The 144,179-nt window shown below is 37.8% G+C and overlaps 2 protein-coding genes across 2 annotated transcripts; both read right to left on the bottom strand.

Moving 5' to 3' along the window:
• Nucleotides 1–28,308: 28,308 nt before the first annotated feature.
• Nucleotides 28,309–70,716, bottom strand: LOC149287196 (homeobox protein Mohawk-like). The gene is made up of 6 exons (XM_089493172.1): nucleotides 70,538–70,716; nucleotides 64,837–64,996; nucleotides 57,848–58,001; nucleotides 55,383–55,718; nucleotides 28,858–28,891; nucleotides 28,309–28,495 (listed from the first exon to the last, which is right to left on the bottom strand). The coding sequence occupies exons 1-6, from the start codon at nucleotides 70,714–70,716 to the stop codon at nucleotides 28,309–28,311; spliced, it is 1,050 nt and encodes a 349-aa protein (XP_089349298.1).
• An 18,395-nt stretch (nucleotides 70,717–89,111) lies between these two features.
• On the bottom strand, nucleotides 89,112–141,240 carry LOC149287195 (outer dynein arm-docking complex subunit 2-like). Its single transcript, XM_089493171.1, has 19 exons — nucleotides 141,017–141,240; nucleotides 139,055–139,212; nucleotides 138,106–138,307; nucleotides 136,394–136,500; nucleotides 135,612–135,748; nucleotides 135,404–135,520; nucleotides 133,932–134,153; nucleotides 133,322–133,440; nucleotides 127,912–128,059; nucleotides 115,021–115,167; nucleotides 113,824–114,033; nucleotides 111,970–112,206; nucleotides 110,269–110,379; nucleotides 108,748–108,902; nucleotides 107,433–107,675; nucleotides 105,634–105,748; nucleotides 97,506–97,694; nucleotides 95,828–96,049; nucleotides 89,112–89,225 (listed from the first exon to the last, which is right to left on the bottom strand). The coding sequence occupies exons 1-19, from the start codon at nucleotides 141,238–141,240 to the stop codon at nucleotides 89,112–89,114; spliced, it is 3,177 nt and encodes a 1,058-aa protein (XP_089349297.1).
• Between the last annotated feature and the right edge of the window lie 2,939 nt (nucleotides 141,241–144,179).

The following is a 144,179-nucleotide window of genomic DNA, read 5'->3' as shown; positions in this document are numbered from 1 at the left end:
AGTGTCCTGCACTTACACCTATGAGCACCACGAGTAACCACACCTATAGTGGGTTAACTCCTGCACCGTACTAGCCTCAAACCTGAGCACCCGGCGAGAAATGTTTCTGAAACTTTCTGAAAACTTGCCCTAGAAGCCCCCTTTATATACCCCTTGGTAAAGCTTCTCTTACCCCCTCCCATATCTGGCCCTCACGTGCTACTGGGGTATTAACCCTTACCTATCACCCTTTAACCTCTCTGGGTTTTAACCCCACAACTGATGTGACCAAACTGGTGTACCTGTCCTGTACCTCCTTGATGGGGTCCCTCCGTCCCATTCTTTCCCTCTAGGGCTGTTCTTTAATGTATATTTTTTGGGGGGGAAAGTCCATTGTTGTTTGTTCTTTCCTAAATAATTTGTATATGTAAAAAATTTCCATAAGTACATTTTTTTCCTGCATAATTATATTCTACTCTCTCAAGATTCCGTTCTTATTTCCTTTTTCCAATGTATGTGTTGAGCGTCCAACAATTGCAGGCAACTATTCTTCTCAATTTGTCTTAGTTTTAGGATCTCATTACTCTCGATGTGTTCTAACGATGTACACCCCTTTAACAGATCTGCTGGGTAATATTTTACAAAAACAAAATGTTGCCAGCAAGAAAAAAGTATAGTGTGTACGTATCAAATCACGACAGAGGCAAATAACTCTTATCTTATTAAATGATGGTACCTCTGGGATTTATAATACTGAATCAGTATTCTGGAGTTTACAAAATGTATCACATTAAAGTAGATCTGGATGTTTCTAGCTTTTCTATGCTTTTCTATGATTATTATTATTATGTTTAATAAGATCTTTTATGAACATATATTGGAGTCAGACAAGGAGGTGCGTTAACATTGTTCCAACAGAACTAAAATTAGACATTTTCCAGACATTGCTCCAAAAAAACTGGAGGGCTGATAATGTAAGCGCTATTACCTTAAATTGCCAAAGATTTTAAGAGGCATTGTAACCTAATCTGAAAATGGAAATTGAAATGCATCACAGTATTTTAAGGCAATGGAAAGAGGGCATGGAATTAGCAGGAATAGTAGCAAGCAGCTTTTTTATTGCTCAAATCTCTAAGTTGTTCAAATTAAAAATATATTAATATGGTACAGTTGGGAGCCAATTTATAGTTCTCAGTGAGATAATCACGAGAACCTGATATTCAAGGAACAGCTTACTTCAATCTATGCTATTTAAGTACACCGTTTGGGTAGTTAAAATAAATTGCTGTTAGCCCAGGGACGCATAAGCATATTGTGGTTTGTATAATAATGAAAGTCCAATTATTGCGGATTGATCTATCCAGGATCACCTCATCAATATCACAGAATGTGGGTCATGCATGTCAATAGGATTTTAACCATGTGATAAAGCGACATTAAAGTCTTCGGAAATTTGGGATACTTTGTATTGAGCCAACCTATTATTAACGCAAGATATAGATGTGTATTTTTCACTACTTATCAGTCATTATTACTGTGCACTGATTCATACGTCCAAGACCCCAGAGATCCTCTTTTCAGAAAATAAGCTTATTTTACTACCACTTAAAGTTATAATACATTTCTAAACTAATATGACAATATCTGTTCTTGCAGTAACGGTGAGTTAGGAATTAGCCTCCCTGTCGACAGGGTTAATCCATGTGGACAGCATTTCAATCCAAAATAAAGGTGAAGTTCTCATTTGTTTTATGAATAAAAGGGATAGGGGAATTACTTTAGTCCCCAAACTAAGTATTTGTATGGGTTTGAGTTAAAAATTAAGCTAAATACTGTATGTGCTGGGGAATAATTATGCAATAGACAGATAATACACCGTTTTAAAGCAATATAAAATATTGATCTAGGTTAGTGTAGGGGGTTCTTTGAGGCTAACGTCCTTTTGGTGAGACACAGCAGTTTGACTTTTTATGGAACAGTATTTAAGGGACACATTTTTCGATTTTGTCAGTCCTGCTATGAAACATTATCCATTCATTCAATTTTCTAGCTGTATTAAATCAAGCATATAGGCAGCCATGTCCATAGACAAGGATTAGCAGCAGAAGGGGTCGTACTGCAGAGCTCAGTGACTTTAAATGTGATGCTGTCATAGGATGGCAACTTTGCCGCAAGTCAGTTTATTAAATTTCTGCCATGCCGGTGCACTGTAAGTGCTATTATTGTGACGTAGGAATGTCTCGGAGTAACAACAACTCAGCTATTAACTGGCTCACTCAACAAAATGGTGTGCCCAAATCCTTTGCAGCATCACTCAGTACAGAGATCCAAACTGCCTCTGGAAGCAACATTAGCACAAGCGCCTTGTGTCAGGAGCTCAATGAAGTGGGTTTCCATGGACAAGATACTGCAGACAAGCGAAAGATCACTGCGTAATGCCCAGCGTTGGCTGGAGTGATGTAAAGTAATTTCCCGCTGGATTACTGGAAACGTGTTCAGTAGGGTGATAGATCATGCTTCACTAACTGGAAGTCTGATGGACGAATCTGGGTTTGGAGGATACCAGGAGGAAGATATTTACGGGAATAGTGCCTGCTGTAAGGTTTGGTGGAGGAGGGAATGAGGCTGTTTTTCACAGTCGAGGTCTGTTTAGTTTCAGTAAAAAATGTTAATGCTACAGTGTACAAAGACATTTTACACAACTGAGTGCTTCCAACTTTGCGACGCCAGTTTAGAAACAAATTTTAATTTCTAAACTAATATGCCAGTTTCGTTAATTCACATGAATGTGTGAAAATGACGAGGGATCCCAACGCAACAAATAAGAACGAAACAGAGAGCTACAAATTTTTGTTTCCATGTTCATAAGTTTATTAAATATTTATTACTTGCATACTTAATAAAAAAAATGCTTAGTAAAAATATGGGACAAAATGGTGGGAGTACATAAACTGTTTATGTGATATTGTAAAATGAAGTGGTTCTTTCATATCCACCCCATGACAGTTGCTTCTAAACTACCATACATGATTGAACCATACATGATTGAACAAATAGTGTAGATGTAACATTCCACATGTTTAAAGCAGATGTAAGCTGAGACTCTGCACTGGCTACATTGAGATGTTGTTGGCACTGAATTGATCACACTATGCTTCTGTTTCATCTTCACCTCCAGCAAGCTCACTGGTAACAAAAAAAAATCAAGTGTTTTCCATATGTGTAAACACCGCATAAAGTAAAACAAAGATTTCTTTAAAATTCCTGAAAATAATTGAAACATACAGTAATTATTACAATATGGTCTTTGCAAAAGCCTTTTAAAATTAATTGACAGAAACAGCTTCAATTAGTCAGCAAAAAAACATTTGAACAAATGTCATCCATGGATTGCAATTTTGTGTTTCTTGGACATAAATATATAAATTGCAGAAATCTTTCCAAAGCAGAGAAGTTCTGTGAAGGACATGAACTGAATCTGGGGTCTTCTATGTGTTAAAAAAAATATTTGTCTGAAAATTGTTAGAACTTTACAAAATGGGTCATATGTCACAGATGAGGTCACAAGTTCATAATAATTTATCCAGTCTTGCAAATATAGCGATGTTCATGCCAAGCAGATGTGTAGATCAAGAAGATTGGTCAGCGCATCGTGGTAAGGTCAACTTTATCATGTTAAAGGGAGCCAACAGAAGCAGAACAGTAGCCAAATGTGAGTTTGTAGATTCTCTGAACCAAGTCCTCTTCATGCAAAACAAGAAGTATACCATAAGGTCAGCACAGACCATACCCTGGAGTTAGAAGTCAAGCAAATAAGCAATTCCAATTCTAGGTTTCATTGGCTAGTGGGAGTTTACTCGTGTGTTATTACATATTACATATTTCAAGATGACAACAAGCTGGTTAGTGGTCAGGGCTGGAAAATTTTCTTGATTGTCTGCCTGCCCTCTGGCTGGTCTGGAAGCTGACCACCTTCTATGTGGATCCAGCACCCGCAGAGCTCTATACTGCAAATAGAGGGGCAGGGCCAGACTGGCCTACAGGATACCGAGAGATTTCCTGGTAGGCCCCACTTCCTGGGGGCCAGTCTTGGGTGTTTAATAATAATCTTGGGGCCAGACATCTAATTTTAGGTGTGGCTGCAGAAGTGGTTTGGCAGAAGTGGTGGGCAGAGAAGGTAGGGAAACATTTAGAGAGTGTGAGTGAATGAACAAGAATTAGTCAAAGAGTGAGCTTTTTGTTTTGTTTTTGTCCGATTTGTGGGGGTGTGGCTAAAGTTCAGTAAATTTGCAAAGTCATAGGAATCTGAATGCACAAGTCTAATATGTATCATATTTAATGTGTTTTTTAAATATATGTTAAAATGCAGGGTCTCTCTCTCTCTGTTCTGAACAAAAAATATTGGCACGAGAGTCCAACTTGTGCAGTGTGCCCATGAAATATGGTTCTGGTATCAATTATTTCCAGGGCTGATTTTAATTCCTAGTCCGGCCCTGGCTAGAGGTCAAGTACTTGTGTGTTAGAGGCAAGGCTTTCTCACACACCCAGATTTTTAGCGTGGAATAGAGAAATTGTCCCCAACCTGTTTTTCTGCAGTTCTGTCATGATAAGCATACACACTGGCAAGTATTACTATTTTCTGTGAGTAGTAGAAGCATTATTTCATCAGAAAGCTCATGGTGCTGCCACAACCACAAGGGATTCTGGGTAGGCACATGCAAATAAGAACAACAATAATCACCTGTTGCTTCTCTATCCACTTTATACATAGATCCCTTGAAAGTATTTGCCCGCTGTACAAGACAGCCCATAGACAAAACTCAGGTAAGAGGTGCAATAGCCAGATCACCTTAATAGTACTCATTAACATGAGATTGTGATACTGGCTTAATACTTGAGGTTTGGGGTAGCACGAGAAATAGCAATCACAAAAGTTATGGTGGATAAAGGTAATGGAAAACCCTTCGACTTAAAATTAAGGGGATAGTAGAAGCATTATTAAACACTCATCTACAGACACCAGAGAAGCCAGAAGGATTGTTTTTTCCTCAGAAATCTCATGGTGCTGCCACAACCACAAGGGATTCTGGGTAGGCGCATGCAAATAAGGTCAACAATGATCACCTTTTGCCTTGTACAGCGTTCAATTACTTTCAAGCAGGCCCGGACTGGGACAAAAAATAGGCCCGGGCATTTAAGCCCGAGCAGCCCATTTTTATTTATTTATTTATTGTTAAAGCCCACCCTTCATGTACCATCTTTGCATATACTCATTAACTCATTAACACATTCATTAATGCCATCTCACAAATCATTCAAGCAATTCATCCACACATGAATTCATTAATTGTCATACGCATTCACACAATTCATCCACAGATTTATTCATTCATTCATTCTCATACGCATTCACACTACCCCCTCTCCGCATCTTATCTGCCCCTTCTCACTATGTTCCCCCTTTTCACTATGTACCCCCTCTCACTATCTATCCCCTCTCCCCATTTCTCACTATCTAGCCCCCCTATGCCCCTTCTCACTGCACCCCCCTCCCTCACCCTACTTACCTTGTTGCCGGAGCAAGCAGCAACTGTGGCCGGGCCCGCGGCAGGACCGGACTGACTGGGCCTATGCGGCCGCATTAACCCAGGGCATAAGGGGCACCTGCCCCTTAAGCCCGCCGCAACTGCGACCGGGTCCGCAACTCTAAGGGGCTGGGAAGCCCCCACCAGGGCCGGCCTTAGGGGTCTGCGGCCGCATTAGAACATCGGGGGTTTTTTTTAACTAAATTTAACATCCTCCATGTTAAATAAAGTTAACAAAAACTTTATTTAACATGGAGGATGTTAAATAAAGTAAAAAAAATAAAACCCCGATGTTTTAATTTAAACCCTGTGCGGCCGCACACCCGTAAGGCCGGCCCTGGTGGGGGCTTCCCGGCTCCTTACAGTGCCCCTTATGCCCTGCGTTAATGCGGCCGTAGAGGCCGCATAGGCCCAGTCAGTTTGGTCCTGACTGGGCCTATTTTAAGGTAGGGGCCTGGCTGCAGCTCCATCAGCCCCTAAGTCAATCCGTTCCTGCCGCGGCCCAGCCCACCGGGCAAACGCCCGATTTGCCCGATGGCCAGTCCGGGCCTGCTTTCAAGGGATCCATATATAAAGTGATCCTTACCATTACTACTTCAGAGAGTTCACCTCTGCCTTATATCTTTATTAACCTTGGGATTTTGCAGCACATAATAAACTGTAATTTGTAGCAATGAACAAACTTAAAGTACTATATATTATACAGCTAAAGTGGGTAAAGTGATTTTCATAAGAGGCTATGTTGGGATTTGATGCCTTTGAATATAGTGTGTTTGTGTGTGGTTGATTGTAGTGTGTGCAATGTTAAGTGTATATGGATGTGGTTGAGATGTGTGATGTGAATGTTTGAGTGAACGTAAATTGAGAAGTGCTGGGAGTGATTTTTTTATTGATTGGATATCTATGTTTGTGTCAATTTGACAGACGTCATCAATGGGGTCATCAGTTTGGGTCATTCCGAGTGTGTATGTTATTAAAAGGTTGTCAACAAAATATTTTCTTTATACATATTTTATATAAATGTATACATATATATTACAAAATATGCATATTTTGAAGTTATCTCTTTGAATAAAACTGGGAGATATTTTGTAGGTGTATATGATGAAGGCTAGGTATATAAAGGTGGTGGGGTACTTATTACAGGAGCTGTACAATAAATATATATATATGTGCATAATAACCATGGAACTAAGTCATATTTTATAAATTTGTTACAGAATTAATGAAATTTATATGAAAATGTGTTATGTATTTATTTTATAGTTTTTTTGCTGGAGTGTTAATTTGAGGATCCTGTATAACAATGGTGAAACTCTCAAAGGGTACAACCATACTAGGTTTTAATATTTTTAGAATTGATTTGATGCTTGTTAACCCATTTATGTTCAAATGGAGAGTCTTAGAATCATAGATGGCTTTGCAGACCTGGAGTTTGACATCTACTGCAACATGCTTTGTTGATAACTTGAATGTACCAAACATCATTGCTTCATAATATTTCTCCAATAACATACCAGCAACTTGGTCACCCAAAATCAGATCAACTGAACACCGGGTGGTCGCCACATACCACTGGTCGCTATTTCTTCCTTGACACAGTGGGTTGGGAAAGCCTCTTTGTCTTCTTTTTGGGCTTGGCTCTAACATCTAACCTCTAACACGACTCACAATCATCTTGATTTATCTGTTCCTTCAACCGCCCATCTGCCAAAACAGAAGACTCCTCCTAAAATTTCCAGGGTTCCTTACGGGGTGGAAGGCTACATCTCCAGGGGTCTCTATCTTCTCAAGCCATGAGTTATTTAGACTTTCATTAGCTCTGTAATAATAAGTAAGAGTTTCTGCTTATATTCCATAAATCTTCCAAGCAATAGCTACAAAAGAGTACATGTTTTCTATGCTGTATAAAGTTTTGTTGCTCATCTGTTTGTTATTTTGTCAGTTCTGTTTTCTCTCGCTTTGATATTTAACAGTATTTCCCTACCTAGTATTGGTTTACATGCAGTAATTTTTCCACGTGTTTGTGTTCCTTTTTCAGATACTTCTGAAGCCTCTATCTTGGACATGTTCTGCTGAAATAAATACTGAATATATCATATTATTGATTGCGTGTTGAATTCCCACCAAAGTCTCACAATTGGAGACATGAGAAAGGATGCCATTTATTTATAACTAGCTGAAGATAAACCATTCCTCTTAAATGAAGGCTGTGGAACTTTTTTTGTGAAAAGCATACTTTTTATAAGCTTATACAACAGAGAGAGAGTTATGTGTGACTTGGCACTGTATAAACATTAAATCTATATGAAAAAAGTGAACATTAAATTTTGGGCACGATGTGTTGAAATAAGTTAAAGTTTCCAATGGGCAATATTTAATATTTAAAAATCTGCTGTCTCTGTATAATAGGTTCCGAGCTGATGGGCCGGTTTCCATACCTGGGTCAGTATTTTCCCCTGATTCACGGCTATACACTATTTCATCTTTCACATGGATTCTAGATTTGTTAATATTGGCTCGCAAGCGATCCCAATTACTCCTATTTAGTCTATGTATCTGTGCAATGCAAATAACAATGCTAATAATTGCTTGAATAACCCTCACTATTTTCAATAATCTTATGGTTACAAATATTTCTCTAGACTGTTCTTAGAAGTTGTAAATACAAAATGATACTGATATTGTTGTCCGAATTGCTTATGAACAATTTAATCTGGACATGATATAAGAAGATTTTTTGTTTTTGAAACATTTCTGTCAGACCAGATACAAGGTAGGACAACAAGAATATAATGGAGTCGAAAGTCTAGCCAAGGTCAGAGCACAAGATATCAGGATGATCAAGTCCAAGCCAAGGTCAGGAAATCAGAGATCAAAATGACCAAATAATAACCCAGGGTCAGACACAGGAATCCAATAACAGAACACACACTTGAGGCAAAGGCACTATAAGTATAGGGACAACCATCAGAGGGCAATATCCAAGTGAGCGCTGAGGATATTTATGGAATGTGGGACTTAATTAGCACCAATTACAGGTTTGGGCTCCAAAATGGTGTGATGTCACTCCACCTCCATCCGCTCACGGCGGCCATCTTGTGTGGTGCTGTAAGTTCCAAGACCTTAACCTACTGCTACAAACAGTAGGAGTATATAAAGGCACCACTACAGGGTGCGCGGAGCCAAAAGAAGGTCTCCCTCTACCATGCGGCGGTTGCAACAAACTCCCTATTTAGTGAGTACACCCCATAATTCTGTATTTTGTCTTAAGGATGGTAGACCACAGCTAAGGTGGGCTATAATTGGATGTGGAACATCCCATACTGCAGGAATGGATAAACAAAGTATTACGCCAAGTTGTTTCAGTCTAATTCTCTTATCACTACTGTCTGAAATACATTGAGCACAATTAATTGTAAATGTACAAACTAGTCTACTCGTGTGTTTCAAGTACAGTTGCATTGCTATCATGATTTAAAGCATAGATATGGGTTCTTGGGTAAAGAAACCGTAACTGGATCTAAGATTTTGACGTTTTATGGGGAAGTTATTTAATGGTCATAGTGAATAATAACAATATTACTGAACTCTCCTAAGTGAAATTTCCAAGGCTGCACCCATCTCTTCCTGTGTCACCAATGGAGGTCTCATCATATCTGTCTTGGCACAGAGGTTTCACTCTGGAGGCACTCTGTACTAAAAGTAACTTTTGGAATATGGAATTGATACATTGTGCACTTGCATAGTACCTCTAGCATGGAGGGAGTCGATGAGGGTTTGGAAAAGCATAAAGCATTTATTTCCTCCCCAGTGTGGCATCAATTTATGTTAAGGCCATCTGATTAGAAGAACTATATTGGGTCAGATATCAGTAGATTCACCTGCTGTAACATATCTTGTTCAGAAGTTACAGGATTATACTGTGTTTTAAACAGCTGGATACAGACGACGAACATGAGCTTCTTTGAAGTTATTTTCTGCAAGAATTCTTATTCCAGATATGGCAATAATCAGTATATATGGAAGCCTTAAAACACATGACCACATCAAAGTTATATATTTTTACATTATCTCATAAACAGACAGAAATATTCTAAAAAGATCTATTTAGAATACATTCTACTTTTATTTTGGAGCGTCAAAAAGTATTACACTATTTTTTTTTTTAGAAAAAATATATACATTTGAAAGAAAAAGAATGTTCTAAAAATGATTGCTGAATCATAGGTATCAAGGAACTCTAATAACAATATCTCTTCAATCATCATGCAAATTGGTGCTAAACTGAAAAACTAATATGTTTCCAAATCCTAGCCGAATTAGTTAAGTGTGACGTTTACTTATTTTACGTCTAATAAAATATTTACTCATTTACATCTAATATTTATAATAGCCTTGTCATCGTGAGTCTGTCATGCTGGGCAGGGCTTAAAATAGGGCCCAATCAGAGGGCACACGAGAGACAATGAAAAGGAGAGATAGAGAAAATGGCGGGAAGGAAAGAGATTGGAAACAGGAGAGAGTCAATGGGGGGGAGAAGAAAGAAGGGAGGGAGAGAGAGATAATTTAGAGAAGGGAAATAAAAAGGGGTGGAAGCAAAGAGAAGAGAGAGGTGGAAAAGAAAGAGAACACTGTAGTAATGTTATAAGTATTCTGTAGTAGGTTTAAATGCATTATTACATCTTAGGCTGCTGGGGAATTTTGAAAACCAGGATAGAATATTACATTTTGCCAAATATATTTTTTATTGTTTTTAGTATACGACAAATTCAGATACAGTCTTTGTGTTCATATTTAGATTATTTATACAAGGCAATTCTCAACAAGAATCACCTCAGGGTTTGCATCCCTCATAGTCCTGATTCTTACTGAATACATGGAGTCATTTTATGGTAAAACATATATATATATCAACTAAATTACTTAATAGAGCAGCACTTTGCAAAATTGTAATCACTACTTAAATGTAGCTCTCTGCAATCACTACCCCCCAACCCCCTTTCTGCACTTCCGATACCCTTAGAAATATTGCTGAGCTAGTTTCGATGATTTTATTAACACCAGTTAAACATCTGCTTCTTTTTTATCCATCCAACCAGCATACAATGTGGCAACATTACAAACACAAAATGTATGCTTCAAGAACGTTCCTTGTGATTTATGAACAGTAACAATAATACGCCATGTTTTCACATACGTTCATTTATATTTTATTGACATAAATGCTGTTTTGGTAAGGATGTAACAGTTATAATCAGCTGCTTAGCGTGGTCAGCATTTTGTACAACATCAAATAGGCCTTAGGGTCATAGATTTGGATTTTTAGATATTTTTTGGTAATAGTTGCTGTCATCCTTAATTTTCTGGCATAGAAGGACTATTTTAACACCATGAATTCCATTACAGTTCATTTATCTATATTCATGAGCCCTTCATAACATTGGCATCAATAACATTAAAAGAGAAACCAATTTCAGACAACACCCAACAGCAGCTCCATGTTGATGTTTTACACCTCAACATGACTTTATTGAGGTAACAATGCAAGAAAGCTTTTTAATCAGTTTATTCATAAACCTGTGAAGTCTCCATAGAACCTTTGTGTTATTCTGTAGCTACCTTTGAAGATGTCGATACCTATGAAACATATCCTAGGCATCTGTCAGGTAGGAGATACATTTGTAATAAACAAACTACAAAACAAAGTAGTTATTGTGGCTCTTGTTTCATGACAGAATCAATAACGGTTTACAAAGTTATTACGCTGTAGTTCTTCGTATATGATTTGTACAAGTATGGTACATATTAAGGATTCTGTGCTGTGGTTACACATATATAAATGTCAAGATATCTTATTTTAGAGTAACATCTGTTGTATTAAGAAGACTTAATATATTGACTGTGGCTTGAAACATATTCACTGAGCTACTCACATGTACAATATGGTTCTATTGATCTACAAAAGCTTAGGCTCCCCATAGCAGGGATCCAGTAAGAGGTGTACAATGAACACTTTAATGTTGCTCTTGCTGAGTGTTCTGATGTCAGTTGGGATAAGGGATGAGGTCTCATTGTTGCCAGATGCACTAACCCCTTAAAATCATTGTTGGACTAGCATCAGCTGTTCATACTGTCGGCTGCTTGAACTCCTGCTCAGCAGGGTACACATAAAAGGTATAAAGGTTCAGCGCTACCTGGGTGCTCACGCCACATAAACTAGGGTTCTCCTCACTGATCTGTGAATAAAGATACTAACATCTGGCACTCATAATTATTTTATTATGTTGAGTGGAGCCAGCTGTAGTGAGAACTCCATCTGGGGCTTCTGCTCTGGACTGCTATGGCTGGAGCCCTCAATGAATAACTCGTAATATCAGTTAGGTTATAAGAAAACTGTCTGTAGTATGTTGCAGATCTTTGCGGTCATCAAGGGTAAAGTTTATATTTTTTACAAGATTCCTGTTATATTATCTCAAAAATGCATTAATAATCTTGCTAGTCCCTTAGAAGATGTCACTCAATATTATGGACCCTAATAGTTAATCGTATACCAAGAATTCTTCTATGAATCTGTGACATTTTATTTCTGCCTCTTCAACTCTTTTCAGGGGGTTTAGACCAATGGAGGCCATAGAAGACTATAAAATGTGAACAATGGTAGTGTCATCCCAACCCATATTGCCCATGTCTGTAGACCAAGCTTAAATTATTTCAAAATTTGACAATAAAACTACTATTTCATAATTATGTGCTACTAATATTGGTTTCTTTATTTAAAACAGAGAACTTAACCTTACTTTTCTTTAAGTGCCCAAATAATAAAAAAATAATATTTTACTGTCTAATGCTTGTGAAAAGGAAGCATAAATCCAATTAATTAGTTTATTCATTTTAGCAGAGTCATGCAGGTTTATCTTTCAACCACAAGAAAACAATGAATACATTTATTGCCCATTGGTTACAAGTCAAAGTGAAAAAGTACATTGAGAAATCCCTCTTCTTTATAAAATGCTCTACAAATGCATTTAGCAGATTAAAATGTATTTGATTTAGCCACAGATGTTCCTTGCCAGTTCATCCAGCTGAAGCAAGGATATCATTTCCACTATTTGTGGTTTACTAGAGGGGTGCAAATCTATCTACATATGTAACACAATGTTAGCACAATATAAAGTCTATTCAACAGGTCATAAAGTTGGGTAGTTTCTAAAGGTATTTAATGAAAATGTGGCCGGGGGCAGTGATCGTAACCCAAATCCCATTATAGTTTTCTTCAATATAGAAACATAGAATTTGAGGGCTGATAAGGACCATTTGGTTTTCCCATTTTTTCTCATATAAAGACTCAGGCCTTAATAAGTCCTTAATCTTGTCTTACATTCAGGATAGCTTTATGTCTACACCATGTATTTTTAAATTCCCTTACTATATTAGCCTCTACTACTTCTGCTCGGAGGCTTTTCCATTTATCTACCACCCTCTTCCTTACATTACTATCTAAACCTCTGAGCCTCTAGTTTTAGACAGTACGATAATGATATGTGTGTTTTTCCAAAGTGATCATAACCAGTTATTTTGGAGAAATGAAGAATTTGTGTTTTTGACTTTACGTTTCGATGTAAAAAGGAATTTAGTAATGATATGCACCACATTATTCATACCACAATAGCACAAGATATTAACCCATCTCTTCCTCACTCTATGTATTTTATTCCTTCATACCTGCCATTTCTTTCAGTCCTTTATATGTTATATTGACCTCCCCTCCTGCCATCTCTTTCAGTCCTATATGTCTTATATTGACCTCCACCCCTGCCATCTTTTTCCCTTGCCTTTCCTGGCTGCAGATTTCAGTTGTAAGGGCAGTGGATCCTCGCACTCTCCATACGGGGCATGTGAAGTGGGAGAAACGCGTCTAACCTGCCTTTTACCCTGCCTAGTGTTCACATCATGGCCTTTTCGCCTCTGCTTACCATCACTTTTTGATATGCCATACAGCATGCTGGAGGATACAGGCAGTTATCAGTCATTGATGCATCCATATAACGCCAAGAACTGCTCCCTGCCAGCATGCAATTGCCACCATGGAAAGTGATGTTTGTAAGTGAATCCCTGCTGTTTTCACTGAAACAATGGCATTGGTAAGGCAAACACTAAAGAAACTGGCCATAACGTTTGCGTATGAGAAGGCCCTCAAAGAGAGGAAAGTTCAAGGTTCTGCAATCATTAGAGACATGGTTGGGTATCAGAAGAAAGGACTGGAATCAGGGGTAAGAGTAAACAACTCTTCCTTTATGGGTGAATATACTGAATACTTGGAGTAAGGAATAAATCGCAAAGAAATAAATCACCTGTTCTACTGACGTCAGTCATGATGGTGGCTGGAAGCCTCATTCTCTCTAGTGTTAGTTCAGTTTTCCTTGTGACAAAGCATACTTTGATTCCCTAGAATCATAATATTTTTCTCTTGCATTCTTCCTCAAGCATGTGATGTTTGTGCCAGGTTACAGAAGTAGTGTGTAACCTATTAAGAAAATAAAACATTTAATTGGTCAACCTTTTCGGCACTTCCTGATTTTAATAGTTTTTTTAATGGTTTTCTACATTATTTAGTTTACCTGCATATATATATATATATATGTAGGTAGTAGAAGCATTATTAAACACTCATCTACAGACACTTTTGCCGCTATATCCGCTTTATACATGGATCCCTTGAAAGTAATTGCCCGCTGTACAAAGCAGCCTTTAGACAAAACTCAGGAAGAGGTGCAATAGCCAGATCACCACTCATGGACAGCATTTTTTTTGGTGTCATGCTTCTCAGTGCATACGTCTGTGCATAAGAGCAGCAGAATCCTTCCTTAGGGAAAATTAAAAAAAAATGTGTCTGCTTTCTAGCCCATCAGGGTCAAGGAAAGGGTTCCAGTAACATGGCCTTCAGTGCTTCTTGTGCAAATCACATCTACAGTTAGAGGTGCAGACCGTAGAAAGTGACACAGGGCTGAAACGCACACCTCAGCCCAGTACTATACTTAGTCTTAGCCAGAAGGCTAAGAACCACTCATTTTTTTATTTACTTTTTTTTAAGAGCCCGAGGTGCGTGCTCCTGGGTGCTGCACTCTGTGCCATAAGGCAGCAGAAGCCAGATACGACAGATACGATGAACCCAGACAAATTCCCCCCCCCATGGGAGGGTCGGATCTTGAGTCAACCCGAAGGGTAAGACTCCATTGCTGGGCTTATTTGAAGAGAGGAAAGGGGCGATAGGCACCCAATCCTCCTCCAGCAAAAACCAGCTTCACTGCGTCTAAAAGAAACAGTGTCCAAAACAAAGGTGCCAAAAAACGTGTGCCAACTCAAAGTGGGGGCCTCACCGTGAATTTCAAAAACCATGAAATCAATAAGAGAAAATAATTAATGGGCACTCGTGAAATCACAAAGTGATGAATAAATTAGAAAAAAATAAGGGTGGCCATTTCTGGCCTAGCCAGATTCAAAAATAAATTCTTCTCCCCAAGACCTGATGGTTCAGGGGGAAAAGTAAGTGCAAAGCAACCGCCAGTGCGACCGTGCGCTCACCATGTGCAGCAGCGTGCAATACCGCACATGGTGACTCCAGCATTACTGCCGGGGCAAATCAACACCTCGGGCTCCGTTACATTCCCAACCCTAAGGCCAGACTACGATACCGAGTTCCCTCACGGAGAACTCGGACAAATTCCAACCCCCCCCATGGGAGGGTCGGATCTTGAGTCTCACCCCGAAGAGTGAGACTCCTTGCTGGTTTTGTGAAGAGAGGAAGGGGCCAGAAGGCTCCCAATCCTCCTCCAGCAAAGTCCAGGCTTCACTGCCTCTTAAAAAGAAAACAGTGTCCAAAACGTGGGTACAAAATCGTGTGCCAAGAATAGTGAGGGCCGAGCCGTGAATTTGAAAGCCGTGAAATCAAAGGGGGGCAAATTAATTGGCTCGTGAAAACGAAGTGTATGTATAAATTAAGAAAAAATAATTTAGGGACAGACCATTGCTGGCCTGCCAGATTCAAAAATAAGAACTTAACCCCAGGACCAGAAGGTACCTGGGGAAAAGGTAGTGCTGGTAGGCCACCAGTGAGAACATGCGCTCACCGTGTGCAGTGGCGTGCAATACCACACACGGTGACTCCAGCATTTCTGCCAGGGCAATTCCACCTCGGGCTCCATTTGCTATCCCAAACCCAGATGATCAGCATACTCCCCCCCTGTCCAAAGGGGAACTACACTTGATCTAAGCCAAAAGGCCGAGAACCAGTCATTGCCAGATGTCTCATCCTTAATGAGACTTGTCAGCATGACATTGTGATACTTGAGGCTTGGGGTAGCCAATCAATACCATTATATAAGTTTGTTTTTTTTTTTTTTTCTTTTCCTTATACCACTCAGTCATATCGCACATCCTCAAGATGACACTCCGGACGGCATTACATATAACATCCTCATGGCATATTTTCTCTTTATAATCCCACACCACTTAGTGAAACCTAAAAACCCTATATACATATATACAAAAAAGTTCCTCAAAGACTACCTCCCAACCTCCACAAACCATCCAACCCCCAACCACACGGTTGGTTTTTTTTTGGTTTTTTTAAAATATAATTTTTAATACATATATACAAAACGCTCCTCAAAGACTACCTCCCAACCTCCACAAACCATCCAAACCCCCAACCCCCCTCAAACCCTATCCCAGTCTTTCCATTTCTTTGTTTTCCACACACCCTCGGCATCTTCCTCCCCCCACCTTCTCACATCCCTCAAAAAATACACATACATCCGTCCTCGAATCATCCTCACACAACCATCCACCTCCACCATATCCTTTTTAAAGACTAACAAGTTCCTCACATCCCACAAAGATTCCTTAACACAACTTATCAGCATCCAGAACAACCTCCTCCTCCTCTTATCTAAATCACATAACCCAAAAAACACAGCCTCAAAACCCACCCCATCCAATCCCACTAATTCTTTAACCAACCGCCCCATACTTTCCCAAATTTGTACAGCATACTCACAACTCCAGAACACATGTATCACATTCTCCACTCTACCACACCCCTCCCTGGGGCAACACTCAGAAACACACAACTTCCTAACCCTCTGAAACTCTCTAGTTGGCAAACACCCATGCACCGCCATCCAACCCACATCTCTCTGTCTATTAACCAATTCTCGCTCAGACAACATCTTCCAAACCTGCTTACTTTGACCTTCATTCAAACCACCCAAACCTACTACTTCCTCCCGATCCCTAATCATATTCAATACACACCTTTTCTCTTCCCACATAGACACAGTCACATTCTGCAACTCATATCTTCTAATACCAATCTCAACCCTTTCATAAAACCAAGGCACCTTAAAACACACAGGCTTCTTACGATCAAGTTCATACAAACCATACTTCCTCAACAAACCACCCGCAGCATACCTCAACATGCAACCCACCATTGAATCCTTCTTACTCACCTTCACACACACCCGTATATATTGCACCAACAAAAACCGCTCAACATCTGGCATGTCCATACCCCCATTCTCCGTCTTCAACATCACTTTCTGCCTTCTCAATCGCTCCATCCTAGAATTCCAAAAAAATAAAAATAAACTTCTCACCAATTTCCTAATTACTCTCACACTTACTGGAAAAAACACATTCAAGTACAACAACAAAGGAACAATCACCACCTTCACAATCAACACCCTTCCAGAAAAAGACAAAGTCCTAGACGACCAAAACCCTATCTTCTGTTTCACTTTCCCAACCACCTTCTCCCAGCTATCACATCCATTCAACTTATTATCAAATTTCACCCCCAACACCTCGATCGCTTCACTCTTAACAGGCCATCCACACAACCCCAACTCCCGCCACTCACCAAAAGCCTTACAAGCACATTTATCCCAATTCACCCGGAAACCACTCCCCATACAAAATCCCTCCACTAACAGCTTCACCCTCCTTAACCCAGCTTGCGTTCTACATACTACCGTCACATCGTCCATATAACCTAACACTTTCAAACTCCAACCCCCACTTCCCGGTACTTCTACACCTCTCACCACCTTATCACACCTAATCATCCTTAACAAAGGTTCAATCACGCATATAAACAAAATCGGCGACAACGGACACCCTTGTCTCACCCCAGACATTATACCAAAACTCTCAGTCAAACAACCATTCACCATTACTCTACTACTAATTCCTTCATATAACATTTTCAACCACTTCAACATCCCCCCCGGTATCCCCAACCTCTCTAAAACCCCAAACAAAAATCCATGCGCTACTCTATCATACGCCTTCTCAAAATCAATAGTTGCCACCGCCACTTCCAACTTCCTATCCATGCAATACCACAACACATCACGCAACACAACCAAACTATCCCCAATCTGTCTACCCGGCACAGCACACACTTGCTCTTCCCCAACCAAATTATGCACAATCAACCTTAACCGATTTGCCAACACTTTCGCTAACACCTTATAGTCCACATTCAACAATGTGATTGGCCTCCAATTCTTCAAATCTTTTTTATCTCCTTTCTTAAATAACAGCACAATCACACCCTCTTTCATAGAATCAATCAACTCATTCTTACGCAAAACCTCCACACAAGCTTCAGTAAAATCATCCCCTATCAGATCCCAAAACTTACAATAAAATTCCACAGGCAACCCATCACATCCTGGCGTCTTACCTTTAGCCATGCTTTTCAGTACCTTTTCTAGCTCCTCTTTCGTCACATCTTTCACCAAATCCTCTGCATCCACACTATCCACTACCGCTTCCACACCCTCCAAAATCTCCCTTTCCACCCTCCAATCTCTTGTTTTCTCAACATACAAATCCCTATAGAACTCTAATACAACATCCAAAACCCCTACTCCTTCCACAGCTACTCCATCCTTATTCAACACACTCTCCATCAGACTCTTACCACCAAATACTTTCTTGAAAAAAAACCTCGTACACTTCTCATCTTCCTCTAACACTTTCACCCTAGCTCGAAACATTATCTTCTTACCTTTCTTTTCCATATACTGACTCACCTGCTGCCTTGCCTCAATCAAATCATTCTTCACATCCAACCCAAGCACCCTCAATTTCCTCAAATACTCCAAACGTTTCTGCCACATCATCAATTCTTTCCTTTCATTCCTAGCTCTAACTTTCCCTATTCTCACAAAAAACATCCGCACTTGCACCTTAACAAACTCCCACCACCTACTGATTGACATAAAACACCGTTTCTTTCTCCGCAGCCCCAGGAAGAATCTTTCAAAACACTTCACCACCCATCCATCATCCATCAAAGACACATTCAACTTCCATTGACCACGACCCATTATAACTTCCTCTACAAACTCCACTGTACATAACACACAAACATGATCCGTAAAAGGCAAACGCACACCTATCATCTCCCTCCCACTCATATTTTTAGAAAAGAAAATAAAATCAATCCTGGAACACACACTCCCATCCTCACTAAAGAAAGAAAAAAACTTCTCTGACGATTTATGTAACATAACTGAATCTAACAATCCAAAATCTTCCACCATCTGCCCCAACTCCCTACTAGACCCATCCAAATTCGCACCTTTCCTCCCACCCACTCTATCCTCATTCTTAAGCACACAATTAAAGTCACCCACCAAAAACACACATTCTCTCCCTGGTAACCATAATTTCACGTGCTGCAATAGCGTTATCCTTTCTTTCCTATCTACAGGAGCATACACATTAATTAATTTGAACCCAACCCCCCCATATCTAAAGAAAACCACTAACGCCCTCCCATATTCTATTTCCACCACCCTAACCACCTGAAGATCAAAACTACGAAACAACACCGCCACCCCACAATTCCGCCTAACCCCAAACGAAAAAACAGAAGGACCCAAAGTCCAAGGCTGACTCTGCAATGGTCCTGCCAAATTACATTCTTGCAGACAAAAAATATCTGCTCTTTGCCCCTTAAGAGCCTCAAAGACCACTACACGCCGTGCAGCACCCTTAATGCTTCTTACATTGAGGGATGCAATACAAAGAGACCTCATAATTTAATACTCATCAGCACTCTTCATACTACACCCCTCATGTCCCCGATCGAAACTTTTTAGTCAAAGTCTCCTCCACAACCTCGGAATAACTCCTCATAGGATCTGCCACTCTTCGGCTGAAAACACCTCCTGGATCTTCAGAACATACAGAGAGCGGAGAACAGCTTCCTTCGCTTTCTGATAACACATCTAACCGGGGGGAATCCGGTGAGGACCCACTCTCACACTCCCGAACTCTTTTTTCAGCACTACAACCCTCTCCTGCATCTATCATCACGTCTTCTACAAACCTGACTCCCGCCTGCCCTGGTTCCTGCTCCAAACCACCAATATCTGGCAGATCTGCATCGATAAGCAGAGGATCCTTAATTACCTCCAACAGGGGATCTTCCTGTTGAGGCGTAATTTCCATCTCTGGATCCACAACGGCACTTTGTACCGGACTCACAGCCACATCTTCAATTACTCGCTCCGACGCCACAGAAACCGCAGGCCGATCTTCCGGCGGCGGTTTGACAGACGCTCCAGATGCAAGAGAAAATTGCTCCACCAACCGATCCACATGCGCAGACCGCTCAGCCTCTATCCTCCTCTCCTCCTCCTCCTGCCTTTCTGCAGCTTTCTTCCGCTGCTCTCTCAACACGGGACATGACCACGCCCCATGCCCCACATCTCCACAGAGATCACATTTCCTGGGGTTTGGACACTCAAAGGCCATATGTCCCTTCTGCCTGCAATTACGGCAAACCTTCTGGTCTTCGACGCAGTGCTCACTAGTGTGCCCGAACTTAAAGCACTTCCGACAAAAGGTAGGACAGTTGGGATAAAAAAGATATCCCTGATTCCCCCCGATAGAAAAGTTCTGCGGTGGATGCATCATCCCTCCATATCCCTTCTCGTCGGGTTTTAAGGTAACCCAAAACCTTCTCCTACCATTATACACGCCAAAAGGATTCCGCATATACTCCGGTTCTTCCACTTTGGACGCATATTGGCTCAAAAACGCACAGATCGCATCATCTGGCACAAAGGGATTGTATATATGCACTGTAATACATACTTTCCGCACCGCAACCGAGGGACGAAAAACAATGCCACGTAACAAAACATGATCAGCATGGGTAAGACTCCGCTCCATCAAATTCCGTGCTCCCCAAATCGATTTGAAAGTAATGTCAAAGAAACCACGGAACCCAAAATCCTGAAGGCAAAAAATCTCCCCTCTTGGCATCTGCAACAGACCTTCCACGATTTTCACCTGAACTTCCTCCAGCGAAATCCTCCTCCGACGTTCTTCATCCTCGATACACATGCGCACCGTATTCGGAAAGTTCGGTATCGCCATCACGCCGATCGCTCCACGTTCCCAGTGCCAGCTCTGACGGGACCCCCTATAGCAGCACCCGGCTTAAGACCCCAATGAAGGGGCCGATGCCGGGAGGCCGAGGGCCGTACTCCGCTGACACTAGGACCTCTGGCTAAGATCTCCTGTACAAGTACACTTGATCTAAGCCAAAAGGCCGAGAACCAGTCATTGCCAGATGTCTCATCCTTAATGAGACTTGTCAGCATGACATTGTGATACTTGAGGCTTGGGGTAGCCAATCAATACCATTATATAAGTTATGGTGGGTAAAGGTGATGGAAAACCCTTCCACTTAAAATTAAGGGGGTAGTAGAAGCATTATTAAAAACTCATCTACAGACACCAGACAAGCCAGAAGGCTTATTTTTCCCTCAGAAATCTTTTGGTGCTGCCACAACCACAAGGGATTCTAGGTAGGCGCATGCAAATAAGGTCAGCGATTATCACCTTTCACCTCTATATCCACTTTATACATGGATCCCTTGAAAGTAATTGCCCGCTGTACAAAACATATATATATATATATATATATAAAGTGGATATAGAGGCAAAAGGTGATTATTGTTAACCTTATTTGCATGCGCCTACCCAGAATCCCTGGGTTGTGGTTGTGGCAGCACCATGAGATTTCTGAGGGAAAAACAAGCTGTCTGGTGTCTGTAGATGAGTGTTTGATAATGCTTCTACTACCTCCTTAATTTTAGTGGAAGGGTTTTCCATCACCTTTACCCACCATAACTTACATATACTTGCAATCATTCCTTCCCAAATAGTCTCTAGAAATTTAATATGTACAAATACGTACACATAGAAAATTGAAACATTGAAAACTAAAAATCAGTGTCCCAGAACTAGCATTATCAATCAATGTTCTGTACTGTTACCTTCCTTCTCCTCTTTTTACCCTGAATTCACTTCACTTCCTGAACCAATCAACAACAATCAGCAGCTTAACAATAGTTAAGACATAAGTTAATGGGGAGAATAATAATGCAGAGCCTCAAAACAGAAAGTTAATATGGCTTCCCTCATGGTATACACATAGCACATATGTTTTGTTTTTAAATATATTTGTTAAGATAATTACATATGTTTATTTAGTGTATAAAGCTGGAAAGTGCAGGATTTGGAAGGAAAGGGAGATCCACCTGACTGGATTTCCAAGAGTGAAAGAAGTCAATTGGGTTACCCAAGTTCTTGTTACTTCTATATGACCTCTTGTCCTTATTGAAAGATAACAAATCATAAAATAAATCATGCTGTTGACAAGCAGATATGCATTTATTTTCCATGCTGCCCTAGTTAGTGCACCTAACCATTACAGCACCAGGTGGATTATGGGTTGCTGGTCTCTCTACCTCCCCATGGACTTCTATTCTGGATTATCTCTTGGTACAGTGCTACAGACCCCCTTGCCGTCTACAGACCCTTTGCTGTCAGCTCGTCATACAGACCTCTTGCCATCAGTTCGTCGTACAGACCCCCTTGCTATCTACTCGTCCTACTGACACCCTTGCTTTCTGCCTGTACTTGTCTGCTCTACAGAACTTTGTTGCTGTGAGCCTGTTGTTACACTCCCTGTGTTTTCTAGTTGTGTCTACAGATGGCACCAAAAGCTAAAGCAGACAGCCCTCTGCAACTTCACACAACAACACTCCTCTGCCTCCGCGTTCAAAGCCCGACCCTGCCCCTGCACAGGGACTCTAACCTGACCCGGCATCCAAGCCCCTGACACCTAGGCTCGAACTAGGGCAGCTCCTGCAACCACAGCGTCCACATTCAGCATTCGATCATTGATAAGCAGTTGGTCCAGGGAGCAACGGCACAACGGGGGGGCCTGATCACCCAAGAGGGTGATCTGCCCCCTGTTTTGCAGCAGGGTGGCTGCCACCCGCTCGGCTTGCCACCCTAAGCCAGGATACATCATTATTCACAGACATGCTTTAGGGAAAAAACAGCAACATTTATACAAAAAAATAATAACCCACACCAATCAGTTTGCTGATGAATTTGCTCATTTTTGTTCATTCTTTCTTTTGTGCTAAATGTTATTCTGCCAAATCTTAATCTAAAATCTGCAGATGTCTTTGATAAGAAGCAGGCAGCTTCATCACTCCCTCATGGAACATCTGCCTGTTTGATTGATCTGCAACAGACTACATCTTTTATCTGAGCCAAAGGACATCATAATGACCCAGCATATTAAGGAAAGCAATATTAATGTTACGTAAGAAAGCTCTGTTTTGTAATACCAGCCCAATCTCTCTGCAATGTCATCTTCATAAAATCTTTTTTATGGGATCTCTTTCAAGATACTTAACAATATTTAGAGAACATATCTTATTATGAATAATGTAATGTAACGCGTGTTGGAAAGAGCTTGATACAAATCAACACCAAGCAATACATGAATATAATTGACTATTTGGTCTCACAGACCAAAGTGTATAATCATTTTTCAATCAAAATGTGCTGATTAGTATCATATCCAATGTACAGTGGGTGATAGGTCACTGGAGTATCCCCATAAACTTGATGATTAAGAGCGAAACCATTAACTATTTTTCATTATCCATTAACGTCTTTGTTATTTTCTCTAAGGGTGGTTTGGAATCCAAAGAAAAGAAAAGATCCAAATAAAAAGGCCATGACAGAGTTGGCTAGCAGAAAACCACAGTACACATTATATTCATAGCGTTTGACCATGCAATTGAGTTTGAACAACTGTCTGGAACATCTCCCTTTAATTATCCACAACCTATATGAGTGGCTTACTGTCCCTACAATATATTTAAATCTGAACATTAGATCAAAGTTAGCTTTATTAAAAGCCAAGTACATCCAATAAACTCAATTTCTCTGGTTTTTTTTTTTTTTGTTTTTTAAATCCCTTTTCATATGAGTGTTCAGTAGCACAACAAGGTCACATAAAGGAAAATTCCTGGATATATTTACATCTCACATCAAATGCCTATGGGTTATACATTTGAGGCAGTATGGTCAGTATTTGAAGCCAAGAGAGATCAGCTTTTCATGTTTTGAAACATGCAGCAGCTTAACATACCTATTTGGCATATAACCGACTCATGAGATTCACCATGAATAGTTTCCTTAACCACAATTTCTTTTTGTGAGCTCCCATATTTTTTTTCCAGCTTTCTGAATTGGAACGTGGCTGGGTTTTAGTTTCCTTGCGATAGCATAACAGAGAAATCACTCAAGATAATTGTCCGTTAAGACTGGAAAACATAATTTATTATCACAAAATATTTATACCAGAATAACTTAGAACAGTACAAACAATGGTGAAGTATTCTATTTCAGATTCACACAAGCATGAATGTTGCCATACTGAAGATTTAGAATACTGTAAAGACATTTATGAAAACTTCAAGTAGACCAATATTCATAAGATGCAGTCACATAGGCTTTCAAGAGCTCATACTGCGTTGATCTTGGTCCACTAATAGGTATCAATCAAGTTGAGTACTCGATTCAAGCTTATGTGTTTTTAGAATAACTCGTTTAGAGGGATCAGTTTCCATCAGATCTCGCAAAAATGTAAAATGATAAGAATCAATACAACGCATACTTCATCAGTTTATACAGTCATTACATATATATTGCATATCCATTTGGCACGTAAGTAAATGGAAACAGACATTTAGAGAAAAAAAGACTTTAAAAATATATATACAAAATAATATGTCCATATGAAATTGTCTTCATGATACAATTTAAAAAGAAATGTGTTCATCTTATATAAATCCCATTATTAGACAAGGTATCAATATTGCTTCAGCACAGAACGAGCTGGTTGATTGTAAGGCTATAATGAAATATTTGAGAGCGTGACATACCGGTCACAAGTAATTACAGCATGCATTTTAATTTTACTTTATGTATCACAGGATCTCATATCATATCTCCAATATTATGTCACAAAAGTAACCCCAAGCTATATATTACTTACGGTCCTCAACATATAATAAGCTACTAAGAACCAAGCAGCTTTGGTGGTTATGTATAAAACATTAACAAAACGGGAATTAAACTACATACAGGAGAGCAATCCAAGGATATGTTTCCAAAGTCATTTTCATTTCTCCAATGGTCACCACATGCAGGCTTTTTGACATTTGTAATTATGTGACATTTGCTGTATATGATTGTAAAGTTGCAGTTCCCTTAGTAATCAAAATGCATGTACAATGCATTCATTTTGTAACCTACCTGGCACTGGGCTTGGCACATGGACACTATTGATTTGCAAAGGATCACAATTGCATTAATATAGGTACAGTACTTACTGAACTGTAGAAGCTGTGTTTTTAGTATTATTCTTTTATTTTGTATTTATTTTACTAATTCTGAACAGGGACTTTGTTAGTACCACTAAATCTCATAATGGAACATTATTTAGTAAAAAATACCGAGATATATATATATATATATATATATATATATATATATATATATATATATATATTGGTAATTAATAATCTTGATCATGCTATGTTTAATTGAAGACTTTAGGATGATACTTGTCACTGATACATACACACAGTATCATACTAGAAACATTGATGCCATCCAAACCAAAAAAAGGGAAACACAATGTCCACTCTCATGGCACCTTAAGAGATGGACTTGATCCCCCACCTCATCTGTGGTACTTAGAGGTAGTGCGATAGATAGATATTGATTTTATTTTTTAATAATTAATTGAAGATCCATCACTTAACCACCTCCATCAAATAACACAAGGAGTAGAAGAGGGATTGAGTACATGCCTCCACAAATGGTAAGCTGATTTTCACCCATCTATCCCACTGGGCACATATCCCACCCCACACGGGATGAAGGAAGAATAGGAGGCACTCATCTGCCTCTTTGGTTAAGAGAGGGTCTTGGGAACAACATTTTTATTACCTAATTTTGAATAAAATGTAGTTGCAGCCAAGGTCATGAGGGTTGTCAATGAACTTTGCATCTACTCATAAGCAACTTGTATATCACCTTGACTTTGGTCAAGTCTAATTAGTAAAGTCTAACCTTTACCAACTAGAATCAAGCCCAATAACACCAGACTACAAATAAAAAAAATATTAACAATGGTGCATTTTGTGCCGTGGATTTGAGGAGGTGGTATATTTTGTTATTCAGATTATGTAGTTATAGGAGCTCCTGTATGAGTTTTACCTTCTATGTTTTTTGCATGAAGACAATTTAAGGAACACTTATCATTTAATCTATATAGTTTTTCCTTGCACATGTAAAATCATTCAACTGACACTCAATCTAACTGCCTGAGAACTGTATTTATACATATGTTTTTCTACACTAAAAAGAAAGTAACTTTTGTTAAAATAATGTTTTGTTTTCAATGAAAACTAGATCAAAGTAACAAGCTGCATGGGAAAAATGTTCTTACTCTTTCAAAAAGAGCAATGCCAGACACAGCTGTACTGGAAGATTCCTTCATGGTGGTCACATCAAGCTTGTTATTACCCAGCAATGGAGCTCAAAATGTGTTACTGCTCCAAATGGAATTATGTAGCAAATAGAAAAGATCTTCATCTGAGTTTAGTTTATCCAATTGGATGACAGAACAGGGACCATTTTACACCCTGCACAACAGGCAACATATAGAGACAGATCTTCTGCATTATATCATGGACTGGAATACATCCATTTGGTTTATGGACAAGAGTGGTTGGAGATGTAACTGGGAACCATAAAGACCTATGTTTTACATTTGCTCACTGATGTCCCATGTACACCAAGGTCTCATATTATCTACAGAAGTCAAAACAGTTCTGCAATATGAGTTTGCAGATGTTCTCCTATTCATTATAATATTTATTGAATTGTTTGTACCCCTTTATTCACAATGCTCTGAATAGACAACTTTTGGGGCTTAAAGCAAATTTAGAATAAATAAAAAAAATCTGACCGAATAAGCTGAGAAGGTTTCAGGTACATAAGTGAACCTGTTGATTTTGGCCTATGCATTGTGTGGCAAATGCTTACAGGCCTACTCTGGATGCTCCTCATAGTCACAGGACACATCTGAGACTGGATGCCTATTCTGGCTGAGCTCCGATGAACACTCAACATAACAATGTGGCCTTATATATGTCTATTTCAAACATATTAAGCTATGGAAGGAACTGATATCAAAGGAGAGATGGCCATGGTCAGTTAAGTTATCCACCTCTATTTGATTACATACCAAAAAGGCAGTTGTGTGTTGGTTGTGTTGTTTCCACTGTGAAACAACATGTTTCAGCTGTGATGTTATAAAATGCTCTTGACAATTCACTTGGCAGATATGGCTGGGAGAGCAAGCACTGGGCATTAAGGTAACTTAACAAACCGAATCTGAACCAGAACTGGCTCAAAGTGTGTCCTTGGCCAGATTGCTCAGTTCTACAAGCAAAATAAGCTGAAACCACTTCTGATCTCATCTGCATACACTGCAACAATGTCTATAAATTGGAAACATATCTACATGACTTACAGATCACTACCCTGCCCCATGTTACCTGTTCTACATAGCGCACAATATCACTGTTATGATGAAAAGGTCTACAGCTATCTAGAAGTTGTGAATGAGATGCGGATCCATGAAAATCACTTTAACTATGAACGGGCAGAAATGTAGACATATCAGAATTAATTAATCTGGAATTTATATCTTCTTTAAAAAACAAAACAGCATGACTCACCACCGATCAAACATAACACAAAGATATTTTTTGTTTTTAACACATTTTTTTTTCAATATTGATACATTGTAAAGAACACAATGCGTCCATTTTCATTATAAACAAAATTGACCATTTGCTTTTATAGCACAGGTAGTTTTTACTTTAACCCGACTAAAGGAAGTCCAAGATTAAATACAGGAAGACAAAGCATTATGGTATTCATAATTTAAGGCATTCATATTTGATATCATGCCCACGTTGTAGCTTATTTCTTTAATGCAAGGCACGTATGGTAAAAGCAAGGCAAACATTTTTTTTAATTAATTAAAAGCTGAATATTTATGCCAAGTAGCATAAAATAAGTTAGTATTTTGGTTAAAGTTTAAGACATTAAATGTTTTATGTCCTGTGGAAACTGATGAAAAAGGAAAATGTATCTTATACATATGGGTCCGAATCTCAGCAATGGCTGTTTAACAACCAAAATGTGCAGAGCATGTATCTCGTTCACTGTCGATAAGTCCGAGGCTGGTCAGACTGTCCAGTTATTAAAACTGCTGGAGAATCGGAACTTTGACAGTCTTCACTTCTGATATATGCGAAGATTTCTGAATGATGCAACTTGTTGTGCCCTGAAGTTTATCTTTGCCCTGCGCAAGGTTCGTTAAGGCCATGGCTGCGTTGATTTCCCTCCAGTACGTTTCATCTTTGCTGGCTCCTTTTTTATTAACTGCACTAGATTAAACGAAAGAGACACATTAGTCAAAAATTATTTTATTTTAAAGGACTAGATTATCTAAAGCTGGTTTAGAGCTGGATTTCAGCCAATGTCAGAGAAGCAGAGCTGAGGATCCTGGGAATTGTAGTTCTACAACAGCTTTGGGGGCTTGTCTTGGTTTTGAAACAAAATTACCTTATCACATTTGTGAATATTAATATCTGATAATGTTTAGCAAAACATTTTCTACCTATGAAGTCTTCAAGCAATAAAACATCACATTTATTATTTAAGACATTCTTTATCGTATGTACCAGGAAATAATATATATATATATATATATATTGTTTTATAAAGCAGTAAAAAAGAATTTACTCACCTTTGGCATTTATTTGGTCCAGACTCTGAAGTATCTAAAATAAAGCAAATGGAATATTAATTAAAATCCATTTGAAACTGAAATATATCACATTTCCTTAATATAACAATTGAGACAAAACCATTGTTCAAAAATGATCTATACCTCTATTTGTGATTAAACTGTATCAGATAAATATGAATAATCAGAAAAAAAGTATGGGATTTATGTTTATTCTAGATTCTCTACATAACCTATAGAACTGAAATTGTTTACATAAACGTTATAGGTATTAAAAGAGAATATCAAAGACCCTGGATCCACCATTGCTCTCGGTAATCTGCACATTGGATCTAAGGGACAGGGACTATGTCCTTTCCTGAATGTACACTTTTTACCCAGTCTGCCCACTTTCAGTCATTTATTTTCCCTTTTTTGCTCATGCCCGTCCATGTTCTCTCTGTGCCTTTTCTATTTTGGTTTAATTTTTTTTTTTTTGAGAACCAAAGAGGACCATGAGCAGTGATCTTGAGAAATGTGTTGGAACATTAAACTGACCCAGGCTGGGACTTTAGCCTTCAGGCTGGGGTGACATATTTTAATAAATACTACTACTAACATATTTTTTTTCTTTCCTATTGATTCATTTCTATATTTTGCAATACATATGGCAGAAGAAGCCAGAATAATGATCACACAGTATGTTTCTAAAACAGCAGTATAAATATGAAATATATATATATATATATATATGTAACTAAAACAATTCCCATGTGATTGACTTATGTTATTGAATTTGATATGAATTAATGTAGAAAGACTATTTTATTTATAAAGGCTATGCCTTTCTATTGATCCATTTAGAATAATTAAGCTAATAATTTATGGTTGTCCCATTTCACCTTAAAACTTAAAAAACTTTTTTCAATGGTGTAATATCTGAATTATGTTATTTGTTTATTTTGATAGACAAAAGGGTTATTAGAGTAACAAAAAATGTGCAAGACCATTGGTTACACAGATATGATGTCACATTTGGACACCATGTGAAGAAGCTCAGATCTTTGTGAGATATTATTATTTTGACCCAGGCGCAGTATTATATCTGCCATACTGAATACTAACTACACAATATCCCAGACTAGTAACATCAGGAGTACGGTGACACCAAGTCATGACATCACTAGGTTTTTCCTTTGTGTAATGCCATTGCATGCTAATCTTTTGTCAGTCCCAATAAACAGGATATTCACTGGGAAACCCACCAGATTGTTGGGACTGTCCTCGGAATCATTGGCAGTCATGCATCCAGTCTATTAGTTCACAGTAGAAGTAGTCCACAGCAGGTATAGTGCCAGAATTGCCTCATAATTAATTATTTATGACCTCACTTTCTAAAGAATTCTCCTCTGTTTTATCCTTGGTGATGAATTTTGAAGCTTCACTATCCAAATCAGAGACTCCTAGGAGAACCATATCATATTCCAATATATTATTTGTTGACTTACTTAGTGCCATTTACTGTTTAATATTGAGTCATTACTTTACTGAAAGGGTGGTAGATAATCAGAACAGCCTCCCAGCAGACGTGGTAGAGGCCAATATAGTCAGATAATTTACACATGCAAGGTATAGACATATAGCTCCGGAATCTATGTCAAGTCCAAGGGCTGATAAAGGTCTGAGCCTTTACATCAGGAAAATGGGCAGACTAGATGGGCAGAATGGGTCCGATTCTCCATCAAATTCTATGTTTCTATCACATTCCGCAGTGCAGTACACTATAACAATATTATGGCCACAAATTCGATTGATAGCCAATAGTCTATAGCATGGTAATATAAGAGCACAGAACATTCTTTAATGGTAACATATGCAGACCTGAAAGCAAATTTCTGCATAGGATCATTAGAAATTTGTGTAGCGCAGCAGGGACTGGCCAGAGGCGCAGAACAGCCTGACGGCTTCTTGCCTGTATCGTTCACTTAGTTTATGGTTGCTGCAAAGCAGCGAAAACACAAATTAAAGAGCAGAAAATTGATAAAATATGCCCTGAACAAGCTCACCAAAACACAACAGTAACTAAAGTTTGTCTGCAACACTTTTAAAAAAAGAAAGAACTCTCCCCTTCATTGAAACCAGACTGCGGAGAAATGACGCCGTTTCCAAGGTCAGCGGGTGCTGGCAAGGCTAAAAAAACATCACAGTCCAACTTGCTTATACCGAGACATGTTTACATAGACATAACTCGACAAAACCTGCATCTAATTATACCGCGCAATCATCTGTGCGCGAGCTGCTAACGACTAAGCCCCTGACAGGTATAGGGTCCAAAATAAGCCCCCCATATAATCGTCACACATGCCGTGACAGAGAGCGGCTGTAGGAGGGACAGTACCACTTTGGGACCCATATCCCTCTGTCAAAGTCATGAGTTTGTCTTTCTTTGGCCAATTAAGTATAGTATAACTTAGCTTGGACTGTCCTCAGATGCCTTTATATGCCCACCAAATAAATAATCTATATAAAATCAAGGATTATACATTTAAAAATGTAAATGTATAAATATATTACATTTTAAAGCATAAAAATAGCACATCAAAAAACTAAAAACCTTCATTTAAACTAAATTAAGCCCAGTTTAAAAACTCCTATTTATTTTTAGTTATGAGTGCTCCGGTTCCCTAAACAGTTCTAGTATATTACATGTTCCAAGTCTGCAGAAATAATATGACATTTGAGCCATTTCAAAGCATAACAGTTTCTGCTAATTTTATTTTTTTTCATTATACAGAATAATTCACATACATCACTCACAAAAACTCAACCAGACATTCAAGTTATATAATTAGTTATTTTAAGGAATTTCTTACAATTTTATTACTTTGCCCTTTGGTAAAGTCAGAGAACACATTTTAAATAAATTAGTCTATGAATGGAAATCAGCAGGGTAGGTCATGACCCTGAAATTGTAATTCTCCAGAAATCAAAACTATTAAAGTACGGTTGCCGGGGATGTTTTTTTTTGGAAACCAAAGATGATCCGTGCAGTTTGCACTTTTCTCCCGATGAAACTGTTAAAAGATTAAATATATTTTGGTTTGAACATAACATTGTAAATATGAGATGACCATTTAAATATATTAGTAATTTAAATATAGCTCCCACTTTTATTTTTTGAAAGAATACTGTATTACCTTACGCCTCCCGTGACCCGTGTTTCCCAGCGGTGACCTAGAGAAGCGGCGCTTCATCCAGGGTCTCCGGGCAAAACCTAAGGAGTTCCCTGGTATGATGGGCAGATACATAATGATGTCACTCTCTGACCAAATCACGAAATCTAGAATTTAATTTTTCTTACAGGTAATGAATATATTATTTAAGGGTGATATTAAACAGAATAAACCAGAACTTGTAAGAAAATCCAAACCCCCCCAAAAAACAAATAGAAGGTGTGCTACATATAATAACACATAAAAAATATATATGCTCCAGTTAATACTATACAACACCAAACAACTTAAAAAAAATAATTTGGTAATATAAGTGAATTTCAAGGCATGAAGCTGAAGATTTATAGCCCATCTTTGGAAATTATTTTTATTTTCGTATTCTCTTTTATCACTTAATTTTTAAGGTGTTTGGTGTTATATGGTATACACTAGAAAATATATATTTTATATATGTGTTATTATATGTAGCACTTTTTTTTAACTTTTTTAAATATCTAAATATATCTAAACACATTAATGTTCCTTTAAGGTCACTGTGATACACCCATATCTATAAATTTTTTTAGAGAAGATGGACTATTATGCCTCTTTAATAAGGATTATTTGGGAGTTATTCATCAAATGTGAGGGTACATTTTTTTTCTTTGAATTATAAAAAAACACAAAATGTCAACATCTCAGTGGTAGTGATGCCATGTATCAAGATATGTAACCATATTCAATATTTTAAGTTTCCTACTCAGACAAAAAACTGTATTCAACAGTAATGCCAGGCCATAGTCGTAGAGAATTATGATTTTTATTATACTTTTTAATAAATTATTCCAAAGTAATAAAATATTTAATTCTAAAAGCGTGCTTTATATTTAAACATGGGGGAAACAAGGTGCTTGGCAGTCACTAGGCATGAGGGCGTTCCAGAAGCGTGGAGTCTCAGAGGTACTGATTAGATATAGCACTGGATCCAGAACGTGACATACCAATAGTAGGAATTAAACAACAGTCTTTGTCCTTGCAGTGAAAAGGTTTGCAACGTGTAATTGCTGCTTTAGAAGAAGTAAAAAAAAATACCCCAAAGACAGAAAAAACTAAGCCGTTAGAAAATCCAGAACAGCATTGGAGAAAAGATGAAATATTTGGAGAAGGATTATAAAGTAGAAAATTCTTTTTTTTGACAATATCTACATGGATCAAGTATTTGTGAGATCAATAGGAAAGACTACACATTTTGGTGTATGCCAATGTATGCAAAATCAGCCAAGGAAGAAACACTGGTACCGAACTCCATGAGACAATCTTATCATGCATCATGTGCTTATAACTATGATGTATTTATACATCATTAAGAAGGATTTTGCTATCATTTACTAATAATATGCAATATTGTTATCAGAATTGTGTGTAGCCCACTTAAAAGCCAATGTTATAGACTGCAATTAGTTAAACATAGCAGCTCATTGCCACGTCACAATAAATGAAAAGCGTTACAATGAGGTCTGGCTTTTCATTGTTTCAACATGTAGCAGCCATATAAATACTGATAAAGATATTATTTGGACATTGGAACCCGACATTTGTGCACGATAACACATTATGACTTTTATGTTAATCAGTCGGACAGCATCAACAAACAACATGGTCTCACCGAAAGAACTTCAGGCAATACAGCAACTCTAAGGGCAAATTCGATCCAGGACAGGAGACTTCAAAACAAAACCACATGCCAGAGTTCTTGAGCAAGCTACTAAAGTATTCTCCTGCCAAGCAGATAAGATAAAATGTTGGAAAATATCTTCCTCAGCATGAAGATGGAATTGTGACTGTCATCCAAAGGAGACAGGGTGTTCTGATGTTGCAGAGAACAAAGAAACCCCACAGTGACTGAAAAAAAGAATGTTACCATTACCAAAAACTAGTAACATGTCTCTAAAACAGATGGTATCAGGATGACGTAGCAAAGACACATAGGACCAAAAGTACACACTGTATTCGTCTTTATAAGAGACACTTTACTAATGTTACCATAGGTGAGATACTCCATGGTTTTTATCATATTATGAGACCCCCACCAATATTTACGCCATAATGGGGTGAAAACCAACCAGTAGTAGTTTCCCCTATTTGCAAGGACAATCTCTCTTTGGCATTCAAAGCTCTCTGTCAGTGCAATGAACTCATTCTATGGGTTTTACATATTTTTCTTTTATGCAGCCAGATGTTGGGCATTCTGAAAACATCTCGGGGTCCATTCACTAAAGAAGGAGTTTGCAGCAAAGTTAAAATCTCAACCACCTTATTATGCATAATTATGGGCAACCTCCAGTGAGCTTTTCCTGCTGGAAGGGCTGATCTGGCGCTGTATACTGCAAAGCTAAATAATTCAGGAGAGTTTTTAGAAATCACCTGCATTACCTATATTTACTATGCAGAGCCAACTCTGACCTTCTTGCTGGAGATGCCCACCAGAGCTTGCCCTTGGAAATGATATAGGGATCAAAGGCTCCACACTCCTGCAAACTCTCTCTTTAGAAAATAGATGCCCTATATCCATAAATTTGTGCCAAGGTTAGCTAAATATGTACAAATAAATATTAAAAGTTTAATATGTAATAACAATATTAGAAAGCCATACCTTTCTTAGTAAATTCATTAAAGTGTTCAAGTGCCCAAGATCAGGACTAAGAAACCTCACGGGGAAAGTAAACAGTAGTATGGTAAGGCCATCCATAATAAACCTCCACCCTTTCCCACACCTGGTGAATCGAAGCTCTTATGTGACAAGCAATCCAAGGATTCATTCGTATGAAATGCAGCCCATCCAAATTCCCAATAAAAACATCAATTGCACATTTTTTTTATTTTTTTTTAAATCTCTCTGGCACTATATTGTTTCTTAACACTGTAATTGCTTTGTTCAAGCAGAAGTAATTTGCCCCTTTAGATTAATAAAAACAGGCAATAAATCAGCAATCTCAATTTTCCAGTAGAAGCTTTCTCACTGTCTGAAAAAGCTGGCAGCGTCTCCTCTTGCATAGTCGGCCATGTGCATTTCAAGATGGCTATATATAGCAGTGGAAGTGAAGATAAATTCCACAGACCAACCCAAAGACTTCTTTTTTGGAATTCTTCAGGGAGACCAAAGGAAAAAATGTGTACTACATCACAATTATTCCCTTTTGAAGAATGGTGCGAAACGCGCCAGATAATCCCACATCCATTAGACTTGTTCTAATGTATTTCCTTTTAATGACCATGGCAGTCATAGCAAAGGCTTAATTTATTTTCCCTGTTACATTAGAACCAAGAACAGGTGGATGCCTTTATACTGAATAATTACAAAGAAGCCAAATATGTTTCATTGTCATAAAATCTATTGTGTCCCAGGTCATTTCCAAATACTGCAGTTTAACTGAATATGTGTTATGTATGTTTGACTCACAATAACAGGTGTGGCCAAGAGGTTAATTTCCAATTCATTACGTACCAGTATGGATAAATATATAACTAAAGTAAAATGTACAACGTGCCAAGTTAGTGACTTAAAAAGCTGCAGCAATCCCCCAGTGTCTCCAACTATAGTAGAGAGGTAAGTATAAAACCACACAGAAAATAAAAACAACTTATCTTTCGAATTCCAAACAGAACACTGGTGTACAGATGGCTGGAAATGTGTAAAATTGACATAAAAATAATAAAATATAGTGTAACATGTTACAACACCAAATAAAACTGTGGGGTTCTTTAAAATTCAAAGGCCCTCTTTTAAACAGCACAAGTTGAGGGTATACACACTGAAAAAGCCAGTGAAATAAGAGTGAAACTGGACTTGGTGATCATTGTGGATGTTCAATTATTTACTTACATCGCTGTCTTCTGATTCTGTCTGAGATACATTTGGGAACAGATGTGACCCAGTGCGGATCTACTCATGTGACCCATGACCCAAATGTGACCCAGCTGCCGTATCTAGAGCCTCTAGGGCAAATCTGGCATAATGGCATAGATCCCATCTTTCTGCTGTCTCGCTCGGCTCATCATAACTCACTGTGCTTACTGGTAACACACATGGCATATGGAATCACACAAGTCAATCAAAGGCAGAGACAGCAACAAAAATGTAAAACTACACTTTGTTAAAAAATTTATAATATGTCTAATTTATGGGGCATACCTAAATTCTAATATGTTTTTTTTTTCATAGAACTTTGCTCACTGTACATATTGAAACTCAAATTTAATAACAGTTTAAATTACAAGTCAGGGAAATGGATCAAAAATCCAAGTATCATCTCAAACTGTAGTAAGAGGCTCCCACGTTTTAACATTAAAATCTAACTTTTTTAAATTATTTGTTAAAATAAATATAAAACATTACCGGTTGTCTTATGCTGCAGAATACTATTTGGGACTGCACCATAGAGCCCAGTCACCATTTGTTAATATATCCTTAACTGAGTTCAGAGCCTTCACAAAACCACTAAAAGAGTGGTCAATAGTTCTTTTTAATTTTCCTTGGGCAATTTCTTGATATCCCCCAGAGGGGATAGGGTTTTCAGCATGATTGGGGCTATATATATATTTTTATTCTGTTAGGGCCGTGTATTCTGCAGCATTACACAGCATAATGAAATCACTATTAAATGTTATCTTATTGTCAGGTGCAGGAGTCCATTATTACAACTTTAGCCTATTCAATTAGCATATAATTTGCACCAACCCCATGATGCTGAGTAGATCTAGTATATATATTCTATTTCTCGTACATTATATTTTGCTTCCTGGACATACCTCAATTTCATATTTATTTAATTTCCATCACTGGCAATGATAAATCCATTAAACTACAGGAAAAGTGTCATTAATGATTTCCATAAAGACCCTGAATGAAAGTCACCCTAATGCTCTATTATCATTTTGGCAGGCAAACGTGAAGCGGTAACACAAAACCAGTACAATCACAGAAGCACAATGTAAGTGTTAGAGACAGCAGCCTATCCCCCTAACGATACCCTTGGATCATGGACAAGAATGTTCAACGGATCTCAAGCCAAGACGTTTAGGTGAGGAACTGGAGAGAAGAGATCATGAATGAAAGCACAACCCACCTAATAGACTTTTTAAAACTGAACTTAATATGGCAACTTTGTGGCAAAGTGATTGGAACAGCGTGACTGATTATTACCTATGTTTGGTTGTATTATGGTAAAAAATGAATTAAAAAAAATCTTATAAAAATGTAATTTGATAATAAACTGCACATCTTTCTCCAGAGCTATAGACAGGCGAGGTACCGGATACATCACAAACGCTCAAGCACTTGTGATAACTTAGACCCAAAGAATTATTAAGAGTAATAGGTAATGTTTGGACCAGAGGAAGCCATTCATTGCTATGCTACTTTTTCCACAGATCTCATCCTCCTTGTGGAAATAATGCCTTACGTTTAAACCACAAATGTCCAAAACAATCATATTTATTGGCAAATAAGCTAAAGTTGGTCTTATTAAACAAAGTTAATTATGTTAACTTAATGTTAATTATGTCAGCGTGACGGTTCCTTTTAAATACTCTACAGCACTCTCTTACCGAATGGAAGTCACATGACTCTTTACTTGTATCCCATGATAATAATGTCACACTTTAGCAAACAGAGTTTAAAATATAGAAAGCTCACAATTCTTTCGTATTTTAAGATACTCGAACGGATCCATATTATATTTCATGTACATAAACCATAGCTCGTACTTCAGCATTCCTTACAACTACATGTTAAAACATGGATATTATTCTCCAAAAGTAACTAAATGCTATTTTTTTTTTTGCAACTTGTTACAAATAAAAGACATAAACGTTGAGCTTTTAAAAAGAAAATACCCTTAGTTACATAAAAAAATATTTACTCTAAGCAATGAAACCTTTGTCTTTTCTAAAAAAAAAAAATTTTTAAACCAGCTAAAAATGGTTACGCAGCGGTAGTGTTATGTGTGTCTGGACTGGATGCACAGGCCTTCCATTGCTGGACATTATTCAAAATGAGAACGCATGGACAGACTTATTTTTATAGCTTTCCAGAGTTCAGTCCGTGTCCCGGGTGCCTTGTTAAATGAGAATAACTTTAAATGACGAATATATAAAAACATAACAAGGAAAGTATTTATAATAAATAAAGGCGTGCCACTGTTGCAAATAAGCGAACCAAATAAAATACTTATTTTTTTCATAAAGGTCACCTATAAAGGGCATTTGTATATATATATATATATATATATATATATATGTGTGTATATCCCAGGTGCATATTTAATTAACCTAGAACAGTATAGATTTTCTTCCTTTAGCAGTCATGACTAATAATCAGATTTTATGTCATGTTTCAAATATTCATATTTCAGGCATTAACCGACTGAGCCGGCTTGATCACAATGCAGTAGTGTGCAATGTTGTGGTATAATATTGGGGTTGCTGTACGTGTACAGTTACGGTTAAAGGGCAACTGTGAGCCTTCACGCCTTTTAGAATAACTACTTTCATTAATCAGAGCTACCTATAGCTCGTGCTTTTAGTTTTTCAATCAGTTTAACTGTTCCGGTGACATTTAGACTAGGGCTGCAACTAACGATTATTTTAATAATCGATTAGTTGGCCGATTATTTTTTCGATTAATCGATTAATCGGATAAAAAAAAAACAATATGCAAATTTTTTGTTTATTTAAAATAATTTAATGAACTGGATGTTAAAAAACAACTTAAAATTTACATTAACATTCTTATTTTGTTATGATGTAATAAAAAAACAATATTTTCAAAGTACAAAAACCCAAACACAATATTTATGAAACAAAATAACCCCAAACATTCTGAAAAGAGGTGGACTATTACTGTTCAAGAAACTTTGCCCCAGCCCTGGCACTTTGCACCCAGCACTTTGCACCCAGCACTTTGCACCCAGCACTTTGCACCCAGCACTTTGCACCCAGCCCTGGCACTTTGCCCCCAGCACTTTGCCCCACCCCTGGCACTTTGCACCCAGCCCTGGCACTTTGCACTCAGCACTTTGCCCCAGCCCTGGCACTTTGCACCCAGCACTTTGCACCCAGCCCTGGCACTTTGCACCCAGCACTTTGCCCCACCCCTGGCACTTTGCACCCAGCACTTTGCACCCAGCCCTGGCACTTTGCACTCAGCACTTTGCCCCAGCCCTGGCACTTTGCACCCAGCCCTGGCACTTTGCACCCAGAACTTTGCACCCAGCCCTGGCACTTTGCACCCAGCCCTGGCACTTTGCACCCAGCACTGTGCCCCTGCACCCAGCCCTGCCCCCACATTCTGCCCTGCCCCCACACTCACACCCTGCCCCCACACTCACACCCTGCCCTGCATCCACACCCCCACTCTGCCCTGCACCCAGTCTCCCACTCTGCCCTGCACCCCCACCCCCACCCTGCACCCAGTCTCCTGCCCTGCCCCCACACTCACACCCTGCCCTGCATCCCCACCCCCACTCTGCCCTGCACTCAGTCTCCTACCCTGGCCTGCCCCCCCACCCCCACTCTGCCCTGCATCCCCTGAAACCCCACCCCCACGAACCGCTCTGTGCGAACGGAGCCCACGCACAGAGCGGACCGCTCTGTGCGAACGGAGCCACTCGCACAGAGCGATTCGCACAGACATGAAGAATACTTACCTCCGGAACGCGTCACATCCGTCACGGAACTAAAAGAAGGCGGAGAGTGCAGTAGCGGAAGTGGGGAACGCTCGCGGAGGTAAGTAAAAGGAGCCAACAACGAATCGATCACTCGATTAATCGATAACGGAAATCGTCGACAACGATTTCCGTTATCGATTATTATCGATTTTATCGATTCGTTGTTTCAGCCCTAATTTAGACTATATTACCATTGGAAATCCTTTCAGATACCTTATTGAAAAATCCCTGAATAAGCTTTGCCAGAAAGTGTACTTTTTAATAGAAAACACATTTTGATGTGGGAGGAGCCTAGCATATCAATTATCGTTAAGTAGTTAAGCTATCGTCCCGCTATTATTAAGCTGCTGATTTTTGCTGATTATATGCGTCTATAGGGGAGCAGGGAGATAACTTTAGGACAGGGAATTGATTATATAATGCTTGGTTTGCCACATTTTCCAGCATATCTTATCTTTCTTGAGGTAAACTTTTCAACTAAATAAAACAGGAAAACTGACTACAATAAATAAATTAAAAACCTACAGTTTGGACAAAATGAAGCAACTACCAACATTTATGAGGAAAGCTTCTCCGCTGGGAAATTAATTAGACAATTTAGGCCCATTTTAACAGATATTTAAGACAGTATTTTACACTGAAACATTACAGCAGATAGCCTCAGTTATCCAGGAAAACGAACACAAAATATGAGCTGAAACACAAAGCTGAACATGTTTCAACTATTTTACTAAAGGTTTGGAGCCTGTCGGTGAAAATGTTTCTTTAAAGCAGCAGGAGAAGTGAAATATGTTGTAATTTGGTCCCCTGTCACGATTGTTTAGCACAGCTGTTATTCATCCACTGTACTCGCGTTTCTATCCAATAATTATTGATATAACCTTTAAGAAAAAAAGGCTAAGAAAACACCTCCAGTGCAGTTGCCGTGAGATGCCCCATTAATCGATAATGCCGTTTGCTAAGAATAAAGAAAAAAAAAATAGTTCCAGAAAAAAAAAAATAATAATAATTTTTGGCAGCAAAATGAAATTATTTCACTCTTTTTTTACTTCAAAAAAAATTCCCATAAGAGCCTCGTCTGACAAAAAAACTTTAGTTTTTCCACTGGAAAGACAAAGAAAGGTCTAGCGTGCGCTGCCACATGCGAAAGTACGCTGTAAAAGTCTATACTTTCCAGTCACGTTTTCACAGTGGCCTATTTATTAGCTGTTCTACTGCCAAGTTCTACTATTATCATAACTATAGAACATTTTTACTAAACCAAATTATATTTAACGTTTCAGCCGAAGAACTGCCGCTTTTACAAAAAAAAACAACAAAAAAAAACCCCATGATTCAATGGGGTGTTGTAATAAGTTAAATATTCGCAGCGGACCGTATATCACAGAGAAGTGCTTCTTACACTTTTTCAAGGCAGCATTCCTTCTGCTCTTTAGTCGGAATACAAAATTGTTGCATATCAATATATTCTGGAATGCTTCGCTTTTAGATCTTGATGACCGTGTTGTATTTGATTTGGAAGCGAATGAATCCTAGAAGACGTTATTTATTTATTTCACTGCGTTCACATGTTACAGAAACGGGATTTAAAACGCTGGTTTTGATCCCAGCATCACCATTAATAGTGGAATGTCTGGATCGGTTCAGAAGGGTCCCTATAGAGATGCACTGTATATCCAGACACATTAACCTTCTGGGAAACCTTTAAATAAGCTTTGCGTTGTCAACTGACCTCGCTGTGTTTTAGCAAAGAGCACGTACTTTACAAGAATGAAGAATATGATACGATCAAAACTAATCTGAAATTAAAGGGGAAAAATCTGTTTCATTTCATAGGGCGTATATTGTATTCATATTGTCATTTAAAGCATAAAATACGTGTCCTATTTCGAGCATCTCTGGATCTCCCACATAAACAAACAGCCTGTAACATCACTTTATGGATGAACAGCAAACATGTTTAGCTCCTATTAGGTGGTCTAACCACTGCATATAAGCAAAAAAGTAAAAAAAAATATCAATATAACGTAGATTAGTCTCAGTTAGTCTCATACGTTTAGGCTACTCTCTACAAATTCAAATGTTTATTTTTCACAATAGAGTGTCTGTAATGGTATCCTACAATTTCACAAAAAATGACTTCTTGGCCATAGGACCATACCTGGGATTTAACCTGGGAATATCTGCACCTCAAAGTGAATGACCAGTACAGCTGGACGGAAACTTTCATCCATATAAAAACAATGATGATGGTGGGAGGTAGACCATTCCACTCCATGGATCTCCTATGGAAAAATTTACTCTAGCGACCCCAACTCTAGCGATCTCAAGATGTTCTGATTTAATGATACCGGAGCATCCCATCTGTTTTTAAATATTCAAATACAGGTGACTTAATTAAAATAAATAAATAAATAAATATATATATATATATATATATATATATATATATAGCCATATAAGTTAATGGATATTATTAGAACAATTTAATTGTCACAATAAATGAGTCACTACAATGGAATTTGTGTGATGGACCATGAAAGGGTTAATATCTCAGGGTCAGTTCTAACGCATATACGTGACATATTCAAAAATGGAAAATGATTGTATGACGAGCCATTTCTCCATTTAGAAACTCCTCTTGTACTCCAGAAATATATTCCCCCCCCATCGTAGGTCCATGCTAACAGCAAAAAAACACCCTTTATTTTGCTAAATGTTTGGTTTGCAGTAATGAGTTCGATCAAACGTTTTCTCGGAAACCTCTGAGCAGATTTATTGCTGAATTTTTAATACCGTCATAATTAATATGGTTACCTAAAATGTGAAAAAAAAACTAAAAATAACAGAGAAATGGGAAATCAAACACTGCAGAGGAGTTTTTGTAACCTTTTAATAAAGGTTATAACAATAATTATTGGTTGGTACTGTAAGTACAGTAGATGAGGAACAGCTGTAGACCATACTGGCAAGTTACCAAATTGTTAGATTTTTGACCAGGTCCTGCTGATATTAGGTAGAAACCCTTTGAACTCCCAGATATTTATTGGCAATTACTAAGTACACACTCAGTTTGTAACTGTATTCCATGTCATTCCATTTAATACGTTGTATTATTATTAAATACGCTATATAACACTTTGTTTTTATAAGGCAATTAGGATATGAAGAATTCAGAGGTTACTGCAGTAGTAGTGGGTTTGTATGACCTCAACTATATTTGTCTGTCAAATGATATCAACTATGACCAACAGAGACACTAGTCTAATAATAAACATTAATCTTAAAACAATGCTGACGCATATACATGATTTGGTCTCTTTAAGAGATTAAACATGAGCTGTATTCTTATGGGTGATTGCCATTGACGTGATTCTTAGCGGTGGCTCAAAGTGCAACCAAACGGGCTTCTCACTATGCGTGTTAGTCTAGAAGAAGTTTTAGGGAAGTTTAGAAATATGAGGGCTTTTAATTCAAATAACAGTGTATAGCTGGTGTACATGCTCATGTTTAGGGGTCATCTGCCCCTGGTTTAGAGGGCTGCTGACCTCACAGAACAGACATGTAGGCTTCGTCGGCTTAGGCTGGTAGTACACTGAATAGGTACCTGAAATAAACTTCCGGTAAAGGAATTGAAGAAAGTTTGGGATGTGCATAAAATTACAGCATGACGTGAAACTAGTATCTAGGACATACTAGATGGAGCAACCGGCCAGTTTCTGTCTTCACCATCTATGTAACAAAAGCATCTTGGATACATGGGATATGAAAGTCGCATAAACCTAATGAAGACGTGATTACTGGGATAAGTTTAATTACCTAACAGTCCAGATAGATTTAATCTGTTACCATGATTCTAATTCATATACTCCTCTATGAACAAAACTAGACTACCCGAGAGTTCCAAGAGTTAAACATAATGCACCATACCACCAGCAGTTAAATTGGTAGAAGAAAAAAGTATTCTTTTGAGGAAAGGGCAATAAAGGGATACCAGACAGCAAACAGAAAACAACTAACCACAATAATAAGGGCTTGGAATGTATTCCTCAGATTATACATTTGAAACAGATTTCAGGGAAATTTAAAAAAAAATAAAAAACAGCAATCCTGTCCCCCACCAATTCTGGATTTACACAGCTGTTACGTGCAGATAATAAGTGTTTGAGTCTACTGTGTGCGTTGAGTTGTGAAGCGAGTAAACAGTAAGTATTAGCCCAGGACTGGGAATCGCTCTCCGACTCTGAGGACTGTTATTAGAACCATTTGCTTGTCACCGTTAGAGAATCACTAGAATAGAATTGTTGTAACACACTATTAATGGGCTGATGTTTAAACAGACTCAAGATCAGCTAATTTAGAACATTCCCTTGTATATTAGTCTCTGGCTAGCTTGGGATGAAGGTAGTTTCAGCTCCTGGACAGCTGAATATACACGTATACCCATGTTCCCTGGTGTCTTTTTTGTAGATCTAGCCAAGAGAATGACCATAGTGAGACTCTGGCCTGACACATCAAGGGAAATATAATAGAATTACGTTCCTCTTCCATCAATGTATTGCGCAACTTGATTCTAAACAAGTATATTATGGGCAGGGCTGGGCTAGGGATAACGAGGCAGCTCTGGCACTTTAAAGCTGGAGGCCGCCTAATGACTTAAGTTCAGTTGTGCGGCCACCATATTCAGTAGGTGGCCGCACCCTGCAGCACGCGATCTGCCACTGGAGCAACCTACTCGGGTGAGTAGGGGGTGCCGTCAGCCAGCGGCTCAGTGGGCATTTGCCCAGTGTGCTAGGTGGCCAGTCCAGGACTGCTATGGGGCAAATATTTCTGTATTTTTGAATAATTTCTATTTCCTACAATAGAAGTCTCTTAAAAGAAAAAAATATATTTTTTTTCACTGATATTAAATACAGTATTATATAAAGCAATGTAGTGTAGCACAACTTTGCTTCATAAACTTCAGTAATAATAATAAACTTCATACAATAGACCCCATCTTCATTCTAACAGACCTGCTTTGTATTATGCATCGAAGATTAGATATATGCATTAGCCGTACTTTACTAATTACGTGTTCTTTTCGGGGGAAAAAGCTGTGAGCTTTAATAATGTATGGTAAAAATTAAAAATGCCTTAAAAACCTTGTAACAAAAATAAAGAGAGTTAAGACACCTTTTCCTATTACAGTCACATGATGTAGGTTTCTATAAGTACATTTCTGTTAACAGCATTACATAGGTTTATGGAGTGTATAGAACTGAAACATATAGGATTTTACAAATGGAGTAAATCTACTCTAAGTGGACAAAGTATGCGTAAGTGACTACAGTAGCTTAAAAAACATATCCATTTTATAACTTACATAAGACTTTTTTTATAAAAAGTTAAAATACGTGCCGAAACAAAAAAACAAGTCCGTACTAACGTGAAAAATTAAGTCAGTAAAGCACTCCGAGAGTAAAGGGATTATTTATAAAATAAACAAATCCAGTTACTTTAACCCATCTGAGATTTAACAAAATCTGCCTATTTAATGTTAAAATAAGGCATTCACTTTATCCAGCATAAGACATACCATTAAAAACACCATTCATTTCTAATAGTTATTTCTTGATCCAGGTAGATATTAATTCTAGCCCCAGAATTAATACCTTATGGCCCTATAACAACAAACAGTCAATTTTTGGATATTTTTTTATAATTTTTTTATAGCAAATAATGATGACTGAAATTTTCTGAAAAATCTTTCTGGAACAAGATCTGCCTACATTCTGCTATTGGACAAATGGACAGTAACTCCTATGATGTACAGTCAGCCTCTGGATAAGTGGATATGATCTCATGATGCCAGAATATTACTCAACGTTTTATCATTCTACAAAATGTTTTACTTGAATGTTCAGTTTCTTTTCTTTCTTGAAATGGACTTAAAATGTTTCAGCTACATACATCTGTCAAAGAGTTCAAATTCAGTTTACCTTCTATAGCCATATTTGTTTTAGCCGTTCTCATTCCAGGTTTTGTCCTGCCTCCACCCATTGTCAGATTTATTCTCTCTCTACTTTAGTCACACTAACAAATGCAAATACGGTACATCCACTAGGGCACCCACTTCCAAACCACACGATCCATTCCACCTTAACAGACGAGCCAAAGATAATTTCTGTCTGGAACAAAACACCTTCTCAGAAGTACCTAAAATCTATGTTTTTATTTAACCATTCGAAACTAATTTAATAATTTCATCCAACCAATGCCTTGTAGCAGGTGGGGTGGGACTTTTATATGTGTTTTTCCCAAGATCGTTGTTAAACATTTAACCAAAAAAAGAATTTGACACACACAAGTTGTGTTGTTTCTCATCATCTGTTATCATCTTCGGCTGTGTTGATTCTCTGAGCAGCTTTTGTTGATACACAGTTTGATAACTGTCATGAACAAACACTTGAGTGTTTCAAAGAATTGTACATAACCAAGTAACTGGTTCAAGACAGAAGACCTTCCAGACAATAATCATCTTGCTGAACACTCTACTGTTACCTTTTGTGGTAATATGACATCATGTATAATGTTATGGGTAACTCAAAGAACAGATGAAGTATATGTGTATGTAATCAAGGAAAGCTACAAGCAACCACACATGAACCATGAGGTCCCTGAGAGAATGACTCTTGTGACAGGTGCTTTTTTGGGGCATCTCTCTCTGCCATTAGGTTGCCTGATGCAAAATACAAATAATTTTATTGTTCAACTTGTTACAATGTTGCAAAGTAATGTAGGAGATTATTTTAACAATGAAACCCAGATAAATGTATTTTTAATAATTTGTGGAACAATCTCCTACATTGGAGACTCTAAACATTGATGCATTGTAACAAGTCAAGCAATACTATTCTTATCATGTGTTTTTCACCAATGAAAGATGCAACAGTACAAAAGGGTTTTAAAATAAAAAAAAGTTGTCACAGAATAACAGTTTTTTTTATAATACTTTCAAATGTGGGAATTTATTTAATCTTTTAATCAAACTGTTAAAATATAATTTGCTAAGTTTAGTAAAGTATTTAGACTTCAGCGCATGTGCTGATTGTTGATTTTGTCTTTTAAATCTGTTTTGATTGTCTAGGAAATCTAACTAAAATTTAGCAATTTAACATGTAATGTTTGTCTACAGAGCCCATTGGATCGCTTCAGTGCGAGTGTTTAAATATAAAGACAAAGACTTTCTAAGCAATGTATTTTTTATTATTACTAGAACATACTAATATACTATATTGTTGCTGGATATTTGAAAAAAATACTGGATAGAATTTAACATACAAAATCATTTTCAGGGGTTTCCTTCTTTGTTTTATGCTAGGGCTATTAGTCTTTTTATTTTTTACTTCTATTAAAATAGAAGAGAAAAAAACTAGGAAAATGTGCATGGTAAATTGTATGTTTTGTTTTATTTCTGTTTAATCTGTTTGGAAATAATAAAAAATAAGGTACTGTTACATTGTTTATTTAGGGAGGGGTACAATGCTGCATTTCGAAAATGTCTCAAGCAGTTAGGAAAAAATAAAAAAAATAATACACAGGTCCCATATACCAGTAAAAACTGGAAGCATTCCCTTCCACTGTCAACAAATAAAAATAAAGAAAATCAAAACCTTAAAATGTAAAAAAAAACATATTTCTGACCAAGCGTGAAACAAGAACACACAGAACTTCTATTCCAAGGGTGAGAGCTCAAACAACACAACGATCCAGAAAGAAATGGGATTTTATGGTCGCTGCATACCTTCACATAGTGTGTGCCAGGTAATACAGAAAACCAAATCTTCTTTCTGCCACCACATAACTTACATCATAAAACGGGAAACTGCAGCTGGGAAGCAAGGGAGAAGGAGGTCATAAAAACACAATTGATATATAATCTAAAAGGAAACTTTACTTTGGAACAGCAGATTCATTAATCTGCCTCTCACTAAAAAGAATGGGTGAGTTTGCGAAAGAATCTGAAAGATGTCGCAATTAACCGATAGAGAAACTGTCTTATAACTAAGGATTTTCTGGGCAATGAAAACTACACATGCCCAGCCCAAATCTCACTCTTTTAAAATGTGTTTTATTTGTTTCAGATTTCAATTTCATGTTAAATTTCTCAATACAATTAGATGAACTGTTAGAAGAGAAGGCTCTGAAAGACAGGGGTTCTAACCAAAGAGTTTTCCAAGTTGTTTTTTTTTCGTTTTTTTTACGGCTTCTTAAATAGAAGCAAAAGATTTTAAAACTTAAGGAATGACATACATATGTTGCTGTTTAAAATATATATATATATATATATATATATATATATATATATATAACATATAGTCAAGTAACAATTACAAAAAACATTTTGCATTCATAGTCTTCTCTCCTCCTTCCGTGAACGCGCTCCATGAGACCATATAGTATGTTCATAAGGTAGCACCGACTATGGGTGTTATTTTTTTGGTAAAAAATTTATTTTATCAGTATTACCATCGATATTAACATTTTTGTGCTGTTTGCTATAATGATAAAAAAAAATGTCAGCGATGATGTCAAATGTATGTCATTTTGACATTTCTGACCTTAAAAAATATGAATGGGGTTTGTAACTATTTTACGGTATAAACAAATAGAAATATTTTTTCATTAACTAATATTCCCAAGACCTCCGGGCATACATCGTGCAGAATGGCCCAGGACCCTGGAACTTGAAAAATGTCTCATCTGTCATTCTCATGATGTGTTATGCTATTATAGATTAATACTGCATATAACGCAATGATAAATAATTCTAATTACTCACTGAGGGGTCTGGTAAGGGCTGCAGGGGGTTCTTGCTCCCTGTGCAGCTGTGATTGAAGGATTTTGAGACACTAGTACCTAATGCTGTCTGTATTTGTTTTAACTGAAATTCCTTATACAGACGCCATGGTTCCTGATATCCTGATTTGCTCTTTTGCGAGTTTTCTATGAATGTAGCCAGAACCCTCCCTGAGGGCATAAAATATTATACCTCCAAGACCGGATTAAAGTGCTTTGGGCCCTGGATCAGTTATACCAGGCATGTCCAAAGTCCGGCCCGAGGGCCAATAGCGGCCCGCGTTCCGGACTGATAAGGCCCCACAGATTTGCCCAAATATAGATCTGTTTTTTTTATATCAAAGGCAGAGTGATTTACCACCTGTTTAGATTTGTCATCCAAGTCACAAAATGAAAAGTATTTGCATAAAATAGTTAATTTGCATTTAATTTTAATGGTTCAAAGAATGTCAGGCAAAATGGTCGGCCCTCGCACATGTTCACTTCATGAAATCTGGCACTCTTCGAAAAAAGTTTGGACATGCCTGAGTTATACGGAAACGGCCCTTTCTCCGCATTTCCTGCCTTTAGCAACTCGTTTGTTTTTTTTAATCTCTGCTTTCTGCACCTTGCAGTCTTTTTTCCTTCTGTTCTAGTCTCTTTTACCTGTGTCTTTTTGCACCTTACTTCCTTTTTTTTCTTTTATCCTGCTTATCTGCCTTTTCATCATCTTTCTAAATGCTATTCTGCCCTCCATTACACATACATATACACACATGCACACATACTGTATACACACTCGCACGCACACACACACGCACACACACATATATATACACATATGCACATACACATACATACACATGCACATACACACACAGTACTTCCTTCCACCTCCCTGTATGTTCCTTGTGGCCTACAGATTCCTCACTGAGTGGCGATCTGATGGGGCCCCCGATGTGCAGCAATCATCCTCCATCACTGACGCTGTACACCCACAAGTGATATAATTTACAGATGCACAGTTTCTGTGAGAGAGGATGATTGCCGAACGTCACCAGACCCGATCGGATCGCCACTTCGTGGGACAGGTGAGTGATATGGACCGGTCAGTCCATATCTGGGAGCAATTGGTGCAGGGCTCCTCTTGTGGTATACTGTTGCTTTAAGAAAGGACACTCTGGACTGTTTGTGGGGAACTCTATGGTCAGTGGCCATTTTTAAGTTGGAGTTCAGTTGACAGTTTGAAATGTTATGTTTTGGATCTGAGCTGAATAAAGAACTGCTCTGTATAACTACTATCAAGTAGTGCTGGCTCCTGCTCTCCATGTTTAATACTACATACAGAAAACACTACATGGTGTCAGAAGTGCTGAACAAGTCACTTGCCTGAGGATATTGCTACAAGGACTTTATTTACAGCTTATACAGCATCAGCATGGAGTTTTTCAAACCACCAGACCCTCTGCAGTTCACAGGAAATGTAAGTGAAAACTGGAGGAGATGGGAGCAGAGATTTTTAATTTATGCTGAAGCAGTTGAACTTTATAAGAAGGAGCAGAAGACTCAGATTGCCATAGCCCTACATGTTGTGGGTGGGGAAGGACAAGAGGTTTACAACACACTGGAATCAGCCTTGCCTGCTGAAAGAACCTTAAATTCAGTGCTGAAGTTGTTCAGGGACCACTGTAATCCAAAGAAAAATGTTGTGTTTGAGCGACACCAATTTTGGACACATCCACATCTGGAGGGGCAAGGTATTGAAAGATATATGACAGAACTAAGAGTGAAGGCAAGAGACTGTGAATTTGGGGCTATACTTGATGACATGTTAAGAGACAAATTGGTTTTTAGTGTTACTGATGCCAGACTTAAAGAACGTCTGCTCAGAGAGACTGACCTCACACTTCAAAAGGCAGTAGAGATGTGTCAGGCTGCTGAAGCCACAAAAGCCCAGGTTCAAGTTATGGCTGCAAACATGTCAGCAAGCGCTTACCAGCCTATTCACTCATTGGAGTACAAATCTACTCTCTCTAAGCCAGTAGAGGCTACTAGAGGCAGCAAGTACAAACCTCACTGTGCTACAAGGGCTGAGCATCAACATAATGTGTGCCCTAAGTGTGGCAGGGTTCACCCACCTCAAAGATGCCCAGCATTTGGGTGTGTTTGTTACACATGCAACAAAAATAATCACTTTGCAAAATGCTGTAAATCCAGGAGCCAGAAGGGTGAGATAGTAAAAACAGTTGAGACTTTATTTATTGGGGCAATACTGAGAGAGAAGACTTTTAACCAAGGAAAAGGACACAAACTAAACCACTCAGCATGGTTCTCTGAGGTGCAAATCAATGGTGCACCCATTAACTTCAAGTTAGATACTGGTGCTGAGGCAAATGTGTTACCTCTCACTCTCTTCAAAAGGATTCCTGGACAGCTACCCATCAAAAAGACAAACACTACTTTAGTAGCCTATGGGGGATCCCGGATCCACCCAAAAGGCATTGTGTATCTAACCGCAGCCACTCCCACGCACACAGCAGAGCTAGAATTCTTTATCACACAATGCTCCACACTTCCATTGTTGGGAAAAGCTGCATGTCAGGAACTGGATTTGCTTCGTAAGGTCCACACAGTCTCTGCACAAACCATCCGCACAAAAGATGATCTGATAAAATGTTACCCTGATGCATTTCGGGGAATTGGGCAATTTAAAGGAACTTACCACATCTACTTAGACCCAAATGTGGCTCCAGTCGTACATGGCTGCAGGAAAATCCCATTTGCAATACTGGGAAGGCTTAAAGAGACCCTCATGCAATTAGAAAAGGATCAGATCATTGCTAAGGTACACACGCCCACCGACTGGGTCAACAGCCTTGTTGTCACAGAAAAGAAGAATGGCACTCTGAGGGTATGTTTGGACCCCCGTGACCTTAACAAAGCTATAAAGCGCCACCACTTCAATATCCCTACTGCTGAGGATGTACAGAGCCAGCTTGCTGGCAAAACCATATTTACCATCCTTGATGAAAAGGATGGTTACTGGCAGGTCAAATTAGACACAGAGTCATCAGAACTGTGTACTTTCAATTCCCCATGGGGACGCTTCAGATTTTGCAGGATGCCATTTGGGATAAAGTCAGCCAGTGAAGTATTTCAGCAGAAGAATGTGGAGATTTTTGGGGACATCCCAGGTGTGCATATAATAGCTGATGACATGATCATTGCTGCATCATCACATGAGGAACATGATCGAATCCTGAGCCAGGTGATGAACCGAGCATTAAACGAGAACATCAAGTTTAATCCGGACAAAATCCAATTCAAAGTATCAGAAGTCCGATATATGGGACATGTCATCACACCTGCAGGAGTTCAGCCTGATGCTGAGAAAGTCCAAGCAATTAGCAAAATGCCTGACCCTGAGGATAAAAAAGGTCTGCAAAGATTTTTGGGCATGGTCCGGTATCTTGCACAATATATACCGGGGGAGGCAGAGATTACAGCACCATTGAGGAAGTTACTCTGTAAAGACATTGTTTGGCAGTGGGGCCCAGAGCATGCTAAAGCAGTACAGTGCTTAAAACAGGCACTGATTGAGGCTCCAATATTGAAATTTTTTGACCCAACAAAAGCAGTGGTGATTCAGGCAGATGCATCTAAATCCGGCCTGGGGGCTTGCTTACTTCAAGATAACTGCCCCATAGCATATGCATCTAGAGCGATGACTACCACAGAGCAGAATTATGCCCAGATAGAGAAAGAACTCTTGGCAATTGTTTACGCTACTAAAAAGTTCCATCAGTTCATATTTGGCAAAACCATTACAGTGCAGTCTGACCATAAGCCTCTTGAAGCTATACTTACTAAACCACTAAGCAAAGCGCCAGCAAGACTCCAAAGAATGCTCTTACAACTGCAGAGATATGACCTGGTGATTTCTTACACTGCTGGGCGTGACATGCTTATTGCTGACACCCTTTCCAGGGCCACTGTGGATCCCCCAGATTCAGAAAAGGATATGTTATCTGAAGAAAAGGTAATTTATACACTTTCAGCATCACAAACTATTGGGACTGAGATGTTATCTTATTTACAGAAGGCCACAGCAGAAGATAAATGCTTATCGGAAATTAAGCATCTTCTATATCATGGTTGGCCACAAAGAAAAAGGCAACTTCATCCAAGTCTGCAGCCATTTTGGCAATTTAAGCACTTGCTGCGCAAGGAGGATGATCTCCTTTTGCTTGGTGAAAAGATTGTGGTTCCTCAGAATGCTCGCAGAATAATCCTGGAGAGTCTGCACGAGTGCCATCAAGGTATACAGAAAACCAAAATGCGGGCTCGGATGATCCTATTCTGGCCCAGCATGTCCAGGGACATTCATCAGATGGTAGAGACCTGCAAGATTTGTGCTAGTTATCTACCTGCGAACCAAAAAGAGCCATTACTCTCGCACAAAATTCCTCATCTTCCTTGGCAAAAACTGGCAATGGACATTTTTGATTGGAAAGGGTGCTCTTTCCTTGTGATAGTGGACTATTTTTCCAAATACCCTGAAGTGTTAAAGATGTCTGATAAGTCATCAACAACCGTTATTGGCAAACTGAAAGCCACCTTTGCTAGACATGGCATCCCAACAGAAGTTATCAGTGATCATGTACCCTTCGCCAGTGCCGAGATGAAGGCATTTGCTGCAGCATGGGGGATAAAGTTTACTCACTCTAGTCCTGGGTACCCACAATCTAATGGACTAGCAGAAAGGACAGTAAAAACTATTAAACTCATGCTCCAAAAGACATGGGAATCGGGGGTGGATCCTCATATTGGGCTTTTAGAGCTACGCAACACTCCAATCACTGGAATGGCCTATTCCCCCGCACAGCTCTTAATGGGTCGGACTCTTCGAACCAAGGTACCTGTTGTGGCTGCTGCATTAAAGCCCCAGATTCCAAAGAATGCACACCGGGGATTGAGAGACATTCAGCGCAGGCAGAAAGCTTATTATGATCATGGCGCCAAGTTACTACCAGCCTTCCAAACAGGGGATGCAGTGCGTATGGAGACATCAGTTGGTTGGCAGCCTGCAAAGATATTATTTGTTGGTCCTGAGCCAAGATCTTATGTAATTGAAACACCGGATGGCAGAAAGTACAGGAGAAACCGGCGTCATCTCAGGTTGGATAATACATATGATCAAGACCACTCAGATCCACAGGTACTTGTAACTAAAAGTAGAGCAGAGTCGACAATCACACACGATACAGACTTGGAGGCTGAAGTGCCAGGTTCAGATGGAGACCAAGGAGACCAAGTCCCTCTAGAGTCTACAGAAGCTGCTTGCAAAACATCCCGATCTGGAAGAGTAATACGCCCTCCCGAGAGACTGAAAGATTATGTTATAGGATAAAGTATATTTAGCTTCATTTTTATAGTTTCTTTACTGTTCAGTAATGTATGTTTAAAAGGGGGGATTTGAAAATAGTTTGGGAGATGTGGTATACTGTTGCTTTAAGAAAGGACACTCTGGACTGTTTGTGGGGAACTCTATGGTCAGTGGCCATTTTTAAGTTGGAGTTCAGTTGACAGTTTGAAATGTTATGTTTTGGATCTGAGCTGAATAAAGAACTGCTCTGTATAACTACTATCAAGTAGTGCTGGCTCCTGCTCTCCATGTTTAATACTACATACAGAAAACACTACACCTCTAAACACTGGGGCCATGGAGCAATTGCTTCATGTGCTCCGCCATTAATCCGGTCCTGCATACCTCCCATGTGCCCCGATTATCACGTGCTGCCCCAATTATCACGTGCTGCCCCTTTCATAGCTGCCCCACTGTCTCACTTTTGCACACAGTAAGGGTCATGGGCCAGCTGAGGAGATCCTCTGATCTTCCTTGATTGGCGGGGTAACCTGTAAAATCTGTACTGTTGCCAAACACTTCCAACACCTGATTGGGACACCCGAAAAGTCAGGAAATATGATGCATAAAGAGGAATTCTTAGGCAAAGTGTCATTTTTTGTCTATAAGACACGTCTTCCAAAGGAATGTATTGGTATTTCACTTTTTCATTTTATAAAGTACTACCCATATTGTCATGAGTTTTGCACAAAAAACAGGTTATGCCATAACAACATTTGCAAAAAACAAGAAGACACCAAAAAAAGTAATTATAGCATTCAGCAGAGCATGAAAATAAATGTATTTTAAACAGTTTAAAGGTATATTGGCTTTTTTTTTATATTTGCACACTCATCGCCCCATAGTGCAATATTTACTAATTTCCAGATTATATATTGCTTGCATTTCCTATCTATTTTCTATTTAGTTATTTTTTTGAAAAATGTATACTTTATATACTGTACGTATATTTTAGTTTTACAAGAATCTGTATATTTGTTAAATAGATGATTGAGTGATTGTACGCACACATAGCTGCCCCCACTGTCCTGCTTTAGGAGGGTGGCAGGAATCATGGGCAATTGTGGAGACCCTCTGCTTTGACTTTCCTCTTTATGCAGAAAATATAGTTTATTCCCTTAATGTATTTGTAATTTTGCATAATGCTATTCCAAGATATATATATATATATATAAACTGTATATGATAAAGTCCTTCAGTTATCTTTAATATACTTTGTTGTGCAACTTGTGCTTTTTATTATTTCCTTCGTTCTTTAGAAATAGCTACTTTAAGATTCTTCTGAACGGTTTTTATATAGAATGACACATTCTGATGGAAATGAACACACTTATAATGAGTTAGATACGTAAATATTTTTACCTGTACGGTAGACAAAATTGCCCTCGGTTTCTGACGATGAAGGAGATACTAATTCCTCTTCAAACTCATTGGAGCTAAATGACCCTGAGTGGTTCCTTTGTCGGTTTTTTTCTCTCATCGCTGCATTGGCAGCCATGACATGTCGCAAAGAGTCATTGAGATATCGGTGCAATAAACTGCTCTTGTATTTTGGAGGTGACACGTAGTCTTCATTGCTACTTGCCTCGGCTCTTACACCCGATTTGATGACTGAATTCTCGTTATTAATCACAGTATGGTGAATGGGTTTGTCGTATCTTTCTTCATTAGCATGACTCCTCGGGGCGTTCTCACCATCTAAAAGAAAGAAATAAGTAATCACAATGGGATACTACTATGAAATTAGCTATAAGACACTTAATCAAGTATAACATTGGATATAAAAAAAAGCTAAATGTGTACGAGTTCTAAAAGAATTTCCAAACTTCCAAGTTTGGGCCTGTGATGTTGTGTACCAGTGCTCGTCTCCGCGGTGAGGAAGCACTATAGAGGTCCATAGCATAAATGGCCACGTTACACCAGAGATCTCCGCAATGGGCCTACTGAGCTGTGGTCAACTGGTCAATCTAGCCCTGTTGCAATAGTGGTTGCCCCCCCCCCAGTCCTGCCATCCTAGGCCTAGGCCAGAAAATTGCTTAATATCTGCATTTTTAACATGAATTAATTAATTTACTGATTGTTTATGTTAACATTTGGCAAAACAGAAATCTTCGCCTTTTACTTTCAGGATATCTGCAGCTGGGTTTTGTGTCATATTGTTCTCTAGCTGATTTTTTTCATCTCATTGGACACTGATGTAGGAATTCTACAGGCATAGATCTTTTGTTCACATCACGTAAAAAGTATGTACTTCATACTCTCACTTATTTAGTAGTATTTATGCCCCCAAAAATTTTGAGAGCTTATTTTATCTCATCTTCTTTTCGACATAATTGATGTTTCTTTTGCTTCTTCCAACAGGAAATATCTATCAATAACTGTTATTTTGCTTTCAGTGAATAACCCTTCCGATGGGTGTATGGAAAACGCCCACTCATATCAATTGCGTTGATTTTCTAAGAGACTTAGAAATGAGTACGGGTTGCTTTGGCATAGGACCTACAACCTCAAGCCTTCCATAAATGAAATGTATGTTCCAAGGTCTTTTTTTTAAAGATTTGTGCATTAGATTTCGCCACACACCCTGTAGTGTTGCACAAGCTACCATTTTTCTAGGTTTAATAAGGCCCTCTGTTTAATAAGTCAGCTTCTTTATGCACAAAAACGTGTCAACAGCATTGATGGGAGAAGATGGCTTCAGAGCACTATTGTGAGAATTTTGACTACGCTGGAACGAAGAGCTCTCAAGGACCTCAATCAAAACAAACCCATGTTAAACCATTTGTTCCGTGAACGTGTTGCAATGCATTTTCTCTGGGCTGGGAGTGACCTCGTTAAACCAACTTAAACTGGATCAAATTACTGGAAAAGAAGCCATTTGCATCACACATTTTTAAGCATGAATACCAATTCATGGAGCTTCTTGAAACATTATCAAACATGGTAAGACGAGGGGTTTTAATGCCATATACATAAAAAACTATTAGGCAGTTTCACTGCACCCTTAAGCTTGTTATTTAGCATTTTCAAATAGTCTTAAAATATCTATAACGCTGTAAATGTTACATTCAGGATTTTATTGTAATTTGTGTTTGTTTATTTAATTGTATATATTAAATATTATTATATTTATATATAAAAAAAATTTATATTTGATTTTCAGTTAGTTTTATTTGAATGAATCTTACATATAACCATTAATACAGCGTAGCATTCATTAGGCTTACGGTAAGCAAAACAATGACAAACAGCTTCCACAAATACAGAGTCTTAGCAAGAAAAATAACATAAATTACGTCAATATGGCAGTTTAGATCTATTTTTTGCCCTATGCAAATCTACGCTGGGTTATTCTCAACATTATATACGGCAGACACATGGAAGTAGAGAGAGCCCATGTCAGAGTGAGTAAGGACTCAAGTCAAGTGACAGTCCTTGTGTCCTTATGTAGATGTCTCTGATTACAATGCGTAAAGTGCGTTGGAAAGTCTACAAATCTGGGATTCAGAGCAGGATTGTTTATGACAAATCCATAAAGCCATAGGTGCATTTTATTTGGCTGACAAATTAATTGCTTATACAAGCTGAATACAGTGTAACATTAAAAAAGGTAACTTTTGGTTTTGTCACAGAAAATTGTGCGCAATATGTACATAAAATCTTCTCTGCGGATCTGGAAGACACATATGGTGACGTTTAAAAAGTTATATACAATGAAGCCAATTTGAAAACAAGAAATAGCATTCAGACTGCATAATATCTATATACGTCTCTGAATTGAATTGTAGAGACATGAACATGTCAAAAGCAGATACAGGGTAACGAACCTTCTGAACAGGAGTCGTCGCTGCTCACGCTTAGCCGCTCGGCATTCCCTTGGACGTACTTGTTGTACAGTTTGATCCGTAAAGCCCAGCTCAAGTCTGGTTGTCTCACAGTATTTTTGAGGCGGCGTCTTGCATTTGCAAACCAATTCGAAACCTGAAGAAACAAGTTTAAATATTGTCATGTACCATATATTAAATAAAAGTTATATCATCATAATTTAACATCATTTAACATCTGGGCACTCAGTATATAATGGCCTGTGATATACGATTGAGATATCTATCATTATAAGCATAATACAGTATATATTAGATACAGAACGGTGTCACTATGCATTATGAGGGACAAACCCCAATGAATTTATCACGCAAGAAGATCTGATCTGGCCCTGCATAACGTATATATTATGTTTTAAAATTTCTTCAATATCATTTCACGACTGTAACCCTCCATTCTACAATGTCTTCTTCAGGTAATATTCCCGGAGGTTTGCCTACAATAAGAACAGCACACTTTTTCTACTACACATATACATTAGACATGTTGCTGGCCAGCCAACAGAGACAGCGCAGCATGAGCAGATTATGTGACTGCGTAGGGTTTCCACGTCGTCAATTAGCCCTTATACTACATTCTGTACAACATTATAGCATTTTATCTATTCAATTTAATCCAAAAATGAGTACCTGCAGCTCTACCCATCCCTGCTGTAGTATAAGCCTGCTCCAATGGGGATAAAGAAAAGAAGGACAAAAGGATAAAAGAGAGATAGAGAGAGAGAACGGGTAATGGCAGCTCTAGCAACACTGGTAACGCGTTCTCAACGTCCCAAAGACAGAACGGATACAATGAAAATAATCTGGCATGAGTGGATGTGCCATACATCCATTCCGTGAGTTGCCTGTACACAAAGAACGCTAACCACATCATTCTCGGTCAACAGCAGATTAGCTGACAGTATACCCACAGGTGATCCCACTGCATGACATACCGATGTACCACTTGGTCTTTTGAGGGTTATTGTATATCCCATGTGTCATTCTATGTGATAACTCTGAGCAAGGCGAAACGCATCAGGTTTACAGTATTCTCCAAATTAATCGGCAACTCACTTTTATGGACTTTAATTGTTTTATGCTATATATGATATGTATGTATCACTGTGTATATGAATATTAATTAAAACATTTGTGCTAATTTATCCTGTTGATCTTCACGACTTTATTATCACTAACTGCTCTATATTTCCACATGTCCCCTGTGTGTCTCTTAACGTGTATTTACGCCTAACGTTTATCCTGTAGGGTCTTGTTACAGACTCACAGACATTCTAAAGATTCCTCAGCACTTTTTACTCTCTCACATCTGTGTCAAACCAACAAGTAACGTTTTTTTTTTTAAGGAACAAAATGTAAAAAGCATCAGAAAAGCAGTAGAATCATGGTTAATTCAGAATATCCATTTCCTCAAGAATCAGACTCTTACTCTTCAAAATCAAAATGTTTCTATAAATTATATATAAATTTAATTTAATACATAAATAATAGACATTTATAATATATAAACATACATAATAATTTTGTTTGCAGTCTCGTCTGCGCCTGGAAAAATTTATTGCTTGAATTTGCTATTTATGAAAAAAAAATATTATTATTTATTGCTCTGCCTTGAGAACATTTCTTAATTGAAACAAACTGTCACGTTAAAATATTTTGTAAAACGCTTGCCCTGTAGTAAATCAAGATGTTAAAAATAGCGTGCTGTTCCAATAACTAAATAAATCAATACCGCATAAAACTGTCCATAGGGTCTGTTAGGATTTTTCAAATGGTTCAGCAGTTTCTAGGATATATTTGGCAGTGAATGTCAGCCTACCAACCATGGAAGTAATTAAGCTTAGTGGTACACACCCAGCATTCCTCCTCTGTCTTGGCTTCTCAACCAGCTGTGAAACATGTTACCACGATCTCAAAAGATCCTAAACAATCAAGAAGAGGTTGCATAGATTCGGGAAAATATTGGGTCCTCAGCACAAGAAGCAGATAATGTTTATGGCAAAAAGAGGCACCTTCCATGGTCCCAGTCGTCCATCCATGGCAGCTGTCCTATGGCACACTCTACAGCTACTATAGCCGCCAACGTAGACCTCTTCACCAGTTTGGATATGACATCATATTGTAGCAACTAGCAGCGCAAATGTTATCATAAAATGTACGAGTGCCGTCTGGTACAATTAGGATGGGAAGGATGGCCTATACCAGGGGTGTCCAACCTGCGGTCCTCCAGCTGCTGCAGGACTACATCTCCCATAATGCTCTATCAGCCAAGGGGCTGGCTGAGGAGTATGGGAGATGTAGTTCTGCAGCAGCTGGAGGGCCGCAGGTTGGACACCCCTGGCCTATACGGAGGAAATTTGCCTTGGTTCCTATTATGTATAGACAGCCTTGATTGCCATATTTGTCGTACCTTCTGCTGTGCCCATATATTACTTTACACAGAGGGTGGTAGATAAATGGAACAGTCTCCCAACAAAAGAGGTGGAGGCTAACGCAGTGAGGGGATTTAAACATGCATGGGGTCGGCATAAAACTATCCTGACTCTGGGGCACGATCAAGGACTTACATCAGTAAAAATGGGCTCACTAGATGGGCCGAATGTTTCTTATATACCATGTATATCCTATATATATCCTTAATATATTGTGCTGAGACACCTAGGTTGTCAAGAACTAAAGGTTACCTTCTGCAGGAGTGAGTGTTATGTCTCTGAGCAACGTCTCCACTCTAGATCTTATTTTATGGATATGCTGGCTTGTTAAAATGCTCGCTGACTCATGAAGATTCAGATAATGTTTATAAAAATACTTTCTTAATCTATTTTAAGATAACCCATTTAAAATGAAAAATGCCATTTTAAGGCTCTTAGCTTAACATTTTCTAAAAAAAAAGGAATGAACGGGTTCACATTGTGAAAAACAGTTATTGATAAAAAAAATAAAAAATACAAAAAAAAGTCCACTATAATATTTGGAAAAAAATATATAATTGCTTGTTGGGGTTATTTAACAAGATTTCAGCTTGTCACTTGACCTTTTGGAAAATGTTATTTTAAATTAAATACGCGAGGTTAAAAATACAGTAGGCTCCACAGTCAACATTTTAGTGCCAAGCATGTTGCTTTATAACCTCGGGATTTTGCCGTGGCAGCACAAGAGAGCTATATAACCATCCCGTAGTTTTTCTTTCACCCCTAAGTACATGTTTAGATTAATCAAAATGATGTGACACTTTGGAAAGGAGGCCAGAAGGACTGTTTTGGAATAAGTCCACGTTTTAATGCGCCCAGGTGAATAAATTATCTTCCAGCACTTTAGCTGATATATGCCTCATTTGGCATCTATAGGTTTTGCGATGACCCAACCAAAACATGGGGAGATTAATTTAATGGTTGTCTGGATATTTCTGCAGTGACAGAGCCTCAAAGAAAAAGAAAAAAAAAATGGCATTACATACGCTGGTAGAAGGACGGATTAATGTGTGGAGAAACAAGGAAAGGGAGAAAAGCATAATTTATGTTATTCTTGGGTAACAAATGTGTTATTTAAAAGAATAAAACATAAAAACATAAAACATAAAAGAGTAAACATAAATAGGGACAACTTAACTAAACCCTAAATACCATATATGTTTATATATAAGCATATACACATATAAGACCTCTAAATATGAACAATGGTCCATATACCACAAACGATTATTATTATTAAAATTATTTATTGGTTTATATAGCGCCATCATGTTCCGCAGCGCTGTACTCACATCAACCACAACAACCATGAATTGTAATAATATAAGAACAATCCACGTACCCCAGGTATCATAGGTGATTCAGACGCAACGGCAACATTCATAAAGAAGAATTACATGCGCTCTACACAGGCATCTGTAATATCCATAAAGGACGAAGCCAGGCAAGCAATGAGTTGGCCTTAAACAGCCAGAAACACATATATTTTTCTATATTATGTTGAATTATTTGCTTTTTTTTCCTATAAATTTGTTTTTGCAATTGTGCCACCTATTCGCTTCTTTCTGTATCTCTCATGTTCTGTAGGTTACATGGGAGATGATTGGAAAAATGTTCAAGGCTCTTTGGGGTTTATTCACTAAGCAGTAACGCTGTCGTTTTAACTCCCTGAATTCATATAATAGACACAGGATGCCTTAGACGGTCCAACAACATAACGGTCTATGTTAAGTAAATACCGACGCAGAGAGTTTTATCTTAGTTTAAAATCCTGAAGGAAGAATAGGTCGTCTTCCTAACAATTCTTCACTTCTAATGTTCTAACTATAACATCATAAAATGCCATTAACGATAATTCGAGTGTGGTTTCGGGACCTCTTGTAATGGAAACAGGATTCCTCATTTCCTCTATAAGGAGGGTATTAGCGATATAATTATGGGCAGGAGGAAACAGGACTTCAAGGCAGGTGGGGATTTAATTATTTTAAATGTAATGCATATAACAGGAAAATGTGTCTCTTGTATTATACTGTAGCTACTAAGAAAATAATACATCACGGGATGCAATGATCACTACAGCTAGCAATGCGCATGAGCGCGAGTGTGTTTATTAACTATACCACTCGCTGATTATGTTTTTTGCTCATTTTTGTGCGTTGCAAAATCATTAGTTGGAAAGGTCATGTATAAAGGATTACTCGTGTGACAGTTCTGGAGTTTAATATGTACACGTGTGTAAAAAAAAAAAAAGATCCTTTTTTTGCCAGAGATTTGAATTATTATACGCGTCTTCCAGTGCAATCCTGTAATACACATAATCCATAAAAATCTATCTCTGATTTTCCACTGTAGACTCATGACACTTACAGAAGACACTTTCCAATGGATCAATGTGAGATGATGGTTTATTGGGTTATTGCAGTTTTTAGGGTTTTCTTTGCTCTCTGCGCATCCTTTTTTAAGAACTGTGTACAGTTCAACAATGAAAAGGCACATAGTACTTGCATAGGAACCCTGTACGCTGCATTTCAGATATGGTGTCCTCTAGATCGGGCTGCTCACTTTGGTATTGGACACGTGCACTCATTTTCATCCATGGAAAGAAAAAATGTCGTTTTAGAATTCCGTGCCCCATAATTTGGGAACCTTCCTCCCAAAATGACAGGTTAGGACATTACCAGGATAGATTAGTTAATTATGTATTATAGCACGAAACGACTGCCTGGTTCGTTCCTGTTTGGGTTATGAGTTGTTTAAATAATTAATCGAAAGAAAAGTTACAAATAACCAAATGCATAACAGCCGAGCTATGGAAAAATAGCAAAGTTACGCAATACCGGACTGCTTCAGCTTTTATTCATTCATTTCTATTAATATTTCTTCATAAACTTCCAAACGAAATAACCTTCACAACATATATTATGACAAGTATGCAGCATTTTGGGGTTCCCAGAAAAAGAGACCTCAGAGGTCCCAAAGGCGTAAATTTAACTATAGGTTGTATTACAAATCCAGAAGATCACAGCATAAATACCAAAGGGTTAATAAGTCAAGGGGGTTAAAGAGACAAACTGTAAATACGGGGAGAACTTTCATAAGAGAACCCTTTCTAGATTCCATTGCTCACAAGCAGCCGGGGCCCCCCTTCCTTGTGTACCGATATATATGAAGGTGTCTTAAAGGTATTGTCTATGTCTTTGTTATATATTTTCACTGTCCTCTAGTGTGACAGCGCTACAGAATCTGCTAGTGCTTTATGATTCATAATAACCTGTTTGTATATTACCCCATAAATTGCCAACCAGCTACAGTGCTTACTTGTACATAGGTTCCTGGGGGTCTGCCAAGACCACCCCAAGCATGCACTGGCCAAACCAGACCATGGACAGGTAAAGAATGCATATTAAAGTACTTTAAAAGTCTCTTAACACACCTTCTTCGGTAGTGAGACTGCGTGGGGCACTGAGATTTCCATTTTACTTCTAGATTCTTATTGCTTAGTGTTTTATATAGCACCATCATACTCCATAGTGCTGTACAACGGGTAGACAGAAAATAACAAGTAGTATATAGCAATTTGATTTACAGAAACAACAGATGGGGAGGACCCTGTTCAAACCAGCTTACAATCTGCAAACACATTTTAAGCAGGACTCTCGTCATATCGTGCTTCTACGAGTCCAATGTTCTGGTTTCGCACACACATTGTACACAACGGTCTCTTAAAACTGCATTTAAGGCAAAATGGAAGACACAGCAAAATTTGAGTTTGGAATTATTATGGACTTTTAATGGAATATCATTGCAAATAAGTTCTAGAAAACAATGTTTTACTGTTCTAACTAAAGTTTTTATAGAAGAGTTTTCAGAAGCTAACCAATTCACTTCATTAGGTCACTTACTGAGACTACGCCAAGAGCATACTGAAGCCAAAAGCACAGGATTGCGCAACATCTACTTATAGCATTTTGTCATTCGGTGTCCTATTAAGCGTGTAATAATATCTGTGACAGATTAACAGTTTTCTAGCCCATTTTGGAGAAACATCGAGTGGCTGTTTTAATAAATAAATACACACATCTGTAAATAAGTATCTAGAATACAATCATTTAAAAGTCCGAACAAGGCTTATCTGATTTGAGTAATAATGTCCAAAGGCCTATTATTAGCCTAAATTTCTTTATCAAACATCAATGTTTTCAAGAGTAGGAGGTTAAAAGGCTTTTTAGCTCATGTTTGTGCTGGGCCTAATAGATGGTCACAATCAAGAGGCGGGGGTCCTTAAAACACATTTGGAAGAAAGTAACCATTGAGAGGAATACATACATAATTATCTTTCAACAGCCATGCATTTTTTGTTACATTGCAGCACTCGTTACAATAAGAGTAAAGTCATCTCAGGACATCGCTCTTCCTGACAAATTAATTCTTGTGAATGGATGAAAAACATATGATATTCACCTGCACCAAGGTCATCTGGGAGCCAAGTGCCAGTAGAATTTTCTCAGTCTTGGTGGGGTACGGATTATCCCGGTGCTTGTAAAGCCACTGCTTTAGCGGTCGCGCCATGTCCTGCAGCGCCTGCCTTTTATGTCTTACTTTTCCGCTGCTTCCTCTTGAGCTTCTAAAAAAAAAAAAAAACAACAATGGTAGCAGGTCATACTTTGACATCATTAGAGAAAACATGACACTTTCTGTCCATGCATCAGTCCAAGCTATCCAAACACAAGTATTTTTTACATTGTTAGATAATGGTAGCGTGTAGCCACACACGTTATCAGCAGCTGGCCTTAAATTGCTAAGGATAGATTTCCATCGCAGTCCTTTTGTGCTCATCTCAAACATACATTGATCGCTCTTATCTCTAGAAGGTATTCTCCCATATCTCTGAAATCCAAAATGAAAAAGTATGTATCTATTAGAAAAAGTCTGATTATTGCTCCCAATGATGTTATCTCTCATTCTGTTAAGTTGCTGATTGTTGTTCATTGGTTCAGGCAGCCTCTGTAACTCTAAGGTGAGGCGAAGGGAGAGAAGATTTAAGACATGAAAATGATTAGATCATGCCGCTACTTTGAGACACAGATCTCAGCTTCTATGGGGTGATCTCCTAAACCTACACATCTCCAAAAACAATTACCCCGATTGACCATCCCAAAGCACAAACTACTACGGGTCGTTTAATACGTTCATTTAGTTATTCTAAAAGCTGAGATGACAGCTCGGTATGAAACACATTCCCAGTATGCTTGGCAAAGAGATGTTACCGCAGACAGCGTGTGTAATTTCCCATAGATAGACACAATCAAAAAATATACAACGTTCCCAACATAAATTCTTATTTGATTCTCCTTAAATAAATCCTAAAACATTATTTTATTCTTTTCTTTAGAAAGGCACGCCCCATAAGAAAACACAGCAACATTTTTACCTAACGTAAAAAAAACGGCACTTAGTCTGTTTTTTGTCAGTTTCTGCATTTGGATTTGATGAGCAATGGTATTTTCACTCTTCCAGATGTGTTACAAATTACGATTTCAACAGTCTGACTGGCCCGATTTAATACATTACGGTTTTGGCCGAGGCTTGATAATTTATGTAGATATGACAGCCTGTCGCACACCTCATTTACTATAATTGGGCCCGGTTAAAAGAGTCATTACTGAAAAAAAAAAAAGGTTTGTACAGTAAACCACACAATGTCGGAGGAAAGGTTTCCTGGATATTTTACTGGCATTTCCCAACCCAACAGATGAGGGAACCTGCCACTTCATCAGGACCAAGGGCGGCTCCGAGTTTCTGCGGGCCCTAAGTGAATAAAATGAAAGGGGCCTTTGCCGAAAAACAAGCTAAGGATTTATTTATACACACAACACATGTATATTCACATATGATTTGTTTTTGTAACATTGTGATAAATGTGGGTCGCACCCACGTAGTTCAGCTCATTAGTCTTCTAGTCTGGCTGCCCGAAGCGTAGATCCATGAGCCATGGAGATAGTTTGGCCGAACCTGGCAATGCATGGGTTAATGGCGGGCGTCCATAAGTCACTACAAAGCAGATAATTCATTAATATTCCTTTAACCTATACAGACGCGATATAACTAACTTCATTCGCAATCACTCTGGGCTCCCAACACAATACTCTGCTCATTGACAAGCAGGGCTAATGGCCGGATTGCGTGATAACTGCAGCTATTCCAATCCATAAAACAAAATGTATATCGCAGTACATTTAACACGTAATACCATACATATACCATACATGATTCTCCTATCATTACTGTTATTATCATTTATTTAGCAAAGTATGTATTACTTTACACAGTATGGGTCGTGATCAATTTAAATTGGCAAACATTAAGTAAAGAGTAAGCAGAACATTTTAAAGAGCTACATAACGCAGAATGGATTGTACCTGGTAGCTGGTGTACCTGTCATTTAATATCTGATGGTCTAGTGAACGTAGCCATGACCAACAAATCACGGCTTCGTCTCTGGACCATCAAGACCCGCTCTATCTGCTTCACCGTGGACATCAGGTAAATATTATCGTTTGAGCATCGGAACGCATTCTACTATTCAAGACAAAAAGTCTAGGTATCATAAACGAGAAACTGTTTACTAGTAACATGCTCCCCTGCTGAGTAAAAGCAAGATATTGTATTACTTTTACAAGCCTTGATCAAAATATTTACCATAGATCTCTTCAAGACAAGTGCCCAAAGTGGCCATGGGGTACCTATGGGGTATATGGCCTATTATTGGCTATCTATTGTGATACTCTGATTCGGCTAGGGGAAAAATTCAACCAAAATAAAAAATAGAATAAAATCATCATTAAAACCAAACTTAGTTTTGAAAAGACGGACTTTTTTTTCTAGCAAAACACACAAATAGAGTCATAAAGAATTTATAGAATGGAACATAAACATTACAATGAATGGCATCATAAAAATCCCTGAGATACTACCTTTAAAAACATGTTTACATTTCAAACTAAACTAGTTTGATGATTTCATTTGGTGAAATAAAAATGACTCTATGTATAAATAATAATAAAAAAATAATAATCTCAAAAGCAGCATTGCAAAAATACGCAAATTTCCTTAGAAATACCCCTACCTCCTGGGTTAATTGTTAATTTTATTCCAATATCAGAAATAAATGAGTAATATTTTTAGCGCCCAAACAGCATTACTATAATATTATATATATATAGATATAAATTATATATTATAGCTTCTGCACCTTAATGCACTTAATTTCCTTATGGAAATCCCAGCTGGCAAAGCAGTTTGTTTTATATTTATATATACTTCATCACTTAGAGGGTTAAAACAGCTTAACGTCAATGAGGGTTAAACAGCTTGACATCTTTTAACAACAGTTAAACATCTGGGTTTGGGGAAGAGAAACATGAATTGAAATTCCCCATCGCACGTGACGCATCATTTATATACTAATAGGAGTCCAGTAGGTGTCACTGCAGGTCAGCTACAGACCTCATAATGGACAAAAAAATACAAAAAAGGACAAACACACCCAAAAAACTTACAAATATAGACTTTGAGCCACTGCGGAAGGAGCCAAAACAGACATACATAAAAAAGAAGGAGTCAGTAGTCAGCAGATACATGATGCCGGAAATTAGATTTAAAAGCATCTGGGGCATAACGATTGGGGATTCCGTCACAATATACGTCAAAGTACCCCGATTATGTCGAGTCCTATCTAATCCTGATGTCGCATTATTACTTGCCATGGAACTGAATCAATGAAACTACAATGCGCTTTCTGTAATAGGATGTACATATTGTACATTGTGTATGTGCTGATGCGTGTGCACTGATTTGCTGCATGCATGTATTGATCCTTGCGAGAGCACCTCGAGAGCTGTATTTGTATGCTTGTGTGCCTTATATTTTTTTTCCACCGAAATACCAGACTTCTGGAATAGCAGGTGGCTCATTAATAATGTCCGGAGAGGGCTTTACACTTTAGGAGAGTCTCGGTACCAGGACCTCCAGCCACCTACTATCCCGGCCGCCATCCTTACCGCTAGGGGAGAACACTGATCCTAACATTATAATGAGGGTTTATTCATCTTAGCGATCACTGATTTTATTTTTTAATATATATATATATATACTTTATGTATCCAGTGTTATCCACAGACGTATCATGTACAAGTTATAATTGCAGCATAAGCAGGGCAGACTTTTCCTCTACCTACAGATCTACCTTCTCTCTGAGCTCTGATTCCACAAGCTCATCGGACTCTAACACTTCGAGTGACAGCTTCCGCAACACACACCATCATTTAAAGTGACTGCACTGTGTAATGTATAATATATATATATATATATATATATATATATATATATATAACTCAATAATCAAACCGGAGAAACTCTTACATATATTATGTCCTATATATACTATAAATTTCCCACATTTTTCTATTTTTTCCATGTCTATTTTTCCGTAAGCTGAGTAGAAATGGGTCTCCGGCCTACTCAGGAATGAAAATGTGCAGAATCACGTGAAATTTCCAGTAGTTAAAAGAAATCGTACCATTCTAAACCGTCCACCCTACGGCATGGGGCTCAGACAGCCAGTGATCCCAGTCCTCTGACTGAGTCCTCTGTCTCTGGCTACTATTTCTTCCTAGAAATGCCAGGCTTCTTAATGAGGTTGGCTTTTGTCCCATTTGGAAATTTTTTGACTAAATCTTAATAATAAACGTATCTAGTCTCGGAATCTCTCGTATATGATTTCCTACCTTTACCATATGGCGATTACCACTAGACAGATTAGCAGTAAATTTACCATCAAATTTATTGGATTTAATTGCTTTAAATCCTAGAAAAAAAAAACATTGTCTATAGTCTAGGCCATTTTAAAAAAAAACCACACCATGTGCTATTTATTGAAGCCCATCTTAAGTTATTTATACAAATATTTAAGAAAGTATATACATATGTGTTTATCAAAAACTTTTATTTCCTGCTGAGGTCGGTAAAATATTTCTTATGGAAATTATATAAATCTGAATCCAGAATCTCTTCAATTTATTAGCAAAAGTTGTATAGATTTCTTATGCCGTCAATAAATTTGGTAGTCAGCTACTATTCTAATGAATTTGGATTTATAGTCGTTCAACACATGTAATAATTGTCCATATTTATTGTTCATATCAGCGTCTCTAGAAGAATCTAGATCATGCAACAGGACGATTTCTAGAAAAAGGGTATCTTAGAAACCTAAAAGAATAAAATCACCAGAGGTCCATCTGTTCTTAGGAATTCTGTCAGAGTCTCCGCTACTTATTCTGCCATAGCTCACTAAAAACCCACTTGTTCAGAGATATATACTACTTAACTCCTTAATATACCATAAACAGCGTTCTGGAGAGAATCCGTTTGTTCCCCCAACCCTTGAGATCTCCAGGCCACTCACTTGTGAAAGTGACATTTGCTACAATGAAATCACCCTGGCCTAAATAGACGATTTCCTTTTGTCTTGTTCCCCCTAAACCCCCTAATAGACTGTAAGCTCACAAGAGCCGAACCTTATTTCATTCTGTACCGGTATGTTTTAACATTTGTTCATGTTAGTGTTTATTTTGTATATTCTTAATTTAAATGTAATTATTAATTTTGTATTCTCCTTTCATTACAACAATGCTATGGAATCTGCTGGACCGTTCCAAGCAAAAAGTATCCATAATAATGTAATTATTTGGTACAACGTCATATCTCAGGGACTCATCTTTCTCCTGCTCATACTGCTGAAAACGCAGTATTATGGAACAAAACTGCATCAATGTGTAAACAGTTTTGTGTCAAAACATTTACAATACGTGTATCAATCACTCCCAATTTGTCGAAGTCAGCTACTACACAACACCTCTTCTATCCCTAGATATATGGCAGCAAAATAACATACACTTATGTCAAGTGGAACATGTCTAAAAATACAATCCATCTTTGAGTTCAAAACGTTCAAAGTTTCCTTTGCCCTTCAACAATTCTCGTCAGAGCAAATGAGGATGCAAGAAACACAACAAAGTCTAAAGAGGAGCCTGAAAGCTTCATGGCCGGGGAAGTTGCAGTCTACAAGAATCATGAACGTTGGCATTTGAGAAAATGTTCTTACCCAGGCCGTCGGTGTCTGAGGCTGGCATTGTCCTTCATTGAAACACTATCTTGAAGGACTGCATCAGGGTTGGGACCTTCCATAACAGCCACATAAGGCCGGATACCCCTTTCTCGGTCATTGGTGGCTTCTTCAAACAACACCTGGCCACTGAGCTTATTGAACATGATGGTGTTCATAGCAGAAATACTCGTAATGTCTCTCTTTTGATTCATCGAGGAAAAGTGCAAGTCCAAGGTACCAAAGAAATGGCTCCTAATGGGAAGAATAAATTAAATGGTGATTGTTACTGGGATAACACGTAAACAGGCAATCTATGTTTAAAACACAATACAATATATTACAGATATTTCAAATAAAGGTCAAGTTCAGAGGATCTCAGCCTGTAGCTCTCCCACTTTTGGGGAACCTTCATCAGCGCCATTCCACTTAAGACGCTTATGCTGGACAAAGAAACCTTAGAAGGTCTCGCATTTTATTATTTCCTCTGAAGGTTGGATCACAAAAACCAACACATTTTTTCATTTCCTATGGCAACGACCTATATGAGCTTGGTTTGGTGTCACATGACAATTTAGAGTTCCCAGCACAAATAATGAATGAAACTAAATTTTAAATGACTAAAAAAATTGCTTTTTCGGAAGAGCATTCAACAGTACCAAGAATGATGTTTCTAATGTTGAATTTGGTTATATGCAGTATGTGTTACAATCAGCAGGTAGAACATCACTAACTATGAACGAGCCGTAACGTCTAGAGTGTCAGCAGAGTAGCTTTGAACTTATACAGTTGTCCTCAGGGATAGTCAACCTATCTGTAGAAGGCCACCAGTCTCCATGGCAAGGCTAGTTATGACCACCTGTGGCGATGGGCCATTTAAATAATATATTTGTCGAAGATTTGATTGATTCTCCTTTGGATTAACTTGGTAAATTAACGTTATTCTATGTTTCATCGATTTACAAGTCTTTTACAGTCCAAAAATAACCAGACTGATTTCTACACAGAAAAGAGCGTAATAAATACACGCTAACGTGCAATGGTAAAATATTTATTTCATCGCTAATGGAAAAAGTGTACATTTCTATAGTAACGTGGCATTGAGACCAGCGATAGGGTTGTGCTTTCAGAACAGCTTTGGTGCAACGTTCTAGATCTGGTGCAACCACCGTGAAGACCGGTGGAACGTTCCTGCTCTGCAGGGAGCACTTTGCCCCAGAATGACTCTTTCATATAACCCCTTGTATATAGTCAAAGCAGCATTTATATTGCACGCTGTATTCCAAGTGCTTTAATTAACAAGGAAGAAGGGATACTGACCTGCCAAGTAACAAAATGGATGCATTTAGTTTAAAAATCTGCGCCAATTTGTCCTGTGCAATTTATTAGCCTTATTCCCCTCATTTGACATTAGATTCTGGGTTCTCTGCCAGAGCCGGCAGTGGTGGTGTTTGACATCTAGTTAAATGATGCGGGGAGATTATGCCTAACATAGATTTCAAAATAAGGCTTCTGGTCGGGCTCACTTCATTACAGTAGTGTCGGCTAACATGCTCGAACAGAGTAACAAACATGGATTTAAAGCGAAGTGTCCAACAATATGCTCCTTCAAACATAGAGTTTAAATTAACACTTTCACGACAGTTTCATACCTTTCGATTAGAAGCTATAGTTGATTTTTGAGAAATCAGATTTAGGAAACTGGTAAAGCAAATCATATTAACTACAATTTCTGTATAGAGCACTTCTTCTTCTACACTAAAACACTTGATTTTCACAAGTGGATCTTGTTTTTAATAGAAAAGCAGGGGAGAGAGGTAATCAAATGCAAAGAAAATAAATAATAATGAATACAGTTTTACAAGGGCTGCAATCTATCAGACAAGTAGATTGCTAGCCTTGTTCACATATACATCTACCGTTCAAACGTTTGGGGTCACGTAGAAATGTCCTTGTTTTTGAAAATAACATGAAATGGATCAGAAATACAGCACAGACGGGGTTAATGTTGTAAATGACTATTGTAGCTGATTTTTAATGAAATATCCTCATAGCCGTACAGAGGCCCTTTATCACTCCCATCACTCCTATGCAGAAGTGGTCAAAGACAACTGTAAGTAATGGCACGTTGTTTTCGCTGATAGAAATTTAAGTTTAAGTTAGAAATCCCTTTTGCAATTTCGCAATTTCCTTGTTTTCCATGAAAACAGCTGAGTGACCCCAAACTTTCCAACGGTAGTGTATATATATATATATATATATATAAATAAGTATAAATATCTATGGGTTTACACATCTCTTGTCATCTATTAGGTTTTAACAATAGGGTTTCTCTGTTTTCCTGGAGCGCTCGCATCAAACCAACAGACAATAAAATGTTTTCAGAACATGTGGGTGCTGCTCAGAGTCTTAATGAAGATGGAAAGAATGTAGCAGAGCTGCTACATGAGTGAATGTCCATATTTTTACTTAAATTGTTAATCAATCCCTAATTCTGAATTTATTTAAAGGGATGCAAAAATTAGTGGCCGCCGTGCAATAAAAAGGTTTGCAGGAATTGCATTCACAGGGGTGCATAAATAGACAGGTGGCTGGGAAAGGTCTCATGATTGTTACAATTGTACAGCTCTGTGAAATATGATGGCGCTATATAAATCATTAAATAATAATACTAAAATGTTCTTTTTTTCTGGCTAAATATATATTTGTACACACACATATATATATATATATATATATAAAATTATATTATATTTATATAGCACCAACAATTTACCCAGTGTTTTTTATAATACACATATTTAAAATATACTCCAAAACTAGAACTAAAGGACTAAGATGAAACGATACGTTAAGTAAAGAGGGCACTGCAATTTAAAGACATATATATATATATAAATGCTGCAGAGCATGTGCCACAGAACCAATGCTAGATAAGAATTATATACACAATCGTTGCGTTATTAGTTTTACATAATATATAGGGTCTTTTACTTCCAGTAAACTTTTTATATTTCTTTTTCAATATTGTAAAGTATACATAAACAAATTCAGAGAATTAGTACTAAAGTACTTAATATTGTCACAACACACTGTAAAACCCCAATAGAATTACCTTAGCAATATTTTGAATAACGGAAAATATTGAATAATTTTGAATAAAAATGTTTCCAGAAATATTGAGTTCTGCAAGGTTTGCTAGTTTGTTTATTACATTTTGTTACATGTTAGAAGGACTTTAGGTTATGGCACATAATCATTGGCCAATGGAAACGCCTGTCCATAGCATACAAATAATTCATCGTCATGTACTGAATAAACACTATCATCTGGATGGGGTGCGGTAAATGAACATGTGAGTGCTTTGAACTAGTCTAGGTTGATGCTTCTCGGTGTCTGCAGAAATCACCTGTTTCCATTGACATTCTGCAAAGCAAAGGTCTTGTAATGTCCGCAATGTTTGGGAATGGCCCTACTGAGTGTCTATGCATACACAAAGCCCTCTGACTTATCTCGAGACAACACAGGAGCCTATAACCTACATTATAATTCTTTATAGAGCACCGGTACAGAAGGAGAAGAAGGTCCTGCTCCCCCAGCATACGGCCTATAAGAATTATATTTTAATATATTATTTTAAATACTGGAAAGGTAGAAATCTAGAACCTCTACTAAGACCTTTGTTTATTAGCTGCATTAATTCAATATAAAAAAAGGCACAACTAGACAAATTCTACTACTGAATATAATTGTAACCCCGCTTATTGAATATCGCTTGTTCCCATGGGTTGGAATAGTATGAAAATCATTGTGTGGTAAGCAGATCGAATTTAATTATGAAATATTATTTCGATTCTGGTAAAAGTTGAAGCTAAAATATCAACGATAGCTAAAGTATGAAGAATGAGTGTGAAGCATATGAAATGTGAGAAACTGCTGTACTGGTTTCTTAAACATTGACCTACATTGGACTCCAAACATCTGACGGGTGGATAGATGACAGCTATATATATTTTGGTATCAAAGGAATCAGGATCCAGATAAAACTTCAGATACTAAACATATTCTGATATAACAAGGGCACTTCATCGGAGCCAACATTGTGTTAATATACACCAATGACAATGATGGCTTTGATTTATACCTATCACCGATTTTCTGTACATATTTACTATTCCTTTACTCGGCTTACAGATCATAGTATTCTGCTTTATTCTTCACTGGTAATAATTATGCAGATGCGGTCAAGGACCACTGGAAGTAAAGCTGTGGTTTGTGGAATAGAGAAGAACTCCTGAAACACCCTTCTAAAGTAAGATAGATCCGGGTAACTAGGTTATTCCTTGATCCTGAGTAAACGTTATGCGCCCCAGCTACTGGCTCAAAGTGAGTGAGGACTTTCTTTAGTAAAGTGACTGCTATCTATGGATCCCTGGTTCCAACCTTTAAACTATTTGGTTCCACCTGTAGGTCACTGGATTCTATCTGTAGTACATTGGTCTCTATGATCTGGTCCCAGAGTTATTCCTGTTTATCTTTGTCTCCTATCAGTAACCACATTAATTAAATATGGAGACTATTCTGATCCCTGTCTATAATTCCTTGTATCCTTTCTATCGCCCTGCCTGATCCCTGTGAATCCTGCCAGTAAGTAATGGGACATTGTCATTGTCCATGCGTTTCCCCACACTTAGAAAATGCATAGATAAGTTATTACTTCCTTTACTCCAGATGAGACCAGGAGCCTGCGATGCCTTTGATCACTCCATTGCCTGGGAAGAGCATAACACAGCTCCCAGTGTTAAAAGGACAGACACAGTACAGTCAACCTCCTTCACCCTCTACCATCAACAACCTGCTACAACGTCAGCCCCGGATCTCACTGTGGTTTACTATGTTTAGATTGAAGCAGAGCAACATTAAAGACCGGCCATCATAAATATTTGCAAGGATGTTATTCAGACTTTGTCTGCCCTGTACATTACATAGACACGTATTTTCAATTCTCCACTATTCTACAAGAACATCTCCTTGACCTATACTAAGAGACCTCTCAGGTTTTATTCCAAGGTAATAAAATATCCAACAAAACATACATTAACATCTCTTAAAAGTTGTAACGACTACGAACAATCATCAGTCTATAGTGTTTTTTAATTCTGAAAATGTAATTCTTTATTTATTTATTTATTTTCTAATCCACATTCAGATTGAAATAATAATGAAAGAAACCTAGATTCTGGAACTTTAACACATCTGCCTTCACCTAATGATTCATGACATGCCCAGGTATCATTGAAATGGAATTTAAAAGTTAGTTCTACATAGAATTGTGGATTGCAGGAAATTGATTTGATCATCTGTTTTGATAGTATTCCGATAAACAAAGTCTTAATTTAGAAGACATGGTAGAGGTGGGCAATTCAGAGGACATGATCGATGTGGGAAATTCATCAGACATGATAAAGGTGGGTTATTCAGAAGACAAGATATAGGTGGATAAGTAGAAGACATGATAGAGGTGGGTAAGTAGAGGACATGATATAGGTGGGTAATTCAGAAGACATGATATAGGTAGGTAATTCAGAAGACATGGTAGATGTGGGTAATTCAGAAGACATGATATAGGTAGGTAATTCAGAAGACATGATAGAGGTGGGTAATTCAGAAGACATGATATAGGTGGGTAATTCAGAAGACATGGTAGAGGTGGGTAATTCAGAAGACATGATAGAGGTGGGTAATTCAGAAGACATGATATAGGTGGGTAATTCAGAAGACATGGTAGAGGTGGGTAATTCAGAAGACATGGTAGAGGTGGGTAATTCAGAAGACATGATATAGGTGGGTAATTCAGAAGACATGATATAGGTGGGTAATTCAGAAGACATGGTAGAGATGAGTAAGTAGAAGACATGGTAGAGATGAGTTAGTAGAAGACATGGTAGAGATGAGTAAGTAGAAGACATGGTAGAGATGAGTAAGTAGAAGACATGGTAGAGATGGGCTTCACTGTCCTCTTTTAACTTACACAGCCAGTCTAAGTAACTTTCACACTGCAGTAGCAGCAGTTCTATTTCCCCCCAGAGCAGATCACATTATAAATACACAGAAAATTCATTCAGAATTCTCCTTTCCTATATGAAACTTGTTTGTAGATATCCACATCCCACTCCACTCTGTCAATCACAGCTGAGTCCTCTTGAGCTCACACTCCCAAGCTCACCATACCTAATGTTATCGACCCAAAACTACAAACCATGAATAAGTTTCTCTGTCCAACCACCTGGAGACTACAATTCCTACGATAAGTATGATAGGATTTGTAATTAGTCTAATTTGTGCTGCTACTTGTTGCCCTCAATGTATGTAGATGTTCTTGGCATGAGATCTCCCATCATAAATAAACCTACAACTTTTTGTGCATCACAAGGCTAGTAAGATGAATCTATATTATGGTCTCCAGCTTTGTCTGGTGGTCACTTCTTGCTTTTGCTCCCCCTGTGAGGATTAAGAGATCCGCTTTTGCTGATTATTTAAATAAATGCATTTGATATAATAGGGGAATCAATCAAAACGTGAGAATGAAAGGTCCAGACCTGGTGATGGTGGGGTTGGTTCCTCAAAGTCTTCTTCTAATACAAAAGCATTGGTTCCAGACTCCAAAGACAGACGGGAAAGGACCTTTCCGAGAGGGTTCTACCCTTGGAATGTTCAGCCAAACCTAGAACACTGATCAGGGTCCGGCCAGGATGGGAGTTAATCCGGATTGTCTTCCTACTCCCATTCCCACAGCCAGCAGCACATGTTTCCACCACTGCCCTATCCCCAGCTCTAACCACACGAACCGCGGCAGCCTCTCCTCTGTTATATTTACCGAGCCTGGACTGCCGGGCCCCGCAATGCGCATACACAATGCGTCTCATGTTTCCCAGCTGTGCAGCGCAGCCTGTGAACATCGCGCGTCTAGCGAACGCAGGTTCCGGGGCGGCCGGGAGGGGAGGCGTGTTGAGCGCTGTAAGGAGGGCTGTGTTATGTTAACTCTCTGTTATTCGCTGGTTCGGGGCACGGAAATCAGGTACAAACCCTGCTGCACAGAGAATACAATACAAGGGAATACCCGGGCTCCACGGGGCCAAGACAGCAAACAACGGGCCATCCTCAAACACTGCGGGCTTATGTATAAAAAACAACGCGTGATAAATGTGGTGCAGTTACCATATCAACCAGCCTTTATCTCTCTGCACTAACATTACTCTATGAAACAGACTGCATTGTTGTGAATGTGAGTTCTGTGCACAAAAAGATGGGCAGACAGTCTTATTACCCATCCCAGTGAGTGCCCTCCCGGCCACTAACCCTCTCATCGCAGGAGCCACACTCACTCTGCAGGCAGTGTCCTGGGCATGTCTCATTCATACTCTCATCTAACCCCTTACACTGCCAGTAACTCACACTCATCTAACTCCCTTACACTCCCTGCTACTCACTCTCATCTAACCCCCTTACACTGCCTGTCACTCACCCTCATCTAACCCCCTTACACTGGCAGTCACTCACACTCATCTTACCCCTTACACTCCCTGCCACTCACTCTCATCTAACCCCCTTACACTGCCAGTCACTCACCCTCATCTAACCCCCTTACACTGCCCGTCACTCACCCTCATCTAACCCCCTTACACTGCCAGTCACTCACACCCATCTAACCCCCTTACACTGCCAGTTACTCACACTCATCTAACCCCCTTACGCTGCCTGTCACTCACTCTCATCTCCCTCATTCACATTGTCCTGTCACTCATTGTCATCTAACCCTTTTGCATTGCGCTATCGCTGTCAGTTATTCCTCCCCGGGGTCACTCATCCTCCTCTGTCCACATAGTGATAATAATGGAAATTGCGAAAGAGGTCGCTGAGACATCACGCAATCTTTCACTGCAACTCCTATGACTCTCAGCACAATACTGCATTGGTCATGTAGTCTCTAGCTTTGGACTCATCTCCTGCAGGTTTGGGGCGATTTACAGAGGAAAGCTTTGTTTTCTCATTAAACTTAATTCTTTCAAAACTAAACCCAGAGCTCTAAACAGCTAAAGCTGGACGGGACCCCTGCCACAGAGCCCCGGCACCCACCTGCAGGCACAGGACTGGCACAGGTAGCCACATCAGACTGTCTGCTGGCACACAGGTAGCCACATCATGCTCTCTGCTGGCACACAGGTAGCCACATCAGACTCTCTGCTGGCACAAACCTGCAGGCATAGGGTTGGCACACAGGTAGCCACAATCGGCTCTCTGTTGGCACACAGGTAGCCACATCAGGCTCTCTGTTGGCATTGTGCATTGACCAAATAGAGGACTAAAACAAAAGTATCCGTATTTTATACAAATATGTCTTTTATTTCTACACAATACAACATGTATTAATTTAGAGCTTTTCATTACGATTTCTTTGGGGAATTATGAAAAGGACATTTGTTTTCGTTTTTTTATGTTAAGATCCCCACAAATGTCGACTTTAAACCCCATGAAACAATAAAAATCCATTTTATACGTGTTTTTCCTTTACACAAGTGTCCCTTGTTAATTAAATTAACCTTTAATACAAATTGTAGATTTTGTGCACATTGTAAGATTTTTTTTAGTCTGCTGTTAACCAAAATTCGTCATCTATTTGTCCAAAATCAAAACGCTTGGAAATGGTAACATTTTAATTTTTCTTGTAATTGCATGATATGTATAATTAATGGAAAAAGGACACGATCTGCACAAAATAGTACCTTTTTAGATGGAATACCTTTCTAAACATACCAAAAAAATTGATTTTTCTTAGATTTATCATATAGCAAAAAAGATGATATTAATCAACAATCTTCTCGTTTTTATTACACCAATATTGATAATATTAATAATACTGTTAACAATAATGATTATTTTAACCAAAAAATTTACTCGAATTAGTTTTTGTATGTTTTCAAAGCAGTATTGTTGGCATTTTGTTAAAATCAACCTTTCTATATCATAGGAATAATAACAATTATAATAATAGTAATAACAATAATAGTAGTAATAATAATAAAAAAAATTATAATAATAATTTTACGATTAATTCGAATCACACCTTAATTGTTTTTATCTTTTAGGTTACACTAGTAAATCTCGTCTCTTAGGAGTATAAAATTCTAGATTTTTATAGAATTAATCTTAAAAATTCAGGTCTCCCATTGTCACAGTATTAAAATGTTAACCAACAACAACAAAAAAGGAGATATAACTTAGATGATGGTTTAGATCCTTGACGTTTTTTAAGAAAAGAAAGGCAGAAGAAATGAGATCCTACCAGGAAAGAGATTCTGGAGCTGCAGGCAATCAGGGTATATGTCCCATATAGAGAGGTCTCAGCTCTGAGCTCTACACAGAACTGCAAAGCTTTCCAATCCTTCTCTGGAATCCAGTCCTGCAAGAAAATCGCATTTTCTCTAATTAGAGCCAGGCTGAAATGAGAAGAATAAAGTTACTACATTTTTTTAGAAGATAAAACTGTATACTGAAGGAGCAACCAGACAACTCAAGAATAAATGGGATCATAGAATCCAGACAGGTCACAAAATAATCTTTTTTTATTTGAATGTATTATTTCAAGAATACTAGAAAAAATAACTGTATTTGCAATATCATGGGGATCTAGTTCATTATTATCTTCCGAGCATCTTGCTATAATTTACAAATATGGATCATGATAAATGCAGCTAAATTATGTTGCATAGAGAAAGATGAGTTGTGATGTCACACTGTTCTGCTGAAAAGGTTAAGTGCTTGTGTCTAGAAGGGAGTAGAATGCAAGTGATTCGCAGCCATCTGACACTAATTGGTTAAATTATTGCATTGTTGATGGGCTAATAAGTTGTTTCATTTTATTTTTATAGAGAACACATAAGTGACACATAGTTTGAGGGCAAATTTTTTATTTTTTTTTGGGTTGGTGCAAGTAATAATAATATTGAAAATGCCACCTGTCATTTTCTGAAACATATGATATCCTGATGTGCCGCTATCCTGATGTATTTGCAGAAAAGGCTGTATTTTGCTTTCTAATAAAACAAGATAAAAGTTAGAAAGTTGGAACGTTTTTCCTGATTTGCCCTTTTTCGACGAAAACAAAAGTGACATTTTCTGTGATGAATTGTTTAGCAGAAGAAAGGAAGCCTCTGGCATGCCTTGTGCTATGGAGTAGGATTACCATCATCCTCATACAAGCAAAAGGCTGACCGAGAGTCATGAGATTTGTAGCACACAGCAGGTGGAGTGCCAGCGATCACATGCATTTCCTTAGCTTTCCATAATTTTCGTTTGTGAAGCTGGTTGTGCTAAAGATTCTAGATAGTTTCTGAGCTCCTTGGAGAAGAATCCTTTACGTTAGAGATGGAGAGATAAATAGACAGATAGGTAAACAGATAATAATAGATAGATAGATAGATAGATAGATAGATAGATGGATAGATAGATAGATAGATAGATAGATAGATAGATAGATAGATAGATAGATAGATGATAGATAGATAATATGTAGATAAATAGACAGATATATAGATAGACAGATAGATGTATGGATAGACTGATAGATACGATTAGATAGATAGAAAGATAGATAGATAGATAGATAGATAGATAGATAGATAGATAGATAGATAGATAGATAGATAGATAGATATGATATGATTAGATTATGTAGTAGGGATGATGTAGTACAGAAATCTCTAGTGGGCTTGATCCTGGTGGATGAATAATGAGTGAGAATGGTATATAGTAACAATTAGTTTGAGTGCAAATCTGCATGTATTTGGATATCTCCAGAGGAGATCATTACCAGATGGGGTGCAGAACTAAACTCATTCGGGATTAGACTTGTCTCATTATGGACCAATACCCTAGAGAGTGAGTCCTCACAGGAACACACACACATTATATATATACCGGTATATGTATTTACTGTATATGAAACAGGGAAAGGCATGTAGTAGGAATATATATATACAAACAGTATACAAAGTATCAGATCAGACTGGGCTATCACTTTGTATCGGTTGCTTCACCGGTTGGTTCATTGGCTGCTGTCTGCTTCAACAAAGTGTGTTTTGATGTCATTGATATGTTCAATAAGGTCAGAAGTTCCTTTGCAGGCAGTGTTGTCACATCTGGAGAGCTGATGCCCCTGAACCTCTGACCTAAAAGAACTGGCACAGGGAGCTTCCTGGCTGGAAGGCATCAGAACATATCAGATGCTGCTGTGAAGGTGTTCAGATCTGGGCATCAGGGGAGCACCAAGACTCCCTATCCTTCATTCTAGAGAAAGCGCTGTCCAATTTACTGAATAAGTAAGTGATGATTTGTCTATGAGTTTTTCATACAGTCATTTGCAAAAAAAAGTAGCCATCTGGTCTAGTATTAGAGTGTCCTCCACGTCTTATCTAAAAGCAGCTCATGGCAATATTTCTAGAGCTTGAAAAAGCTAAAATCATGCTTTATGCATGCAGTATCCAGCCAGCTTGCTCAACTTAACATCAAAAGTCAACTTCTTATCCTTGATCAGATGGGGGCAGCAGTTATTAATATGTGTGTGTTCTTCAACATACATAGACTATGATTTACAGGTTCTACAGCCTGTAAGTATATTTACATGCACTGGAACATGTTAAACATGCTGGAGCATTCAGACCTCACCAGTCTGGCTGCAGAGTGTGACATCTCATGCAGTCTAATTTACCTTGGAGGAAAGAAGAAAGGTGAGATGTGATAGAAACATTTAAATACTCAAAGGAATTTAACAAGGTACAGAACAAGATTCTAAAACTGGAGAGTCAGAGGTTTAAATGTAATGTAAGAAAGTCTTATTGTACTGAGAGGTGGTGGATAAATAGAACAGCCTCACACCAGAGGTGGTAGAGGCTAATCCAGTGAAGGGAATTAAACATACATGGGATAGGCATAAAACCATCCTAAAATTAAGACAAAACCAAGGACGGATTGAAGTTTAAGCCTCTACATAAGGTCCCAGGGCTGTTTTCAATCCCTAGAATGTTCTTCTTCACCTCCATGTATGACCCTTTTAAAAATCAGCAATTGGGTTATGCCTCTGGTGCACTAGAATACAAATATTTTGCCTCTAACACATGAAGATTGCTCTCTAAGTAATAAACCTTAGCAGACCTGTCATGTTATTCTTTCCTCTAAAGGTTTTATTCAGAATATGTTAAGAAGTGCTTTCAGCTTCTATGACAGCAACCTATCAATGTCTGCTTTCCTGTCAAATGACAATTAAGAGTTCCCAGCAAAAATGTGAATGAGGCAACATGATGAATCAAGGGTGTAAGTAAAACCGCAAGGCCGCGGTGTGAAAATAGCCACGGGCCCCTCCAACTTCACCGAGCCACCTTTGCCCCAAGAAGCTTATCAGTGCCCCCAAACAGCCTGCCTGTGCCATCTTTTCTCCAACTTGACATCACTTGACAATGACATCACTTCACTGTATGTATGTGTTTGCATATATATGTGTATGTGTATATATGTGTGTGTATGCATATATACTGTATGTGTGTGTATATGTATGTGTATGTACTCAAAGGTCAAGCTAGATACACCGCTAAAAGGAGTTTTAAGTAAAAAGACCACTGGGTTGAAATATATAGCACACAAGTGCTCTACCAGTACCAGTACGGGAGGTTATTTAGGGGTTGGTTAACGTGTGTCAACCTATAGGTAAGAAAAGCCATTTCAAAAGCCACGTCAGTCGAATACACTGCTTATTCCTGTCTGTGGCAGAAATCTCTGAGTAGACATTTATATAATCATCACTCATCTCCTTGGTTCGTAATATGATATAAAGCACTTGACCTCCTCCATGGAAGCGGATGGGCTACCTCCTGAAAGTAGGACAATTAGGGACTGTTACATTACTTTAAACTGATGTAGACAAATTAACATTTCCCTGGACTATCATTAAAAAGAAGTTTTCCTAATAACTCGGTGGTGAATATGTGTGTCCTCCTTGTGACCCCATCTTCTTGAGGAACTTGTCTACACAGAACTATAAAGGCCAGAATAAGCCTGATATGTGATTCCTGATCAGTTTGATGAACTTTCTAAGGGTTGTCATTTAAAATATATTAATTGGGCAGAACCGTAGATTATGGGACTGTCATCTTCGGACGTATTAAGGTAAAGGTTTCTAACGTGGATTCTCTTGACTCACCTGTTCTCAATGAGAAGGGCGAAGAACATAAACACCTCTAGGATAGAGTGATTTAGGTGTCCCGAAAATGAATGATCCTGTCCAAAAGCATAGGAAATACTCATGTAAATTCTCGCTAATGTTATTTATACAGATATAGCTCTCAAGCATTTACGACGCTCTGAATACATAGTCTGCTGTGGGGTCTTTGTGACAGATTTGTGAGGCCTTCTCTTCACTAACTGCTAAATGAAACGGTTTCAAGGGATGCAAAACAATCTGGACCCAAGGTACCTATAAACTTGCCAACATCAGATAAAAAAACAGGGTTTTTACACAATTAATGATTCAGCAAGCTATATACCTACAGCAGTTCTAGACAGTGCATGCAGTCCTAGCCTAGTGGTAAACGCATTATCCCTTTAATGTTAACATGGCGGATTTCATTGACAAATGCCTCAGCGTAGGGATAAACGTCATTGTTTTGTCTCATTAATAATATTGTTTATCTTCAAAATGTACACTTTTTATGATAAACTCCTCTCATCGTGACCTTATTAACGTTCTGGGGCCATTGACTATAACGTAGTGCTTTGGTCAGTGGCATATTAGCCTTAACCAGCCCTGACCCAGGGCAGCAGCCCAAGCCAACCTTCCACAACTTCCATCGTGATTATGGAGATCCAGAATATGACATCATATCTGGACGCTTTATGTCGTAAGGGTGCGCAGCACCTTGTAATGCATCCAATGGGTGCTGCTCTAGCTTGGCACAGACTCCATAGTGTAAGTGGGTAAATTCAGGAGATCAGAGGTCTCCCTTGTAACTGGTCCCAGCGGCAAAGCAGGGAGGCAGATTACCCAAGAGGTAGCCTTAGTTGGCCTAGGCCAGAATCTTGGGGCTTTAACTATGAAAACCACTTAAGTTCCAAACATTTTTAGATGGAGTCTGCATGTACTGTAGTGTTATAAAAACATACTTTTCCAGTATACCTAGTTTATTTTACTTTTCGTAAAGACAGAAGGAGTTCGATTCATTGACCCGTCTAAACCTTAATTAGTGTTAACGGTGGTTGAAAATGCACGGTTTGCGATTCCACTCCCCGTTTAAACTCAAAAGAGCGAGCAAAGACTCCGATTGCTTAAAAAAAAAACTCCTTGAAATCACTAGAAAAGAACTTCTACTACACGATTATACGCCGTTTATTAGCCTGTCTACAATGGAGACATTTTTACCCAAGTATTCCAGACCATAAAAATATTTTTAGAAATGTTTAGCTATGTCTAAAGAAATTTAACGGGCCGTGGAAATCTGACACAAACATCCTGCACATGTGCAGAGAGGTAAGAATGCAGTGTACCGGTGACTTTTTAACCCTATTCACCATGTTAAGATGTTGCAGCACCAGAGCTGTAGTGCCCCATCTCCTCCACCTTCTACTTTTGACATTAGGAAAGCTCTCAATGAACCCATTGACACCATGGAGGTCTACATAGAGTCTATGAGTCTGTGTGGCCTCCATAGATTACTGTCCGGCTCCTCATGTCTTTAAAAAGCAGAGCACCAGAATATGACATCATATTCCGCCACTGGGCCTAGAGCATTGCTGAAGATAGATACAGCAATGGGTTGGAGCGTCTGTTGAATTTTATAACCATCTCTACAAAGATTACAAGGTAATAGAAAGGCTTATCCTCTACTATAATGTCTACAGGCTTATTAAAGCAGACATGCTAGGTTTCGGGACTTTTTTATCCAGCACCATGGCTTTTTTTTTCCTGAAGTGTGACATCACGGGTGGTAAGATGACCTAAAAGACATACTATGGGATGTACACAGCAACAGAAACATGATTTCTACTGCAGGATTTTCCCCGGGAACTTTTCATCTCACTCTCTACTCACTTAAGATGGGAAAGCCTTGGAAAATTACATCTGGCTATGAGGAGCAGGTATGCAGAAGAAGAAATCCATTGATCTGGGAACAGAAAATGAAGTGGATCCAAATCAAAGCATCCATAAAATAATTTGTTGAGACTTATTTTGCCCACATCTGCAATAAATTAATGTACGCCATGTTTGGATATTTAAACCTTTCAGTCAATCACTTTAAAAATGACTTTTCTTTTTAAATATGATATTTAGAAAGTTTGAATGACTTATTTTATGACCAGACACTGCTAGTACGAAACTTGTAGCAAATTCTAATAATAAAAAAAAAAAAAATCAGAAAAAATGAGTAATTAAAGCTACATATCTGATATTAAAAATGTAAAATCTACTCATTAGGTATTTGCCTTACATGACATAAAATAGAATTAAGTAGCACTCAAAATAATTGAAGACGTGCACTTTTCAATGTATTGAAATAATGACTCTGTTTTCCTTATGTTTCCGCATGCGGTATAATTTACGTCCAAATAAATCATCACGTTTTTTGGTGGTTAATGCTACTCAGTTTGTGTAATGACCTCATAAAACAACCCTTTTTCAGGAAAGATAATAAAACATGAACAAAATAAACTGTGTGGGAATCCTGTGGGTCTCTTCTTTGGGAATTCTGGTTTTGTGGAGTTTGTAAGCGTAAGCATTTTTCTAGTTTATGATAGAATTGTATGGTACAATGTTAATTGGATTACATTTAAAGTCATATGGAAACGTACTTTATTCACATCTTTATCTAGAATCGGCATTTGTAATTAAGATACAGATCCTTAGTAAATACGGCAATGTCATCTACTAATTTATAGCAATTGCTTTGTCCCATTGACAATATGGTAGTTTATCTGCCTAATGTAATCTCTTTCATTATCTGACAATAGCTTGTTAAATATGTCAGGAGAAAAAAAGATAGCTGGAAATTAGCTCAATTAGATGATTTCCAGAAATCGGGCATTTCTCTCACAAGAAATAACAAAAATACTAATCCACTCCCTTGTGATATCCAGTCTGGATTATTGCCGCTCCCTACTAATCAGTCTCCTTCCCTCTTCCGCCTTTCAAAACTCCAATCCATCCTTAACTCTGCTGCTAATTTAATCTTTCTCGGTCAGTGTTCTTCATCTGCCGCTCCTCTGTACCAATCGCTCCATTGACCTACAGAGGCCTTACCAACTCCGCACCCCTTATATCTATACCCTCCCCGCCAAATACACCCCTAACCATTATCTCTTCCCACTTGACCCCTTCTCTGGACTTCCTTCTCATACTCAACCTTCAAAAGCTCTCTGAAAACTCACCTTTTTCCTTTCCTCCTAATACTCTCAGCCAGCATCTAAATCAAGCCATCTGAATGATCCACAACCTCTACAGATCATCCATACCCTATCAACTCATCCCCATCCAAGCCGTCCTCTCCTACTGTTTCACTTCCCCCTCAACCACCGACTAGATTGTAAGCTCATAGGAGCAGAAGCGTCTTTTCCTTTTGTACCAGTTTATTGCTGTTAGTGATTTTAAATGATTCCGGTGATTGTAACAGCGTTACGGAATCTGCTGGCGCTATATAAATAAATGTCATGTAAAATACGTTGTAAAATGACCCTGCATGCACGATGTATAAACATTTTTTTTCTGAAAACAAGGATCATATCTTAAGTGGTCGCCGATTTGACATGGAAGGGGAATATGATCCTGTGTATGAAATGCAAACAGTAGTGCTTTGGGTTCATTAAACTAGCCAACAGGTCTGATGTAATGTTATTTGATGCTCTAGGTAAAAATTCTTCAACCCCAAGAGCAACGTCTGTGCCGTGAGACGTGTCTCCTCCTGCAGCTTTCAGTGTGGCAATAATCACATGTTGGGTCCAGAATATGGTGAGTGCTCAGTTATGACATCATACCCACGCTCTTTACTTTTGTGTGAATGCACAGAGATATTTCTGAAACAGAGCAAACCTCTTGATCACCCCAGGTTCTCCAGAGTATCCTCTGGTCTTCTCACTTTGCTAAATGGAAAATTGAAAAAGAATGAAAAAATATATAATTGTGGCAATGAATAAACTCTTTTGCAACAAAATCTTCTAGAATATGGCTACATGAAAAATGTATTTATAAATGTTTATAAACTTGACAAATGACAATAAGCCAAGCACGTTCTAAAGTAGACGACACAGAAAGCTTTAAGGTGCTGGATGAGGATGATGTCTATTTGGAAGAATTCATGTAGCAAGATGACCGTAAAATGTAAATTTAATGAGGAAGACAGCTTTAAGGCCTTTGAAGGTTTACTTGTCTCTACATTTTTCTCTACAGTATGAATGATGGTCAACTAAAAGGTACAATATCCCCAAAGCCTTTGGGCCAGCATTGACACATGAAAGTGGTAATAACCGGCTATTAAACTAGAACCATTCATTTTTAATAATAGGGTATCTAAAGGTAGGACATTGAACAGCTTAGTAAATGGGCTCAAAACACTAAAGAAACTGAGACTGGAATATTACTACATAAAAAAATGACAACCCTATAGTCCCATGATTTGTGATTAAAAATAAGGGGTGTGCTGGTTGTTACAGTGTAGCTAACATAGTATTAATAAACTGTGCTGCTTTCTCAAAGGCTAATCATTACCAGCCAGACGTGAAGCTAGCATTCTAACTAGGATTAATTATTTGCATTAAAACCAACATTTATATCGTATTTTTAAAATGACATGGAATTTGTCCCAAATTTATCCAAGACAGATGATCTCCACCAAGTCGTAAAGGTAACACTTTGGCTTGCAGTGGGGGCCAGAGAAGCTGGGACGTCAGCGCCTGCCATGTGCAGTAGAGACATACATTGTGGACAAAACCGACTGCTGTGTTGGACAGTAACCGTCATTTTTTCACATTAGTAATGTCATTCCTTTGGAGGAGCAGCAGCCAGGAACATTCCGCGCGTGGATCAATGCTTTATTTATATCCTCTCTCGCTATGCATAGACTCGCTGCTCATACTTGTACAGTAAGGTTTTGTTCGGTTGCATATGTGCTGAACAGAACGAAACAGTTTAAATATATGTATTAGCTGCTCTGATATAATTAGATGTTATTCTGTTATTCAAGGCTGGTAACATTATGAGAAGTTACAGCATCCCATTGGAACTATTTGGACATTCCAGATGCTCACTTTTTTAATTTTTTCTAGAGTATCAGATGTAATTCCTGATATCTACACATTTTCTGTAGGAAAAAAGGAGAAATACCAGCTAATTTGTATAGGTTTATTAGACCATGAACTAATGAAAACATTTGGAGCCACACGCTTAAAAGACATGACAAGCAACGTACACAAAACATATTTTCTTCTATTTTTTTATTTTTAAGGAAATTAAGGCACAATATTATAGTTATTGAAACTTTTAGCCATATCTTGCTTTTTCATTAGCCAGAGCCAATCGGCGAATGTTAGATATACAGCCTGCAGCAGCATCCTGAAGAACCTCGTCGGTGGATCCAACCATGTCGATTAAGAGCTACAAAAAAAAAAAGGAAAAATATAAATAAAAGATAATAATAATAAAAAGAAAACAGTGATTCTCTTTAACCTCCTATTAGACAGAAATTCTAGGAGCATCGCACTGCATTGTGTCGGACTATAATGTACCCAGTACTAATTGTAGGATCTAGTAGTATTTTCAAAGACATTTTCGGAAAAGGTCGAGGAGCTCAGTTCTGGTGAACGCTCCCAAAATACTTTTGGACTGATGGAATGTTGAAAAAAGGAGGAGAATACATCACTGTCTGCACTGTATTTGGAACACTGACATGTAAATACAAATATTTCTAAATCTATCTATACCAGCACTACGTGAATATACTGCTGAGTGACTTCAAAGTCAATATTTGTATTTGACGTGTTATGTCATCGGCTTAGGCGCCGAAGGCCACTGAACATCAGCTACAATGAACAAAGGAGCCTGATGTGTTCCCCTGACCTGAACTATTGAGATGTTCTTATACTGAAGTCCACAGTTAAAGTGGAAGTGGGTTATACTCAGATGGGGTTCTTATTAAGATCAGAGATTACACAATTCACTGCTTAGTTCTACTGCGATTAACCGTTTGAGCCAAGTATCCAGAACATGGCAGTACTTTTGGCATGGCGTTATGATTCAGCTCCTTGACACAGAGGGTGGAAAAATATTCTAGAATCAGTGTTTTTTTTAACAGAGTACTTGGGGAAAATATCAGAATAAGAATGTTATAAGTACAAACTTATGGTGCACTCTGGATAATGCAGAATTCCTAGTACTGTTAAAACTAAAACCCTTCCATCAGGTGCTAAGCTCGCAGGAGATGCGTTCGTCTAGTTCCAGGAGGTCTTAGTAACCCCCCAGTGGGAGAACCTTCCTGCTGCTGACTGGCTGCTTCAAGGAGTCACCAGTAGTGATGTCCACAGGGTCTGAATAGACTGGAGATGCAGAGCAGGGCTTGGTCAGGGGGTCAAGTAAAGTTCAGTGGGGAGGGGGAGGAAGTGAGGGGGGTATATAAGGTTAGGGGAAAGGGGGTTCTGGGCTGTTTGCTGTGCCAGCTTTTTTGCTCCTCCCTACCTTTATTTTGAGATGCCGGGGGGCAGTAGCTTGCCAGGTAGACGGGGGGGGGGGGGGGTTATGTGGTTATTGCCACTGGTGTCAAAGTGTCTGTGGGAGGTTCCTGGCTGGGCGTGTTGCTGGAACCTCGGGTGGGGGCAGGGCCCTCCAATAAGGTGATGCTTACGGTTTGGCCCCCGTTGGTCCTGGCAAGCTAAGGGTGTTCGGCTTCAATTGGTTTTGGGTCATTGTCATGTTAATGCACCTTTTTATGTTCACAAGAGTGGTAATGACGCTAATAAATCATCTGTGGCCTTTTCCATCACACAGTGGTGTCTGGGGGGGGGGGTTTAATTCGGTATGACATAGCCCGTGAGTCGAGGCTACCCCTGTCATGTGAAAACCGGGATCACTGTGAGTACATTACGATTTTGGAGCTGCAGCTTCTCCGAAAGTGTTTTATTTTATTCATTTTGCATATTAAAGTACTACAACATATTTAAATATGCATTCTTTGTTGGTGGGGCTGCAAGGGGCACTAAGTGTCCCTTTAATTGCAGATCTGTCCATAGCATTCAATGTAGCATTTTTAGTGGCCACCAAATCTGTTAAAACCAACAAATGTTTAGATTTAGTTAATTGAATTAAGCCTAATGCCTTTTATTACAAGCCAGTCAATAACATTCTTTGGCCGTGTAATATAAAGAAGATGATAACAGGAATCATTGACATGACAGGTAGAAGAATCTATGTGTGTGCAGCATATATATTAAGTACATTGTATGCTGGGTTTTTTTAAATCTAGATCCAACATGATTGATGTATAGGTAAAGATAAAAGTATCATTCAGATCAGGTCTCGGGTAGAGGCCATAAGCATACGCAATCAATGAATAACACAAATCTCTGGAAAAAGATACGACATTGTCCACAATCCTCCAGAATTCAGGTTAGTATAAAGAGATATTTGGATTATAACAGAAAATCGCTGGCTTTCTGGATAGAACAGTAAACATTCTTTCTATTTAAAAGTCCCAATGAAATCCATCCTCTGAGATAAAATATGGCAGATATTAGACTCAAACTGACAGTGCGGCCGGTAACCACAAAGCAATCTGTTATCACTCATGTGAGCAGAATATTTTCATATGGCTAAAACACTGTTTGGAATTCTGAATCTCTGAATATATAAGGCAAGAAATTAAATGCAGCCGTTGGTTTGTATCTGATAATACATAACTTGTGGCAGAGATACACATGCAAGCACTCAGATCCTCGCTGTGCTTATTTTAACTAAAGAAAATGTTAGTTTTGGGGTAATATGCAAGACAAATTATTATGTTAATTATAAATTTTGTTCAGTTAGTATCATCTTACCATAAAATGACTGCATAACGCATGTTCACTGGTTATCTAAATAATCAAGCGTCAAATTACCGCTCACACCAGTAAAATAATTTACAAATGTTAGTTTGCGTTTCTGGGCAATTTTGGTTAATCGAAAAAGACACCTTCGGTATTGAAAATACATTTGCCCTCAGGTTATGGGAGCAGGAAAGTTTGTTACATTTGCTGCCTATAGAAAGCCAAATGTGTTTAAAGTAGTAAATATACGACTACAGTGTCTTCGATAGGATCTGTCACTTTTCCCCCAAAATTTGCAAATCTCTTTATTTGTATAATACGGAAGTAGTGATCTCACATTCTATTCTGAGGTTTTACATAATTATTCCTCCTCATTAAAATATCTGTGTTTCTTGTATGTGAACCTTATGGGAAGGGGTGAAAAAGAAAGGCGAAGTAATTTGTTGATGAAATTACACTCAATTACATTTTTAAAAATTAAAAGCTAATTTATTATGGTAATGTAGCTTTGGAACCACAAAGCCCCAAAACTGAATTCTTGCAAGCTACTGCAACATGCCAAGACCCGGAATACTTTTGTAGGTTTTTATTGTGAACAAACCCATACAAGAAGGCAAAATCTGGGAAAGAAACGCAGGTTTAGCTGCACATATTGGCCACAAAGGAACATTTAAGGTAAAGAAGAAACTGAAATCTATCCAGGGAATTGTAGGTCGCTGAGCTATATTAATGAGGTGTCTAATTATTCCAGAGGAATTTAAGGATAAACTGTTTTTATACACAGTAATGGCGTTTTAACACATCTTCATCTGAATTTTTGGGTCCCATAGACCAGAATTAATCAATCAGATCCTGAGAATGGGAAGATAATAAGATTGCTCCCGTAGTATACACATAAGGTGGGTTTCTAATACATATATTTTGCTTATTTTACTATTTATAAAAATAATTACAAAGGTTTATTTAATGTACAGAACGGCAACATAGAACTTGGGAAAAGTGACCGATCCACTTTAATAAAATCTAAAGTAAAAGAGTAAAAGTAAAGTATAAAGAGACAATTTTACATTTACAATTCTTGATGTTTGGGAAAAAATAATGTTCTTTTAAAAAAAAAAAAAATTCCCCAAAAATGATATTCCACGAAATTTACCAAAGCAATTATGCAATTATCTAGTAAAACGACAGGAAAGAACTCATCCGAGCGTTGCCTGTGAAATGTAAAATGTTTTCGTTTAAATTTGAGGTTTTAAAATGATTTTCTATTATATACGAACAGGTTTTAAGTAGTGCTTTATCTTTCTTTTTATTGCTGTCAAATTAAATATACATTTGTTATTCAGCAGAGCCGGAGCCTTGTTCAGTGCACGGAGCCGAACAATTGCAAGACGCTGCTCTGAGCATTTCTGCGGTTTGCCAAAAGAGCCAAGTCGGAAGGAAAAGACATTCCCTGCATTTTCTTGAAGCAAGATAAATACAGAAGAGAAATACAGATGAAAGATGAAGTTGCTAACAGCGGACACTGCCAGATTCCTCTTTTCTGGCGTTCTAACCTGGCAGACGTAGCCAGGAGCAATCTTTCTGTTAAACTGAACTGCGTATATCTTGCTTTAACATATATTTATATATTTCTACCCAAACTTGATTTTTTTGCCTCGGTAATGTCTTAATGATCCCTTCCGCACAAATAGTGGCTAACGGTGCAACCTGGAATGGTTCAGGGTTCCATGAAAGAACTTCATGGAGTAGTCACTGTCGAGAAATTCTAGAAAATTGTCTTCTTAGCACAAACTTCTATTTATAAAGGTTAAAGAGATGCTCAAGGGTTGCCAACAGAAGACCTTGTGCCAGTCTCAAAATACCCTAACGATCCTAAATTAGAGGCCTTGCTGCATATACAGCTAGGGAAAGATAAGCTAGGCTCCTTAGCTTAAATTTTCCCCCTGATGGGATCAGACAGACTATAATACAGCACTTGTTAAGTATTCCAAAAATCAAGTAATTTGATAGCAATAGATTTTTTTTTTCTTTGAAAAAATGAACTCCAGTCATCTGTCTAACTCACAAAGTTTCAAAACCTTCTTGACCTAAAAAAAAAAAATAGACGTGAAAACACATTTTTCTTTTTGGCAACCTTACACAGCAAACATCTCAGGCATGTAGGCACCGTTTTTCCGTGAAAGACATTTAGCTACATTGTACGCGAAGACGTTTCCTGCAAATCTTGGGGAAAATGTTCGCACCTGACATCCCATTAACATAGATTCAATTACCCCGAGGGGTTTTCGTCGTACGGTAGCCCTTCCAAAAATAAACAAACCCTCCAAGAAGGAAGAAGTTAAATGTGTTTGATTGTCTTGGTCAACTTTCTTATTCTGAGACAAGTATTATACAAAAAACAATAAGCAGTTGTGGAGATGATGGATTACCTATTGACCCTTTTTTGACATCTAATCATTAATATCAAGCGACAGGCATCTCCTTAATTTACACTCCTATAGTTCTGCATATACTATAGGTTTGCTCCATACTATATATGCTGATGTCAGGAGACACCGATGCGTACACATAAATCAATCTGCAAGATTAATAAATTATAAATTTAAGTAAAATTATAACCATTGGTGATGTTTAGGTTGCACAGGTGTGGGGCGGTAGCCTTTTTGTGATAAAAATGGAATTGTTGAAAGGGTTAAATTGTCCCTGGTAGGCAATGTTTCCATAGAACTCCTTTAGATGTGCCTTAAGATTTCTACACAAAGTTTTTTACAGTCTGGAATGCAGACATCTCTCTAAGTTGTGTTAATACTCTGCCCACCCCATCGCATTTCACACCTAACGCGGCTTTCTATCCATTTCAATGCAGCGTTTTTCTAGAATTTACGGTCTCTATTTGGGGTTGAGCCAGGGAGTTGGATCGCTGACCATGCGTTCTAAATAACCTTTAACGCCAATTAAGGTTGAGACAGTCATTGAATTGAGCTTGTCTAGTACAATTTTAATACTCAGTATGCGAATGGGAAAAAATACCGAGACAGAATAGATATTTACAATAATCATATTTATAATATTCTCTAATTTAAGTAACGATTCCAAGGATAAATTAGTAATTATGTCGTATCTGCTAACCAGGACCTATTTGTAGAGTACTTTATGGGTGTTTTTTCCCTCATCATGTGATATTAATTCTAGTACATTAAGCAAATAAACTTTAGCAGATCTGTCATTTTATTGTTTCATCTAAAGGTTTAAGTCACTTAAAGGCAACACAAACACTTAAGATGTTCCTATTTCGGGTATGGCAACCTATCCGTGCTTACAAAGTGTTCCCTGCAAATCATATCAGAGAGACAAATTTTTCATTGATTGAATAAGGGTTTGGGCAGTAGGAATGATGAGTCTAATGCTATATTTACGTTGGAGAAAGTGACGATGGGTAACTAAGTGTGGATATTGATGCAAACGTTAAGTGAAAGCATGTCGCTTTATTAGATCACACTACTTTAGCAATCAAATACTCTTAAAACTCAGCAAACTAAGTACTAGAACTATTATTATTCCACTTACCTTCAACTGTCATACATGCATTTTTTATGGAAAAACACGTGCTTATTTTATCTTTCTTTAAAACATCCATTTGAAACTCACATTTCTTTATTATTAATGAGATATAGAAACATATATTAGACTCAGGATAGCCTTTTGTCTATCTCATACATGTTTAAATCCCCTCACTGTGTTCGTCTCTAGCTTACATTACATCTAATCCTCTGACACTGGTTTTAGACTTTTTGTTCTAACGTTTCTCCTCTGAAATAAATTACACAAGCAGAGTGAATAGGAATCATGTAAATACTGGTGTCCCAGAGCTGTGTATATTTTTGGGTGGAATAAGATGCTAACATCTTTCTATGGTGCCATGAAAATGTGTTCTGTTGCAAGGAGGGCAAGTTGTAAGATGAGCATCTACAATATTAGTTGACATCACATTGTAAACGGTATAATCTGCCCCATTTCTATAAGCTGTGATCTTCATGCTACACATTAGCGCGAGCCACATACGTTTGATGTCTCTTCAACAATTTAATAATTTGAGTGAATTTACATTGCGCCAAACAGTGCTCTTTGGACTGGTTATCTTATTACTGGAACATATATCGGTTCATCGTTAGAGTCACTCACCTTTACAACTCCATTCTCGTGCATCGTTATGCAGTTGTTGGCATCTTCAGAAAGCTGGTATAAAGCTTGAGCCGTAGCTCGATGAACTAACGGGTCATCGGATTTCAGGTAACGCACCAAAGGGGCCACGGCATTGGCTTCTCCAAAAGCCACTCTGTTATTCCCCCACATACAGCAGCGTGCAATAGCCTCAGCTAAATGGCGTCTCAACTTATCATCCGTCTGCCAAATAAATTAAAAAAATACGAATAACAACATCATTTTTCCTTTCCTCCGTTCGTGCGATTCTTTCTTCCGTAGTTATAATTTTGTTTAGCGGTCCCTTGGTGGGAAAAGTAATGCTTAAAAAATATGTAACAGTTTTAAAGACTGTATTTAAGGACCAAGAGAGGTGCCATCAAATTGTTACGAGTGTAATGTTATCGTATGCTTTATTGCTGCCCCCAGCATATGCTCTCACTACACAGTATGGGGAAGATTCACTTGTTAAAAAATGTTCAACAGCCAGGTACCAAGGGACTCATTTTGGGGACTAGACATAGTTATGAGAATGTCTCGCTCTTCCAAAAACAAGACTTCTTTGTAACATTCACTACAGACATCTCTTCTGGTTTCATAAAATCATCAAATTTTAAGGGATTTTTTTACATTTAAAAAAAAAAAAAAAAAGATTAGTAGGCATTTTTCTCATTTGGTTATTCACCTTTAGAAACTTGCTCCATCTCATTACATTGACTTATAGGTCCGGGAAACAAAAGTAGCTTTTATTGTAGTTATATTTAACCGGCATGTGGCACGAGTAGAAAAAAAGGTCAGTTTCAGATCGGAAACGGGACTCAAGTCATAACTATTGGACTCGAGTGAAACATGCAGACACCAGGTGTGGACCTCTTTCCCTATTTAACTACAGCAAGATCATGGTTGCCTTAGTGGCAAGACCTAGCCAAATGTCTCAAGTGTTGCATGTTCTCTTATTTAAGTCATGCATATACCATTTTGCAAAACTGGCTGGATTGTCAGCAGTCTCCTACAAGATATAATTACTTAAAGTTGTATCTTTTGGGATATCCATCACAGAGCAAGCTTGAGTCTATAGAGTTGGTACATCTATGATGGCACATAGCCCAAAACATGCCATGTGAATAATTAATAACTTGGATTGTGATCAGGCCAGCATTATATTGAGAAGTGTCACACATTGTTTGATTGTCTTAGTTCAGCATCTTGGGCATTATTCCCCATTTGTAATTCAATGATAGAATAAATTCAATAAGTGTGTAAATTATTGCCAAAAGCAACGGCTAATAAAAATATGTATTGTCCAAATATATGAAGCTCTTCCCAACAAACTCTGGTACTTCTAAGCTTTAAGAAAATAATTTGTAAGGTAAGGATATTCTTGCATTTCTGTACTCTGGGCATGCACTAAAAAATACAATTGCAAACTAATTCTTGTGTGTTTCTTTTCTGTTCTTGGCTGCAGAGCCGGTACTATCAGAGAGCAGCTCTGCACTCAAGAACAGGGAGAAAGGGTGCGTTCTGAGGAGCACCACCAAAGCTTCTCCGTTGACCACAGTTTTGGTACATGGTATGTTTAATATGATCCAACATAAAAGGCACAGCAAATCTGCTATTTCATGACTTTAAGCTTTCCAGCTAACCGAGCAAACATACTTACCGTGTTAGCCAGTGCCGATAACATGGGAACCACGCCGTGATCTGTAATAACAGCTAAATTTTCTTCATCTTTGGCTATGTTCGTTATAGCAGCACAAACACTTGCTAGCACCTCTATGTGTTCAGATTTGAGTAAGTTCACAATCAGTTCCAGACCTCCGACAAAAGATCGCACCATCTCTCCTGCATCCTGCACAAAACACAACATATTACATGCTTAGACAAGAACATAAAATAGTTATAGAGGGCATCCGAGTCTTAAGGGGATGTTTGAAACATACCCTAGTCTGCTGTCAATGATGTCGGTATTATTTTAGCACCATATTTTGTGTAAACTTATTTGCTCACTAATTTCAATTGTACATGGCGAGGGGCTCTTTAACACAGCTTCCAAGGGGCACCAAAATCCCGTGCCACCGCATGAATCATGGCTCTGACCATAAAATTTTTTATTTACACATAGCATTACAAAGAAAAGCAGAAGATGCCCTCCCAAAGCAGTAGATAATCAGGAAACCTGTTGGTAATTGGTAGGAAGGGACCAAAGGAATCCCCCCCCCCCCCCAGGAGCTACCGGGGAGTTAAGATCACTGACTAAAAGGTACAGATACTGGAGATTTATTACACTGATACCCAAATACAACCAACACCAAACCACACAATAATGGGATCTAATATTCAGCCAAATGACCTGTATCTGCGTTACTCCCAAGTCTTAAGGACTGTCTTAGGAGTCTCGAAACTATTTTAAATAAACCAGATAATTCTCATTTTGTAATAGAAGCTAACTCAGCCACACTGGTCTGACAAAGGCTGTCTGACAAAGGCTTGCAATTTGCATATGATCATGGCATTTTTATCCTATCTTCCTATTAAATATTCACAAATATTAAGTTATTATAGAATGGATAAAGTTGAAGTCTCGAAGTCTGTGTATCAAAGTGTCTGGTCCTGAAGAAAACTGGCTGATGTGGCCACACATGCATCAAACGCCCAATGGAACTTGACACAAACACGATTCTGGTATAAAAAGTAAAGGTCAAAATGTCAAAAGGGGCCAAATCGGACCGATGGAGAACAAACACAATCAAGTAAGAATGATCACTGAGAGCACTGTGAGGGGCTATTAGAGAAAAAAAGCTGTTTGTACCTCTTTAAAACCAAATTTACTTTGTGGGGTAATTAAAGTACCGGGATCCGAATCTAGCAGCTGTCATATGGTGACCGTGAAACTATTAAGAACAGGTTTGGAACGATGAAGTGAATGCTTTACTTTATTTGTTTAAAACATGATTATTTATTGCTGTTTATGACATGAATTAATGTTTTGGGTTTTTTTTTGCTAAGTATCCGGAACATTTCCCTTTACAAAAACAGCATTGCTCAAAAATTGTCAAAAATGGCATTTACAAAAATATAGTGGGATAAATTTAATAGGGGCCAGCATGCAGAACTGCATCGTTTGTGCCAAGATAATTTCAGATTGAAAACCAGACTGAAACAAATGATACAGTAAAAATCTTTTTACAAACCCCCAAAAATGTACGCACTAATACAAAGCCATAATTTAATTTCATCATGTGTCCAAAAATACAGCTTAATTTATGTCGAGCTCCCAGTGTTCTTTTTGGCCCCTGTCTACGTGAAATGTATCACTTCGGTTATGTAATTTAAATTTCCTGCTTGGTTATGTAGGAGTGTCACCAAATGCCTTTTTTAATATTCTTCCAAAAATCTATAAACAGAATTCATAATTGGGCTCTTGTGAGACTCGGTGTTGGGATGACAATCTGTTCACTCAAACCCTCTTTTTTTAGGATTTGAATTCCCATTTGGTAAACAACACAATGAAAGCATAGATCCAAATGAGAATTTGTAAAAAAAAAAGTATTAATACAACACGGGTAACACAAAATGTGAGTCATACATGTACAGTACAGGCATACCCATTTGAAGGACATTCATAGGTACGGCACGTGAGCTCGGCCAGCCAATAAAATAAATGGGGCTGGTGTCCAATATTTCCAGGTCTGCTTTTCGTTCCCAGTCCGACCCCGTTTTCCCCATGACGTACACTAAAATATTTAAATTTTAATTGAACTAAGCAGAAGATTGATTTCTGCCAGGAAACCTGATTCTAGAGTTTATTAGTCTAACATAAACTAGAGGTATTACCGTTAGCAGAATTTATCAAGTTCCAAAGCTTAGCTTTCATATTAGTCATTGTACACATTTTTCAGCCATCAGGGGGAAAAAAATCCAGATTTCTCATAATATCCAGCTGTCGGGCACTCTGGGCATTATGCTTTAAAATGCTCTTTAAGAGGCACAAGATAAAATTAAGTAGACCTTGGTGAACACGTTTACTGAATAGGCAAGAAAATCATTCTACCATTAAGTCCTTGCCTTGGAAAAACATGGCCTTCTAGGTACATGACTGGTGGGATCCACACACTATCTGCTGTATGTTGTATATAATAAACTATGCTACCTTTACATGGAGAAGATATGGGCAGACATTAAAGCACCCTATATTTATTAATAATTTCAATGATTCTGGATTAATAGAAATGATTGTTCAGTTGAGACATGCCGGATGGTGATACCTGGCTGGTTATGATACACCAACTAGATAATTTATGTCTTTGAAGAAGAAGGTTCTTGGTTTTTGGGACATGTTGATCCGAAGAAGTATTTTCTTGCTCGTAAATTTCCAGGGGGATTTAGCTATTATGGAACAGACTGTTAATTTTTTTTTAAACATCATGTGGTCATCCTTGTATTCATTTTATCCCAGACTTAAATAAGAGATGTGCAGAGAATCACTTTACAGCAGCTAAGTATGAATGATTATCGATTCACTTTACACCGTCATAAATTATTCTTATAAACACTAACAAGGTGTCTCCGTCTAACTGCTATCCCCTGATTGACGTTTTGGTTTCCCAGAATAAGTTTCACAAGTGAATTATTTGTATTAATGAATAGTTTGAGATTCCTCGACCATATCCTAATTTATGTTTACTGATGTACTAATGTATTTTTCATCTGTTTTATTTTTTTACATATTAAACAGGGCCTCTACATCTTCAGTTACGTGTCTCCTATTCCTCATGTTAATTGCAGTTTTCAGCTACTTTTTCAAACTTTCCTAGGGCATCTTAATTAAATTAAGAGAGCATGGAGGGACAATTGCAATCCTACTATATAAAATACTGCGTTTGCTTCATTATAAGACCATATAAAATAATAATCTGAAAAAAGACCTTGTCTTATAATTGAGGTCATATTTTATTTTGGACTTCAGATCTTAGCAGGCGAATCAGCTAGTCGCCTACTATAGCCCTCAAAACATTATATGCACGCTTCCATGCTTTTAAAGACTTGCCAGACTCTGATCTGCAAGCCAATATAATAATAATAATATTTAATTAATGAATATAATAATATTAAGTACACATAGGCGCAGGTCATGTGAGTTACACGGCGCTCATGTGACCCCGCCACAAAAAATCTATGTATCTACATGAAGGGTATGCTGTTTGACGCAGCACAATCTCCCACATTCATTAAGTGGACTCCTGGTTTGCTAACTCCTGACTCCAATTAGCTTTTGTTGAAGCGATTATCCTAGGGGGTTCATATACTTTTTCCAACACGGACTGTGAATGTTTGAACGATATATTTAATATGGAAAAGAACAATACAATATTTTGTGTGTTATTAGTTAAAACAGATTGTGTTTGTTCCTTATTGTAACTTAGATGAAGATCATATCATATTTTGACATGATTTGTAAATATATATTTAAATATGTATATTGTACCTGCAAACATTTGAAATGACGAAAGAGGGACACTATTGTATAAAGGGCTATGGTTAGAGTCGTGGTTAGGGGGTATATAACTAAATAAATAATTTAGAATCTTTTTTTTTTTATTATTACACAATTTAATTTATAAACCAATTTCCTGCTGATTTTTATACACATTATTGTGATTTTAGGGTTGTTGAACACACTCATACCCAGCAAACATTCTGAGGTCCTGGAAAAGAGAGACATTAGGGTAGGAAATTGAAATTTGAGTCCCAGAAGATGGACACTTTGTAGTATGTAGATAAAAAGATAGACAGATGTTTGGAGAAAACTAAAATACACGTTACTAAGAGTTTTGGGTAATATTATAAAAGGTGAAAAAATTCCATTAAATTAATGTAATTAAGTTGATTGTTAAAAATATTAAAACGGTAACTACCAACAAATTATTTCAAAAAGTTTATTTCTACATCACATGACAAAATTGTTTTACTCTTTAATAAAGTGATATATTAATTTGCAAGATAATTCCTCTATTCTTGTATGTTTTTGTATATCCCAAATCTTAAATGCTTAGGCATCTGGAACAGGTTGAAATTGGGCTGTATGTGGCGTTTGGATAATCACTGAGACTTTATTTTGTATTAAAAAGTAAATGAAATTTAGGGAGATCTATTTTCCAGAAAGCAAAACCTTCTAGCTCTCCAATAAACGTCCAGTTCATCAATTAAAAAAAATAAAAAGCAAAATGAATTCAGCCAGGAAAAAATAATCCCTAAACTAAATCAAGATCTTATTTGTTTCCAAAACCAAGTATTTTTCTTATTTCATAGATTACGACTAAATAAACATACCAACACACAGTGTAGATAAAGGTTTTTTCATAGAAGTATTTTTTGGAAGGCTTATGATGTCAAAAACAGTTTGTCAGTGAAGAATTCTTTTGTCCAAAATGTGATGGTATGGTTGCAGAAGTAAACTTTGATTATCAACAAAAATAATCTTTATGCTACCTAAGGAAATTGGAAAAATATTCGAATACAGATTTTTCACCCCCCTTCCCTTTAGAGTCAAGGAGCCCCTCGAAACAGGAGAAATCCCCATTGTCCAAAGAATTATTGATTCTCTAGTAAAATCTACTAATCTCAGATTCTCAGGAGACTATTTACATAGAAACATAGAATTTGACAGCCGATAAGAACCATTCGACCCATCAAGTCTGTCTTTTTTTCCCTGATGTAAAGACTTAAACCTTAATCAGTCCTTGGTCTTAAGGGTAGCCATATGCTAATTGCATTAGCGTCTACTACTTCTGATGGGGGACTGTTCCACTCATCTACCACTTTCTACGTAAAGAAAAACATCCTACATGACATCTAAACTTCTGACCCTCTAGTTTTAGATTATGACCTCTTGTTCCAACATCTTTCCACCCTTGAACCAAATGTACCTCCTGTACTTTCTTTGATCCATTTATATGTTTTTTAAATACATTTATTTTGAAGATAAATGCAGGATTTTGTAAATTCCAATATGATTCATTATAAGTAAAAAATAAACACAATGCTGCATTAATTAAACTTTTGCTTGCCAAATACTATTCAGTACACAGGGATAGACACCATAGAAGAACATGTAGGTTTAAACATGGGAGACAATAATACAGACAATGTTAATAGCCAATTGGGCTGTATTTACATATAAACTAGGGAAATTTTCCTTCCATAAAGAATACTTTGAAATAACAAGTAGCAATCCGTCCCCCTGAAATCCGAGCGCAGGGAACCACTACAGTTTGCGAATGGTGTTATGGCTACATATGTGTCTAGCAGCTGTTTTACGTTAAATCTGTTTTGTAAATCCTAAGACTATATGAACCATTACAATTAAACTGGTTTTGCAAAACCCTGAAATCTTTTTTTATTTTAACTTTTTGGCAGAGAAAAGGGTTTAGAACAAGCTGGAGATCTTAAATATAGATTTCGAGATGAAGCAGCCTAAATTAGAGTTTGTATATAAAAAAACCTAAACTGACCGTTTCTGCACCTGTTCATAAGCCATTCTCTTTACTTATAACTATGCCGTTAGCGGTGGATGGGTTAGCAATGCTGTAACACACAAAGTTAACCCTTTTTGAACTGGGAGGACGTGACCGTCCAGCTAAGTATTCAAGAATATCTATTATTTGTCTTAATGTTTAACCCATATTTTACAAGATACACAATGCATCAGAACATAAAAGTCTGAAAATACACTCCAGTGAATGAAATGGGCCTATTTCTCTCTTTAGAGTGATTATTTAAAGCGATACTGGCTGTGAATAGACTCAAGCCCTGCAGAGAAGATCTCTATGGTGCTTCGAACCTGCAAGGATCCAAATGAGCTGCTATAGGTTTTTGCTATTTTACCACTGATCTGAGCCAAAAACCAAAGCCCAGCTACCTAAATTGGTATCTAAAAGTGGGGCTTAGAAGCAAGAGCCCTCCCGTGCTAACGACACCCAAAGTTTTAATGATAATAGGCCCAGTGTAGTCTTCACAAGCAGTAACCCTTTCTATGCTAACTGGACTCATTTAAGGCATGTGACAGCTGAGTTGTCCCTGTAAATTTTTAGGGGTACCCCTTGCAAATCCATGGGGTGATTCTTCTATCCCCCCCTTATCTATTCATCCCATTCCCTACTCTCCCCACTCACCACTAGACAGCTCCAGTCATGGCTTGACAATTGCTGTAAGGGGTTTAAAAAGATTTCCACTGACTTGAATTGGGTGTCCTTTCTGCTCTGGAGCTGCAGCTTCTCCTTACGGTAAACCATGATTTTTTTTTCAGGGTTAATTAATGGATATTAATATTTATAATATGCATTATTTTTAGGGGATTGTCTGGGACACTGGGGAGTCTCTTTAAGGACTGAGCAGTGTAATGCAAAGTATATTCCAGTAGGTCATGCGCTCCCTTTATTGCATTTGAAAATCATAAACAGAATTATTGTAGGAATATCGTCTTACTGTTAATTACCTCTCAAAAATGACTCCTAACCACAAGTGTCTATATGTATTTATATTTAACAGATTTAACAGTTTTTCCCTCCGTGTTTAACCCTTACAAGGCTTTTTTTTGGATGACCTGACCATATTGTTTTACTTGTTAACGTTTTTGCATATGTTATCAATATTACACACTATACTCCTTACCTTACAAGTCTGTTCCTGTTTTAAAGGCTATAATAATAGTTCCTGCCAGCAGAATAACGAAAACATGGATATGTGAAAATTAAGACCCTATGTATAGGTTAATCTGTGGATTACACAGAATACTTTTGAAGATGGAACAGAATGGCATTGTTTAGAGAATCTATGAATTTCTTTCCCTAATTTATACGTTTTGGGCATCTAATGTGATGACCTATTAGTTGTGTGCCCAAAGAAAATGTTTACCGCTCAAGAAAACGGTTATAATTTAATTAGTGGCCAGAAAAGGGCCTTTATATGACTTGAACCTACAAGGCTGGGAAACGAGAAGTAGATTTCGAGATTACCAGGAATCTTGGCTGGTATATATAAGTAGAGTTGACTCTAAAATTACATAGACATGGTTATTTTCTTCTTATTTTATTTTTGTTAGCCCCCTTTACCCCCCCTCGGTTTATAAATTAAATTCTAACATCAGGTTCTGGATTGTAGCCACCTAGAGCCCTTGACAAACAAGGCAAAATAATTATGGAAGTGTCAGATGATAAAAATAAATAAGGCTGTATTATAAAATAAATAAGGCTGTATTATAAAATAAACAAGGCTTGTGGAACAGGGTTTATAATACAGACAGCGTGCATTTTCTATACGGTCATATACGTTTCCACTTTTTACCCGCTGATGCAACTTAATGCTTTAAAAAAATCTTTCTATAGGATCTAGTGCTTGGGACTTTATTGCATTCTCTGTTTTAATATATATACAAAATTGTGGGTAAAGTTAAAATAAAATAATCAAATCCCTAAACCAAGGAGTATGGCATGGGTCCATTGAACCCCCCCCATGAGGAAGTCTAATATAATGAATATTAAATATACCACTGCGTAATATGAGGGCGCTGTATAAAAAAAGAAATAACAATAAGTAAAGGGTTTTCTTGAATGTCATTATTCTGTTATTGCACATTTGGCAAATAGTGTTTGTAACTGTGTTTAAATTATATATTTTTTTGGTGTAAACTGCTTTCATTTCCATACATTGCTCCGTATCGTAATGCTATAGGCAATTACTAGGGCCGCTGCGGTTAAAGGGACACAGAGGGCAGGTTGCTCTTCACTCACCTTTGCGTTCTCGATGCAGGGGCAGATGGCCCACGCTGCACTTGCTTGAACACCTGGATGTGGATTTTTCAGTAAAGACCACAGCAGGCGAACTCCATCCAGTCGGTCAATTATCCTGTCGTATGGCCGAGCATTGAAGAAATAAACATCGGTTACAGCAGATGAGAATGCAAAGGTTTCAACTGTACAAAATTTCACTACAGCCAGAACGTCGGGAGGAAAAAAAGAGAACGGCAGGATTTCTGTGCAGCTGACACGGGTTTGATTTCATTAAGAAATTTCATTGCCATATGTCAGATTTGTGGTTCCCTTTATTCTTATCATGCGTTAAATGTCAAGTGTGTTCACACAAGATAACATGACATACAGGATACACGGCAGCCTAGCACTGTTAAAAAGAAATCGTGTTTGAAAGACAGATGATCAATATACTAAGAAGAAGAAAAATGGTGATAAATGGCATCCAGAAAAAAAGGCTTTTATATAATTTGAATGCCCAAAGGGTTGGAAACTTCATTTCCAGGGTGGTGGGAACAGCCGAGGTCCTCACTCTCCTGGCATGGAATTGGTTAAAACAAATTCGATAGAAAAATGTGCAAGTACTGTTATTCCCATTATGTATCTTCCCACAGGCTTAAGGAAATGAAAACACAATTAATTATATTTTTATTACAAACCACTGCATTCGTTTATAGAAATTAAGATGAAAAATTGTTGGGTTTTTTTTTTATATATTACACCCTTAGTTTGCAGAGATTAGGACGGCCGCTTGTATTTTTATTACAGGTCTCTCTGTGGATTAATAGAAATGCTAAGAACTTGATGGAAAACGTGCTCCCCAAATAATCTGTTACCACCGTGCCCCCCAAAAGGTCTCAGTATTAAAGGGTTAAACAAAGACACTTTTGGATGCCTTCAATGAAAATCAGAATGGTATGTGTCAATTATGTCCATCCAAAATAGGTTATAGGCTTAAATCCGTACACCAGAAAACGTCTGCTATAATTACATACACCGGCATCAAACTACCGGAGAAAACCGTATCGTTAAATACGCCATATGTCTTGTGTTTGTGCATTAATCAGCATGAGGATCAAACATGCAGTGGGGAATTTAACAGGGTCACTTTTATAAATATACCCTTGTATATGGGGGAAATCGTACACTCAAAGGACATACTAATTAGATCACATCAACCCGACACATGTTATGCTAGGAAATGTTATAGTGGAACATAAAGTTTTATTCAAACTGATTTGACTATTTCTGCTATGGGAATCCTTCTCCAGTCTAAATAATAAAAGTGATTAAACTTCTAAGAAGCTGGAAACATGAGGTGGGGGGGGGGGGGGAGAGTAAATAACATTTATAGAAAATGATTCTAGTAAGACTGGAGCAATCTGCAGGAAAATGCTATGGCATTATGGTGATAATTTGCAGAATTCACCAATATCTAGAAATAAACACACAATTTGTCATAAAGAGGAACAGTCTTTCCTAATTCTAGTGCCTAACTATGAATATACAGTATATATATATATATATATTGTAGCGCATGTTATTGTATTCACGTAAAGATTGTGACATGCCTGAATACATTGAAAATAGGGGTCTACACTGCAGCGCATGACAATTCGTCATGACAACTCAAGTCAACTAATTCCAATATCTAATTATTTTGCTTTAGTGAGGTTAAATGAAAACACATTGGCATACATTGCCTCTATATCTTACATGCTTCTTTATTTTCATATAACAAGCAAGCAACACTTAATCTAATTGTTATTTGCAATACTTACGCCATATTCTCTGGCTCTGATGCGCATGCTCCTACAGCTCTTGTAACGTTCACCAGTAACGCCTGGTTAGTACCGGTCAGTAAATTAACCAGAGGACTTATGCCCCCACATTTGCGGATGATGGCTCGATATCCAGGTTCCTGGCCAAATTCTCCAAGAGCTCCGACAACGTTGACGAGGACTTCCTCAGGCTGATCAGCCAGCAGACTAACTAAAGTCTCTATAACCTTATATTCTTGAAACCTTAAAGAATGAAAGAAAACAAATGAACAGTGTAGGAGCTGGATAATACATTCATATAAATTAACGAGAATAAATATTCTATTGACAAGAACAGTCAAGGAAGATATTTTAAAATTGTAGAACCGGCTGCTTCAGCCTCCAATGTGCATCTTAACACTGACATCTTGGCGCTATGGAGAACGCTAGTAATCGATAAATAAAATGTAATATTTTATAAACATCACAGTTGTGTTCCTCGTATGGCACATTAGGAAAGCAATGTCATTTTACGCTACTCAAAAAAAAAAAGGAGGTAATTATTAAAGAAAGTGGTAGATCTATTGCTAAAAACTAGTGAATAGCTTAAACTCCATTGTTCCTTTAAGGCAGTAGATCCACTTTAAATCCAAATCAATTAACTTGGGCACTGTATCTTTGTGAGATTGTGGGAATTGTAGTCTAAATAAAGACCCCTGCATGTTCTGGCTTCCATGTGCAAATAGGGTCATCGAAAAATGTTATGGTATTCAAATTAAGTCATGCAACAGATGAACCGAGAAAGGATCGATGGCCATTTTTTAAAATGCTGCCACTTAAAACGAAATCTTCTTTATTTAAAAAGAAATGTATCTGCCTATTGTGCAAAGCAGCAATGTTATATAAGGACTTGATGATCTATATATATCTATTTGTTGTCCTCAGTTTTATCCAGCAGCTGCTTATCACCATGACTGATCTGTAAGCGATCCCTTTGGAGACATGTCGAAGTGTATAACTGCTCCGCAGAGGTGCTTATTGTGTCAATCTTGATGATATTTTCAGTTTACGCACCTTTTACCTAAGCCAAAGAACTCATTTCAGCTTCCTGCTACTTTCATTACCCATTGATCTTGTCCTTCCCATCTGAAAGAAATCCCTCGCCCTTGCCTTTCACCTTCTTTCAACTTAACCAGCTGGTCATTAACAGCCCCCCCCCCCCCAAAAAAAATACTTTTTCAAATTGAACATTATCGCTGTCTGGGATTTAGATAATGCAAAACACACAGCAATGACATTAAATTAAGAATAGACCAAATGAGAACGTGGCTCGTACTTTGTCACATTATCCCTGCTGATGGAACATTTCCAGATGGCTCCGGTCACCGCCGCTAATAGCTCCTTATTGTCGAACTGGCTAAGAAGCATGGCGAGCGGCTGGAGGCCCCCATGTTGTCTTACTAGATCCCGTGTTTCTTCATCCTCCGCACACTATATATATCACAAATAAAGAGCGACTTGAGGAACGTTCCCCATCACACACACAACATAGATTTTCCACGAGCTCAAGGAAAACATCATTATCTTTCTGTTTGTGGACAAAGTGCATAACTAATAAGATTTGCAGGCTTGGGTTATATGAATTGCCTTACGAGCCGGGGACTGGTGATTATGGTTTGCTTGTGGCTGCCGTGATGCTGCCAAATCATCCAAGTGCATGTTATCCATTTCATAACGCTTGGACATTCAATATGACATCAATTACAGAAAAAAAACGCCGCTGCCACTTGAATTATTTTTGTCTAGTTATAGAGACAAAGTGGATGACTTAAACAGCAAAGAATGCTGGCAAGTAGACTTAATCATAAAACCTGATGTCATAAACAATAGCCAGGCAGGGAGAAAAAAGAATGTTAACTACTAAAATACAAGCTATAAAATAAATAGCAAAGCCAAAGAGTATAACTTAAGAAAGCCAGGGGTACCTTATTTTAACAGAAAAATAGTAAAGACAAACGCAGAGGAATGCCAAGAACGGGGCATTGCAGACGTCGAAGGGAGAAAAAATGGAGCAACATTTTTGTCATCACTTAAACCGCAACATATGTAAGCTTCAAAATCAAATAAAAACATGATGTGCGTACACTGCGGTGTGAAATCGTTTGAAAATAAAGAAAATTAAAAAATTGCATGCCAAATGAAGTGAAAAATGTGTTTCTCTTAATTCACTAACATTTGGGTTTGGCGCTAAAATCCTGGTAAAATAAGGAGCACATTTTTTTAGTGCTTCTTACGGTATTGGATTGTTTTAAAAGAATGTTTCCCTTTATCAGGCACCCTCATTCTTCCTTCCGAAAGGAATGTGTTTGAATGCTTGAGCAGATCTATATTTTGGGTTCTTCATTAAAAAGATGACAGGATATCGCTTTGTAGGGGTAGCTCTTCATCTACACGTTGTGCTATCCAATTGGTTAGGAAATGTATCAGAAAAAAAGTTATTTAAAAGTTACTTAAAATATTAAATTCCTCTTCATTTTAGAGATAACCATTGTAAACATGGCAGTCGGGTAAGCATGGACAGCCTCAATCCCCTGCTCCACTATATTGTAAAGCCCCCAGGAATCGGCACTGGCGGTGATCAGGTAAGTATACGTTCAGTAGTGATTTTTGCTAGCATAATGTATATATAATGGTTTTTCAATTTGTAAATAAACACCAATTCAATTATTTTGATTACAATTTTTATATTTAACTCTTTAGCGTCATTGTGTGACATTAATAACATGTTCTGCTTATGTACAAATGAAACATTCAAGTAACAATGGAAATGGATGAGTGAACGAGGAGGTCGCCTTACCTTAAAAATTGCGCTGGCGCAGTGCATTTGCAGCTCCTGATTTTCACTACTAAGGTTTTTAACGAGATCCTCGATCATCTTTTCTGTTTTTATGGCAAGTCTGTAACTTGCCTGCATGCAAAAAAGAAGGTTATCAACAGGTATGTCTAGTTATATCTAGTTACACTGTGAACATGAATCATTAAGCCTTGTATTTGGCATAGAAGGATCTTGTATAAAGATGTTAATACGCATAAGGACCTTAGGCTTCTATGTGTAATCATGGTCAGCCAAATTTATAGGGAATTTAGGAGCCATGCAGAATATCTTAGAAGCCAGGAAGGGATGAATGCACAGAAATTGGTATATAACAGCACAAAAAGTTATACTTCAGCATTAAAATGGGAGCCATCACAACCTGGAAGTTGTCCAGCATTTAATGTAACGATATTTATGTTAATATGTATTGTTCCTAATAACTAGAGATTTTGCTAAAATTCACAATATTGTGCACTTTTATTTAAATAAAAGAAGTAATAGTATCAACTATGAAAAAGTGGAGGAGTTAGCAAAATATTTTAAAAAAGCACTATATATTACATAAATACGCATTTTATGGAAAAAATATAGTTACTTTGTATTAAAATGGTATCTTCTAGTTATTTAAAGAGAAAAATACAGAAGGGGAAAAAAATAAACAGAATGGCAAAACAATTAAAACTGCCCAATTCTTTTTCTCTAGCAATATTACATATCAATAGTTATAAGAGGGATCTCATAGATTTTTTTTAGTTATATGCCAGAAAATAAATGTAAAAAAAATGTTGGTACTGCATTAGTGTTAGTTTGGGAACTGCTTATTCAATCTTGTTAGTAAGATATTAGCACTGGGATCGTAGATAAAAAAAAATGCAAATATATGTATTATATTTGTGAAATATATATATATACACATAAATACATAAACACTATAATATATATATATATATATATATATATATATATATATATATAAATAATATTTGTTTTTACACAAGTAACTCTGAAAAAGAAAAAAATGGATTTTATTTAATTACAGATTTCTCACTCTCGTAGAGAGAAACTTATCAAATGGCATACGAATGTGAGAGAGTTAATGAAACAGGTGTGAGCGCGGTAAATGCTCATGCCATCTTTCCATTGTGGAGTATAATCATTTGCTTTCACTTATAATGATAGAATATTAAATATAAGACGTGTTAACTTTGCAGTCTCACACAGAAACATATGTTAGGAATATGTTGGCTAGTGTCAAGAAGAATTTATTGTATCCATTTAAGTCATGGATTACCATTCACACACCATTGAATCCTTTAGTGTTTTGTATTATGTTTTCTATTGATTTTAATGTGGCTTTTTTGTTTAGAGGCGCAGTCTTAAATCCACGATTGCTATTTGGGCTTGAATCCCAAACCATACATTTTCAATGAGCGCTGCCATTAATTAAGGCCAAGACGGGTCACTGAATCGATTCCCTTGCTTCGGTCACATCTCAAGGAATTTGGGAAACCATTTAAGTTTATAGCCAAGGACCCATGCTAACTTACATCATAAATCTAGGCGGATTCAGAAAAACAATAAAATACATTTTAAAAATCACAATTTTAAGTCAGGGTTAACCATTTTAAATAGAAAAAAAATAAGTTAAATCCTTCACTTTCTAGATGTGATAATGTGGCTTACTTCTGAAGCACATTCTTGGAGAGTGCCAACCACTGGTATTAGCATGTTGGAATGGGGTGATTTGAGCAGGCGTGCCAGTAGCGGTATGCCACCAGCTTTGCGTATTTCTTCTTTATTCCGTGTGCTTTTAGAACAGCTCCAGAGAGCCAAAGCTCCGCATCGTGCCACTTCAATGTCTTTCTCCAGCTCTGGGGTGAGGCTGGATGATCTCATCGGAACACAGTCCAACAGACCAACCTTAAAGAAAATCACTTAAATTAATAATATCACACAATATACTGACAAATATTAGCGAATCCTATAATAAATACCAATTTGTAATATTTCTGTATATTATTACATTTTCTTTGGCAATTATGATAAGGCTGGTAACCAATAAAACCATAAAAAAATAAAATAAATAAGTAATGACGGTTTAAGAATATTAAGAAAATAAGAAGCAAAATCACATTAAATAAAGTTTAAAATGCAACATTAATATTTCATCAATTTTTTTTCATATATAATAATAAAATGTTAGAAAACATAATGGTAGTTTTTGATGGGTAACCTCTTATTTATTAAATAGTAAAACAATAAATCTCTGAGCACATTTCCGTTAAGTAAAGACACTGTTGTATAATTTGCTTATTGAAACAACAACAGAACTCGGTCACTAAATAACATTTCTTTTTTTTACTCTTAAGAATATATTACATTTTTAAAGAAATAAATACATAGAAAACAGCAAGCTAGTATTCTAATAATTTTTATTTAAGTGATTTTTTTTAAAAAAAATTGTTTTATTCTTTTTTATTTGGCTTTTGAAACTGATTCTAAATGAAATCTAGAAAATGATTTCATTAATAGTCAAATGAGGGGGGAGTGTTTACTGATGTGTCTCAGTTCTTTGCTATAAGTTATTAATTCATTCTGCTCATAAACTTTAAGAGTTATAAATCTGCTGGTCATAAACTGGAAAACAATGGAGACCCCAGCAATTGTAAAAAAGCAACAAAACATAACTATAGCATTTTACACCGGTGCTGTCAATTTCATGAACTCTCGGGGAACTCTACAATTTCATGGTATGGAACCTAAATAGCCATTGCAGAAAATGTATTGATGATTATATATAGTTAAATTTTTTTTAAAATTCACTAATTTTTCAGTTTCATTTTTTTACATTTCAATTACATTTTAAAAAATTCTCAATAATTTTTTTTTTAAATCACTTAAGCATATTCTGCATTTTATATATATATATATATATATATAATTTTTTATTTCTAAAAAGTTTGTATGCACCCCTTGTATACCAATGTCTATAGCATTCCCTATCATATAGGCCCAAGCCACCTCTTGGGGTGCCGGTGAATTCAATAGCCTCATGAAAAAAACAATAAAATACACTTTTGTTGAATAGCCCTGAATGACTTGTTGTTCCAAAAAGAGTTTATGTTAGCATTTGCCATTGTTGTCAGTCATGGTGATTAACGTTCTAAACTCAAACACACTGTGCACTTTCTTTATGCACGCCTGAATATCATACTTTTGCTAATGATATCCCTTTTCCCGTAGACCTTAATTAGTTAGACCAAGACAGTTTCTATTGTTTTCAATATGATAAAACCCTTTTACTTTTAAAGCAAATAACTAGGTTGATAGGTACCCCTTTAAAAGGGTCACATAAAATTGATTAGCGTACATGTCTTTTTTCACCACCACCGCCCTACGGTTACAAAGAGGTCTCGTACTCAAACCAGGTGGTAATCCCTAATCAGTACTAGAGCAAGTTCCGACTGCTGAAAATGTACACGAGGCAGACATATGTTTGCAAATAAATAAAGACTAAACCGATGGGATTGCATTTACCAGTCTCTTGATGCCACCGTGCTGTCGAACTGTTCGTCTCGCTCGTCTAAACTTGGCAACGTTGGCGATTGTCTCTGCAGCCAGGCATTTTAAGTCCTTGTCTTGGGAATCGAGTATTTTGACCATGGTTTGTAGTCCACCAAAGTCAGCGATAGAACTTCTGATTTGTGAATTGTGACTTATCTCCTTTAAGATCTTTAATGAGCCGATCTAGTTTACAAGGACAATATTGAGTAAAAGCACAGAATAGGCTATCAGAGCCCAAAAGTAATATATATATAAAATACACATCCTGTCTATTTCAACCAAACCAGATACTACTGACTATAAAAATGCATAAACCCACATATCTGTTGTATAGGAAATCACTTATGAAAAAAACCCTGCTACAACTCAAAATCAAATATTGTGGACTAGACAGGGGTATTTAAAACCCATTCCACACACCAAGGAGGCTTAGTGAATTAACTGCAGTGACTAAACATACAGGAGAGGTTTCACAAGGCTTCTTCTATTAACACTCAGGCATTTAATCATAAATACTATAGGTAGCCTCAACAACACATAATCCTTGTTGTTTTTTTTGATTGGGGGACAAAGATCTAATTCTAATAAATTTGAAAAGTAAGGATGGCCCATGCATAAATATAGGCTGAATTTTTTTGACATTAGTTTCTATTGAATAATTTTTTTTAAATGGGTATTTCCCAAACCTGTGCATACAAGTTTAAAATGATCAAATACAAAAAAAAAACAAAAAACAATTTGATCCAACATAATATTGTCTCTAAAGGAGAAAGTCTTTAAACATAAACAAATTAATTTGTCAAAATCATTCATTTCATTCATCATTCAAGTATTTTCAAAATCAGGATAGCCTTATCTAGCTAATTTTCTTGTTTGTTTGTTTTTTAAAAAAATATTTTTTAGAGCAATCTTAGGTTCCCTTAGAAGTTTATTTTTTATTACTGCTTACTTTTAAATTATACCATCTGTGTCCACCGGACTTCCCTAACTTTTAAATAATCAGTTATTTTAAAAAAAGTGTTTTCTTCTCATGTATATTAACTCTTAATATATTAAGATTAAACCCTCATCTGCCTATGAAAGTGCAGCATCTCGGGATCTTCTCTTTTTATTACATCTTAATCGATTGTATACCAGTCTACAGTAGAACTCTATGCCAAAGTCTCTTACCTTACACTTGATCTCTTCCGTATTCAGAAGGTTAATTAAAACTTCAAGTCCCCCAACGTCTCTTATGGCCAGCTGGCAGGTTTCTTGTGCGAGGTTAAAATCCCTCATTGCACACAGTGCGATAACGGTGGCTGTCTGGTTTCCACCCTAGAAATATATTTGCCGTAAAGAATCATTTTGTGAAATATGTCCAATATTTTAATAAACCTGTATTTCTAAATGTATCTGTAGAACGTTTCCTAGGCTTGCAAAGCCAGATATTAAAATAAAGTTAAAAGGTGATTATTAAGCTGCATGCACATAGTCGAAACAGAATTTAATAAAATTAATATAAATTTGAGATATAATTCTCACGTTTCCATATATTAGGATACTTAATCATGAATGTATATTATACACATATACAGACAAAACAACTAAATCTGTATAAATGTTTTCTACAATTTAAGGTCTAATTTCATTTGCATTTGCGTCTGTTTGCACAAGCTTTTTACAATAAATACACGGTGTCTGTGCTTAGTATACACATTGGGAGCATGGATGTAAGGGCAAAGCAGGATCCAATGAAACAAAAAAAAATGTTAAAAGACCCTTGGATCCAGATCGAGACATTTTACTGCAGAAATTGTGAGAAATTGGGCTTATTATTATTATTCTGCAAAAGATATTTACTCTTTGCTTCTAGTAAAAACTGCAAATGCAAAAGTAACACTTCATATAGACAGCTTACATTATAAAATAAATACCAATAAAACTACATTTCCTAACTGAAAATGTTTTGTGACACTTTGGATTGTTAGGCAGAAAGTTCAACTGTTGAACTTTTTTGAAAGCTTCTGGTTAAAATGAAAAATGTATATAACATACTTAGAGCCAACTATCCGAAAGGTTTTGATATAGATATAACGCAAGCATTGAGTGAGAATGAGAATGTCACTTCCAGTTTTCAAAGGGAATTTTGAAATTCAGGCTTTATTGCAGGTTTCCAGAAAAAAAAGTCAGTACATACAATACGATATACGACACTGAGGCACAATGAGCAGAATATAAGAGTCTGTGATATAAGACTGTAATCAGTTTACTCAATGAAAAGAAAGGTAGAATGAAAGAAGAAAGAGAAGAAAGAAGGTGTTTGTAAGGTTTGCATAATTCAGCATCAGTGGACAGTCGGACTGACAGGATTGGTATTGCTTGGTATTAGCTCAGTGTCACTAATGCGGACATTAGGTCATAGCAGAGTACTTTGCATCGAAAGAGTTTTGTGTAGGTCAGACCGGCCCAACGCCAACTCTGGCTGTGTGAACCAAGTCCTCCATGAGGTGAATAAATTGTATCTTGTTCACCCATTCTGTATTTATAGGGGATGAGGTGATCTCAACTTCAGTGGAATAAGGACCTTGGCTGCATTAATTCAATGAAGAGATAAAGATTTTTTTATGTGTGGTAAGAGCTGTGTGTGGTATAATAATACTGCTGCAGGTAGGCTGCCTGGAGCCAGACCCGGACTAGCCATTTGGCACACCAAAAAAATGCTTGGTGGGCCATTGGCCAACAGCGAGTGCCCCATACAGTGGAGCTGCAGATTGAGTTCTGCAGTATGGGGCCACCAGCTGGCTACTCCCAGCAACAAGCTGTATAAAAATGTAACAAGGGCCAAAGGTATCCTTGTTGCATACAATGCTAAGTTGCAATCCCCAGTCTGGTCCTGTCTAAAGCTCATCTGGGCAATGCCATTATGAGGGGACAAGACTAACCATAACTGGGCGTGGCTATCAATGCTCAGGGGTGGGGTTAACCCCTGACAGCCTTAATTAGGTAGGGGTAAAGTCGCTGGGTTTCTCTGATGCAATCATATGTGAAAAAATGTTATGACTGCTCCTTTAAAACATTTAGATTTTAAAGGTTGTGGTTAGCAAAATATAGCAAAAATAGGGGCAACAATAGTGTATTTTTTATTATGACTCTTTATTCAATTTTAGGCATCTTTGTGGAAAGAATTCTTATTAGTGGAATCAAATTAATACTTTCTTTAGATCACAAAGAGGTTTGCTAAATGCCGAGGTCTCATGGTAATCCAAATAAAAAAAAAATTGTACTGGGGTAGATTTATTTTTTTGTTATAATTGTTTTATCCTATTTCCTCATAGACTTAATGTTTATGACCACCAATGTTATGTATTTTTTCAGTTTTAATCATTATCTTAAATATAATCACTCAGATTGAATGACTAAGGAAACAACATACATATTTAGGAGTCAGTATGTATCAATATAGCTAGTATGAGTGAATTTTCTGCGTATTGATACGAGGTCTGCTCTGTAAAATAATCCAATTTACATGTGACTGGTAGACTAAATAAATAAAGGTATCTTATGAAATTCCGTTCCTCATAGCAAAACCTATTATGACAACCTGATGCCAATTTACATGTCTAACATCTGCCGAGATGTTGTTCAGACTTTTGATTAGATTACACATGCATAGTTTAAGGACCAGTAATGGAGTCTAAAGGAACGGTGATTACATGCGTCGATGTTATTATATTAAAACATTTATAGCGTTACATTCAAACTGTCTAATACTCAGTTCATATTATTGGGCCTCAGAGAGTAACCTGTGTTTTGAGGCTTGGAAGCTGGCCCAGTGCTACATCTTTGGTCGGGTCATATGGCCAATAGTAATTTACGAGGTAACAGAATGAAGAAAAACAAGATTGTAGTTTTAAAAGCGGTAAGTTTTGGGATGGCATTTAGCTTTCAAATACACCCGTCTCCAAAGAAAAAACTATTTAGGTCATGAAAGCGTTTGTGGGTAAGTCTAAACTGCACACGCTTGCTTAAACAGAACATGCTGTGCCCATGGCATATCATGAGCTCATTCCACAAAATTCAATTACATAGTTATGGAAGGTCATTTTTCGTGTGTTGGAAAAGTAATACGAGGTGAAAGCTAAAACCTGAAACTTTATCAAAGGCTGTAAAACTGAGGTTAAAGACACTGGTTAGATATAAGGAAAAAAAGGTTAAAGCTCTTAAATTCTCTTTTTTTCTACCATCTTTTCACAAAGACTAGTCAGAAGCTATGATGAGAATTGTTTCTAGATCTAATAATCCAGCAGATCATAGGTGGGACAAATCTCGTTTGGGATTCCAATCCCTTTGTCCCTTTCCTCCCTGATGTAAAAAATGTAATTAAAAAAAATGTAAAAAATTGTATATATATATATATATATATATATATATATATATATATATATATATATATATATAAAACACTTTCAAAAAGATGGTCAGCACTCCAGGTCTTTAAATAGACAATTTCATTTTATTCAAAGACTTTGAATAAAATGAAATTGTCTATTTAAAGACCTGGAGTGCTGACCATCTTTTTGAAAGTGTTTTACATGGAAACTGCTGGTTACTAGCACCGGGCTTGGAATATTTGGAATGGTGTGCAATGGACTCTGTGAGTAAATATATATATATATATATATATATATATATATATATATATATAAAGCACTTGCTAAAACCAAAAATGAGTTTGAAATAAATTAATAAAAATAGATGAATAGTGAAAGAATAACTTGATGCTTGCTTTAGTGAGTAAAGTTAGGAAAAGGGACAGTTTATAATCCTGTGTGAAAATGCTAAAGTTATTGAACAGGGTGTAATACAAATAAGGGTTCTGTAGATTATTCATGCTAAACAAAGACGGTCTTATAGTGGAAGAGGAGATGATTATTGGCCCAAAAGTGCCCAACTGTAAAGATATTAGGAAGAAGAATAGGGCAGAGTATAATTTAGAAGATTACACATAATGATTGGAAAACCAACCCAGGGAATAGCACGAAATGTGCAGAGGCATTCAAGAATGTCACATGTGTTTCGATAAATGGTGTATACATTATGTAGAAGGAGAGTTAGGAAAACAGATCAAAAAGCATTTAGTAACAAAATAGGAAGTAATACGGGCAAGGATTAGTATTAATTGTACCATAGCATAAAAAAAGAAGACGTGACCTTGAAGAAAAGACAAATTATTCAGCTTGAGTTAATGAGTTCATAGAATCACATTTTACACAGAAAGAAAGGTGGCCAGGAAAAAGAATACGAGATACACCCGCCTGCACATGCACAAGGGGAAACAATTAAAAATGTAAAAAGAAACCCCGTGGTGCAGTATCTGAACATGAAATTAGTGGAAAGTATATGCTTTTAAATAATTTAGAGTCTCGAACGTAAGCGGAACCCCACGCAGAATGAACATGAAGAGGATACACCATAATTCTGTAACCGGTAAGTTGATAAACACATTTAAAACATTTTTCAGAAAATTAAAATATATGGAGCTTAACAGATGGAGGTTACATTAAATAAAATTAAAGATCATGGAGAGAGAGAAAATTGGAAGAAGTTATAGGGGAGCGGTCACCTGCACGTGTTTTAGTGTTATTTCATTCATTCACTAAAAGCTTGCCACATTGTAATTTAGGCTGAATAAAAAGACCATTAAACAGTGACATATCCAAGGCTAGACCGACAGGTCTGGGGCAGCAGTCCCCGTTACAAAACCAAGGCCTTCAAGCCCCCCGACCGGGATGTGCCGCTGCAAAAAGGATTGGTTACAGGGGAGATCTTTGATCTCCCCAACCAGCCTACTTATGCTATGGAGGCTGCAACAGCTCAGCAGAGCCTCTATAAACTGCATTAAAAGACTTGGTGCGCCTTTAAAACACGGTGCACTGGATTATGACATCATATCCCGGCACGCCATGCCTTAAAGACGTGCATCGCCTTTTAATGCATTCAGGGTGCTGACTGCGGAGGGGGGCGGCTGGGTTGGGTACAGGGCAGTGCCCAAGGTAATTACACCTCTGACATCATGCGCAGTATGTTCAATCATGCTGTTGATCCAGAAGAAGGACAAAACCCCACATCAAGTTCCAGTGGTGCCTCCAAAAAGGGGTAGAATTCCCTCCTGACCAAACTATAATTAATTGTATCCTTATTAAACGTCTTATCCCTTCAAATCCCTTCTTTGCTAGAAAATCATCCAGCCAGTAATTAAAGGCATCTATTGAATTTGATAGCATGTCTGTAGGTAGTGAAACACACATATTTTTTGTTCTTCTTTTATAGAAACCAGTTTGTAGCTGTAGAGAGTGATATATATATATATATATATATATATATATATATATATATATATATATATATATACATACATATATGATATATTGTATAATGTTATCCTCCGCTAGTCACCTTTATTCTTGTACTATTTTGGTTTTCAGACACTTGGTTTCATCAACTCAGGTAGCTAATGCTTTTAATCACAGGAACGCTGCACCAGAGGCCTCTGTATCCGAACAGGAAGTGGGCACAGCCATACTGCGGCTGTGTAATTAGCCAAACAGGAAGTGGTGAGCAAGCTAGCTACTGGGGAAATTTAAAGGAAATGGGCTGAAATTGACAGGGAGCGGGCATAGAGGCAACTCATCCCCCACCCTTATGACTGACACAAAGACTCGGCAATCAGCTGCCGAGGCAAATTCGGTAAATGTCCAGTTATTGTCATTAATGTAGATATCATTTTAATAATTTATTTTAATTTTTTTTACATTTTATATGACTTTTTATTTTAATTGTAATATTTCAATACTAGACTAATTTAAATAAAGAATCTAAAAAAAACATTTGCTTAGAAATCTAAAGGGAAACGCAGTCTTCTGAAACCAAGTCACAGTGAAGGGCATTCTGGGAAAAGTACATTTACTTTGCATATGAACATCACAAGGCATTTAAACCAGGTGTCAACCCTGTATATTTTTTCTCCAAGCGCCGTCCGCTAAGGCTTTTCCAGCACAGGAAACAGTTTCATTCCGCCACCATCTATCAAATACCAAAGATTAAAGAGTTCCAAGTAATAGGAAGCAACATAAAGGCTTCATTTCTCCCGAGCTTAAGCATTCAATGTAAAATGGTAAATACGTATTATATATTTTCCTCTGCAAAGTACTTATGCAACACTTTCAACAAAACCACAATAAAATAGTAGCATGGGTTTAGTAGCATGAGGTCTACAGGAAAATCACTACTGCGGGTGGTTAAAGCAGATATTTCTCGTCTGAGGACACGCCGCTTTTACCAGCTTCATAACACATGTTTTATTAAACATGGAAAAAGTTAGCCGACTATTAAATTCACACAGTATCAACATGTTGTTGGTAAGTCTTTTGAAATGTGATCAATTGAGAAATATTTATCCTGAAGTCTGATCGTAGCATTTTCTAGTTTTTTATTTTTCTGAAAAGAAACATACATTATTATTATTATTATTATTGTTTATTGGTTTATATAGTGCCATCATATTCTACAGCGCTGAACAATGGGTAAGCAGGGCAATAGTGCGACATGATTTGGACGTACAGAAACAAATGGTGTGGAGGGTGCTGCCTAAATGAGCTCCGGCCCAACACTGTACTCCAAAGCTATATCTATTATGGATGCTCATAAGAGTAAAAGATGATGTAATAGATTAGGTCAATAAGTGAAATGGGAGACAGTGATCCTGTTCCTCAGATAGGGCCAATGTTATACAAACATGTAATGATGTTCCTCGCTAAACGGCCACTGGTTGTACTGGAGTGTGTTTATATTGTATCCCCTGTTGACTAGAATGGGATTCAAAGCATCCTCCACCCACTAGGGGTCACTGGTGTACACTAGTATATAAACAGGCTCCTGTGCACCCAGCACCTATTTATTGTACTCCATTGAATCTGTTTTGTCCTTTTATTTTAATTTACATTGACCCCTTTCCATGGGAATGGAACTAGGAATTTTTTCTAACATTTTTATTACTTGTTTAACTTGGGGGTTAATCAGTGAGTTGCTTGCTTTTTTAACTCACATCTCCTATAATCTGGTGTAGGCTAGTTGAGTGTTAATATTTGTCAGCGTAAAAGGCAAGTTGGATTTCAGTCCAACTCATTTGAGTTTGCGCTTGCAAACTAGTATTTTTGCCAACTCATATGCACTCGTTCTTTAGTAAATAGATCGCTCTGTCATAGGAATCACGTTGTGTGTGTGTTCCCTGCATTCTACAACATAGTACCCTGCCAAATGCAGGAGGTATAATTATCTTGCTCTCCTCGAAGCACTTCCCGGGAAGAACACACATCTTGCTTAATTACTTGGCAGCTGCCTGATACATTTTCCTTTTACTTTTTGCTATTAGCTAGACTGCCTGTCAGTCATCTGCAGAAACACCTGAGGTGCTCTAGTAGACCTTACATCCAAGGACCGAAGAGCAGACGTTTGCCCACAGCCCTAGTAATAATAAACATACAGCAAGACATGTTTCCTTGTATACAAACAGTGTATAGAAGCTAAACGCTCTACTTGTTAATTTACTGGTAGGGCAGCCAGTGCCGAGACCACATCAATATATTTAAATGTGGGATAAAACTCCGACAGGCTCTATCTACCGAAAGAAAAGGTGGCCGGAGCTCTTCATTCTTCAGTAAGAATTCTAGAATAGTGAGTGACCTTGGGTATGCCCCGACAGTGAACCTGGAAGCAATTTTTTAAATTGCCAGCTGAACGTATACAGATGAATTTAAACAGATGTAACCCCTTTTGTTTATTAAGTATTCTATAGGATGATGTGTTTCAATTAGTATTTTCACCAAGCTGTGCGAGCCTTTGCTTTCCCGTTCTAAGGCATTCTAGAAAACTAGCTATAAAGAAAAATGAATATTAATAGAAACATAGAAAGTGACGGCAGATAAGAACCAGTAGGCCCATGCAGTCTGCCCAACCTCTGAGTACTTTCCTTTAGTACTTGCCCTTATCCTATATCTAACTTGGCCTTATGCCTATCCCATGCTTGCTTAACCCCTTCGAGACAAAGGCTGATTTTACTTTTTGTACCCTTTGTGACAATGGCCTTTTTAACATTTCTGCGCTGCTTGTGTTTAGCTGTAATTTTCTTCTTTCCCGTTTACTGAACCCACACACATTAGATATTGTTTTTTTCAGGACAAGAAGGGCTTTCTTTAGATGACATTGTTTTGATTGTATCATATTATTTACTATTAAAAAAATTATAAAATATGGTGAAAAATTTAGAAAAAAATGACTGTTTCTAACTTTTAGTTGAAAAATCTTTTACTCATCTATAAAAGGTAATGAAAAAACCTGCTAAATAGATTCTACTATTTGTCCTGAGTTTAGAAATACCCAATGTTTTTATGTTTTTTTGCTTTTTTCTACCCATTATGGGGCAATAAGTACAGGTAGCGTTTTGCTATTTCAAAGCCATTTTTTCCAAATCTGGTAATTCTTCCCCCCATGTGCCATTTCGGGTATCTTTGAACCCGGCCAATGCAATTTACCCCATCAAGTCATATATTTTTGAAAACTAGACAGCCCAGGGTATTCCAAATGCTAGTATTTTAACTCTTTCCATGCACCATATCTACCACCAGTCTTTGTCAAACTTTATGGTAGTCATTTTTTTGCATTTGTTTTGTCATACACATTTTACTTCAGGTATGAATTAAAATGTTCTAGTTTATGTCACTATCACAAAACACCCCAATATGTGTTCAGCAACATCTCCTGAGCGCAGCGATACCCCACATGAATGATTTTGCCTGGCTGTTTGGGGGCAAAAGGGCCACATTTGGGGCATGCGCATTTTTCAATGTTGAACTTTGGCATTTGGGGATCCACTGCCCATGCCCTATTTGGTACATCTTTGAGCCGGGCCATTTCAGTGTGCCCAATAAACCCATATATTTTTGAAAACTAGACACCCCAGGGTATTTCAAATGCTAGTATTTTAACTCTTTCCATGCACCATATCTACCACCAGTCTTTGTCAAACTTTGTGGTAGTCATTTTTTTGCATTTGGTTTTCCACACACATTTTAATTCAGGTATGAATTAAAATGTTCTCGTATATGTCACTATCACAAAACACCCCAATATGTGTTCAGCAACATCTCCTGAGTACAGCGATACCTCACATGAATGATTTTGCCTGGCTGTTTTGGGGCAAAAGGGCCACATTTGGGGCATGCGCTTTTTTCAATGTTGAACTTTGGCATTTGGGATCCACTGCCCATGCCCTATTTGGTACATCTTTGAGCCAGGCCATTTCAGTGTGCCCAACAAAACCATATATTTTTCAAAACTAGACACCACAGGGTATTTTAAATGCTGGTATTTTAACTCTTTGTATGCACATATTTTACCACCAGCATTTTTTCAAAGTTTGCAGTAATATTTTTGTGTGTGTATTTTTCCCACACACACCTACTTTATGTATGAATTTACAGCTCCTGGTATATGCCGCTGTCACACGACACTCCATAATGTGTTCAGCAACATCTCCTGAGTGCAGTGATACCCCACATGCATGGGTGTGTCATTTTTGGGGGGAACTAAAAGGCCACATTTGGTACGTGTGCATTTTTCTAATTGGAAATTAGATGTGTGGCCATCCTTCCCCCCGTGTTAATTGGGACGTTGTTGAACCTGGCCCATTCAATTTACCCCATCAAATCATACATTTTTTAAAAGTAGACACCCCACGGGCATTTAATATGCCAGTATTTTAACTCTTTCCATGCGAGAATTGTTTTAAGCTAATATGCTAATTTTAGGACTTGCTCACAAAAATATATTTTTTATATATATATTTTTTTTTTTATTATTATTTTTTTTTTAAAAAAATTTAACATTTTTTTTCAACTTGGAGGTTCCCCTGATAGTGACATCAGTGGGAAATGATTTTTACATTTTACTGTTTTTTTACTATTTTTTTCTAATTATTATTAATTTTATTTTATTTTTTAATTTATTTTTACTAATCACACTGTGATTAGAAAGCTGGGCTCCATTGACTTGCATGGTGAATGCAGTACCTGTATTCAACCTGCAAGTGGAGCCAAAGTTCTCTAGATGGTCTGGACCATCTAGCGAACTTTTAAAATTTGTGGTTCCTGTTACAGGACGGCGGCCATCTTCCTTGATGGCGAAGATTGCCGGCAGCTGCGGCTGTGACCGCTCTCCGGAGCGGTCACAGCCCATCAAAAGGTTAGTGTTTGGTGTCGCTGGATGCCTCCTGATCGAGGCATTCCAGCGACACCATTTAAGTTTAGGAGGCGATCGTCGATCGCCTCCTAAACGCTTTTAAAACGGGCGTCCGCCGCCATACAAAGTATGGCGGATGTTGACGCCCCGTGGAGGGGCCAGAGATGGCCCCTTCGTGCCGATCGCGGCGTTGCTGAATGCTTCGAGGTCGAGGCATTCAGCAACGCTTTTTGGGTGCAGAAAGCGATAGTAGATCGCTTTCTGCACCCGTTTAAAGACGTGCCGGTCCTGGCACGTCAATTGTCGTAAAGCACATGCTTTTCCGTGCCGTGCCAGGACCGGCAATTGTCATTAAGGGGTTAAATGACTTTACTGTATTAACATCTACCACTTCTGCTGGAAGGCTATTCCATGCGTCCACTACCCTTTCCGTAAAGTAATATTTTCTGATGTTACCATTAAACCTTTGCCCCTCTAGTTTATGCTTGTGTCCTCTTGTTGTGGTAGTATTTCTCCTAAATAAACTATCTTCCTTTAAATGTTTCTATCATATCCCCCGTGTCACGTCTTTTTTCCAGGCTATATAGGTTAAGATCCTTTAACCTGTCCTGGTAAGGTTTATCTTGTAATCCATAAACCATTTTAGTAGCCCTTCTCCAACATTTCTATATCCTTCTGGTGATCCGATATCCAGTACTGTACACAATACTCCAAGTGAGGTCTCACCAGTGATCTGTACAACGGCATGAGCTCTTCCCTCTTTCTACTGCTAATACCTCTCGCTATACAACCAAGCATTCTGCTCGCATTACCTGCTGCTCTACTGCATTGTCTGCCTACCTTTAAATCCTCAGAAATAATTACCCCTAAATCCCTTTCCTCACACGTTGAGGTTAGGACAGTACCAAATATTCTATACTCTGACCTTGGGTTTTTATGCTCCAGGTGCATTACTTTGCATTTATCTACATTAAATGCCAATTGCCACAGCTCTGACCATTTTTCCAGTTTCCAATTAACAATAATTCACCATACTACAACAGGCACAGTTAAATGGGAACTGTTAGCATCCCAGCTTTAAGCATATGGAAAATTCATTTATTGTCCATTAGTGTAATTGTTATGATATTTCGTTTAAAAGCTAACTCTCCACCTAATGTATCGCTTTGTCTTAGTCTGTCAATTCTCGTCTTGTCAGACCCCTTGAATATATGTATTGTATTAAGCGCTGTGTAAATTGTTGGCACTATATAAAATATACTACTACTAATAATAATGATAATGATCTGCAACCAGGGGCAGAACCAGCATTATCTGATCCTCTGATGTCCAGTTCTGAAGTTATCCCCCATTTCCTTTTACAAAGGCTGCCGGGAATAAATAATTTAATGGGGAATAATAATGCAGATCGTCAGAGTATGAACATTCCTATCCCCACCGTACATACAAATATTTTTTGCATTCGTTGATCCACAAGAATATATATTTTTTTAGAGTACAGAACTGTAAAGTGTCTGTCTTGGTGACGGATCTGCTTTAATGCACACGCACATGTGGGTACAATTTGTATAGACACTTTAGCTTTCATACATGGCCCATCACTGTAATTTTGCTTTACTTTCCCATCCACCAATGGCTTGGAAAAGGTAGCTTGCAAGGCTGGACTACTGGGAACCATTAACCACGTTCTTACCTTAAAGTAGCTCTTAAAAAATACATTTTATCATCATATATCACAGTTATTTTTTCCAGAATCAAGAAAGCCAAAAATCGCTTTTTTTGTTAGCTTGGGCAAACGTGCATTGCTTTTTCATCAACTAATAATTAAAGCCATGTGCAGGTTGATCTAACAGTTCATCAATACAGTTTGCCTGATTGCTTGCGGTATGGCAGTATCTTTTTCCAACTGCACATGATGCTGGTTAGGTGTACTAGCTTCCATGTTCAAAAATAGCCATTTTTTGGGGGTTAAAATGGAAAAGCATTTGTCGATTTGTCACTAAATTGCTTTATTTGGTTAACTCTTGCATATTCACTTCTTTGCACCTCTATTGGTTAGTGGTAAAACTTTATATATTAAGGCAGTGCTTAATATATAGATCCTGTTGAGTTTTGTCCCAGTTATTTAAATAAATTATGGTGAAATAAATCTTTACAATTAGTAACAATATTCCAAAAGCTCTGCTTATATTAAAGTGTCGCACGTACATTCATGTTGATTTTTTTTTACATTAAAAAACACAGGCCCATTCACTGCCACTTTCATCATAGTTAATAAACAAACTTTTATGGAGGAATTCTTCAGACCCACCTTGTGTCACGGACCCTAGGTGCTTGGCTTGGAGGCGATGCCTTTGGCCGACCAAATAAGTCCTTTTTTCATTTTTGAAGAATGAATATAACAGCATTCACAGAGAATTGAAATATGCATTGTTCTTTAGTAGGGGTGTCAGGGACAATAACCTGTCCCTTTAAAGCCCCCTTTCTAGCCTGTGTGGCCATTTACAATCCAAGCTTAGAACCTCAGCTACGCATCATGTTATTACCTCTATAAACACAGATTACCATTTCAAAGTGCTTTTCAAGGATGTCATCCTTTTGGCTTCAGAAACATTTATATTCTGCAGTCATGACTTCATATACAAAACCGGCAATAAAGTTAGGAAACATATAATACTTCAATAAAACTGGAAAATACGAATGCAGATCTCATAATCCATCCAACAAAAAAAATGCACTTAGTATATAACATAAACAATAAGTACGTGGATCATTTCGTTTTACCTTTAGATATTTTACTAGTTTCTGAATTTGCCAGTATTCCGAAGGCAGGTCGGTGTTGCTCTCCTGGCGCCTCTCTGGCTGTTCCTCATCTTCCTCGCTTTCTGTAGAACTTTCGCTAAATTCATCTGATTTTGTTCCAGGTGTTTTACTACGGATAAAAAGCGTATATATATATATATATATATATATATATATATGAAATAGTTACATCACAATTTTACAAACGTTTTTTCGGTCCATCGGGGTTCCCGCTGGAAGTATAAGTGAAATGATAGAGTTATAAAATGTTCAATGTCAACATCTCTTATGATCTGTGATTATTTTTGGGTGCAAATGAGTATCATTGATTCATTTTTCAGGAAGTAAGGAAACAGGTATGAAAACACGCAAGGGATTCAGGTCTCTGAATAACATCCTTTGCAAAATGATACAATAATACCAAACTGCTAAAACGTTATAGCAACCGCAACCACTAATTATTGAAATAGAATAAACCTCATAATGTTATACATAACAGGAGGCCGTACAATTTTGATGATTTGATGAGCATCCTATGTTTGACATCCTGAGTTCTTTGAGGAGGGCTCTAGATCCCAAATAAGTCTTATGTTCAAATGTGTTATCGGCTGACTATCACATATCAATGTGTGTTCTGGCAACACGGGGAGCATCACAAACATTGGGGTTTATTCACTAAGTAGGAGTTAGTAGGAGAGTTGTGGTTTCAACTCCGTGAATTCACTATGCAATAGAAAGGAACACCTCTGGCTGAATAGCTGACCGCCCTGCATGATGCATAGTCCAGTCAGTGAGGTGTCTTGGAGCAGGCATTCACTAGGGTTGGCCTATAAAATAAAGCAAAGTCAGGGAGAGGAAACTGCAACTCTCCAGCCAACAGTTGTACCAACGCCCTCTTTAGTGAATAAACCCCATTAGATGCCATCAGATGAATCAGTGAAATTCTCAACATGGCATTTTCAACCAATCGGGGGCAAAACCTGCAGATACATACTGATCCGAAATACAACTTTTGGTATAAGTGAAAATTACATCAATAGGTATTATCTCTGAACTCTAACAAGTGTAATAATTGTTCATCCGATACAACACTATCCATACCAACTCAAAGTCACATGAGTAGGTAGATAACTCAGCGGACAGAAAAGGAACCCTCAACACTGTCCTGACGTTTTTTTCAAAAAGAGGTTTTATATAAAAAGTTAATTTGGCACAAAATTTCAAAAGTGTTCTTATAACCATAGCAACCCATGGAATGGCACTGTTGATTGGACCAATCCATGGGTTGCTATGGTGATAACAATTTCCAAATTGTGCCCCGGTATCACTTTTTATAACATTACCTAGAATATCTTCTCTCAAAAAAAAAAAGATGCCCAAGTACATCTGCCAACAGTACAAACAGAGTTGTTGGCAACCTCAATGGAGAACTCCATCATCTTGAAAAATGAAGAAGAAAAAAAGCAACCCAATGCCGACATTCATTAAACACAGAAAATTAGAATTTGCAAAACAAAAAAACAAATATATGACATAAGACCAGACTACCCCGTCTGGTCTGCAAATCATTTCGTTTTACTACATAAAGAAGATTTGATGAGACCCAGATAATTTATAATGTGGTTTCAAAAACACAGAATGTCCTTTGTAATGATTCTACTTTGAATTTTAATGATTCTTGTTTGATAATCTTCAATTGGGGATTGGGTTGCAATAATTGATTGAAATTCTCCTGTGTTTATAGGAAATATTAGATAGAGAAATAATTGCGTGAATACCAGCTACGATGTGCGTACTTTCATGAGTGTGACATGTGTTTCGGGTTACCTATACATCAGAATCAATCTCAGTAATACGTTTGGAAAGAAAATAGATAGATTTTTATTTGCTATTTCTGACATCTTGAAAAATCTAAAGCTTTACATTATAGAGAACAAAAGCACTCCTGTACAAATTACACAAATCACAGGCTTTGGCTTATTATCTGTTCAATTTATAAACCATCTGTTTTTGCTTGACATCAATCAAAGCTAATCTTTCAGCAGTAATCATAGCGGACATTTTTTTCTGTCTAGTGTCTGAGTGGTAGACATATTATGGTTCATCAGGACAACCAAAGTAAAACGCGGTTTCCAACGCCTAAAAAAATATTGATTCCAGATGGTTACTTCCTAGTTCATTACAGGCTTTCCAAATGTATACGACTTGTGTAAATAAACACTGGGCGAAAAAAAAAATGATGCCTTATTAATCAGACATAGACAAGATAGGTGTACAATCAACCACTGTACTTGTCCAAGACCTCATTGTACTCTGTTCAGAACCTAGCTTATTAGTCCAAAACGTGATGAGATCAAAAAAATAAATAACGAAATGCCAAGTAGCCTCCATTCAACTACTTCCTTGTGATCTCTCTTCCACATTAACCATTTAATTCACTCTTCAGCCAAGGATTTCCCGTAAAAACCAGTATGTAATCTTCTAAAATGGTATTTGTTAGGCATTGATTAACTACTACCGTATGTCCCTGTCCTTCTATATGCCACCTGTATCTATATCCCACCTGCCACCTTGCCCCGGGGCTCTTACTCAGGTGCCAAAATCCCGCTAATGCTTGTGACCAATCTTTTCGATTCATTACACTACATGCTTTATCATGATGCTTTATTACAAAGTTTTTTTTGTATCATTAGGAATTTTTGCTAAAGACGCATTTTGAACCATTTCATGCAGCGCCCGCAGCACGAATTCAGACCGACCCTGCTTTGGTGGTGGGAAATAATATTTTTAACTACTCTGACTATTGGTTAGCAGTGGGAATTCTAACATAATGGAACTGTGTATATAACTATATAAGAATTCTAACATAATAAGCTACATAATATTGTATCTACACTTGAAATAGTCGACTCAAATACAAATGACTGTCATATCCGTGGAATATTTATTTTGGATTATGATATAAGTGTGCTGTCATTTAATTCTGGGTTACAATAACGGTTGGTCACTAAAGTGAGTTTATTCACTAAAATGGGCATTTGCAGGTGAATCTTCCGGTGATTTTCAGTTTCAGCTCACTGCCTTCACTTTGTATTTTGAAGAGCCAACCCTGGCAAGCTCTTCTGATAAGTGAAAAGCTGGCCCCTTATAAAGTCACCATATTGATTTAACTATGCATTATACAGTGGCAACGCGGCCCTCTTTGCAGGTGAGCTTCCATGCGGTCGGCCCTTTATAATGTACAGGAAAATCGTTGTCCTACGTCCACAACTCTCCTGCAAACTAACATCCAACCTCTGCTTTGGTGATGAAACCCCACGGCGGTGCTTTTAATCCACAGACCTCCTTTTCTGCATGTAAGGACCATAAGCATTCATTGTGCTAGAATTGCATTTTAGACAAAATGTTTCTATAAAAACAGGACTGAGGATAATAACTGTAGCAATAACCTCCAAATGCCCTTGGAGACATTTAAATTTAGCATGCAATATGAAAATAACTAGATGGGCCATGGTTTACACACGGCGACCGCAACTTTCTTGTGACTCCTCACTTTTTTGTATAAACAAACCACTTTGCAATCGGTAATTTGAAAGCTACTCTTTAAATTAATATACTGTATATATACTGTATATATTATGTGTATTCCGTAGACAGCCCCAGTTAAAATACCTAACCTGTCTGCAAGCGGCCACATGCCTACAACAGTGTTTCTTTTCGTTTGAACAATTATAATTTTTTCATTTGCAGAGCAGGGTTTATTCACATTTTCCATCATAAACAATAAAAAACACAGTAAACAAAGCACAGAATGAATCGTGTGAATGTGGCTAGGCTCTCCCCAATGGGGCAACATATATATAGTAATATATACACCATATATATATATATAGTAATATATACACTATATATATATACATATATATAGTAATCAACAGCCTCTTATCCAATGATGAGTGCCCCCGCTTAGCTTTACCATGGTCATGGGCCAAGTTCTCTAAAGCCTTCATTCCTCCATATGTACCGGCCCCAGCCCCCCATATTCTATGTGAATTTTACTCATTTTACATTGAGTAGGATATGCAATATATGCGTTCCACATCCAACCTAGCTAACTCTGCTAGTCTCTTTGACAAGAGAGTTATTACAATTTTATTTATTATACTGTATATATATATATATATATATATATATATCGCAATATCACAACAAAATCCATATTGGTGATGAAATAGTAACTAGTCATTATCTACAGTAATGCTATATTAATGTTCTCTTATTTAGATACATATTGACTGAATAAAGACATGTTAGCTATAGGTAAGACTGAGATTACATTATTTTATAAAACTCAGACCAACCTGTTAAGTCTGGCGGATGGTTGAATTAATGTACATTAAACCTGCTGGTAGTATTTCAGTGTGTGATGCTGCATGCCATAGTTTGTATGAATGGCTTTAGTCAGCCAACAGATGTGAATGTTTGGATTTAGATGAAAAGGTGTTTTCGTTCTTTGGACATTCACTATAACTATAAATCATTTTGGAGCGGAAAGTTATGTATTATATATAGCACCTGTAATGCACGAGTTCCCGTTGGTAGTCTGGGGCAGTACATAAAGTATTTTTGGATTGAAAAGATTTTTAGTAGCTGTAGCTTCTCTTGCTCATCAGACAACAGCGACTCCACTGGAGACCCGGCTCACATAGAGCTCACCATAAAATGGATAAAAAGTGTACAGGTTTTCCTTTTTCACTCTTTGTACAACATAACTGCTATGTATATATTTTATTTTCCACTGAAATCCATCCTAAATTGCGGCTTTCCGCTGCAAGTAGCACGAAGATGGTTTAGATAGTAACCTCTTTAAACCCTCATTCATAATGCTCCCTCTCACACCCGCCAGCTTGTCATAATTATTACTCGCTTTTTTTAAGCTCATGATCTCCTAATGGCCAGTACATAGTGTCCCCAAACATGCTTAAGTACCCACTTTATGTCACGCAAGAACATTAAAGGGACACATGGGAAGGTAAGGACATACAAACAGGGGGTTATGTGCCTTTTTTCCCGAAGTCTTCTTATCGCCAGTGGAATGGACCATGACTGGATCATTTCACTGTATCGCAATGCTGCGAAAACTTTAAACCAGAATCACTTTTTATATACAACCCTCGCTCTCTGAAGAATATGATTACTTTTATAAATATTTGACAAACTTTTACACAATTTGATCAGTAGGAATTTATATTGGATCAGCATTTATTTACACTCGATCACTATTTCCCTAACTGCTAATTAAAGTTGTAATTGTATTTTTTTGCATTGAAGCACTAATATCTTGATCAGATAAGACGGTCCAATATGTAACCAGGATTGCCACATTCATTACCTTTTCATAGCTGAATGTCTTCTCAAAGCGGATGTATGGACGTAAGGCCGGTTCTTACTTTCTGCACTGGTGGGTTTAACTTTTTGATCTTTGCTTAGCTCTTTTCTGACAGACCTTTCCTCTTTTGTTTCCTTGATTCTAAAAAAAAAAAAGGTAATAAAAATGGAATTTAAAATATAGGGTTATCATACAAGCAAAAGTTAAGTCTAAAATAGGTACATCTCAGATCAGGAAAGTATATCTCAAGTTCAAGGCTGTCTAATTTGATTTTCAAGGGAACCTTTAAGATTTGATTAACATTAAATAATACAATTTACACACGACATTTAATATATGACTGTTTTTTTACGGCTTATTTTCATAATCCACATGCCTGAAATGCTCACCTTTACAGAAGCGAGTTCTAAGCTTTTTCAGAGAAATGCTACAGTACGGGTATTCATGATGATACACAATCTTCAGTTTTCCTAAACTTTCCACAAAATGTTTCCATTTACGGAATAACCAAGTCTAACTGAAATAATTTAGGTTCTGTGTATAGTTCTAGTTAATTTAAAATGTCTATAAACTATGTAAATTGTAATATATGAGATTTAAAAAAAAAAAAAACATACTCTTGGTAACCATTAAGATTAAGATTCTTCCATTTGAGAGATGGTTCTAATTTGTGCTTGTTAGTCTTGCTTTTTACAAGGGAATGCCTTGTCTTTTCATGTGCTTTCTTTTCTGGATTCTCATTAGACCAATGGTTTTGGCTTCTCTCACCGACATCAACTACATCCACATGCTGAGTCTTTGGAGCTACTGGTGGATCTTCAAATAATGCAAAATCCTAAGGGGGAAAAGTGGGTAAAAGTGGGTAAAAGGTATATAATATAATATCCATCCTTATTTTCATTTTTACAACAGTCCACAAAGGAGGATCAATACATTATTCCAGAAATAATAATATTAACAAAATGACAGAGTTTGCATGTTTAGGTATGTCTTGAATATAGGAGGTAAAAGTTAACTCTTGCATATCTTCCCATACATACGTAAGAAGTCTGGGCACATAGTAGTCACACGCAGTAAATTGTTCAAACTGCATATTCCTCAAGTTTTCCAGCAAAAATCAGAGGACTATTTTGGGAATCAATAATCTGAGATAAGGAGTGTTAATAGTGTGTAGCAATACAGTAAGGGAATTTCAACATGCATTGGATAAGCATATAGCAGGGGTGTACAACATGCGGCCTGCATGCCAGATGCAGCACACCGGACATCGAGGTGCGGCCTGTCCGGGGACCAAGCGGATGTATATATACGTCCTGTGCTAAAATGTAGTGGGTGCTCCTAAATAAAACACTTCTTGTAGGGGCTCAGTGGCAGAGGCTATCTTGGGTCAGCCTCGACCCTCCCCTGCTGCCTGATTGCTCTATGAGACCAACTGTGCAGCATTAACCCCTTCAACGCTATTAAAAAATCTATGATCCAATCACAGCATTTTAGGGGTTAATGTTCTGTGTCAATAAAAACCCCAAAAGCCGTTTTTTTTTTCTTCATGCAAAATTATCTCAACCTGATCAATTATTAGTGACACTTTAGGTCACCGATTATTGATTAGTCTCACCGATCAATGTCAGTGGCCTAAACCTGTCGCCTGTGATTAATTATTTTTTCATTTTTATTATACACACTGCATTTCAATAATACTGTTGTGCATTTTGGGCAGGTTGGGCCATATTGCGGCCCACATATATACATTTTAGATGAAATGTCCCCGCAGAAAAAACCTTGGACGTCCCTGGCATATGGATATCCTGAATCTAAGACAAGACTAATGACTGATTAAGGTCTCAGTCTTTACAGCAGACTAGATGGACCATTGCATTCTATGTTCCTAGTATTCTGTTCGTAAACAGTGTTCCCTGGTCATCACCCAGTAGCTGATGAACTAAAACTCCCATTATCCTGTATCTCAACCCTAAATCTGCATACTGCCTATCCCTACCATACACAGCAGGCAGGAGATGGCAAGCATTTATCAGTTTATAACACAATTTGTAGAGGCAAAAAAAAAAATGTCTTCCAGAATCATACCTGTTGACCAATGTTTTCTGCAAATTGCCGAGACTTCTCCTTCAAAAGCGTTATGAGGTCTTTATATATTACACTTTTTCTGTCATAGTCAATTTCGTCTTTATCCTTCATTTTACCCTAAAAAAATATAATGTGTGTACATAACTGAAATTTCTTCAAATCTTTCTGTTTATTGACAATATGAACGCCGACCAGTTAAATCACTTACCCCGTTTAAAAAAGCACCTGCCGTGCTGCATGTGACACAGAAGGGATCTGTGTCATGAGGGGTAACCATCAAGTAGCAAATCTCACCATGAACTTGTCTCCAAGGAGGAGCGCTGCAGCCATTTGTGAACTCGTAATCTGCAGTGAAGGTAAGAAATCAATAGTGAAGTTGTTTAAAAAACAGTTAATAGAAACAATAATTGTATAGTGTATCACAGATGACTAGCAATCCTTATATAAAATAAGTCTATTTTGATTCTTTTTAATAAAAGAACACTTTTGAAAAGTTTGAAAGAACCGATACTGACTGCTTCGTTGAAGCATAACGGCCAGTTGCCTGCTTTCTCCCAACATCCTTAACATTACTGATTGGGGCTGTCAAACCTGGCACCTTTTAACAATTAAAACCTTATTGCTGTCAGAGGGACATGGACAGAAATAACGCCTCTTCCTTTGCTTAAAATTATGACTATTTTAATCTATTCAATCATTCTAAACTTTTCAACTGGTTATGGGGATTCCAGACGTACCCCTCCACTTGTCACGAAACAGCTGACATAATGCTTAGCTGCCCTATAAATGGTTAAGCATTAAAAAATACACAGTTCTGTATAAAGAAATATTCTAGAGCAAAGTGGTAGAAACATCCGAGCAGTCAATGTGACGTTTACCGCCTTACTCCACGATTGCACTATTTACATATTTAAAACAATGTGTTATTGGGTGCATTCTGATTCTAAACCACACCGTTTAACGCATTAAAAATAATTCAAAAATAAGAACCTGTTGCGTATTCAATTGATTTCAGCACTGATTTTTCTTTATTGTTGCAGAAACGTCTTATCAGATCAACTTCGTTTTTAACTGCAGTAGGCGTTACGCGCACTTCTCTGAAATTAGAAACAGAAAGGCATTGTTACTTTAACCTCAAAACATCTGTCATGGTTATACTACCGCCGGCACTTCTGAGTAATCATTTAGCTCTTTGTGCTGGCAAAGGAGGGCGGCCATTGCAATTCCTTACCAAACGCAGCACACAAAGGGTATCAACATGAGCAGGACCAGAAAGGAATGAGTTTGATTTCACAGAGACGCAGGGATCCTGCCAAGTTCAATGGCAAGTGTGTTAAAAACCGAGCCGATGGAAATCCAATGATTCAGATCAGCATCTGGTGAGCAACTAACTCAACAGTGGCCATTACTTGGCCTTTAAAAATACACACTAGACTTCTAGATCTACAGCACATCGTCCCCAAAAGTGTGCATTCTAAAAATGTGCAGTATTCTTTAGTCATATGAAGCCAATTTTGTATTGCCTAACATTTACAGGCAAAACTCATTTATAAATAGCCTTTTTTTTTTTACTGTCCATTAGCAATAATAGGCTCAGACTGTCCGATGGGCACACTGTGCAGATACCTGGTGGGCCGGTGCCTTTCAGCGCCTAATATTTACTGCATGTCTCTGATATATCAGCCATTCGCCTTAAAGTGCCGATACTTCCATGCCAGTCCAGTACCGATCAACATAATACAGTAATTGATGTATTTTAAGATGGCTACACATCAAACTATTCCTTACCATAATACCATTCCTAATACAGTGCTAGAGAAGCCCTCTTAATTCTATTATGAACACAAAACATTACTAAAGCTAAAAAAAGAAAGAAGAATAAATGGAAAGATGTAAAATGGGAATCAGTGTAGGCAAATGATATCATTTCCAATAAACATTTTCAACCCTTATGATTTGTTTTGGTGAGTCTGCATATTTAGCGTTACTTTGAAATGCCAACACGAGGCTGGTTTTCAATATACTGTTGCACGAAACCAAAAATATGCAGATATTATTACCCCATTAAGTGGGGTTAAGCCTGAAATGCTTTAGTCAGGAGGTCTGGATTGGCAGAAGGAAACTGTATTCCTTTTGCTGGCTCGAGTGATAGAAAAGTGCTTTTGCCTGCCGATCGTGCCAAACCAATGTGGGACTGGTACATAACTTCTGCTTCGCATACACTGATAACTGCTGTGTCTCACACGGCTACATCAGAGATGTTCACATGTAATATTACTTAGCCACTAACCTCAATACGTCCCAGTAAATGAAATTGCTTCTCTACGGTATGTGTGGCACACACTTAGTAAATGCAGTTGGTAGTGTTGATTTAACAACTGGAAATATATTCTTTTTTTAGCAACTGGCAATTGATTGTATGTCAACTAAAATATTTTAAAATCATAACCAGAAATATAAAACATATGTACGTAGTTTGCATCCCAACCAAGAGTTGGAAAACAAACTTTTTTTTCCCCCACTTCAATTAGGTTCCCCTGGTCCTCTATGTTTCAATCAATAAATATAATGATTTTCATATCTTTCACCTTCCCTTCATTATTTTTTCCTAGAACATAAAAAGCAGATGTTGTTGGTCATTAAAAAGAAACAGTTTGAAATGATAGACTGGAAAAAAATTGCTGTTTTGTTAATGTACTTACTGTGAAATGTGTTTTAAAGAGCTGTTAAGCAGCTGCATATCGAATTGCTGAAGCAGGAGAAATATTTTCATTTTAATTTCGGTATTGCCATGATCATCATCATTTTGGCGCATTTTATCCAACAGCCGTAGCATAGTCATATCTTCTCCTTCAATAGTAGCAAAGCCGGGTCCGAGAATACGTGCTATAGGATCTCTGTTAGCTAAAACAACAGATAATTCGCAATATATATATATATATATATATATATATATATATATATAATATATTTATTATTATTTTATTATTATTATTTGTATTTATTTATTTTTATTTTTTAGCAATATATTAAGCTACCCAGTGCTCCCCACCTGTGCTACCTGTGAATCAGTGGGGCAAGACAGTCTTAAGTGGGCAGGGGGTAGGAAGAGAAGTGGGTAGAGAGTGGGCATGGCCGCCACAAAGCAAAAAGAAAGAGCCCAGTGCCCAAGAGACACGAGGAAGCAGAGATTTACCCAAACATTCACATTCCAGTTTGCCAGGCAGGGTTTGCAGGGCTGGTTTATTAAAATGACTTATTTAAGGATTTCAAGTCTTTGGTTTATGAATTTCAGAATTACTCCTGTTTTAGGGTGTCTCCCATTAGTGCATCCCAATTAGCAGCCAACTTTGATATTTTGCAAAGCCTAAGCCACTTCTTTAACTATAAAAAAAAAAATTTTTAATAATAACCCCTAAAGCCAAAGTTTGAAATGTCAGGAGACATGTTGTGGCATTATGAGGTCATTTCCCAGTGATTAATTGCTCTTAAAAACAGTAGGCATGGAATGCCAAGAATACACAAAGGGAACATCCCTGACGGCATTCTATAAAACCCCAAGTGGGCGCCGGTGGAGCTGCAGATGGGACACAAATACCGAAACAGGATATTTAGAGTATATCTGAAATTAGAAAGTGTAAAACAACTGACCTTCTAAGCAAGCCTGTGTTTCTTTTAATTTTTTGTCCTTTGCGAGCTGCAGGAAATTGGACAGCTGTTTAAAGCTAGATATTTTCACTGTAGATGAGGAGAGTAGGAGCAGCGGACTGCCATTTTTGTCAGTATCATCAGACTTCACAATTGTGCCACTGAAATAATTGAACAGATGTCAAGTTATTATTATTATTATCATATTTTATTTATATAGTGCCAACAATTTACGCAGCGCTGAATACATATATTCGAGGGGTATTGACAGATGACGACAAACCGATACATAAGGTTGAGAGGCTCGGCTCGCAAGCTTACAATCTTGAGGGAATGGGGTGACAAACATAAGGCACAGAGAGAGGGTGAGAGGTAGTGTGGAGGTTGTATCAGTGACAGGGAGGTTATGTGCGGCTTCTCTGAAAAAGTGAGTTTTGAGTTGTTTCTAGAATGTCGGGAGGGAGGGTGAGAGCTGAAGGTTCCTTGGGAGTAGATTCCAGAGATATGGGGCAGCTCGAGTGAAATCTTGTAGATGGGAAAAGGAAGAGGTGATAAGTGAGGAGGAGAGCCTTAGCCCATGGGAGGAACGTAAGTAGGAGAGTATTTGTTTATGAAGGCAGAAATGTATGGAGGAGCAGTGTTATGGGGGGGGGGGGGCAGTGTTATGGGGGGCCTTATATGTCAGTACCAGGATTTTTAATTTAATCCTAAAGGTAATTGGGAGCCAGTGGAGGGTTTCAGAGTGGGGAAGCAGAAGAGGAGTGGCCTGCAAAGAAGATAAGCCTAGCAGCAGCAGCATTTAGGACACACTGTAGAGGACAGAGTTGAGACAGTGGAGTGCCAACCAGAAGAATGTTGCAGTAGTCAAGACAGGAAATGATAGGTGAATGAACCAGAATTTTTGTGTATTACTGGGTAAGGAATGGGCGGATGCGAGAGATGTTTTTTAGGTGCAAGCGGCAGGATCTGGCGAGGGACTGAATGTGAGGGATGAAGGAGAGGTTTGAGTCAAGGATGACCCCAAGGCATCGGGCCATGCAGTTAGTGGTTTGCTACATCAAAGGGTGACCTAAGGCTCTGCTCATTTAGCCACACGCAAGACGATCTGTCCTCGATGATATTTGGTGCTAAAATATCTAATTTATATATAAGTAAGTACCAGGTGGCCTTAAACTTAAATGAGAAAACTATAATTCATAGCAAAGGCAGGGAGTTAAAACCCTCCATCTTTCCACAGCTTCCCTGCAAACTCACTAAGACTAGTTTAAAAGAACCTGTACTACATGATTAATGTGTATTGACTGCAGGGCCGGCCCAAGGCAAAATGCCGCCTGGGGCGAATTTTAAAATGCCGCCCCCCCCCTTTTTACCCTTCCTCTCCCTCTGTCCCTGCCGCCCCCCCCATATTATCTACCCTCCCCCCCCCCCCTTGTACTTACCTTTCAGCAGTCCTGCGGCGAATCTCCCTGTTCAGTCTCGGTGCCGGCTTGTAATGCTGAGCGCCGGAAATCTTCCGGCACTCAGCATTACAAGCCGGCACCGAGACCGAACAGGGAGACTCGCTGCAGAGGAGAGAGAGAGGGGCGCCGAGCGGGTACTGACAGCTTGGTAAGCGAAAACCACTTGGCGCCCCTTTCTCTCTCTTTCGCTTTAGAAAGAAAGAAAAAAAAAAAAGTGCCGCCTGGAGCGGCTGCCCCACTCGGCTCCATTGACTGTAATTAGTTGGTATGTTTCACCTCCAATCCTGTGGTTTAGTGAATAAACCCTTTTGGTGATAATGTATGATGTAAGGCAATAAAATGAGCGGTGTATTTCTACTTTTATTGCAACCCAAATACGAAATATGAAATTGGAAGAAAATACCAGAGCCCTTTCGGTTCATAAATAAAAAAAATCCAATAATTTGTGCTTATTACAGTACACTTTACGCATTGCGCCATCTTTTTTATTTTTGTATATCCTCACCTAATATCATAACCAGATTCAAAAGCCGAGTGATCCAAATTGGTTTTCCATTCCAGAGGTTCTGCGAAGACAAATTCTGCCTCTTCTGGATGCCTGGAGCTGAAAGCTCCCACATACTTTATGATGTCGTTGAGGAGAGATTCATTCAGAGGTGTGATTTCTAGCTTACCAGCTCCAGAACCGGCACTTGTCCACTGAGCCGCTCTTGTTAGGGCAACTCCCATTGTAACAGCGTTTTACGAGGATGTCAACTTTTTATGTGTAAAGACACCGTAAATTGATCTGCCAAGACATATAAAATGATAAACAAATGTAATTGCCCATAATATTTTTTAACCGGTGGAAAGTGACACTAAAATTATTGCCGCGCATGGTGGATTTTGACTTAAATATCTAAAAATGATAGACATAGATTTTTTGTTGTTTTTTAAAATTAAAACTTTTTTTACATTTTTTTTTTTTTACAAATTTTGTTTTCGGAGCTGTTTTCTGGGAACCCATAAAATAATTAGTAAATATGCCCATGGGGGTCATGCACATGGGGGTCTCATTGGACCACCTGGATATCTTGCCCTGTAATATTAGCCTGTCTAGTGTATATTATGAGCCACCGTTTTATTTATTTTGTAGCCATGCTATTCCCCCCCCCCCATAAATATTACACATGAGATATCACCCTAGAGGGTGCATTCTGAATTGAATTAATAATATATAAGCATTTTCTAGATTTTTTTTTCCACATTACGGTATGCTCTGGAATCCAGAGACATTTCTGGAGGAAAATATATATATATATTTTGGGATTTATTTTATACCAAATATAGCCACGTGGCAGATAAATATTTTGCGAATGTATATTTTGAGAATAGATTTCGGTGAAAAGTGCTGGGTTTTAAAGTAGGAAACAGGGCCAAGTCGGCCATTTAAATTCCACAGTATATACCTGGTGATAAGTTATTCTTGGGCCAACTAACCACTAAATGAAAGGATTCCACTGATTTATGTGAGCACTTTCTGTGCTCTCACTCAACACTCATCATATCCATTCAAATGTCCCTTTAACAGGACACATATAATAAATATGCACCAAGCAGGGCAGCACTGATCACAGCCCTCTAATATAGTTTCTATAAGCATCCCAGATAAGATTTGCCATCCAATACCCCATTCACTTACCAATCTAAACCAAATTACATGCAAGTTACAACTTGTCATTGGCCAGGAGGATATTTCTTCTATTACCATGGGAGCCGTTTAATGAGACTCTCAATCACCAAGATGCACCCTAAAGCTGCTGTGGCCCTTAATGAAGAGATCCCAATAGTATCCGGAACCAGAAAAATGATGAGATCCCACAACAAAGTATCTCATCCTTCCAGATACGATTTTAATTACTGTCTCTATTTAAAGGTCCTCCGGATTCGACAAACCGTTCATCGAGTTCTGTAGCACGCTACGCAACCTAACTTTACTAGGTATGTCCTGGCATTCTTTCCTCCACAGGTTTAATCGCATCAAAACCACACACAAATGTATAAGAAGCTTCTTCCGTTCATATGGCAACAGCCTATCAGAGCCTGCTTTTGTGCAATGCTCTATTATGTATTGCATTATTCACCTGTGCCAGGAATTACTTTTCTAAAGTTGCATTTTGTTCTAAAAGTGGAACAGCCCAATGAATCTACATAGAAAAGAGACACATTTAGCCAACACAGGAACATCCCTGTATTATGTGCTTTGCAAAAACATACAATATTAACTCTTACAGGGCCGGGGGGGGGGGTGTACAACGCATTGCATGCCCCTCTAGCACGTAAAGGGTTACATGCATGCACATTTTCCTGCAAACGCAATAAATATGACTCTTGTTACCTGTCTATATCGAGGAGCCGATGGGGTTAAATAACATTCACGGAGATACCAGAGGACGAAGCGTTGGTAGACACCCGGTAATTTCCACACACTGGGCACTTACCTGACCCACCGGGCGCCCAATATACCTGCAGTAGCTGCTTGTTAGTGGTTCCTATGGAGACGGAATCGCGCATGCGCGCTATGTTCCACACGGTTGCCGAGCAACGCTAGAAACCAATGGGGCGGGGCGTTCTACGCTCGCAACCCGCATTTCCGAATATTGCGGCGGCTGACTGTGCTTGATGTGATTCGTACTCCAATGAAGCTGCTGTGTCATAGGTCCGTTACATGGGCCCAGTCATATTACATTTATTTCAAAGCGACTCAGACTGCTGGCCTTGCAGTATATGGCGCCGGTTTCACCGGGGTGTCGGGGGATGCCTGTCCTGAGGGAGGCTACAATGTGATACATTGACTTCTGGGCTGAAATATAGGGAACTGATTCAGGGACAGAATTGTAATGCATGTAATAGCTGATTGGTCCCTTTACATTTTCGCGAATGTATGGAGGTGATTCAGAACCCCGTGGGCATGCGTAGAAAGCGCTCCATTTGGTTTCAATGGGAGCCGCTTGGCTGCTTCAAGTATTTCATATAAATTCCTTAGAAAATATGACAATAAACAGGATACGGGGTGTATCAGGGGAGTTCGGCTATAAGAAGGACCAGACCAGCCAATGGTTCCCCAACCGGCATTCTGGTCATTAAGCAGGAATGCTGATATTTCGCGGCCCGTTGGGATTATACACCGCTGGGTTATGACTGCATCGGCCGCTGAGTACGAATATCTTAACGTTTGACAGAAATGTTGAACTCGGGTTATTTAAAGTTAGAGCATATTAGTGAAATTCAACGTGTTTATTTTCCTATGGGATTGAGGATATTTTTCCCTCTTAAACATGAACTTTTTCTTTAAGTCAATATTAATGAAATTAAAGAATGTTGAAAGATTTCCGTAGAGTAGTGAAAGCAGGCGGAATGTTAGACAGGGTTTACCTTGAGAACCTTGCGCTGTTTTGTAAGTAAACCCTGATCTTCTCCAGTGAATACGTTTCTCTACAGATTCCACATAGCGGCCTGCTGGTTTGGAGCTCTGTCCGCTATGGACTATTTGACTTAAAAACTTTAAAAAAAAAACAACTTTTAGACTTACGTCAAAGATATAGTGTCTTCGGGTAATGCTTGGCCATCCATTTTTTTATAAAGTCTCAGGGTCATGTTCATGGGAATTACCCCCACTTTACCAAAAG

The sequence above is a fragment of the Sceloporus occidentalis genome, unplaced genomic scaffold (assembly GCF_023333645.1).
Source record: "Sceloporus occidentalis isolate IW3139 unplaced genomic scaffold, rSceOcc1.0.p SCAF_63, whole genome shotgun sequence".
NCBI classification, from domain to species: domain Eukaryota; kingdom Metazoa; phylum Chordata; class Lepidosauria; order Squamata; family Phrynosomatidae; genus Sceloporus; species Sceloporus occidentalis.
Note: the sequence above shows the minus strand (reverse complement) of the source record. Positions and strands in the feature narration are given on the sequence as shown.

What these genes read in the sequence shown, in the direction of transcription:
- LOC149287196 (XM_089493172.1), bottom strand. Translation starts at nt 70,716, where the DNA reads ATGAACACCATCATGTTCAATAAGCTCAGTGGCCAGGTGTTGTTTGAA. An exon ending in CCCAGATGACCTTGGTGCAG is followed by an intron (nt 58,002 to 64,836) that starts GTGAATATCATA and finishes TTGTTTCTTCAG; the next exon opens with GTTTCGAATTGGTTTGCAAA. An exon ending in CAATTTTGTCTACCGTACAG is followed by an intron (nt 28,892 to 55,382) that starts GTAAAAATATTT and finishes GCTTTATTTTAG; the next exon opens with ATACTTCAGAGTCTGGACCA.
- LOC149287195 (XM_089493171.1), bottom strand. Translation starts at nt 141,240, where the DNA reads ATGGGAGTTGCCCTAACAAGAGCGGCTCAGTGGACAAGTGCCGGTTCT. An exon ending in AACTAGTAAAATATCTAAAG is followed by an intron (nt 115,168 to 127,911) that starts GTAAAACGAAAT and finishes ATATATTTCTAG; the next exon opens with GGTGGAAACCAGACAGCCAC. An exon ending in TATCGGCACTGGCTAACACG is followed by an intron (nt 96,050 to 97,505) that starts GTAAGTATGTTT and finishes TTTATTTGGCAG; the next exon opens with ACGGATGATAAGTTGAGACG.